General features: G+C 41.5%; 3 protein-coding genes across 12 annotated transcripts; 1 reads left to right on the top strand and 2 right to left on the bottom strand.

Moving 5' to 3' along the window:
* Positions 1 to 3,710: 3,710 nt before the first annotated feature.
* FGF16 (fibroblast growth factor 16) lies at positions 3,711 to 14,564 on the top strand. Of its 2 annotated transcripts, none has more exons than XM_057400488.1 (3): positions 3,711 to 4,169; positions 10,293 to 10,396; positions 13,537 to 14,564. In XM_057400488.1, exons 1-3 carry the CDS (start codon positions 3,893 to 3,895, stop codon positions 13,780 to 13,782), a joined length of 627 nt encoding a protein of 208 aa, XP_057256471.1. In that variant the 5' UTR covers positions 3,711 to 3,892; the 3' UTR covers positions 13,783 to 14,564. The 2 variants fall into 2 exon arrangements, with proteins under 2 accessions (XP_057256471.1, XP_057256475.1); XM_057400492.1 differs by lacking the exon at positions 3,711 to 4,169 and adding an exon at positions 4,324 to 4,375.
* A 4,700-nt stretch (positions 14,565 to 19,264) lies between these two features.
* Positions 19,265 to 99,929, bottom strand: ATRX (ATRX chromatin remodeler). 9 transcript variants are annotated; one of them, XM_057400424.1, is made up of 35 exons: positions 99,740 to 99,928; positions 89,705 to 89,817; positions 86,422 to 86,477; positions 84,661 to 84,713; positions 82,891 to 83,012; positions 81,517 to 81,636; positions 77,911 to 78,020; positions 75,725 to 75,792; positions 71,659 to 74,564; positions 69,604 to 69,682; positions 63,062 to 63,192; positions 62,375 to 62,557; positions 60,586 to 60,679; positions 59,958 to 60,066; positions 59,135 to 59,314; positions 58,696 to 58,837; positions 57,456 to 57,565; positions 52,753 to 52,899; positions 52,369 to 52,546; positions 48,410 to 48,547; positions 47,351 to 47,526; positions 45,505 to 45,622; positions 41,918 to 42,048; positions 41,535 to 41,623; positions 41,207 to 41,379; positions 38,786 to 38,939; positions 38,402 to 38,496; positions 36,262 to 36,370; positions 35,023 to 35,200; positions 33,741 to 33,935; positions 26,090 to 26,239; positions 25,151 to 25,276; positions 23,691 to 23,786; positions 23,013 to 23,141; positions 19,265 to 22,194 (listed from the first exon to the last, which is right to left on the bottom strand). In XM_057400424.1, the coding sequence occupies exons 1-35, from the start codon at positions 99,757 to 99,759 to the stop codon at positions 21,916 to 21,918; spliced, it is 7,257 nt and encodes a 2,418-aa protein (XP_057256407.1). In that variant the 5' UTR covers positions 99,760 to 99,928; the 3' UTR covers positions 19,265 to 21,915. The 9 variants fall into 9 exon arrangements, 8 of the variants coding, with proteins under 8 accessions (XP_057256407.1, XP_057256397.1, XP_057256424.1 ...); XM_057400414.1 differs by having other exon boundaries at positions 62,375 to 62,560; positions 99,740 to 99,927; XM_057400441.1 differs by lacking the exon at positions 81,517 to 81,636 and having other exon boundaries at positions 62,375 to 62,560.
* Positions 99,930 to 104,313: 4,384 nt separating this feature from the next.
* On the bottom strand, positions 104,314 to 115,998 carry MAGT1 (magnesium transporter 1). Its single transcript, XM_057400401.1, has 10 exons — positions 115,918 to 115,998; positions 114,399 to 114,568; positions 113,421 to 113,538; positions 112,425 to 112,565; positions 111,817 to 111,957; positions 111,149 to 111,238; positions 109,342 to 109,405; positions 107,293 to 107,367; positions 106,739 to 106,829; positions 104,314 to 105,820 (listed from the first exon to the last, which is right to left on the bottom strand). The coding sequence occupies exons 1-10, from the start codon at positions 115,996 to 115,998 to the stop codon at positions 105,805 to 105,807; spliced, it is 987 nt and encodes a 328-aa protein (XP_057256384.1). The 3' UTR covers positions 104,314 to 105,804.

Genomic DNA, 115,998 nt, shown 5'->3' with positions numbered 1-115,998 from the left:
CACATCTGATTTTTCATTCATGGCCATTGTTACTTCAAATATTTTTCAGCTGTCTTGATCTTTTCTTTACCAAATGGGATTGCCCCAGGCAGAGGACATGCAGTATTCAGATCTGCTCATTGCATTTATTTGTCTTGCTCTTTTCTAATTAATTTACTGCTTTGACCCCAGTCCTGCTCTCCCTTTGATTTTATAATCAGATATCAAATGTGGCTGCTCTCCATGAATAGCAATCCTTTTGCAAACAAATGCCATTAATATTTTTACTACTTTGTTACACACAGGTTTCTACAGTGTATGGGAAGGGGACTGCAAGGTCCATTTTAGCAAACTGGGTATTAGTATCGTTGCTAATTCTCCTGTGAATGGAAAGGCAGAGCAGTTTGGCAGTAACCATTTCAGTTCCCAAGGCAGACAATACAAGGTATAATCAAAGAATAAACCTGGCAGAACTGAATGAAACAAAGCAGAGTGCAAAATTAATTTGGCAACACATTATGTTATGTGACACAAACTATGTACAAGTTTCTGTCCTCTTTTAAGACGTCACCGAGTGCAGAACTATATTCTATGCAATACATGAAAAAAAAATCACTGAACATGATAGCCTTCAAGTATTTAACATACATGCCCTTTTTTTCTTCATACAACACAGGATACAAATCTCTGCTTTTTCCTCAGCTTAGTAAAAGCATAAATAAACCAGGAAATTAAAGACAAAAAAAGAGAGAGAGAAAGCTACCTTTTCCGCATCCCGTTGTGCCTAAATAGAACACGTTGTGCCAGCCTGGACAACTTCTCAATAAAACATACTGTGGACACTTCAAAAGCTGACCATAATCATGAGAGTTAAGTGTGGAATGTCAGCTTGGTTGGGGGATTGCGCTGCTGTTGTTACACATTACTTAAACATGCAGGTTTGTGGTTTTTACTTTATCTTGGATTTTGCTGTAATCTAATTGAACTCTGTTACCTCTTTCAGTATCCTAAGTGTCTGTCTAAGTGCTTGTAAGGATTTGGGCTTAAGGATATTGTAACGGATCCAGAGGCTATTGAAGTCAGTGCAGAAGCCTCTGTAGAGTTAGCCCTCTGATGAGGAAACCTTTTTATCCTCTCCCTTCTTAATACACCTGGGGTCAAGCTTCAGACATGTTCACAAATAAGATGGCCGTTATGAATTCAGAGGCAAAACCCACACTTACTTCAGCAAAACCAGGCTTTACAGAAGAGCATACCTGATTGCAGTGGGATCATTTACACTGTATGAATTACATGCGTTAAATTCACAGCATTTACAGGATTATGTCTTTAACAGTGATTCTGGGTTTGGGGTGCCCTGTCCCTGTGTCCATCCCCCCTATCTATTTGCACCTCCGACATTTCCACCGAGGCATGGTTTATTTCCCTCAGTTACCTCATCACACCCAAGTCTTCATATGGATACTACCGAAATCAAATCATACTCTCTGCAGTGGGATGCTTGAACTCCTCAGGCAATGGTATCTCCATGTAACCATACATGATAAACAAACAGTCAACAAATACACTTCTGTAGATTTTACTGCCTCTAGAGCAGACTGGATTTCTATAAAACCCATGGGTTTAGGCTTCATGTGTCAAGGTCTGCTTCAAATACACCCAGTTTACAGCCACCACTCTGACAGGAAAAAAACACCCTCACTCCCCCTTCAAAACCAGATCCCTCACCCACTGCAGGCACACGTGTGCTGTTCAACCGCCTAACATCACCATTTCCTTCGTACCTTCGCGACAGAGCGCTGCCCGGCCTGCGGGAAGGGAGCCTGCATGCCACGGCCCTTTGAACCTCCCTCTGGGGTGGATGTGGGGAGAAGCACCTTGCTGTGGGGTGAGACCTCCTGAGGGGAGGGAGACACACACTGTGGGGTAACCCCTGCGGGGAGAGATTCTGAGGGGAGAGACCTGCTGAGGGGAAACCCGCCATGGGGCTGAGTTGCTGAGGGGAGAGATCTGCTGAGGGGAGAGACCTGCTGAGGGGAAACCTGCCATGGGGTTGAGTTACTGACAGGAGAGATCTGCTGAGGGGAGAGATCTGCTGAGGGGAGAGATCTGCTGAGGGGAGAGACCTGCTGAGGGGAGAGACCTGCTGAGGGGAGAGATCTGCTGAGGGGAAACCTGCCATGGGGTTGAGTTACTGACAGGAGAGATCTGCTGAGGGGAGAGATCTGCTGAGGGGAGAGACCTGCTGAGGGGAGAGATCTGCTGAGGGGAAACCTGCCATGGGGTTGAGTTACTGAGAGGAGAGATCTGCTGAGGGGAGAGACCTGCTGAGGGGAGAGACCTGCCGAGGGGAGAGATCTGCCGAGGGGAGAGACCTGCTGAGGGGAAACCTGCCATGAGGTTGAGTTGCTGAGGGGAGACACACACTGAGGGCAGACCTGCTGAAAGAAAATACCTGCTGAGGGAACAGACCCACGGAAGAGGTACCTACCATGGGGAGACCTGCTGAGGGGAATCCTACTGAAGGAAGATACTTACTGAGGGGACAGACCCACTGAGGGAATACCCATCATGGTGGACCAACTGAGGGGAGAGATCCGCTGAGGGTCTGTCACTGGTGGAAGAGACCCACTATGGGGATACGCGGCTGGGAAGACCCTCTGAGGGCGGCACAACTGCCATCTCAGCTCCGGACGCTGATGCTCCCCGGAGGAGCTGCTCCTGCCCCAGGCGCCTCCAGCAGCAGAGCGGGCTGGTGGCCTGGGGGGTTTATCCGTGGTTCACTCTCGCCCATGGCGGGGCACCACGATCCTTTAGAGACATGAAATCCCAGCCCGACTCCGCAGCTTACCGGGGCCCCCGCAGCTCCCCGCCGGCGGCACGGAACGAACCCAGCGCCCCGGGCCGGAGCGGGGCCGTGCCGCGAGCAGCAGCGCCGCCTGGCGGGCAGGGCGGCCCCGGCGGGGCGCGGCGGGGCTGGTGGGGGGGTCCGGTCCCTCCGCTCCCGTCTGTGTTTGTGTGTCCCCCCCCGCCCGTCTCCCGGAGCCTGACTCCGTCTGTCTGCAGCGCGGCCGGCAGCTGCCGTTGCAGATACGGTGTCGGCGGGCCGGGAAGAGCGCGGAAACACCTGTTTCCAGCATGGGGAAGGTGGGGAGGGAGCCCGCGGGCCGCCCCGCCGCCTGTAAACCCGGCGCAGAGCCCGCGGGACCTCTTTCCAGACAGACCGCTTGCGGCTTTACACGTTCCTCTAAACACGCGTCCCGAGCCCGCTCCTCACGTGTTGGGTTTTCCACCGTGCCCGTCTGAGGTGGGGTACACACACACACACAGGGGCAGACCCGCCCCGCTCCGTGCCGGGGCTGCGGGGATCCGGGGGTCTCCCCCGCGGGGAGATGCGGGAGAGGCCCGGGGGGCTGCCGGCGGTGCGGGGCCGGGTGCGTGCGGGGGCTCCATGATTTCATCGGCGGCTTCGCGGGGAGCTGCCAAGAGCTGTTCTGCCTCACTGCGATGTGTAGCTTTTTCCTGCCATTTTTTTAATAATAAAAGAGGGAGTGAAGCCGGGTGGGATTTTTAATCTTTCCAAAAGAAAAAAAAAAAAAAAGGCAAAAAAAAAAAAAGGCAAATGGATCTGAGAAGAAGGAAGAAAAAAAAACCAACCAACCCAGCAACAGCCGAAGGGGATGCCAGTGAGGTGTGGCTTGCATTTAAATATCCAATATGTCAATGTAAGGGGAGTGTGTACGTATATAAAGTGCAGTTTGCATCCGCCGCGGGACACATCCAGCTATGGGAGGCGCGGGCAGCGCGGGGCCGGGCCGGGGCCGGCAGCGCGGGGCCGGGCGGCCGCAGCCCGCGCTCTGAGCGGCCTCTCCGCTCAGCCGCCCAGCTCCCCCCACCCCGCGCCCGCGGCCCCATGGCCGAGGTTGGCGGCTTCCTGGGCGCGCTGGACCCCGACCTGCACGGCTTCCCCCCCGCGCTGGGCGCCGCGCTGCCCCTCGCCGACTCCCCCGGCTTCCTCAACGAGCGCCTGGGGCAGATCGAGGGGCGGCTGCAGCGGGGCTCCCCCACCGACTTCGCTCACCTCAAGGGCATCCTGCGGCGGCGGCAGCTCTACTGCCGCACCGGCTTCCACCTGGAGATCTTCCCCAACGGCACGGTGCAGGGCACCCGGCAGGACCACAGCCGCTTCGGTAAGAGAGGGAAGGGAAGGGAACGGAGCGGGGGTGCCCGGCCGGGCCGGGAGCAGGTGCCCTACGAACACAGCTAATTACCCCGCTAATATAAATCATCCCGGGACAGATATAATTAGACTCCTAAACAAATGCGCTCACTCCCCGGCAATGCGGGAGTTTTTATTTCCAATTTCCTACTCTCCCGGCGCTCAGCCCTTCTGCAGGTGCACAAAAACGTGCCTTAGCAAGGGGAAACGGGAAAGAAAAGTTTGGGGGGGGGTGAAGATCAGCTCTAGCTGTGCCTCTGAAGTTAGTGGTGAGGGAGGCAAAGGAAAGGAGAAAGCACGCTGGAAAAGGAAATTCCTAGCTTTTTAAAATTATTATGATGGTTTTCCTCTTTTTTTTTTTTGGTCTCTGCAAATACTTGTGAGCTGATTTCTTCTACTTGCAATGAGTTTCATTAGAAGAGCGTCTCCCCAAAGTGGGCAGGGAGCAGTTGGCTGGATGGGTGTCAGAAGCTTGGTTCAGGGAGGTCGTTGGAAAGGGAATGGGGAAGCTGGAGGGGGAAAATCGCTCCGGGGACCCGTGAGAGAAAGGAGAAGATGGAACAATAGGCAGAGCGCCCTGGAATTACCTTGCTGCCTGGGGTACAGCTGGAAGACGGCAGCGCCTGTATCAGTGTCACACGAGAGCTGGGATCTCTAATGAGACTGTATGTAAGCTTCAAAAAATGCATCCCAAGCCGCAGGCGAAGGAGTACAGTGAGTTTGAGCACAGCTAAGAAAAATTCCCGCTACTTCAGCATCTAGTGCAGGTGTCTGTGTAAGCTATCAGCGAGTCCCATGCCAGTGACCTCAGCTCAGTTGTCAGCAGGTTGCAAGAAGTGCTCGCAAGAGTTTTTATGGCTTTCAGGTGATTTAACTGCTCGGTGGAAGGAATTCAGAGGGGGTTCTTTTTGCCTTTACTTGTTTGCAATCAGTCTTTTCCGATACTCCAGGAAGGGTGCTGCTGGTGGTGGTGGTGAAAGGCAGGGTTTGGAACAATTGGAGAAGCTTATCTCCGTAGGGCACTTTCCATAAACACCAGGTGTGTGCATGGCATGTCCCTGCCTAAATCAACAAGAAAGTCATAACCCACGGGTCGGAGGCAGGTACTCATAGGCTCGTGGGGCACACGTTCTGTAATTACCTCCCCAAAGACACACACATTTAACCTTTCATGCTACAATCCGTGATGAGTCTCCATGTTAAAAGAAACTGAAAGCGAACCCATTGCATCTGCTTGGGCTTAGTTCAATCTGCCACGTAGGATTTCTATCAGCTCTTTTTATGTATTACATTAAGTAAGCAGCCAGTTTCAAGTGGAAGCATTTATCTCAGTTCCATTTTTTTATAAAGATTGGGTGCAAGCAAACTTTGGGAAAACACACTGGACAGACTAAAACCTTTCATGAATTTTGCATGCTTTGGCTTAAGTCACACAGTGCATCCAATAAATCGAAGCATTGGCATTCCCTAAGTGCTTTAGCAGTCAGCATCCAGCTCCGTAAACTAGACCAGACTTCAGATACTATAGTTTTCTGCTTCAGGGTTTTCCCAGAGGCAGTGTAAAATAAATAGTTATTTGTTGTAATTGCAAGACAAAGCCCCAAGGGATTAGACTGGAATCCTCGTGTTCAGATCAAGTTGGACTGAACCTCGCTTCAGCAGAGACTCAAAGCAATAACATATTGGCACAGAGCATTCACCATCTGCATTCGGTAGCCATGAATATTTAAATTCCAATGTTACTGGTATGGTTCATATTAGGATGTCATGTATCGATGCATTCCTAAATTTTGCATGCAGCAATCAGAAAGCAGTAACTTATTACAGAAACAGGCAGCCTGAGTGATTCTAGGGAACTATACAACTGTGGTGAGGGATACAGAGCTAGACAAGGGCTTAAGGGCAGCAGTTTAAAGCGGCCTTAGATCTAGGAGCATCTGGGGAAATGCTTCAATCCAGTATGGTGGTGTGGTGGATCAAGAACCTGGGGCTGGAAGGTGCTCCCTGATACCATTAACGTGCTCCATGGATGGCTGTGACACTGCAGTGGAGGCACATATCCAGCTGTAGATGGGATGTAAGATAGAACTGGACTTTGCATCTCTGTGTCTTAATACTAGAAGTGTTTCAGGAAGAGAAGGACAGTATCTGCACCCTCCCATGCACAGCCAAAAGCTACCAAATGTACAAGACATCCATGTCTTCCAGAGAGGAAAACAAAGAGCTGAAGTCCTGGTGATGAAGAGCAGAGAACCGAGGTCCTAACAGCGAGGGTTAAAAGGAGGAGTTCTTCTGTACCACAGTATTCAGGGGATGTGACCACAGGACAAACACTGCCTGAGCCATCACTGTAACTATTCCCTCTCATCTGTCAAGGGCTGGAGCACTCCTAAATCACACCTGTCTTCTGGAACATGATATTTCATACTTGTAAAAACACAGCTTCATGCAAGAACAATGTGGCACAGCTTATTTTCACTAGAGGAGGCTTAACACAGACTTTGGTGAAGCCCTCCAGGACTATTGGAAGAAAGCTTCTTCTCACACTGAAGTGCCCAGATTCATGCTCGGAGCCACCAGCTCCACCTAAGTCATCCCAGACAGAATAAAGTGTTTTCAAGAATGTATCTGTGCCCCCTGCATCTGCTAAGACCCTTCCTGTACAAAGAAATAAAGGACAGTCAAAATCTGGAGGGGGTTTGGATTGACATTAGTGTCCCGTGAGACTCCTTCTTGGAATGAAACCAAGACAAATTCACCAGGAAAATGCACACCAGGAGGAATTGCTCCTTCTCTGCCTCATGCCTGTTTTACAGCAGTGTTAAACAAGTGACACCAGTGGCTCTTTGAGGGAGAAAAGGCCTTGACTTTGTACTGCAGACTAATAAAGGCAGCAAACGAAGCTGCTCTTGAGTACAAACCTGCTAATGGATCTGCAATGCCAGCTCCTAGGGAAGCCAATGAAACCTCCAGGGAGAGTTTTGCTGTCGATTTTGCCATTCAGACAATGGTGCACCTGTTGCTGAGCAGTTGTTCAGGTTTTTAGCCGAAGCTTTAGGTTTGCAGCCATTAATACAACATCTGATGTTTCTGTACCCGGCTCCTGAAGTCAGTCATGTAAGAAGAGACAGGTGCAAGGAGCTGAACTGTTCTTTGAGGGATGGTTTATAGTAAGGCGAGAGCGTGCAGGTCCCTGCAGAGCAAAGCTTGGGAGATTACTCCGTGCTTTTGGTGGTAAATGAATCCCATCGGAGTCTTAATCAAATCTCTCCCAATAATTCTCTAGAAAGGCTCAAGGAACAAACAGTGAATAATCAAAGCAAGGAGAAAAGAAAGAGAAAAGCCAAGTCCTGGGGGGCAGAAACAAGCCAAAAAGAGGCACATTCACCACAGACACACACCGCTACAACCGGGAAGAGAATTCTTGAGCCGGCCCCAGTGACCGCTCCCTGTGCTGCTGCAGATCAGATGTACGGAGCTGCAGCAGTTGGAGTGAGCTGAGGACAGGATGGACATCCACCCACTTTTTTCCAGCCTTCACTCTGTCTCCTCACTTTTGCGGGTTTAAGCTACGTTCTCAATGCTGTTTCGACAGAGCTGTCTTTCTTGCACGTCTCCAAGTGCCACCTGGAGATCAGGAAAGGGGAGTATTGCAAGGGATGTTGTCAGAGGAGATGGACATGGGCACACCTTGGAGAGGTTTCGTTTGCAAAACCAGCATGTATTTACCCAAACTGCACCAGATGAGGGGTGTCACCCACCCACCCAGGGAGGGGAGATGTTAATGCTGCTCCAGGTTGCTCCTTACCAGGCCTTTGGAGACCTGGACTCATGTGCCATGTACCGGGTGTGCTTGCGGGTATGCTCAAGCAAAGCTCTTCATTTCCCTGCCTTGGACATCCCTTGGTTTCTAATGAGACCAGCAGCATTTTCCTGCTTCCCAGGAGGAAAAATAAGACAAATAAGACACAAAAATGCTGGTGCTGACAACTGAGAACTGTACCTATAGGAAGGTCCATCTACTGCTCTCCAGTCACCAGATGTTTTTCACATGAACATCCATTTGTCTCCAGCCTGGGAAAGACTCCCCCGTTTCTGGGTATCCTGGTATTCCTTTACTCCCTGCACAACTTTTTACACTCTCTAGTTGTTGTCAGTCATCCTTCACTCCCTTTTCAAACAGTGGTTGTCATCATCTCTGTCCCGCAGATGGGAAAACGGAAACAGACAGCAGCTCAGTAACTCCCTCCATGTGTCAGAACTGGTGGGTAGCAGAGGCAGAAGAACATCCCTCATCCTGCACCTCTTCCCTCCCCATCTGTGGGCTTCTTCTCGGATAAGAAACCACAATAACTACCAGGGAGCAAGCAGAGCAGAGCCAGGGTCCTGGTCTGCCTGCTTGGCTTGAGAAGGCTGCTGTCCCTGCCTGCGCTGCCTGCTCCTGGTGTTTCTGAAGGCAATGTGTCTCCAGGCATGTTTCACCTGGGAAAATACCTGCAGTAGTCCATAATGCGTGTCTTCTGCTGTTTGCTTCCCTGTTTGCCTCATGGAATTGCTGCTCCCAAGTCTGTATTGCATCTCCCTTTGCCCCCATCACCCTGTGGCTGCAGTAGGGCTGGATTTGATGTGCAAGAACCAGAGTAGGCAGGGCAGAAGGAGGATAAAGAGCCTGATAACAGGGTAAGAAGACTAATTCTTGCAGCCAGCTTCTGACTGATGAGCATGCATTGAGCAAAGGGGGACAGAGGTGCCCATCACCATCTGGTCTGTCCTATATTTAGGTGGTGATGCAGTTACTGTCTGAGAGCTGTCGCACCCAGGCCTGGCCGAGCAGAAGACACATGCCTCAAGCCAAGGGGTGACTGGAGCCAGGCGGCTCAGGTGGCCGCTGTCACGCGGTGATTTTAGACTCAAGGCAGACTTTTAAAAGGAGGTAACCTGATCAGAGCAGCAATTGCTCAGGACCGGGCATTTTGGGAGCTATATTAAGAGGTCTGGAGCCATGCTAAAGGTTAGAGCAAGTCTGCCCTCCTGGCAATGGCAACGTCTCATCCAGCCATTAGATGGGATGTTGAAAACCTTCTTCCTTTCTCTGCTGCTACTTCCCAGCTAAAGACTGCCCGTGACCTGTAGAGAGGGAGAGTGTGATACCCAGAGTCAAACACGGTCCCACCAATGCCTTCAGGAGGTTTTCCTGCGGAGTCTGAAGGTCTCCACCACTTGTGATGTTGGCTTTGTTCAGAGCAGTTACCAGTTCAGACACACCTATTTAGGGGCTGTTTGGTTTTAAGTGCTTCACCAAGGGTTCTCCTGTTCCAAGTCTTCCCTCCATCACAACAACTGCTGACCCTGATGATGTCTTTGCCAGAGGAAATGAGGCTGCCCCTCATTGTTTGGAGCATCTGACACCATCCGTGTAGGCTGAAGCCCACGGAGCACAGATGCTGCTGGACCAGGCAGGGGCTGGCAGGAGGCTCAGGGTGACGGAGGAAGGACCGGCAGCTCCATGACACCACAGGCTGCAGAGGAAGATGTTTTTCTACCTATATGTATTTGAAGCTGGATTTTATCCCTGTGGCTTATATACACACCTGGGGGTGGCAAGTACCCCACTGGAGTGCCAGGATGAAGGTGGCCCTCACAGACATCTCTTCTAGGGCTTTTTACTTCTTTTTGTTGAACTCATCACTTTGAAACACATGGGACTATAACCTCAAAGCAGAAGCCCCTTGGTGACAAAAGTCACTCTCCTTTTAGTGAAGAGCAAAACCCAGCCTGGTAACTGCCTTCTGAAATGTCTAGTGAGTTAGAGACAAGTTTCTACATCTGTCTTCTTGGTGATAACTAGGGAAAACCAAGCCCCATGCCCCAAAACCAAGCCAACAAAACCCAGCAATCCTTTTCTTATTAGCAAAGGCAATTCCTCTTTGGTGGGGAGAAGCCTAGAGTCTGAAGATTACACACATATGGGCTATAGACTGTTGTTATAAATAAGGGAAACAGGGTCTGCAAGGGCTGGGAAAGGCTGGTTTGTCACGTGAGCCTGGTGGTGGGTTTATTCTCTGTATGATCTGGACTTCTTTTCCTGTTTCAGGGATTTTGGAGTTTATTAGCCTGGCAGTGGGGCTGGTGAGCATCCGTGGGGTGGACTCAGGACTCTACCTCGGCATGAATGAGAGAGGCGAGCTCTATGGGTCGGTAAGTGTACGGGGTTAAACAACATCCGCAGCAAGGGGGTTGTGGGCCCTCATCAGTGTCATGAGCTGTGTCTGCCACAGGCCTCCAAAGTTCTTGGGCTGCCGCATGCCTCCATCCTATCCTGATGCCACTGTTGTTGTAACATAAATGATATAAGTGCAATAGGGTTGTGGAGGCAGGATGCACTCGTGCCGGGAGAGCTGGCGTGCTTGTCAAGGTTTTGCCTTTCAGAAATGGTGTGAGAACAGTCAACTAAAGGCGGGGGGGGGGGGAATATAGCATAAATCCAGGGGCTGCTTTGGGGCTTTCACTGCCTAATACATCAGTGTTGCACTCTGCATGGTCACGGTCTGCACCCATCTGCAGGTGTTACATCCCTATTACAGCTCTTTAACTAATGGAAGCTGAGTTGAGGTCTTAACAGCTGGGCAGAGGTGCTTCCTACCAGCTAATTTAACTCAATTCCTAATTACTTAACTCAATGTAAACCAGTTATTTCTACTTAGCTGGAAGAATCACTTCTATTTTGAATTATTAACTGCATTCTAGGTAGCCAGGTTGAGGTTTCCTTTTCGGTAGCTGCTGTGCTTCATTGGTGCTTTTTCTTCAGATGCCCCATTGCCTTTAATTCAACCCATCACCCACGTGTGATCTTTTAAACGCCTCTTCCTAGATCTCAGCACTACCCTGTATATGATGAGGATATTGATTTTTAAACATGGATCACACTAAGTTTAAATAACAAAACAAACCAGTTTTAAACCAAAGTGGGAGGCATGTACTTCCTCTAACCAGATCAGCTCAACCTCATAGCACAGGGACTTAAACTTGGGTACTCTGCATATAGAGAAGCTTTCTGAAAACCTTTGCTTAGCAAACAGTAAACCATGAGTTTCCATCATCTTTTCTTCTCCCATTCCCATCTGAGACTGCTGCAGACCCTTCCACTATTTAAGATGCACTTACTGATGTCTATATGAGAGAATCTAACATGAATCAAAACCTTACTTTTCCACTTCATTTTTGTAATAACATCTACCCTACACTGAAGTTAAATGTGGAGGCAGTGGTTAAATTACAAATGTTCAAGACAGATAAAAAGCAAAACCACCAGGATTCCATAAAACATAAACGAACCTTAAAGCACAGTTCAGAACACAGGGCTGGAGCCTAGAGCAGCACCTCTCCTGTCAAACCCTGCTCAGCACCTCTTGGAGTTGCAGCTTTTACTGGTGGAAAGGAGGACACAGCCCTGCCTGTTCCCTTCCTGCTTCCAAACCCTGCAGCTCTGCTGATGAATCAGCAGTTTCATGATGGGTCAATTAAACTCTAGGGCCTGAGTACAGGTTACGACACAGAAACAGAAATACCACGATGGCTTTTCAGCATCAAAAGTCACTCCAGTATTCCTAAATAGAGGTCCATAAAACAGCACCTGACAGCAGCATTAGCATCACACTGGCATTTTAGGAGGTTACAGTACAGGTGTAATCAGCAGTTTGTCATTTCCCTCTGTGCCAGTTTTGATGTATGTTTTGATACAGCCAGAGCCAGCCATCCCCAGTGACATGGAATCCCCTTGGGACAGTGTCCCTGCCTGTCCCTGGCCACCTTGTGCCAAGGTTTCTGTTAAGCTTCCCCCTGATTTCAGAAGCACAACTAATAGAGCAGTGACAGTCACAGGCAGCACCCTGCACACTGCCCATACAGTGCCAGGCTCAGTGGGGACATCCCAGGGCTTGGAAAGAAATGAATCCCACATTGACTCACCCCAGGCTTTCCAAGCATCTGACACACACACACTGCACCTCTGGACAGCCCAGTGAAGAGCAGGTGAACTGGGGCAAAGCAGCAGCACGTGGGTTCAGCTGGTCAGCAGCTTCTGATGTGTTCTGAGCAGACATCCTAGGGGAAGAAAGAAAATAGTCTGTATTTATGGATAGGACTGGGAAGAGAAAGCCCCGGTACCTGGTTCTCAGGTGGCAAAGGTGTTTTGGAGGGCTCACAACTCACCTCAGGGTTTATTTAATTAACAGTAAAACAGTCAAAACAGGCTCTGAGTGCAGGGGAGCTTCTGGGTCTTATGACAAGAGATCTACTGCAGGCCGCAGCAGTTACTTAGCACTCTGTATGCTCTAGGTAAGATACATTCCCTCCCTGACTAGCTCACCGTGTAGGTGCAGTGTTTGTAATCCTATAGCATCCTACGTTTGCAGACAGCCTTTCATCTGCAGGACTCCCAGCTCCCCCACAGCAATCCCTTCATGGGATGGGCTGGGGGTCCCTCTGCGACACAAAGCCACGCATGTCCTCGTGGGGCAGAGGGACAGCCCCCTCCTCATGGTCTGGGCACATCCCTGTAGCACATGGAAAGCGCAATGAGCATGAACGGAAAATGCATCATCAAATGGCTGCTGTCAACAGCCCCTGGCTGGAAGGGTTGAGGGAAAGGCTGGTTGTGGCTGCAGTGACACTGGTGCCACCCATCCCAGCCATGGGTTGGCACACACATCCCATCACCCATCACTGCTGTACGTCTTCCCCGGGGTTAGACATCCCCATCCAGCCCTCTCCAGGACTTGTGGCCTCACATCACAGCTATCTGGCGCTTCAGAAGATGAAAGGCCCCAGGAATGCTTTCATTCCTGCTGCAGTGTGTACTGTTACGTGCCCTCAGCTTTCAAAGCAGAGCTGGCTCCTGTATAAACCCTCCTGAGGCACTGCCTGAGGTTGTCCCTCACCTAAGGGAGCAGTTCTGGTGTGTGTGGTACCTGTGGACGGGGCTGCTGAGCACAGAACTCGCACCCTGAAGCACAGAGACCTCGCTGTCAGGTTCAGACTTTGGCTACGGCCCTGGTTTGGGTTTTTGTTACTGGGCACCTTTGCCGAGTGCACGCCCACCTTCTCCTCCTCCTTTTACCTCCTTCCTCCTCCAGCTTCAGAGGTGTTGGGGTCCCGGTTTGTGCTCATTTCCAGCTCTCAGCCAGGGGAAACATCCCCAGCAGTGCAGTCCCTGTCCTCAGGGAGTCAGGGGAGGGCAGCTGGGAAAATGACAGGGAAAAAAGCGAAGGGAAGGAGGAAAAGAGCTGTTTTCACTGTAACTTTTGACACAAATGTCTTTTCTCCCCCCCACACCGCAGAAGAAGCTCACTCGGGAGTGCGTTTTCCGGGAGCAGTTTGAAGAGAACTGGTACAACACGTACGCCTCGACCCTCTACAAGCACCCCGACTCGGAGAGGCATTACTACGTGGCTCTGAACAAGGACGGCTCCCCCCGCGAGGGGTACAGGACTAAGAGACACCAGAAATTCACCCATTTTTTACCCAGGCCTGTGGACCCTGCCAAAATCCCTGCCATGTACAGAGACCTCTTCCACTACAGGTGATGTTTCCTGCCGCTGCCCCCGTCACTGTACATACTTGGGCTCCCAAGCTTTTTCCCAGAGCACTATATTAATAGTCATTCCATCATTCCTGTAAGCGTAGATGACGTAGGAAAGCACTTACATTGAATTCAGACACTGCTGTTCCTCCTTGTTTCAAGCCTATATAGAACCTGGGTTATTTATGGGGGAGGGGGTAGGGAAGGGAGGGAACCCTACGTGTAATCTTTCCTTTTCATTCACTTCCTTTACCTGGTCGTGACAAGAGAGGCCGAGTATTCAATGTTATGGTTGCTTCAAGGAACAAGCAGGTGAACAAACCTGATCCCCAGGGTGGGGAAAGAAACCAAAATCAGCTAAAAAGGAAGAGAAGGGAAGAAAACGACCACAGAACTGCTGCAGATGCTGCTGCTGAGCTGGGGATGGTGACCTGGAAGAAAACAGCCCTTTGAGTGGTGCCCTGCTTAAGCAGCCCAGGAGTTTGCTACAAGGATGATGCTACGTGGACTGGTCCTGACGCGTGGGGGTTTTTTCCTGCTGTTGGGGTGGGAATGGGGCAAGGAACATTATTCAGATGTAAGCATGGATACTGTGCATAGGGACAAAACTATTTATAAAATGTATATGATATTTATTTTATATATTTATTTATTTCAAAATAATTTTATTTTTAATGAGAGATGCTATGACCGGATTTTCATCAGGAAGAATAAGGTCCTACTGAAACAGGAAAAAAAAAATGAGTTTTAAGAGCTTATTGGCAATAAAATTGTCTTTATATTGTAGATTTTCTTGCTAGCCCTTTATTTTTTGGTGCTCTGGTACAATTAACCCAGTATTTCCCCATCTGTATTAAGACTATTAAGACCACCTCTAAAAAGGCTTTATGGGGTAAAGAGAAGTCACCTGAGCCCCAAACTCTTGTATGAGGATGCCATTATACCTGGAATGTATACACCTGGAACGTGACCCTACTGAAATGCCTGGCTGATGAACTGTCATTTCCAAGAACTGCAAATCCAGCCCTTTACTCTGATATGGGCAAAATAGGTCATGGGCCACGTCAAGCACCGGGCACGGCTCAGCTTTTGTGGCTTTGAATGGGACTGACCCAGAACACGAGTCACCGTTGCTATGAAGGGAGGAACCTTGGGCTGTCCCTCACCTCTGCGGCCCCACAAGCCTGGGAAGTGCCGGTGCAGCTCCTGGTGTGAGTCATGGAATGGTTTGTGTTGGAAGGGACCTTAAAGCTCATCCAGCTCCAACCCCCTGCCATGGGCAGGGACACCTTCCACTAGAGCAGCTTGCTCCAAGCCCCTGTGTCCAACCTGGCCTTGAACGCTGCCAGGGATGGGGCAGCCACAGCTTCTCTGGGCACCCTGTGCCAGCGCCTCCGCACCCCTTATAGGGAAGACATTTGTCTCGATGGCATCTGAGGAGCTTCAGCACGTGTTGAATTGCTGTGGATTAAATGTCCCATCAAAACTCAAGTGGAGAAACAGCTGGAGCATCCGCTGAGCATCTGGATGGACCCATCATTCCTGCAGTAAAACCACCACATCTCACCCAAGACTTACCTGAAGCATCCTGGACAATCAGTGGCGAAACTGTAGAAAACAACAAAAGCAATTCCCAAAACCCCTCGTTTTTAAGGAATTACCATGGATGAAGACCACCCCTGCAGGCAGCGCTTGGACTTGCACATATGCATGGCATTTTCCTCATCAGAAGCTGTCTGGTCCCACAATCCCATCACATTTCCTCTGTTCCAGGGCAGCTCCTGCCTTCCGTTGGGCTCCACCAAACCTGCCTCCAGTAGCCCCCAGCCAGCCCCACATTTGCACCCTCCTCTTGTTGGGCTGGCCTGGCTGGGGATGCTCATGGTGGAGTCTTTGCAGCTCACGCCATGGTGACACTCGTGCCACACATCTGCCCTCGCTGCCTACTTGAGATGCCAGAGGGCTGCCAGGGAGGCTTCAGGAATGATCCCAGTTTACTCTTCTGTCCCCTGTGACCAGCAGAGAGGGTTTGTAGCAGAGGTGGGAGCAGGAGTGTGTAGTTGCTAGAAGCACTCTGCAGCACAGAGGAGAGGTTGGCATGAAACGTGGCTCTCCAGAGCATGCAAAAATAGGTACAAACACAGCTGTAGTAGCCTTGAGTTGGGGTTTTCTTTACCACAACTGCACCTTTCACAGTGCTGTTCCTAACAAAGCAATCGAGGTGAAAGAATTCTTGGCTCCTTCAGCTTCAAGTCTATGAATTCCCAGGATGATTTCACTGATTTAGGGATCATCCACACCAGCTTCTTCCTGAGCTGTGCTGCTAACAGAGCAGCAGCCCAGGAGTCCAGCTCTGCTTCTGGCTGTTCACTGCCTTTTATGCCACCTCCTGCATCCCTGCCCTGTCCCTTCACTGTCCTAGCAGCTGGGTGCAGCCACCAGGCTGTGACTGCAACGAGGTGATCTCAGGAGCTTTACCTGGAATGATCCAGCCACAAAGGAATTTAATCCTGTGTTTGAAAGGAAACGTGCTTATTTACCTTCTTCCTCTGAGTCACTGCTGAAACATCTCCTCGTGAGCACGCCTGCTCCTAGAAAGTGTCCTGAGGAGTACCTCTGACCTTCCCCTGCGCAAAGGGAAATCCCTCAGACCTCGAGCTTTGCTCTGCCTCCCTGGGATGATCCTGCCTTTGCTTTCCATTGCGCCTGAAGATAAATCCAGTGGTTAAGATCCTGCTGCTCTTCTTCAAAACGAAGGACAAAACCTGATCTCAGCAATGCCACATTCTTCACCCATTGCAAAGGGAGCTGATTTGGTCCATGGGGACAATGTGGGGGACTTGTATGTTTGATACCCAGATCGACGAGCTGCCTCCTGCCATGAAAGGACACACAGGAGCAAGGGATGGCGTTAACACCTTTTCAGGACCTGGGTTCAGAAAAAAATGATCCTTGCAAACAATAAACCCCACAGAGATTTTGCTAGAAACGCCTTGGTAAAGGCTGGTGTCACCTCCCACGGGGGACATCGCGTAAAGGTGGAGCTCAGCACTGCAAAATCCCACCCAAAGGTTTGCTTTCAGCAGGTATTTACTGGGTTTGGTTCTGGTTCAACACAACACTGTAGGCAGGAGTAACCTGGCTGAGCTGGGAGCTGAGCAGCAGCAGAATTAACAAATGCAGACTCCGGCTGCGTTCCGAGCAGCACAGGGTGCAGTTGACAATGGGACCGCTTGCCTCTTGTCCTGTCCCTGCACAGAGCGGGCTGTCACCTTGTCCAGCCGTTCATTATCCCACCGGTGCCTGGAGATGCCGACTGCTCCTTTGGCTTGGAGGCTTCCACAGGGCTGGTGAATGGACCCTGCAGCCGGGCTGAGGTGGGTCTGCTCCAGCGACGGGCCCTGCTCCTGCTGGGAAAGTTTCAGAGGAAAACACGTTTGTGATGCTTCAACCCAAGAGACTTCCTCGTAAATTAGCAACAGGAAACGTTGATGTGTTTGGAATCTCAGCTCAGTTTCTACGTCTTTCAAAGTCACAACAGAGCTGAAAAACTCCTCCCAAAGGGAGGGCAAGGGTGGCTGGTGCAGGGGGTGGCCGTGGTCCCGCTGCCCCTTCACCCCCAGTGCTGTTTTACATCCACAAAGATGTGGGTCTGAAAACCACATAAATAGGACAAAAGGCTTTCAACCCTTCCCCTTCCACCCAGAGGGGTGGGCATGTTGGAATGGAAACCTAATACCGGGAACAGCTGTGCAAAGCAGGAGGGTGGATGTCAGCAGCAAAGAGACAGGCAGTGTCTTGAGTGTCTCTACAACGGGGTGCAGAAACAGAAGGGAACCCTCTGTGTGAGGCCAACATAGCACCAGGCACAGCACAGCCCCAGCAAAAGCATCCCTCTCCCCAGCTTTGCTGCGTGATCCAAGGTCTGGGAGGGGACTGAGGAGACAGACCTACAAGGGGCAATGCACATGTGGCCTCAGGGATGTCCCTACAGGGACACTGCAGAGAGCTATCCTGGGTGGGACATGTGGCTCAAGGCTCATTTCTCCATGGAGGGGGAAGGAACAGAGGCCCCAGGGACTTACCTCCTCTGGAGTATGTGATGGAGAGCCTGAACAGCAGAGAGAATCCATGAACTCAGTGCTGCCAGGCAGGGAAGGTGCCCCTCCAGGCGGGGGGTGCACCAGGCATCAACCATGTCACATTCAGCGTCCAGTGCTTTTCACATGCACCAACCCCTGAACACGAAGCCAAGGCAGCTGAGATCAGACCTTGAAAGCAGCTGAGCAGAGAGCCAAGGGGTTAGCACCTCCCCTGTGCTCACATTCCTGCCCTTCTCCAGGGCAGCATCACCCTCCTCTGGTCACCTCCAGGCCCTTGTCACCAGGCACAACAGGTACAGGAGCTGTGCCTGGATGAAAACCACCTTCCTGCACCTCAGGGCAGCACAGCTCTCCCAGAGACTCTCCTGGGTGGTGTCCTACTGCTGCTCTGTGCTGGGATGCATCTCCAGGGCGGACTCCCCAGTGCAGAGGGTGCATATGGGGCTATGTCCACACCTCAGCAGGAATGGGAAGTTCAAGACCCTGCACACTTCATGGCAACACTTACCCAAACGTCTCCAGCTGGGCGCATTTAGGACATTTGTCTTCCCATAAACGGTGACAGTTTATCAAACTCCAACCATCTTTTTGCTTGACCTGATGAATTTAACTTTTATTTACTCTGCTCAGGGTGGTTTTGCTTTTGAGGTAAAGACAAAAGACCCCACCAGGTAAGCTCAGTGCTGGAGCCCCTCGCAGCCCTGCTTTGTGTGAGTTTGTAACCAAATTAAAGCTACAGGGACATTTCAAACCACGTTGCCCACACTGCCCCTTACAGCACAACGTGAGTATTTTCATACCAGACATGACTGCCATGGCATCTGCCCTTTCTCAGCTCCCAGCACATCCAGCTGTACCTCCCCAGCAGATGCATCCGGGGCAGCAGTGGGGCTGCAGCCCTGGCCAGGAGCTACCAGAGAACTTCAGGTACCGGGAACAAGTATAGGGACATATTCAGAACACAACTCTCATGCTGGTTTTTGCATAGGGAAGGTTATTTTTTACCCAAGAGGTGGGATTTAATAACTAAGAAAGGGAGAAGTACAATTATAAGGATAAAATACGTAATTAGGTTCTTCTAATTGGACCAAGTAGAACATCACCTCACACATAATGCTGTATCATGGCTGGGTGATAACTGACTCTATGTTTAGCAGCCAGACTGGCTGCAGAGGCTGTTACTAATTAATGTAATTAGAAAACTCAGACCACAACCACTTCCCCTCAATGACATTAATGGCTACATCCAGTAACGGGTACCTCTCAGTGCAGCAAAACTCAGGGCTTCGACTCGCAGAGCGGTTCTCAGAGGCCACGTTCGCTCTCAGCCCGTTTCCCTGCGGCGTTAGTCCTGTATTGTGAATGTAGCACAAGGCACGTTGATGTATTTTGGTCACTTTATTAAATGAGATATTAAATAGTTTAAGTTTCAACTACTAAACAGCACTTTGAATGGTGAAAACACAGATAGTATATTGTCATACTTGAATGCTTCTTCTCTTTAAAAACACATTTCCAGTCCTTATATATATTACAAAACAGCCTTAGAGGAAGAGGGGACACCTTTTCTATAGTACTTGAGATATTTAATACAGAACTGAAAAGCCATCTAATAGAAACAAAGGCAAGTCTTCACAGCTGTATGATTTCAGCAGCCAAAGCTGGTTGATGGACTGAAACATTACTATACAACTGGGACAAAACATATACAATATCACAATACTAAGCAAAAACGCTTTACATCCAAAGGAATAAACAGGTTACAAAATGTGGAGAATTTAGCAGGCAAAACTGTATTACAAGCAACATTTTTATTCGTCATCTTAAGCCATTTCATCTAGTTAAAACATCAAAAACAAATACAAAAATGAGCCTTTTATTATCTTATTGATGTACGTTCTGTCTTTAAATATTTGTTAAAGCTTGATGTTATACTCAAAGCACATTGTTATGCAGCTAAAATGTCAAGTGAGAAACATGTATGCAAAGTGGTCCAAGGGTTATTTCAATGCTTATCTCTGATTCCTTCTTACGTGGTTAGTCTTCTGTTATCCATAGCTGTGTCCAGAATGAAAAAAAATGTGCCTTTAAATGTTGCCTAAAACTTCCACATTTAAGTCTTTGAGTTACTGTAAAACTCCACTGAACATTCCCAGGTTTGGTAGAAAGGATTTCTCTTACTCACGACACGTAGGAGTATCAGTGAGAGTTGCCCAGAGTACATTTGCCTTCAAATGTTTGTCTCAAAAGTCTCACGTCTTGTTTCTTCTCATGTGAACACGTCTTTCTTTTGCTACCCCCCCCCCCCAATAAAATGGAACTGCAGAACTGGCAAAGCACTCAAACATACTGAGGTTCTCTTGTGGTATCTTGTAATAAGAGTCCAAGACAGCAACTTGTTAGCTGGCTTTGCAACAGGTCAAACAAACTGTTCCGATCGCAAACCAAGTTTCAATTGCCAACTGAATCCTTGTGTAAGATCTGCATATTCAGATGCACAAACCCACTTGTCCATTCAGGGCAAGAACTCAAACTCCTGCAAGAAACTTCCCAGAAACCAAAACACTTTTCAGTTCACGTCAGCAAGTCAGAAGAGTCCAGCAATGGCTGGAGCAAACGCCTCCATCCACTCGCTCCTCCAGAGCTCTCTGTAGTCGATACACCATTGCCTCGATGTTCCTATCACTTACTTTTATCCCCAGATTTACAAACTCTTCTTTTTTGGGGGAGGCAAAGAATCAACCAAACTATATGCAAAGAAAAAGCCTATTTGTAGGTCTTCACAAGAACAGAAACGAGTGGGGAAAGGGAGTGCTAATGATATATAACAAACCAGAAATGTATCCATGGTCTACGCAAAAAGAACCAAAACAGAACAAAACCAAGCTCTTTGTGTATTAATCATGTTTTCACACAAAACGGAAGGGGATGGAGAGGAGTGCATAACCAAAACTCTTACCTAATAGAGGAAAAAGGTATTTTGCTGTTCTGGCAGCTCTGGAAGTTGCAATAGCACTTTTCTTTGCATCAATTTTGTATCAGCAATGGTTCTGCCATTTTAAAGTTGTTTTATGTAACAGGGTTTGACCCTGGCCACCATCCTTATTTTTAACCCCCAAAATACCAGGAATTCAATTGTCTTGGCCTGTCTCCCACTGCCGGCAATGGGAAAAGACAGTAGCACCAGCATTAAGGAGTTAACAGAAATGTGCTTTGTACTGGACTCCACGTAGAGTGAATTCGCATGTGAAGGAAAAACATTTCCAACTAAGATCATCGCTTGTTATTCCATCACATAGAACTGAAAACAAAAAATGGCAGAAGACTGGGGAAGAGCAATCGCTTTCCGCAAGTCACCAGAGTTAAGGCTGTGTACACAGTTTCCATATAACTGCACGACTCAAAAGTTTCAGAGTAGTAGTATTTAAGAATATTGCACTCAATTCTGTTCCAGAGTATTTTTAGTTGCTGTTTCATTCAGCACAGATGATAGAGTACGAGTCCAGACCTCAGTCAAAAGGGAACTAGACTATTTATCTTGTAATATTCCCATTAATATAAAGAAATGGGTAAGCAGAAAAGTATTCCATAATTTGAGGAATCAACTCTAATCAAGAACTCAGCTGTTTACAATTCACATATGGTATATACTGAAACATACAGACCTGCAGTCCTTCCTAAGCTTCTCAAATCTGATGACAGCTTCACAGCCACTAAAAGCAAGCATAGGAGTTTAGACAGGAAACCTGTGGAGATGCTACTGTTACGGGAGGACTTGTTTTCACTGAAAACAACTTGTTATCTCCTGTACTCAACATATGTAAGAAGATTCTAGGCAACATCACTGACAACAGGGAAAACATTATGTCCTAGTTAAACAAAGCTGAAACGCTAATATGGAACGTGGCATTAAAGGGGACCAACCAAACTATTTTTTACCTTTTTTACAGTTGAGTTCTGTTAAGCCATTGATTCCTAAAAAAATAAAAGTTCTTTCTCTGATTTTAACAATCCTTTAGGCTTTTAGTGCAAAATCACATTGATTTCCCTTGGGAAGGCCCTGGATTTTTGCCTCTCATTGGGGGTGGTGCTCGTTGTAATGGTGGTGGCTGCATACCACCAGACACTGACTGATACATTCCTCTCATATCTATCTGTTGGTAGTTGGAAGGATTCATGATTAAATTTGGAGGCTTTGGCATCATGAGGTGACTCATTGCTGCTTGCTGGTACGACATCTGCTGCTGCTGCTGCTGATTGTACTGCTGCTGTAGTCTTCTGTTCATAAGTATCCTCTGAACGCAACTGATCAACTGTGAAGGGAAAGTAGAGCTGTTGTAAGTGCCTGTCTCAGTGCTGCAAGTATCAAGTTCAGAGTTAAAATCAATTAGTTAGGGATAGGGTGGCTGAAGAAAAAAGCACCATTGTTATCACCATCACTAATGTGATGGTATTCACAAGTTGATGACTGTAGAAACCATTTAGTAACACCATTTAAGGCTAAGTTCTCTTAATGACTTGCCTATTGTATTGCTTGCAGCATTAGGTAAGTTGCTATGGCAACATGCACTATACTGTGAAATTATTCCCAGGTATAAGTTACAACATTATTTGTCAGACACCATTTATCTTCCGTTCCAAAGTGCTGCGTGCAGACTGTCACTAAATGTTTGCTTGCCTAAGGAAAAAGTCTTCCCATTGACATCATGTGAGCGTCTTTCAGATTCTGCAGAATAATTCTAAGATGAAAAGCCATTACCAATACTGTCTGAGATTTGTGTTTCATGAAGTTGGTTTCTGAGCTCTCTCTGGGAATCAGGTTTCTCTTTAAGCCTCGTGACCTTCAAGCAAACTACTCCAACAGAAAAATCTGGTGTTTCTTTTTAATGAACTTCTCATGGATTCTCCTTTGACCAGGCTGAGCAATGCAATCCAACACACTGCAGAAGCCACCATTTCCCCACTTCACAATGCCAGCAAATACCTGGCCCACTGAAACACATGTTCTGCGGGTACGTATTTATCTACCTAAACGCCTACTCCGGTTTTATGAACACACACATACACAGTCCACACTCAACATCCCGGGCCACACATGGACAGTTGGTCAAATAGGCAGGAGATACTTTACCATTTGTTGTTTAGTAAGGACGTCGTTATAGATGGCTTCTCGGCGCTTGACATCAAGCTCCTGGCTTGCCTGCCTGCTTAGTGCCAGGGCCTGTACTTGGCTCTCCGTGAGGGTTACGTTTTCTTTCCACTGAAAAGGAGAAAAAACAAACCTTATGGGCACTACTCATTTAACAGCAGCGTAATGGTCTTGCATTATGTTCAGAGTTCCATCAGGAGTTAAAACACATCCCAGTTTCTGATACATGCAAAGTTATACTTCACCAGAATCAGAACTATGAGTTACTAGTTCTTCTAACTGCTAAGTAAGGTAATACACCTCTTGACTATTAGAAGCAAGTGAGAAATACGGCAGACCTTGATAGATAAGAACAAGCTATAGAAAATACATCTTATTTATGCATAAGTATTATTCTCATTTGTAGAAAACCAGCATTTTCAGAGTGCGGCAAATAATTATGGATCTAAGCTGCCAGTCCTCTAAAGCTCTGTCATTTAGATACCATTGAGGGTTACTACAAGCTGCAGGGATAAAGGTCAATACAACCTGGAAATGATACTCATTAATAATGAAATTGATTAGCTGAATGACTATATACAATAGTCATTTCTTTCTCTGACACTATTGCACATTTTCCCCGTGTCCTGACCTAAACCAACAGTTATCCGTTTCACTCACTATGGCTGAAATGATGTCTTCAAGGGGCTGAATTCTTGCTGCAGTTACACTGTTGGTTGCTTCCACAACTTTCTCTCTTCCTTGATTAATAAGGTCCTGAGGAAACACCAGAAATTAATTATAAAGCACAGGTACAAAGAACACGTTCGTCATCCTTTTATAAGTTTTATTAATTTTTACATTTTGTACCTAGACTTCAATTACCTTTTCCTCTCCGTTTGCACAAGTCAGTGAGTCTAAGCGTCCACACAAGTGAATTTCAGCACAGAGTAACTGAATAGCATGAATAAATCTGCCACCTCATACAGCGGGAAGTATTGGTAAAAAGCCCTTCTTGTACCCAAAGGTTTCCAGATCATAAAAGGAGCATGCCATTTCTACCCAGGCAAATTTTCTGTGGTACTGGCTTTGATGCTGTTACACTTTCAACTCATTCTGTGTGCTCAAAACATTACCTATTATGTTAAATTATCTGTTTTAGCATAGTACTGGCATATATTGTGATTATTGCTCAGGTTTCCCTCATCTAGAAACTTTTTCAGAGGTTTTCAATTCTTTAGCACAGGCTCTCCCCAGGCTCTGGTAGGTATCCAAGACCTACTCTGATAAGAACTGTCAACGGTGCTTCACATTCTGCAGTTCATAGCATGGCATCTTATTAGGAAGAAACACCCTCAGCTACTTCAGCTAAGAAGGTAGACCAGGACCTGAGATGACTGAGGAACAGAGCATAGAATCATAGAATAGTTAGGGTTGGAAAGGACCTTAAGATCATCCACTTCCAACCCCCCTGCCATGGGCAGGAACACCTCACACTAAACCATGCCACCCCAAAAATACTGCTAAAATCTCTGTGTAAAACTTCCATTTTTATCCTGCATGTAAATGATGCATTACCTCAACTTGTAGCACATTCAGATCTTTTTAAGAAGTAAAAAATCCCAAGCCTTAAATTAATTAATTGCTATTTATGAGCAACCCAAGAGAAACAAGCATGCTCTCTATTCTCTGATGGGTTATGATGGCCCACTCAAAGCTGACTCAGGAACTAATGGAGTTGTTTCAAGAAACAAAATAGCAAAAGATTCACTCTTTGGCAGCTTTTAAACCACCTGTTCCACACTATTTTAATCACTTCCGCTCAGTACAGGGATTATGGGTTCTTTCCCATTCCTTCTTGGGCAGAAGGCAGATGGAGGCAGAAAGCTAGATGTGGTAATTAATGTCTGCAAAGAATGCAGTTAACCTTCCAGAATCCTGAGGTACTACTACACAGGTATATGTGCCTACAAATTAGACTTCACTATAGCCACACACAAAAAAAGCCCTTTTAAAAATAGGATACAATAATGTAAATATCAAGATGTTCAACAATGACATTATCCATTATGGGTGACAGAAAGAAAACATGTATGCTTGGAGCAACAGAAACATGTTACCCTACTTGGACTGGTACCTACCTCCAGCTGCTGATTACTCATGGCTGACAGAGCACCCAAATTGAAAGGAATATATGGAGTTTGAGAGTTGAAGTTTGTGGGAAGCATATTGGTCCCAGCTGGCATGTTGAAACGCATGGTCAAGCCCTTAAAGACACAAAATGCACTTACATTAGAATAACTCTGATAATTCATGGTCTTCTATAATGACCCATGAGATACCACCCACAGACAAACCAGACTGTGGGAAGACTACAGGCCCTGCACACTGCCCATGAAGGCCAACCTCAATATATTGAAGACCCTTTCCAAACCTCAACTCAGAAGGACGTTTTAATCAAAGAAGAACCAAAGTTCTAGACTTCACTAATACCAGAATTTAGCTCAATTATTTGGCACACTAAGAAAAGAAAATGACCAAGGCTGATCAGTATATCTTAAATTAAGGTTAATTTTTATACTGCAAACCCACTACTTTATGCTGAGTTTGACCTGACTCTAATCAAATTTTGATGAAGTGAAATGCATAATTTATAAATAAATTATAAATATAAAGCTCATCTCCCATATGGATTTCTCATAGGGCAATTTTAGTGCTTATGGTATTATGTATCTTCCTATTTCTTCTCCCTCACAAAACCTTTTTCCAATACTCCATTTCATTTGTCATTTGTTCACTCATGATGGTCACTGGCAATTTATACTCTGACTTTTTGTACTTTCAGATGACTGCTCAGATCTGAATACCAAACTTGGCCTTTCCAGGAATTTTCTATTAGACTCCAGTTACACCAAGTTATCATATTCCTTTTACAGTAAAAGATCCCAAACCTGTAGCCAATTTACCATTTTATTCATTCTGCCACCTGCTTAAATATCAAATAAACAAGACACAGGGAATAACAGGGACGACAAAAAAGCACAAGCTTTTTCTCATATTGTAAACCTGATCAGTTTTACCTTCTTTTCTGCTTCATATTCTGCCCATGCTGCCTTCCTTTCTTCTTCAGTGAGTTCCTCTTCCTCCTTATGGTCCAGGAGTGAATCATGTTCGTGATATCCAACTATATACTCTTTATGGATTTGAAGCAATTCGGCCAGAATTGTATCCTGTTCAAATGAAGAGACAACAAAATGAGAAGACACTCAAGAGCTCTACTCTGTTTATTCCTTGTGCATTCCCAACTTACTGCTCCGACCCCATTTCACAAAGAGCAGCTCAGACCACAGAGAAGCAGAATTTCAAAATCACTTCAAAGTACAGTTTTCCTCAGAGGGAGGGTAATGGATTAACAATCTGTTACAGAGATGACAGTCCAATCACTTAATGAACCACAGGAATGCACTTGGATTCCACAACAATAAATGTACTTTAAGAACCTAAAAAGAATGGAATGTGCTCAATGATTTTTCCTTTGCTTAGGCTGGATACCTGAGAGGACCTATCAATAATCTGCATTTACCATATGGAAAGAACACCTCTACTGCATTTAAAACGCTAAGTAGTACTTTGGTCAATCAACTGCTCATCAGCATTCAACAGAAGATACACGTCAAGATAAACCCATCTGGGCTAAGAAAGGTCAAATCACTGCTATAAACTGGGTTTGATCAGCAGGTTGCAATTTAGACCTCTATAATCCACAATACCCCTAACACTTTACTGCTTTTAAGGTTTACAAAGATATTTACTATGTCCTTTATAATGGCAAACTATTGTGAAAGTTTTGTCCACAAGCATAATATACATTTATATACATGCATCTGTATTTATGTATACACATGTATACACACACATGTATCTGTATTTATATCCAATATAGCTCAGCATTCAGTCTAAGATTCCTAATACAAAAAATGATACGTAAATCCTCTTAGTGTTTTTTGAATGCAGAGTTACCACCATGTTGAACAGTCCCTAAATGAAACAAAACCAAACTAGATGCTAAGCACAATATTAAGTTGCTACTGCCCTTGTTCCAGACTGCAGATGCCACATGACCATAGATCGTGGTCCCAATGAAAAACTGATATAAAAACAGACAGAGAAAATGAATGTGAAAAGCTGATGTTGCCAGGTAGGTAGTAATGGGTTTGCAGAACTCATTCTCCCTGAGTCAACATTTCAGTCTCTACAAAGTATTTTCAAAGATGACGCCTCACTGTGTTAAAACAAAGGTAATGCTGCGATGATGAAGGAACACACGCTCTACAAGACTGCTAAACCCCACTCATGCCGCACTGCAGGAAGCCCCTTTTGGAGACCATTATTGGACATGGTTTATTTTTAAATGCACTTGTACCACGGATGAGCTTGCAGAATTCAGAAAGCCCCAATACACCCCAGCACTCAGACAAAGGTTCATAATACAAAAACATTACCTCACTGAACTTTTGGGCCACCCCTGAAATGAATTACAGTGAATACACTGAATACACTTCTTGCAGTACACGAATACGTACTCCACATGGTGCCCTTACTCTGAAGGCATTTGTACAAACAGGAATAGGAACTGTCCTACCCTGATATTTTATGATCTAGACAGAACAATGATTGGAAAGAATGGCTTCTACCCACAAGCAAACAGATTTTTGCAACACTGGGAACTGCATGTGCTAGTCCTGACCAGTGGTTCTGTCACAACAGGTACAGAAGGTTGGTTGTTGCTTGCATGTGTTTAAAACTCCATTATGTTAACCCATTATGTCTTTGGTTCATCCTTCTATCTGGTCTCACTAAATCTGAATCAATGCTTTCATCACTAGCTCCTCAACACAACATTCAATGTAGTATCTGCAGGACTAATGGGCACAAGGACAAAATGGTGGTTTTGGGGTGGTGGGAGACAAGGCAGAGCAAGAAAAAGGATGCAGCAAGAGGATATGACTAAAACATCTAGAGGAAGTAGGTGAAGAAGTTAAGCAAGCTAACACAACTGAAGTGCTCTCAGCATACCATAGCTGTACATCAGCATGTGAGCGCTCCCGGACATGCATATGCATTAACTTCCATGGTAACACTACTATTGAAAACAATACTGATATATAATCCACACTCAGGCAGCCAGCACAGCCTTCAAAATGTGGTTTACATTACATCCAACTGTGTGTTTGCTTTTCTTTGTCTAAACTTTATTTTGCATTAACTTTAATGATGGAGCTTGAAAACTGGGATGTGGAAGGTGCTGCCATTGAGTTTGTTTAATTTTACAATGATAAAACCAACTACCTCACACACACACACAAAAAAATCATCAGAATAAGTATTCCCTTTCCTTTTCTTAGCCTGTTGGTAGAACAATGGTTATCAACTGGTTTATTCAGAGGGAATCCTGGTGAGGAATGAAAATATGAAGAGATACTGAAAAAAAAAGGCTCTGAATTTTAAAACAAGGTTTGCCTTTTTAAAATCCTGATGGAAGGGACATGCTATGGAGAGATAAATGTATCAAAAAGGAAATCTTCCATGAAGGACTATGAGCTCTGCTGTAATTCATAAACAAGTTTTTCCTCAACCAATTGAACATTTAATACCAGGGTTAAAAATAAAAATGAATTTAAATAAGCAGCAAATTATTCTGATTGAGATCAACAGCCTTCCAAATTCAAGACTTATCCCCCAGTACGGAACTACAGTAAAACACATGCCCTGGCTACGTCCTGAGGTAGTATAAAGTAATGATATCCTATATCCAACTGAATCCCAACTATTATTTTAATCTGCTTTTCCCATCTGCATTACATGACCTCAACCAAGCCAAGTTTTCATTCCACATAAAAACGTGACTGTGACTCCAATCCACTGAACACACTGATGTGGGGAAGAATGAATAAGCAAGGAACAGAGGATGCAAAGTACCAGCTCCGAGGGACAGGCAGTGCCCCATTTTGTCATTGCCCAGCTCCTACCTCACCCACACTGGTCTGAAACATGTAGTGCACTGGCCAAGGCAAGCCACAAGTATTGCACTGATCACTGAGTCCAGCTATCAGTGCTTGTGATGAAAACCCTTCTTCCTGTTAGCTGCCACCAGCCAAGGCTCCCCCAGCACACGATCATCTGGGAGCTTGAGTGTTAAGAGGCTGTGAGAGCCTAAGTTAAGAATTTAAACCAAACCAAACCAAACCAACAAAGCAATAGCCCAGTCATAAATCAGATTGATTAAAAAAAGGCACCAGATCCACTGTTAAATTCAGAGCAAAGTAAAATGTAGCACCCAAAATACAATCATAATAAACACAATTTCTCACTTTACACCATCTTTTCCTTTTGAATTGCTACTCTACAGAAATTATAACAAAAACTGCTTATACCTGTGGTCCGTGTTAGATACTGAGTCACTACAGCCGCATAAAGCTCATGGCCCATATACACTAATTATTTCTAGACTTAAATACAGCAAATTTGACTGATTATTCAGATTCAAGACACCCGTTCACCTTTTTTGGACTGAATTTCTAAAGCAGTGCTTTTCAACTCTGCAAGGATTGCAGATGAATGAAATCAAGCAGTGGAAGTTAAGACCAACTTAGTAATTCATGTGAGCAACATTCGTAATACAAATACTTTGTTAAAACCAAATATTCACATTATTTAAGGGTGTTTCAGAGGGTAAGGGCACTATGAAGTTATGTGCACTCACTGGCAACCTGAAGGTTTTGTTCGGACCACAAAGGGCAGAAAACTGCTGCTGAAATTAAAACTGGACATGAAAATTTGATAAGCTTCCAGGAACACTGCACACTGCACATCCGCCATTGACTTCTACGTGAAACATTCAACATCTTTCCTCTTCCTTCTCTACATATACGATTCCTGGCTGCAGACCTAAAGAACCTTCCTGTTGTGGGGTGTCACTGTAGTCAAGATGTTCTAGACATCCAGCAGAAAACCTATTCTCCCTCCAAGTTTTCCCACATTTGTGCTTACATGGCTGGAGAAAAGATGGAACACATTTCACCTCCTTTCTATTCAGAATTCCCATGCTTTGAAGGGGGCAATTCTAAAATGCTATTTTCAAGCGGCTTTGCACCCATGTTCCAAGGGTTAACGTGCATTCAAAACGTTTGAAAGAACAGATATTTGAGAATACCTGTTCAGAGCCTAGCTCTATCTCCACCATTAGCGCACATCTACGCTTTAAGTATATTTATGTCTTTTTACTGTGCATTTCAGACCAATGCTAAGGATTACAAAGGTAATCCCTTACTTTACTGTCTGCACAACAGTAAAATTACACCATGATAACACTGTTCAACAGACTATGCTTTGAAGATGTAAAAAGAAGCCTGAAGACAAAGAGAGACAATTACACACAAAACCTGTAAAAGGCAGAACTAAAGCCTTCTTTTAGCCTAAATGCCTATTCTGCTTTGCTGGTAATTATATAGGAAGAGATCAGTCTTTGTAAGCAAGGGATAGACAGCTCAGTGATGGAAGAGTAATACAGGTAAAGCTGCAGTGGCCTTTGTTTCCAGCCTAGAGCTGCAGAGATCAGGTTGGGTGTGCTGAACTTACCCTGAACAAAGCATCAGAACATCATGCACCATCATGAAAAGAAAACTTTAATCCCCAAATGCTGTAAAATTAATCTATGTTACAATAAAATGTTTTCATAAGCGTATCAACAGTCTTTTTAATACACTCTTTGCTATGAGTGTGTTAAATTCATTTAATTGTTAAAAAGTTTTATAAAGGTAAATCATGCATCTCTGCTAAAATTACACTGAAATAAGGATTAGTCAACTTTTTGGATCAATAACCTTAAGAATAACATCCACTGCACTATTTCCTACAGCTGATACTTGCTTTTGATTATTTATGTAGGATTTTAGGGAGTTGAATAGCTCAGAAAAAGACAGAATAGGAAATAGAACTTAAATATTATAAATAAGGTATGAGCCAGAATTCAATTAAACAGATGACAGGAATCCAAGAAGGAGTCACTGCAACTACTGGGCTAGCTCAGGTTTTGTGTGCAGAGCAAGAATCTAACTGTGGATAACATGAAAGTAAATTATCCCACTCAGCTGAACTGCACAGGGAAGACAAACACAGCCAAAAATAATAACAATAAAAGCAGGATCATCAAAATAGTAAACATAAGCACCAAATGAAATGGAGTTCTCTGACATAAAGTCCTTTGTGACCATGTATTACCTTGGCACTAAGCACTGTCCATCCAGGCAAAGCAGGTCAATGCCCAACCAGCAGAGAAGTCACCTTGAATGTAATTATTCACTTGGCATCCCCCCTGGGCTGAACTACCCATTATTCATCCATGGTAACTCGCCACTCGTGTGTATTTGATGGCCTTACAGGACACACTCCGCTCCTGCCTCAGACTCCCTGCCCAAAGCCCATATCGCAATCAATACCTGACATGGTGACACCTGATTTTTATTAACACTCCTAGAAACACTTCCCCCCCCCCAGCATTTTAAAGAGGTTTTCACCACAACCACACCAATGACGCATGAAACCATCAGCTACATTGCATGCCACAGCCTACTCTGCCAACCCATGCTGGGCGCTAGGTACATCCTCCACCACTTCACACCTCCAGCTCTCAACTCCAGCATCATTCTACACTACCAGGACTAATTCAGAGGGACAAAGAAAAGGAAAGAGTATTTGGGGGTTAATGGCTGGCTTCCCATATTCCATGAGGCTATTAGGAATGTAAAGCCCTGCTCTCAACAAATAAATACAGAAACTGCTAAAACAAGATTAATCTACAAGATGATTTGTAGGGATTCTAATCTAGGGATTAGAAATTTGTACACAGTGTGTACAAAGACACACATCTTTCAATGGACAAAATTCCAGCCGATACTATTTGCTAAAGCCATGTAAAAAACAAAGAGAATTCCAGTACAGAGATTTGATCTATTTACAGCCAGGGACTTGGCTTAAAAGCTTGCATTGATCTTAACTTACATAAACCTTACACTGATGGTTGGAAGGGAACTAATATAGAACCTAATATTTCAAACAATGATAATATGAGCTTGGAGTTTATAATCTTTCTCTTTTACATTATAGTTCAATCATTAATTGATTTATTATTGTAAAAGAAAACAAGTAACTCTCAAAACAGAATTACTGCATTGGGCTGATCACTGCTTTGAGTGAACATGCTCAGCTGCTTCACAGCTTTTCAATCTGGTTTCAGTTTCTTAAAAATAAGCAGCAGTAACAGCAAAGGGCGATGCGTTACCTAGGAGTCTGTGGATCACAGATGTACATGGCATACAGGAACTAAGACCATAAAAAAGATCAAATAAATACTATTAATTACAACCTAAAGGAAGATGTTTTAGGAGGGAATTTTTGCCTAAATTTGCCCAAATAAAAATGAACAGCATAGTAAAAAAAGGTAGAATCAATTTTTCTGTTATCTACAGTTTCCTGCTTACAGTGAGAAACACTGCAATAAAAAGAGGCTTAGGTGTAGTCATTAAAGTTTGTTTTCAAGGCTTTAAAATGCATGTGCAACAGCTACTAACACTTAGAGAACTAACACTTCCTAAATCCCCCCGGCAGCTGCACCGACGCTGTAGGTGGTCCAAGAGACTGTTTCAGAGAGTGGCTTAACTATTAAGAACGCCAGTGTGATGCCTGACCACGATCTATTACATGGTATCACAGTCGTCTACAGACAGTCTAGAATGGAAAACATAACATTTTTCCTTGGAAATGAACAGATTTACAAACTGGAATCCGTTCCTCCCAACATACACTGTATAACAACCTAAACACAGTAGTAACTTAGAAATTTAACCATTTAACTATGGGCCACACATTTACGTGTTACTGTTTACTAGTTATTCACCCAGTAAAAGAAGCAAAGACAGCTGCCCAACAGCTTAATGATGAATTAGTCTTTAGCAGACCACATCCACAAGAATATATAAACTAGACAAAGTACAAAAGCATAGCCTCATCTTAAATAAAACTGACTTGGAAAAGAATAATGAAGTTCCTGGATCAGTTATTATTTTCCCTGAAGTTTACTCCTGCCTGCCTGTAAAATGTACAGGTTTTAGTTTTAAATTCAGTTAAGAAATTTTTCAGTTCCTGAAGAATCACAAAGGCTAACGAACCACTACGCTTCTGCACGGTGGTTCATTATCCAGAGCAGTGACAATGAACCACTGCTACACATGCCACATCCATTACAAATAGAGTTAGGCAGGCCTCACTGAAAACAAACCACTATGAACTTCAAAGTTCATTTAGCACCAACTCACTTAGATGTTAATTGAATCTTGGTTTCCACAGCTTCCTGCAGTAAAACTTCTATTCACTCAAACTGTGTGAAATAGTATTTTTGTTTGTTCCGATTTAAAACTGTCTTTTAACTGAGGATCCTTTTCTCACACAGGTAATTGCACTGAAGGGAAACTCATTACCCAGCTCGTTATACCATCCGTTGTATTTATTACATATTTTACTGTGTTTCCTGCTATTCAGCTCCATTCAAAGTGAAGAACGCTGCTCTGAGGTGAAAACACAGCACTCTTCTTCGAAGATCAAATACCCCATGTCCTTAAACAGATGCAAGTTATTTTTGCAGCATGGAATTCCTAGTGATATGCATCAACTTACTTTTGGCAGCATTGGTGTAACTCTCTTCTTTTTCTTTTCTGAATTAGGATCATCTAGCAAATCTGGCTCGAAGGTGTACAGCTCTGTAAGCTCATTCATAGTAAAATGACGTTCCACTTGCTGCTGGTCGACAACCCGGAAAGACAACGACTGCTTTGTTACCTGACGATCATAGATCTTGTCTTCCATTGTTCCCTGAAAACCCAAAGACATATGTCATCTGACTGAGAAACGTATTTTTTCATTAGTGTTTTGAACAGATCTGGTTTTGCTTCAATTCCCCAAAGTAGGATTATGCCAAAAAAAATGGCAATTTCCTCAACATGTACCCTATTTTGCTGCTTTGAGCAGCCTGCATAAAGGAAAACAGATACCATACCACTGGGGTGGAGAGGAGAAGGAAGAGAAGCAGTCAAGTCTAATTCATCACAGCTGTGTATGAGAAAATTAGATCCTTGATGAAAAAAGGAAAATTACTTTCTCTTTTTTTTCCTAAAAAGATGATGACTGTGAGAAGTATGAGAACAGCACAGCCTGTTCTGAACACGGTAATTTAAAAAAGATCTCGGTGGTTCAGAAGTGCACAAGTACAAAAATAGACTGAAGCCTGAAGGAAAAACCCATGTCTGACAGTAGTGTGTCACAAAAAGTAATCCATTTAAATTGGCAAGTAAATAGTGACATGATCAAGAGTTAAGTACTGTTACTGGGAAAAGGTCTGCAGTTGATTCTGTAATAGCTGAAGAAACAGAGGATGACACAAGGTACCTCCTAACAGAAATAATGGCATTATACTTTAAAAAAATCAGAATCATTACACATCTTCAATTGGTGATGAGAGTGGGTGAAAACAGGTTTTCAAATCATGGCTGGATGCCTCTTTATAACAAATCCTTTAGCTGCCTGTGTTTTCATTCCAGTTGGACTGTCAGGGGCTCACATCCTCTACAGTGTCTTTGATTTAGGCTTTTTAGCGGTGTGCAAATGACAAGAGCTGAGAAGACTCTTCTGAGTCTGGATGTGTGAATTACTGCTAAAATTCCAGAATCTGGGTTACACAAAAAGCCAATGTGGGCTTAACAGGAAATAATTTCAGTTGTTATTTATTTTGCCCATCTTCCAAGAGCTTTCTTCAGTGGCCATATACTGCTGTCAGCTTAAGGCTGGAAGATGACTGTTTCAGTGTGGACTGCTGCAGGCTTCAACCCAGGTCCAAGCAGTTACAGTTCACAAATCTGACTGCAGGACCAGAGGATCACAAAAATAGCAGTCAGAAACCTACCTGAGCCAAAAACCTGTACACAAACACAGGTTTGTTCTGCCCAAAGCGGTAAACCCTGAAAATACTCTGGATGTCATAGGATGGGTTCCAAGACGCATCAAAGATGATTACTCTGTTAGCAGCAACGAGATTAATTCCGAGGGAACCTGCTTTGGTGGATATGATAAACAAGCGGCCTCTGGAACAGAGAAAAGTTGCAAAATGTCAGTATTTTGGAAACCAGTTATTGCTCCCACGTTGCTGTGTTACTGTGCAGTTGTTCACACACTGGAATAACTCAAAGACTTCGTTAAAACACTGCATTAAGCATAAAACAGATGCAGATTTACAAGGACAACACTTTGAGCAAAATGTACACTCCCAGAGATGCAGATCAGGGCCCTTTTGCAAACCAGCTCTTACTGGTGGGGAAGAAAAAATTGTTGGGTTTGCATTTTCAAACTCTAATAAAATTAGTTATATCAAATTAAAGCATAATTTTAAACAGGCATATCCCATGCTATTGAAGCTTTTTCCTGGCTAGCAAACTTTCAGGATAACTCTGGAATGACACCGTCTCTTTGATGTATCTGCTTTTTTTTGCATACTATCTCAGTTGAGTTTAACTTAAAATGAGTTCGACATGCACCTGACAGAACAAACTATTTAACATTATAAATGACTGCCAGATAACTACGTATTTTAATTTTTAAATATATCTAGGAAGGTGAAACTCCTTAACTTCATTAAACTTACACAAATTTGTATCTATTTACCTATCCAAATCAGACTTGAAAGTCCCATTTTGTATGAGCAATGGACGGCTGGGAGACAATTCTGGAGACAGCTAAGAGAGTTATATGCTTCTGACTGTCCAAGTGACTGCTGTCTCCTGGCCAGACTCCACAGGGCTCTGACCTTCTTTGCTCCTTGTATCCTTTTAGGTAATTGTAATTAAAAAGATTCTCTCTGACCCCAAGTGTTTAAAAGCTAAGTAAGAATGAAAACAGCACGGAAATACTGAACAAGTATTGATCAGCAGAAATGGAAATAATCTCAGGAAATCAGAAACCTATTGTTGTTTATACAAGTTCTGCACTGGACAACACTGCGACATTCAGTCTCTAGCCTTAAGAGGTTATTACACTAATACAAATAGCAAAGAACTACAGAACAAAAGAGAGAAGTGGGAAAATTAAGCATATATATATACGCTTATATATATACACACACACATATATATCTCAGAAGAGATCTCACCTCACATTAGTTTCATCATTAAATTCCTCAGCCCATTTCTTTCTTGACTGAGCTGTAGTTGAACCATCTAAGCGATAGTAATCAATGTTTCTGAACCATTTGCCTTCACCTACAGATTTAACAGTCAAACAATTAAAATGCTGATTGCATAAATAACCAGACTGATAATACTGGATATACACAACTCCAAATAGTAAAAGAACAAATATGGAACATAAAATGCACTTCTCTCTGGCATTTTAAAACAATGAAAGAAGACTCTAGGTTATTCAAGATAGAGAACATTTCTGGAGGATACAGGTGCTTGCCACAGGCATGCCTTGAAAATGATGCGATACAGCCTGCATAGCTGTATATAAATATATGTAAGGTGACATATATATAAATATAAAACATGTAACGTGACAGAAAATAATAGCAACAACATTTGTGACGACGATGATCATCCACAAGCCCTCAATAGCTTCTACAAACCCTAAACCAATATTGTCTAAAATGATCCAAAAAAAGACTAAGATAGATGTTGTCAATATTATTTCAGGTTGCAAAAAGTACCCAGCATTTATCCCTATTTGTTTCTTCTGATATTACTTCTTACAAAAAGATCAACTGATATGAAATAAAACTCCTCAAAGCAGTTTTAGACAGATTGGAATTTAAATATACCCAATTATGATCAAATTAATTTCCAAGATTAATTTTAAATTGAAGTATTTGAAAAGGCCTGAGCTTATGTGGGGTAGTTCCTCTTATTTTTCACTATTTCTAGTTGTAGAGGCACATTTGCAAAGATACACCTTAACTTGAGCCAAAGTTCATTTCAAAATGTAACTACATGTACTCTTTAGGCATTACAGTACTAACTGTGCTTTTAAAACTGATTGGTGTAGTCTGATGTTACATGATTAGTCTAAGTAAGCCTCTCCCATACAAACAGTATTCGGAAGTAAATGCTGCAAAGGGCATTTCAAAAGGCAATGTCTGATCATTTGGGAACTGAAACTCAGAAAAATCTCTTTATTACCCTGTAAGTTATGGATACTTCTTACCAGATGGGGAAAACATAATTACAGCTGACAGAGGATTTTATCCCTTCCCCACTTCACACGTAACCTCTCATCTTCATCAGCCATCGAGGTACAGAAACACAAACCCCACCATGCCATCAATGATAACAAAACAGCATTTTTTAGGAGACAGCACTGCTCAGTGTAATTACATTATGACAAAGAGATTGTTGAGTTGTATCAGGAAGGCCTCTATGTGGTGAATCTTGCTACGATACACAGTCTAAGTCCTTAACAAAAGAACAACCACAAATAAAAAACCCTACCCCTTAAAACATTGTACCACACTAAAGGCACAAACTCCATAGAATACAGACAGCTGATAACATCTGAAGATGACAAATGTTCAGAAGCTAAGGAAGCAACAGATCTGTGACGGACAGTTGAGACCTTCACCAAATGAGTGTCGGTATCACCAAGCCACGCTGCTCTTACACAACTGTTCAACATGTTTACACTTAGATATTTGAAAGGAATTCAGATTCAAAGGAATTTTTCATTCCAGATGTACTGGGAACTGAAACTTTACATAAGGATGAACTGCAACATCAGGAGCTCTGGAAGGATCTGAGAGTGAAAAGAAAAAACATCCTATGCAAGAGGACATGGCTCCCTAGTGAGAAATTCCTTGCCATTTGAGCATCGCTAGGATAACAATTAATACAGTACTTTGCTTCCTTTTGAAATACATAAAATAATCTACCGAAGAACACTTGAAGCCTAAATTCACATTTTGCATGTTCTACACCCTGTTTTAAAGCAGTCTGACTTCCTTTCATTAGCTCACTCCCAGTAGGAAGGATCAGAATTTGCCATGCATCGGCATGTAACATCACAAAATGCCTTCTCTCCTTTCAAATGATGAACATTTAATCTGTTTAGGCCATATTAGGCATGGATGATAACAGAATGAAATCAAAAGTGAATCCATAATGGGACAGCAGAGACCACCTGCAGAGGAGACCGATAATCCTGCCAACTTCAGGAATAGTACAGAGCATACAGTACTTCTGATGAAAACAATTATTTCAGATCTGTTCCCTCTGGACTGAAGAAAGACTTGTGACACCCACCTTTATAAATGGGCTTCTCAGTTTTCTCCCTGTTGGCCAGCTCCAGAAAATCTTCTATCAAATCCAGAGATATTAGGGACTGGCTAAACACTAGGCTGAAAACAAACAGGGAAACACAAAATTGACCTCTGAGGTTATCTGAATTATTGCATTGCTTTATTTTTATTCCCTCCTCACTCTGAGACTACCTTCGAAACAGACAGCCTTTCCAGACACAGAGGAAGAGTTTTGTGGACTACACATGCATTGTATGGGAAAACTCACTGATAAAAATGAATGTAGCATGCACGTTTGCTTCAGAAAACTGAGCTTCAGCATTATGAAAACTGAGTGAAGACCACTGTCAGAGTAACACATTTATAAGGTCATTAAAAACTGCCTTACACTTTGTCTCCAAGCTCCTCTGCCATTCGAAGAATTTCAAAGAGAAGCACCATCTTCCCAGAATGTTCCAACACTTCAGCATCCGCATCAGTGACAAAATCTTTGTACCAATCTGGCGCTGGGCTGCCAGGGTTGGAAGAGGATGTAGCTTTGCCTATACAGAACAACATAAAAGTAATTTCAAAAGATAAAGGCATGGTCTCCATTTAAATGCTATGGATGTCTGAACTACATAGTCGTTTCCTCATTAATGGGTATGAAAAGAGTTAGGCAAAGAAAAAACAGCATTTACACTATTAGCAACTACCAAATTAGCAGCTACCAACAGCACAAGTCATCAGTAAGAGTCACAAATCCCCTTTTTGTGTTGCAGGATATTAGGACAAATAGTTCTACCATGTCCATCTTTTCCCCAAGAGGACTTATCAACAGCTTTGTTTCCAACAAGCATGCATCTTTGAAAACACAACCTTAAATGTTGCAATCAGTGAAAAGCAGCTTAATTTTTTTAGGTGCAGATTTTGGATCTTTTTTTTCCTAAACTAATTTGAAAGACAAAACATTAGCATATAGGAAAAAAAAACCACCCTTAACCCTAAGATAAAACAACTCCTCCCTGCCTTTTATGCTAACTCACAACAGAGGAAAAAACCCAAATAAATTGCACCATCATACTCTGCCTTCCATGCAAAGCTCTGCCTGGTTGGATGAAACTTGAAACAACCTGCTCTAGTGGAAGGTGTCCCTGCCCGTGGCAGGGGGCTGGGACTGGATGAGTTTTAAGGCCCCTTCCAACCCAAACCATTCCATGATTCTACGATTCTTTGAGGAAGTTTCTTGTCTGCTCATCTGCTAGCACACTAATAAACCCTCTTAAAACACATACCTGTGAACAATCTCATTTTTAACGTGTTACTGTAAGTTTATTTTGTTGACTTAACTTTGCACCAAGCAAAACAATTCTTCTGGAGTCTGGATCACCTCTCAACAGTGTCTGATGCAGACTATGGCAATCTTTAATGATAATCCCATTACATTCCTTCTGAATTCAGCCAGGAGAAAGCATGCATTCAGCATTATAACCAGAAAGGCAGATGAGAAGCATGTTTTCTTGATTTAAGTTGCTTTATGGTATTTCTGTGATCTTCAATTTAACCTTCTTTCCATTAGAGTGATAAAAATTGACTGATTAGATTCATAACACTAACTTTTTTCACACAGAAACTTGGATCTGCTACTTACACAGTAGAAGTGTTCTATCTCATGAACAATTCAAATCATTTACATTTTCACACTATGCACTGCAAAGCAATCATGACACAACAGTAAAGTTCATGGTCAAGATAGAACCGATGCTGACAGATCTCACATTTGAGCTTCCCTTCATACAAGCTTTTACAGAACATATTCTTCAGTAATAGAATGAAAAAAGAACAAACTGAGTAAGAGACCTAGATATGCTGTAGGAAAATCCTATACACACCACCTATCTATTTCTGTCTTCACCCCAAAACTTTGCAGAAGGGCCTCCAAGAGCTGTAGTGAGATAGAAAGTCTGCCCACAAACCTCAGCTGGTGCAGCACTAAATGTATGCTTAGAAACTCTGTACCTACATTAAACTGAACAAGGCTGCATGAGAGAGGTGAACCACAGACAAAGTCACCCTGCCTATAATGCAAGTCTTTGCTTTAACACATTTAACCTGTATGGGTACGTATTTTACTATACACACCATGTGTGTGTACTGAATCCAGGACACACACACTCTCACAGTCTTCCTCTTACACATTTACAGTATGTTTGTCATTTGGATGGGGACCAAAATAAAAACACTTCTCACCTTTAACTGTCCCTCCAAAATTATTTATTTAGGGAAAGTGAACAGACACACAAGAAATGATACAATCAGAAAACCTGCTCTATGATACTAGAGACAAACCCTGGATAATTAAAGGAAAATCCAAAACTGAAATGTACGGATGTAAGTAGTTTAAATTCTTAAAAAGGTCTCATATTCCTGTTGCATTGTATCTGCTTGCTCAACATCCACTTCAAACTCCAGGTGCAACAACGAATGACATGCACATTTCTTAATCTTTCCATTAATCTTTCACCAATATATTAAAAAGAGATGAAAAGCAGCACAGTTTCTCTGTTCACTTTGTATCATTTAGTACTTACAAATTAAAAGAAATTACCTATGCAGCTTCCCTGACCCAAGACCCCTGAGATTTAAACTGATGCCCCTTGTTACTCCAGGATAAGTATTTAGCAGTAGTGGGAGCTGTACGGAGAGAAGCAGTTCGTGGAATTAAGGAATTTGCCATTTTGCAGTGAAGCAGAATTCCAGAGAGCCCTCTCAAATCGCCTTTGCGAAATGAGGCTGCCTTGTGTTTGATTCAATTTTACGTTATACTCACCTTCCTCTGATTTTATAACAGATGCAGGGTTGTTTCCAAGTTCTTCTGCATTTCCTTCTCCACCTCCACGAGATCTGGAATTCCAGACTTTAATGACTTCAACATCATTATCGCTGCCGCTTCCGCTTGAGCTAGACTCTTTCTTCGGCTTTTTCCCCTTGGATTTTTTTTTCCTAGAAAGGTACCATGGTGCACCATTAGTGTGCCCAAACTCTACTGCTGGAGAACATATTCTAACAGACAGATAAAATTAAACGTTTCTAGAAATCACCGAAGTTCTATTAGGGAAACAAATCCAACAAACAACAACGAATAAAAACTCAATTACTTGGCATAATCATCAGAACTTAAGCTCATTGAAGTTTCATCGGAATCTGAAGCGATGAAGTCATCCATACTGTCTTCATCAAAGTAGCCCTCAAAAGAGAAAAAAACAGAAATTTTACTAAGTCTGCTTGCCCAGAAGCTTTTCTTAAACCTTTAGCCATCTGCTCATTCTTCATTTAAACAATGGTAACTTCTACAAAGAGTTGGCCTTGCAAAATGTTTCAAGAATGACAACATCCCAGGAACAAAAATATGACAAAACCAGCAGCAAAATTACCCCACAGCAACAAAGATTTCCATTAATTTGATGAAACTTTACCTAGCAGTTGGCAAAGCTTATTTGGAAAGTTCTCAATAGAGTGTATTTTGATATATCTAATTTACCTTATTTTCTTTGCTAATATAGTCCAGCTGCAAACACCACGGGTGAGTCCAGATTCTGCTCAACATCTGGAAATCCTGGAATAGTTTAGCTCCAGCTTTGCCTCTTCCACCTTCATTGCCACCACCTACACCTGACAATAAAGTTCAGGTTTTAGAATGAAACCTCGAAGCCAGTTTGCCACATACTATTCCCCCTTTGAACAACCCGTTAGCTCGGTACTGCGTGTTCTTTCCAGATGCTCATCATATTGTAACGTCTCTTGTAAAAGAGGTCAAATTACTGAGTCACAGGCATTTTTTTCCTAGTTAAAGTTGTCAAAATTAGATTTTCCCCTTTTTCTTGATAATGAGAAACATGATTACATTTTTACATAAAAGCACATTTCTCCCCAGCACAGGAATGAATCCAAATCCTCTTAAAATGACAGTCATGTCTATTTAGGTTTTACAAAAGCAGCCCAAGGTAGAAAACACAAAATACAATTTGCATTTAGGTTTCAATGAACTTGGCTTACTGTTCTGAGCTACCTTTATTTTATGGCTGTAATGCTGCAGCATTCTGTTGCAATAAAGAATCTAAAAAAAGCCCAGCCTATTTTTCCACTGTCTAGGCACATATTAGTGCAAAGTAGTGCAATGTTCAGACAGTTACAATTCTGTTTTGTAGTCTCTATTTCTCATTAAGCAGCATATTAACCTTAGGTTCTTGGAACAGACTTGTTTTCAAATTTATTCTATGACTTTAAGGCATGTATGGCTGCAAGAGAATAGTATCTATTGCATCATAATCATCAAATGTCCACAGCAAAACAGGCACGAAGCTTACTCTGTGCATCCAGTAAATATCTATAAGTATTTTAACAAGGCAAGTTCTTGCTATGCTTTAATCATACAGCAGCTTCAACTATCTTCCTGCTTGTGCTCTCCTAGGACTTGAGGAAATGGAATTGTAAGGGCAACAGAAACTGTTAGACTGAACTTCCCTAAACCTGAGCTAACATCACAGAGACACCTGCTGCCAACACATTTCGACTTCACAAGTCCTACAGACTTTTTAATTTTCTATATTACAGACATGCAAGAAAACATGCATCACGTCAATTCAAGGAAGGAAAAACTTGGGAAACTTTCATTTAAAAATGTGAATTTTAGTTTGTGTCTGTTACGCTGCGCAGAAAAAAAAACAGTAGTTTTAAACATTTGCCCACAAGAAACAGCAAATCCCCTTCTGCATCTTCAGCAGTGAGACTCCCTTTCTTACTTAATGGAAATCTTTTGAAGACTTATACAAAGAATTAATGTGGACACCAGCAACTAACAGAGATTTGCTCTGAAGACTTGAGCCATGGGGAGGGAGCTTAGACGCTTTTTCCCCTCTAAAGAAGCCGTTTGTCTTTCCTTTCTCTTGTTTCCCCTCTTCTTTCTCATATTGTTTCTGGCACTGAGCTGACCAAACTGGCAGGACACTAACCCAAGATGAAGACAGAGAAAGCAGGTAACGCTTTCTCCTCCTTTAGGGAGTAGAAGAAGCCCACAAAGGGCTGGTAAGTCCTGAAACAGTACACTGCCTTCTGACAAATGCAAACTTAGTTAAACCTGAATTTGAGCCCTGAATCTAGGTAGATTAATTAAACAACCTGCTAGGCAGTGCATTTTCTTAACAGTTACTTACACACAACGGTTAATAAATTAATGGCTCTGACATAGCAAATTTGAAGCTCACTGCAACAGGCTTTTCGCCAAAGCAAACCCTGCCTGTAACTTTAACAGACACTGAACTAAGGGCTCCTACTTCTTACCTGCTGCCTGCTTTATTAAGAAAGGAAGTGCTGAAAGCCACTGTATGTAAAGACTTCTGTAAAACCAGTTGTAAACACACAGCACAAGCTCTTACAATGATCAATGATCTGTAAAAGGTTTATATGGCCATCTGAAGGCACAGCACATCAACAAAATCCATGCTGGGGCAGCCTGAGACTACAAAACCAGCCCTGCTCTGTACTGGAGATAGGCCAAAGACAACCTACTGAACTACTGTACTGGTGTGATGAAAAAGTTCCTATAAAGAGCTACAAAGATTTAACCTAAATCATTTAAGATAATAAGCAAATAGCCAATGCTTATCATTTTTAAGATACTAGATTGTTTGGTTATTCTGTATTTGCTTCAGTAAAACACAAAGTTTTTCCTCCTTTAGAGTACAAGGACAAAGGGGGCAGTTGGCTTTTAGGCATCCAATTATTACTGGCGTTCTTCCCTGGTCCCAAAACTCTTTACTTCTATAACTTAACCCAAGAGATGCTACTGGCAACAGAAGTGTGGAAATGAAGTCTAGCTGGCAGTTTATGTAGGAGATCACAAACCGCACTGTCCAGAAACTGAAGTCATTAAGAGAACATAGTGAATTTCATACTGCTATAAATCATAGCTTAATTTGAAATACAATTAATCTTTCTTGTAATTAAACTTGGAAGAGTAACCAGAACAGGTTGAACCCTCAAATCCTTCATCAATCCTTCAGCACTAGACAGGCATTTTCAGACAGGTGATTCAGCAGTGCAAGAAAAATACAGTAAACTGGCACAACAGACTACATAGTAAATCACTGCAAAAAGTGAATACATGCTTCAAGCTTTAGACAAAATCCTACCAGCAGTGCCTTAAATATTCTTGACTATGGAATTCAACCCCACATCATTAAGTCCATTATTATAAATGGTATTTAAAGCAATCTGAATTGCGCCAGAGCCCAAAAACTGCTGCTGAGGAAACTGGCTGTATGTAGCACAGTGGTACAGAAAACCTTGAGATTTCTGTTCTAATAGTCTATGTGGTACATACACGTGTATCACTTAGAAGTGCTGATATTCTGATACTTTGACATACTAAAGTTATGAGCTGCAGTGGCTTATCAATAATAGAGGTGAGCAGCACACCAGCCCACAGTAACATGTTTTGGGGTTATGGGTTTTCTCCTTACACACCTTTTCAATTAAACAAATTTACAATGTATTGGGAAGATGCAAATCCCCCAGGACAAACCAGTCAAGACACCGCCGAGAGCTGATGAAAAGCATGGACATTGTGAAAACCAGACTTGTGGGGCTTGAGAACAAACGAAGAGAGAGTTCCACAAAAGAGCCAGTATTTAACAAATCACAGCTTCAGCTAGCATGATGACTAAAGTAAACTGCAAGGCCTGGCAGTGGCTTACACCAGTGCATCTCAATCCTGCATTCTCTCCTTCCAGTCTTACAGTCAACATCTTGTTTCTTGGAAGAGTGAGACATAAAATCAAATACATTTTTTGTTTTAAAAAGGAAGACAAGAGATGAACCAAATCGTGGAGGTGGGCTACTCTTCAGAGATGCAAATATTATTATTCCTTAAAAATATTTTTTCATCTGCAAACAAAGGTTTTGCCACAACACAAGTCTCAGAGCGAAGGTGAATCTTACAGGAAGCAGAAAAATACATCTGTAGAGCAAATAATAGATACAAAAACCCCTCAACCTACCAACAATGGCAAAAAGCCCCTTACTAAATGGCCATCGATCTCGTTACCCGAGGGAATTGTAGGCACATACCTGTCAAATGATCCAAATAGTATTGGTAGAGTTTGCACTGAATAGGCGTCATGCGAACTTCTAGAACATACTCATATTTTGGTGGGAGGAACTTTGTTAATGCTGTGTAATCTTTCCTCTGTAATTTTACAAACAGTACCTTAGTCACATAAACATGAAAACATCGAAGGAGAGCTTAAGAACTCTTTAAACAACAAAGCACCATGCATAAGTTACAATGATTCAGATGCTTTCCAACCACAAAGGGAAATAAATAGCCCACTAAATACAGTTCAATTCCAGGCACTGTCTGCAGAAGCCCATCTTACCTAGTAAATGCAGTTGTCTGGTTAAAAGTAAATGACCTGATAACCCATGTCCCAGTTCCAAGTCCTTGCAGAGTTGACTGCAACTTCAGTAGCTGCTCTGGTAACTACTTTTGTGGGGTTTTTAAAGTACTAAAACCTTTGTTTGTGAAAGCGTGGGTAAGTCAAGCAGCGAATATCAATGTCTATCACAGATGAACTCACACTCATGTTAACCATTTTCTGGTTTAGCATACAGAGTTTCTTCTGAATACTTGCTTGGGGCAATGGACAATTTACTTTTAGTCTCAGTTTTTGGAGTCTTATGGCGGTCTACTTCACCCACCCCTTCATCCAAACAGTGAGCAGTGTATTACTGATCCTGACTGAGACACCATTGGCGTTTCTGACTTAAGTGACCTTCATCAGAGCTAACCTGCCTGTGCTGTCCTGCACAGCTCCCTGGCTGCCTGCAGAATAACCTCAGCCAGCACACTGCAACACAGGAGCCTGCAGGCACTCCCACTTAGGACCAGTGATTATGCCACCTGCATGGCCTTGCTGTTATCTACAAGTGCAGCAAGAAGCATTCAAGAGAGCATCCTTTGGGAACACAGTTGTTTTCTTCTAAGGAAAAAATGATACAGTATCTCAAATGACCAAAAGGGAGGGCTGCTCTCTAGGGACAGGATCTGCTCTGTTCAGCTCAATGTGAGAAAATCTCTCTGGGCCCCTTCCAATGCTGCACAAACATGGGAGCCCAGCACCTGAAGGCATTTAAGAGTTACTTGCTATTTACATTTCTCTTCTTGTTCTTTCAGTTTGTGTTCCTGTACTGCTGTATAGATGTGTAAAATTGTGCACACTATCCTCTCACTACTATTCATATCTCCTCAGAATTTTACGATAGGAGGTTCTCTACCAGCCTTACACATCGCTCTCTTGGAGCATTTCATCAACTACCAACAACTGCACAGGCAGAAGAGGCACTTACTGCCTAGAGTGTCACATCTTCAACCAGGCTTCTGGTGACTGGATTTATAAAGCAGATGAGCAGTAACTTCATGCTGTCAACACAGAAGGTGCAGCACCATAGGAGGTTAACTGAAGAGCCCTCATTCTGAAATTCTAAGCAGTTTTGGATTTCTTCATCTAAGGTCTTTAAGGGTTCTTCACCCTTTTGGACCTCATCCATCTTCCTTCTCTCCTCTTCCCCATTGTTCTGATTCTCACAGATCAGAACAAGGAGCTCAGAACCAAGTGACAAACTGTGGATCACAAACTTTCTGTGCAGTTCTTAAGGCAGTTGAATTGTATTCTTCAAATGTATGCAATTAAAACAGAACATTTCAAAGTAACTGACGTCCCACTCTACCACGTAATTTTCTACTCTCTTAGCAGCTGTATTCTCTAATGTACATGCATGTCCTGCTTAGGAAACACTGACATTTGGATAAAAGCTATGACATTTTTCTAAGTGCTTTTATCAGAACAAGATTAAATAATCCCTCCCCCTCCCTGCAGCTAATTCAAGTAATTAGTTATAGTAGAACTGTTCTTACCTGAACACATCCAGCTAACATCTCATAGAGAATATGTGCACGCTTCTTCATTACTCTGACATCTACCAGAGTAGAATCTGCACACTGACCATTCTGGATTGGGTTTATAAATCGATTTCGGAATTCCTTAATTGAACCAAGCAAATTCTCCTTAATAAAGTTCACCATACAGTGATCTAGGACAGAAAGGTCAGAATTGAGGTGTTCAAAACAGAAAGTACAGCACTGGGATTAACTCTACCAGGAAATAAATGTGTTGCATCTACAACTACGGACTTTCTATTGAGAATAAACCCTAACAACCCCAGTATTTTCAGAAAGGACATCTTGAACTGACACGCTCTCTAGGCACCGTGTTTGTTACACACAGTTGGAAAGCTGCTGTGCACCAAAGCAATCATCTAAGAAAACTATATTTGCAAAGATTTTTAAGTAGATTTAACAGCATAGTAATGAATAGGAAAAAACACTCCAGCATACTAGCAAATGGGAGCAAATGTTACAGGCTAGTTTAGAATGAAACTCCCAAAACAGTAACATAAATCACTGTTCTCTAAGTTCACTAAAAATACTGCTCTACAATGGGTTAAAACAACTTAAATTGATGCTGTTGCAAGACCAGGTCCACCCATTTTCCCTCTGAACATTCTCACTTCCCCTTCTGACATGCTGAGACTCATCTGATCCTTTGGTTCACCAGATCAAAAAACCAAACTGCCAGAAAGCTGTTCACTTCTGAGTTGTGAATTTTCTGATACTCCTCATACAGGCTCCCTGTGGAATCAATGCACGTAAGGCCATGCCAAGGGAAAGGATGAAGGAAAGGCCAGATTCCCAAAAGCTTCATTTTCCTTTGGCTTAAACCATGACGGAGCCACATCTTGACACAACGATTTAAAATGCAAAACCAGACCGTTAGGCTTTTTTGTTTCAGACACAGAAGCCTAGCAAACAGCTTTACTGTATCAAATTATTTACTTCTCATCAAACTGAATGTATCTAGATGTTGCTGAAAGGCAAAAGTACATCCAAGGAAATAAACACCAGACAGCTACTCACATTCTATAAGATTATTTTGCAGTGGTGTTCCTGTGAGAATTATTCTTCTCCTGGATCGAATAGAATTCATTGCCTTGGAAACAGCAGACGCTTCGTTTTTTAGTATGTGCCCTTCATCACAAACAACGAAGTCGGGGCCTAGAAAGAAATAAGATTGTATCTCTCCAATCTTCTATAACCACAGAGAAAGTGGCAGCCTAAAGAATGCAACATTTGTTCTACCGATGTTATTGTTCATTTTTAACTTTGTGTGTGTTTTGTGGTGGGTTCTCACTCAGCCTTTGCACAGGCATTCAGAGCAGCCATACTGGTGAACTCCAGGGTGTTCCTCGTACACTCTTCATGGGAAGGATTAAATACAGCTTTGCAATATATTCCTGTAAAAATTTCCTATCGTGCAGCGAGCACATGCATGGCTCCATCCCCATTCACCCTGTCAAATCGCCATGAAACTCTTCCTTAACTCCACCTTAGGCTGCCATCTACTGGTACTTGGTCAAGTCTGAAGTAAACCAAGAACTGGGTAACCACTAACTTTTTCATTAAGGTGAGCATCAACAGTGGTAACCAGTGCAATCAACAGCCTTGTCTAAGGTAAGACACAACCAAATCCGATTTTAACTAAAGACAAGAGAATTGCCACCTTGGAGCTGAAAGTCACCACAGAAATGTCCTCAGCTTTCTTCCAGAAGACCAACCCAAGGATTCTAGACCGCTTCTTTAGGTGAGCTGCACAAGGAATGTCAAAGCCACACCACAAGACATTTCCACCAGTATGCAAAGCAACGCTAACAGAATTATTAACTGTTACAACTGAGGTTTAAGACAAATAATGCTAAACTTGGCAGCACAGACTTACACACACTAATGGTTTTCAGACTTGGGGCCATTTCTGGAAGCTCTTTCCTTGAAAGGAGAAGTAAAATATGTTCTAGGATCCAACTAGTAACTTAGAAAGAATGTTTTACCAGCTCTAAACCTGACCTCAATTCCAGTACTATCAACCACAAAGTCACGTTTATGCACCTTTGAAACATGTGAGACAAAGCCATGAGCTGGGTTTATCTATTCAGCTCTAAACAGGTTGATAATTGAGATGGCAAAGGAATATTTACCAGCATGGACAAGCTCACCTTTTGTAACCTAAGAACAGTTTTTCTAGGGCAGTGATCAACAACCGAGAAGCAATCAGAGCTTTGACCACAGGCCGGATTTAATGCCAGGGCCATTGTAAGTGTCAAGAAGTGATTAGAATCTCAAATGCTAACAGAAAAGGCATCAAGAAGATAACCTTTTCCAAGCAGAAAAATCATGTCTTTTTAACCAAGTCTAGAAGACAACTACGGAAATTCACACATTAACTCCAAACACAGTTAGACTTGTCCAAGCCTACTTATTTCTGGATTTTCACATCTGCTACAGAAACATTTCCCCATGTGAGTCCACAATTTCTGTATCTTCCCCAGTTTTGACTTCATGCAAAACAGAGTGGCTCCACACAAAGCCTTCCTTTAATTTCCAACAAACACCTCTTCATAGTGACAGATCCTTCCTCTAGTCCTCAGCCTAGTACTTCCTGAAAAGAAAGGACCCTGCAGTGAAGCTGTCCATGCAGTGTGCAGTACTACTGAGATGGTTTGGAGCCAGCTTCTAGAACGAAAGCATTTGCAAGGATTTGCAGTATCTCCCCACCAGATGTGACAGCCTGCACATGAATGTACCATTCTCAGAAACTGACTTGGTCTAGTACATTATGTTTGCAATCAGAATCACAGAGAACAAGCGTAATGACGTCTAAATGGGAGATAGCAATCAGAATTGTGCAAATCCCCCAGAAACCAGTTTCAGTCAAGACTGTGATTCACTAACATGAAAAAAAAAGAAAACCAAAGACCAAAACAAGAAACAAAAAACCCACCTCAAAATCTTCTGTTTAGAGTATGTGAATGAGAGTAAAAATATGAAAACACTACCTTAGGACCATTATTTGTGGTTTGTTTGGCAGGCATGGAGCACTGGTATCTTCAACTAACATCTTGGCTATAATTCAATGGCAGGGATTTTCATGAATTTGTGGGGTTTTGCCTTGTTCTTAGAAAACATGAATGCAATTCATTATGGACAGAACATTTCTCCAAGTATCACAGAGGAATGTAAAACTTAAAGGGCCCTCAAGGCACCACTTAGTCCATTTTCTTCATCTGAGATAAGAGTTACGACAAAGGGACATGTCCTCCCTGACAGACGTATGAAACTCCATGACCTGTCTTTATCTAAAACACTGATCCAATACCTAATATAATGCACATCAGAATAAATTCTGACCTTTCCTTTCCCCAGCTAATGTAAAAAAACAACTGATAACAGTCCTTTCTGAAACCATCTCTTCCATGGTGGAAACTCTGTTAGCTGAGTCGCCTCTTTCTAGGCTAAAATGCCTTACTCCCTCAATCTTTCCTCAAAGATGACAGTCTTCGTCTGCTTATCCTTCTTGCTGTACTTGCACATGTTAATACATTTATGTACATAAAATGTACTCAGTGATATATAGATATACACAGTTCCTCTCCTCTGAGCTCCACAAGAACTTACATCTGCTTTATACAACTGCCAATTAAAGAGCAGCTTCCAAGTTAAACAGTGATGGAATTTTTATTAGTGGCAACAAGTAAGAAAATACAAAGTTATTGAAATGCTGCAAGCAAAGCACAACAGCTATCAATAAACCAAACAGCATTTCAGCAGTGGCACAGAGCATTATGGGAAACCATTTGTTGCTCTGTATGCATATATAATCCTGCTATTATTTCACATAGCAGAGCTAGTTAATTAATGAAATCAGTTCTCCACCCATAAACTTTGGCTAAACCTTCCCTCTCTGGTCCCCTCTTCAATACATGCTTCTACTACAGAATATGCCTACCTTAGCAGTACTCATTTTCAACAGACACGTATCATTAAATTATCGCTCAAGTACCAAATTTGCAGCTTTTTAAATTAAAAATGCTCCCAGAGGCAAAGGTTTTCCTATTTACAGTCACAGCAGTAAGCCAGCACATAACCTTCATAACTCTTTTCCTGGCAGCCTGCTTGTTATATAGCCAGTGCTGATTGCTGAAGATAGCAAGAAACAAGTAACAGACATTGCAAGATACTTCTCAGTTTAGCCAATCTGAATGTCTCCAAAAACTAATGGATAGCAACAGAAGAACACCTCTGACTTTTTGTAATTAGTTAAAACAGGGAAAGATTTGAAGTATGAAAATAATTATGGAGTTATTTGGAGGTTAGTTTTCCTAAAGGTCCAATTCCATCCTACCAACCAACTAGTCCATGAGGAGAATGACAGGTTTTCCACATTCATACGAAATTACTCAAAACCTACAAGGCTCCCTGTGCTGCACCTTCTGAGCTTGATTAAATCTTAAAAGCCTGGAAAAATCAATTAAGTGCTTTATCTGCAGTCAGTTCATTAGCACTTCAGTAACACCCATTTGTTCACCCTTCCAAGGTACACCCTCAGCTATCTTTCACCTGTAGTTGCTCCCTTAACAGCAGATTCCTACCAAGGATGAAGCAACTTGTGGTTGTAACTAACGAGGTTAAAATAACCTTAGTTTCCCAACAGAGTCACTTCAAATTAGCATGCAAAGAAAGCAATGCCAGCAAAAGGGACCCCTATTAGGAAAAGTTTCAAGTACATATTCCTGCGGTCATTTCTACATTTGATTTGGTAGAAAAGACTGTTACAGAAGTCTGTTTACAAAAGCAGATGGGGTAGCTTCTGAAAAACCATTTCTGTAACTCAGCAGAAAAACAACAAAGAAAGTCTGATGAATCTTAACATTATTGTTCAAAGTGATTTGCCCACAAGATTTCTATTTGCAAGATTACAGCTCATGTATATAAACCAGGAAGCACACTATATGTAATGCATACTTTTATTTGTTTTCACTTACCTGGATCAACTAAAGCTTTATTAAATATTTCTTTAAGTTTCCTACTCTTCACATTTCTGCCTTGTGCAAGGTTCCGATACATCTCATAGCCTATTATCATCACACCTCCGTCATCCTGCCAACGCTGGAGCATGTAGCTTCTCTCTTGAGGGCGTTTCACAGTTGCCAGTTCACAGACCTTTCAAAGGGGGGAAAACACGCTTGAATTTCTCTTAAAATGCCAAAGTACTGGTGGAACTTTCAAATACCTGAGGCTTTTTAATGCAAGTAGATTTTTCACATACTTTAAGTGCATTCCTTAGCCTGTATTTTGAGTGGTGGAGTTCCCGATTATGTAAACCATTCACTGATTTCATTTCTAAGAAGTCTTTTCAAGCCTCATACCTCTAGTTTTTCATCATCTTCTAAATCTTCTTGCCATTTTTCAAACTCATTCAACCAGTTCAAGGCAGTGTTCAGTGGACACACTACAAGAGCTGTCCGAAAATCCAGCTTGTCACACAGCAAGACTGTGTGAAGAAAACTCACTACCTGCAAGAGGAACAAACAGACAAAATGTCCATTAAAACACAGAGTGCTAAACTAGAAAAGAAACCTGCAAGTATATATTCACATCTAGAACTTACCAACAACCCTCTTGTTGAAACATTCCTTTCTGTTTGTTGAACAACTCCCTGCTTAAAATTTCATACATGAGTATTTTGAAGTCGTACATTTATTACCCGGTGTTACATGGCTGCATATGTGCTTCACACCCCAAGATATGCAGAGTCTGGAATTGCATCAGATAGCTGAATGATTTCAGAAATAAGGAATGCTCCTTCTACATTTCACCAATCATTTTCATAAACTCAGTTTTTGTATGAGGTAATTTTGAAGCTTTCCCCCAGTACTCGCCCCAACCACGAAGTAAGTTCACCTCTTTGGACTTCGTATCAAGTTTCCTGAAAGTGAACTTCACTCTTAAATCAGTGTTTTCCAAATGTTTCCAGCTTATTGGCAAATTCTCTCAGAAGAGCTCTGCAGCAGGTTACTGAAATGCTTTCCAAGTATTCACACTGTAGCCAGACTGGCTGTATGCTGCAGATGGTGACACCTCCTTGAGGGCTGGGAAAGAAAGCCTTAAATCTTTGGATGTCACTCAGCGATTCTGCTGGGCTGCCTGGTTTTGAGCAGCAGCACATAAAGACAGGACTAGAGGTGACCTCTAAAATCCCAGGAGCAGAAGAATCAGTGACCCAGATCCCATGGCAGCTCTAGCTCTCACACCAGCCTTTCAGTGGTGAAGACTGCACTCTACTTCATGGGACTATACAACACCCAGGAAGTTCTTTCTGGTTCAGATCTTGGTATTTGGAAACTCTGATTTAATATGCTGTTCAAAGTAATTTCAAACTGCACGACTGCTTGGAACAGTGGGAAACCAACTGCTTTTAGATGCTGCAATACAAAAGGAATTCCTAGTGGGTTTGCAATCAATCTTTGTGTTCAGATGCAAAAACTACCCATGAACACTAATCACAGAAGTCCTATGTCCTGGAAAGCCAGGAGGACCCTAATCACTCTATTTCCCTGATCCTTTACTGAAATTCTTCTCTGCAGTGTACAGTCTGCTAACACTTGTTACTGATTTAATACAAGCTAGACAACAAATAGCATTGCAGAGTACGTTAGAAGGACTAGGAAATGACCACATAAAGAAAGAAACAACTACCTAAACTACAAACACTGGCCATAAAAATATGCACATTTTTAGTAGTATTATGCATACAATATACATATTTGTAACTGTGGGTGTCTTCAGTTACCAGGAAGTTACAGCCAAAACAAATGTCACTCACGCATCCAGATGACACACAAAAATACCTTCTGCTGTGAAATACTTCAGCAAACTAATATATATTGTATAAAGTGTAAGTGTGTACAAAGTCATCTCGACTGCACTGCTGCATTAAAGCAAAACACTGCACTCCAGCAAAAGGTGTAAATAACACCTGAAGAACTGTAACAGCTGAGCTAGAATTTAAGCATGTAAAAACTCACTCTTCAATGGTGATTCTCAATGTATAAAACTCCTCTTCTACAGGATTGTAGATTGTCAAAATACCGTGTCTGTCACCCCACCTTCCATGAACAATGCAAAGCCACACATACTCAGCTGGAGCTCTTAAAATCATACTGTGCACATGCTATGCATCACCACCAACCAAGAATACAGCTGGTTTTACCTACACAGTATATAGAGTGAGTGACCACAGTCCCTCTAACCATCCACAGCTCTTTGCTACTCAAAAAACCCTGCAACCCACAAAAATCCCCAAACTCAGAAAGCCACAAGACCCAAAACCACAAACCCCAAGCTTCTCTTGATCCCTTGAGCTCATCTTTGCAGAGGAATCTGAGGATCTAAAGAATCTGAAGACATTATGCCAGCCTAACTGCTCCGTGACTATACCCTGTAATTCACGGGTCAAGAAAAAGACTCAGGATTAGACAGTCCTAAATGAAATCGGTCTCAATTAGATTTGAGAAGAGCAGAATTAGGCAACAACTTCACTTTTTGAAGAACCCAGGCAGCAATAGTTTAGAGGGAAGACACAAGAAAGTAAGAAAGCCACCTGACCCAGTAAGGCATAGCTAACACTAGCAAAGCGTAAAAGATACCTCCTGCTAGATTCCCTCTGAAGATTTTCTCTTGAAGCACATTTCAAGTCTCTAATAATGACAGATTTCAAGTCAAGCATGCTATCTAGCAGCATCCAGATGTGCTGATGGCACCAAACACCAGCTAGGAAGGCAGATGTGAGCAATACCAGAGAACAAAAACTACTGAGATGCCTCATTCCAAATACAGAGGTGTCAATGACTGACTGCCTGGCAACAGCATCTTACAGCATTTTGTTTGCCAAGTGGTTAACAAGGGTACGAAGTTGGCTGTTGTCACTTGCAGACTACGAAACTAGCTATGGTACCAAAGTGTTGAGGCATCTTTCATACAGCTTGGAATTCCAGTACGTTGATATACTGACCTCTCTATGAATGAACAGCTCCTGGGCCTTCACATCAGGTGATAGGGCTTCCCAAACCAATGGGGAAGCTTCTACCACAACTGACCAAGATGGAAGAGGATGGTGAAATGGCATTTCCTCACAGACGCTTTGAGGATCCCATCCTCACTGTAGGAAGAAAATAACCTCTTTGAGAACCATCATTACCACGCTGAAGAGACTGAACTCCAGGGAATGAGTAAAGTGCAGCCATATCTGGAGCATGTGAAGGAAGAATTTACAATGAAGTGTTGTGCAAGTGCTGGCTGCTAATGCGATCTAGACTTTGCCAGTCACAAACTCACCAGAGCACTAGACGGATCTCCTGTCAAGTGACCTCACAGCTAAGACCTTTCCCTGGAACAGGAAGGTCCTGACTGATCCCTAGTTGAAACTAGTCCTAATCAATTCCAGTGTCTGCAGAAGCTGCAGGTTAAATTTCTAATGATTCAGCTCAAGCCAGAGATCAGAAGGGTTCCCAGTAATTAATTTCACTAGCTACTTGTCCTGATAAAGATACAAGAGTATCTCCCTCCTTCAGAAACAAGGAAACAGCATCAATGAAGGCCAACAACAGGGAAAATGAAAGCAGCCCTGCTTTTCTGAGGGCCTTTGCAAGCACAGATAAGGCTGTTACCTCCCTCCTTTCCTCTTCAGAGTTCTCAAAAATTTCCCTTTCTCCTTCCCAGAATCAGGGAAAGGTTCTTCTGCCAAATGACTTCTGCTAAAGAATTCTTGGGAACAGACCAGAAGCAGAGCAGCAAGATGCTGGGCAACTCACCCCAGTTCTTTGCTCACAGTATTCATGGGGAAGCTACAACTGGCTAAATGCAAAACCAAAATTTATGAAGACAGACAGATACTTGGGAGCAAGCAACAAGAGGAATTCAACACTCCTGACTACGCTGAGAAGGCAGCAGCATGCATACCGAGATGAAGGGAACTGAAGAGAACTGGTACTGATCTTTAATCAGTTTTGAAGGTGAAGGGTATAACTTGTCCTGAGGCCTGCAATGATTAGAAGAGGCCAAACAAAAGAGCCATGAGTTTTACAGCAACTGCTTGGGGGATCAGTTTCAGAAGAAACATTTTAAGACGGGGATGAGCTTCAGACTTTAAAGACTGATAGAAAAGGTAAGTTGGGAGAAGAGCCACTTGTATCAGACCACAAAGTATACACATCTACTTCTATAGCAAATACTATAGCAAATCTATGCTACAATATTCTGCTTTAAAGATTTTTACAAAGCAGTCTTCAGCAGTGTAAAGGAGAAGGAACATGCGCTGAAGTGACAATGGAGGCTTGAACCTTCTCGGGAAGGGAAGAGTTGTAAAGCCAAAGAAGTGAAAAGGGATTGAAAGTAATGAGAGCTTCTGGTCTCAACTGTTAGTGATGCACAATAACCCAAAAATATCAACGTACATGTGGACTATTACTGAAATAGAAAACAAATGCCCCCTAAAAAGCCCAAACTGTACAAACACGTTTATATTAAAACATAAAGCACCCGACTTTAGACACCGAAAGTCTGGCATGAAGAACCCAAACAAAACAAGCAACCCTGATAAACCTCTGTTGTATCAATGTAACAAATTAACTGAAAGGCCACTGTGGATAATAATCAGTTTAAGGAACAACCTGCTTAAGATAATGAAACTGTCTTAGAAACAGAGGCTCCCAAAGCCTGCCTCCTGTTAGCTTTATTTTCTTGTTCTGAGTTGCAAGGGAGCTACACACCACTTACAATTAAATATGACCTTTTCACATAAATTTCATGATTAGCTAATTCAGGTTTTGATATTTGAAAAGTGGAGAGGGCACAAGTGTGTATCAGAACTCTCACAGGTGTGTGCTACAAAACACAACTTCTTCCTCAAGGCCTCTTTACAAAGTGTTTTCCCCCAGCAACCCTCCTCATCGAGTCACTGCCTAGGAAGCAGTCAGGTTTACTATGTTCAGAAAGTCATTAAAATTGGCTTTTCCTGGACCAGCTTTTGAGAGCAAGCTATAGACCAGAAAACAAGACTTCTGTTTCTTACCTGTAACGTCTTCCCCAGACCCATACAGTGAGCAAGAATGCAGCCAGAACCAGGAGATGTCTTGGTTTTTTTCACAGATTCACAACAGCAATCCCACATGAACTGAACACCTGAAGAAAATGACGGAAAATTTTCTCATGAAATACTCCATTTATTAAAATTCACCTGGTAAAAGACAGATGTGAGCACTGTAACATCATGGCAGCTCTTAGAAAAGCAGTGCTCAGGATTAATTATTGATTAATTTCTGTCCAATGATCTGTATGCATGGGGATCTTTGTCTTGAACTTCAGTATAGTCACAAAACTGTATAATCAGTTTTCACTGAAGATGTGGCAACTGGGTGAGAAGCTATTACAGTGCAGACTGCATATGACTGATTTTGGGGAGAGGGAGAAAAGAGGAAGACAGACTGAAAAGTGGAATGGACTTAATGAAAAAACTAAAATGACCGTGGTATAATAGCAAAATTATCTGAAACGAACTGGAAGAACTTCTGCTCAGATACATCAGATGTGAAGTTCTATGCTTAAAGAGGAAAAAAAGATCAAGTAAGAACTGTGACAGCTGAAAAAAAAGGAACGCAAATATATGCTACATAACAAAATGCATTAACATGAGGGTCTGCTGGGTGATTCTTCTGTTCTTTGCAATAGATTTACTGGGAATTGTATTCTATTATGCTATACTTGGCAAAGATAAGGCTTCAACTTATCCTCTTGTATCTGGTTCAAGGCACATCCCTTTCTTACTAAAATGGAAAGGTTACAAACTTTGAGGAAAATGTAAAACAACAGAATAAGCTGTAAAGAAAATTCTGATTGCCTCTTCTCCTTTTCCCTTGCACTAGAAACCAAGTATGGAAAGAAGTCATGTTGACTTGCAGCCATGGCAGGTACCAGGAAAACACTGTGAGACTTTGAAATCTTCACTGAAAACTATAAAAAGTGAATATACTAATTCCTCACTAGAATGGGTAAACATGTATTTGATTCTGCCTCAGCATTGAGAACTAGATGATTCTAAGGACCCTTTCAGCTTTATATTTCTAAGGTTCTCTGCTTGTAAAACAGAACTGTGTATTGCTGGCCTCATATACTTTGTTCAGATGTTCAAAAAAGAAAGCATTAAATGTGACATTTGCCTGCCAAGGAGTTTTTCTCATGATTCTAATTCAGGCTATGTATTGTGTACCAGTGGAGGGGGAAAACAAATACATTTAGAACTCTTATTTTCTTACCATCTACTTGATGTGGTTTCAGTCTGGTAACTATACTCCTGTGAACCTGCACTAATGGTTCTTTGGTTTCTTCATCTTCATCTAAAACCAGCTTAGTTGTAATGGGACATTTCAGAGGCGAAGCATCCTCAATCTCTATCACCTAAAAGCAGAAACAGGTCATCACAGGAATACTTCACATATGAATAATACCCAGCATTTGGAAGAGTGCTTTTCCCCACAGAAAGGAAAGCAGTAAGGCAATTGAAACAACTTTCTAAAGACATCAGTAATCTTCAAACTTAGCAATATTAACCTGCACTAAACTACAAATAAAACTTGTGGTTTACAAGGCTACATGTAAGTACTTCTAAAATTACTTATTAAATTGAGGTAGACGTATCATCTTAAACATCAACAATTCAACTTCCAAGCATTCTGCAAAGAAAACAGAAAATACCTCTCTCAGTTTCTCTCTCTCCCGTTCTCTTTCTGCTATACGTTTTCTTCTTTCTTCTTCTTCTTTAAGTGCATTTTGAGTCTCTGTTCTAAGCTTATCATCTTTAATAATTTTCCTTATTTTCTTCCTGCCTTTTCCAGGAGATTTGGAATCATCATTTTCCTCATTCTCAGAATTACTCTATTACAAATTAAACAAAGTAAGTATTAGCAAGAAAATTACGGCACAGACCATCAAATCTTTCAGTTTTAGGCAAGCTCCCAAAAACTTCTAAGCGCACAGGTGGACTTCAGCTCATAAGAAAAAAGATAACTCTTCTCTTTAAAAAGCAGGTTAGCCAGCATGACAGAAGTGCCACCTCAGCTATAATATATTCTGAGATATGGAAGATAAGCCCAGCTGAGTACTGAAGGCACTGTTATAATTTGATAGTAACTAATGATGAATAAAGAACTAGTTTTCTGTTCTACTGGTGCTAGATGGGATCAGCCATCACCTACTCCACACATAGGAAAAGAGACCCTAATACTAGGAAAACCTTAATCTACTATCTGTGTCACCTTCTAAGCTTAGTTTAAAAATACCATTTATTTAAAAGATAGCATGCATTTTTACCAAGAACTAGACAGGAAATGGCTTCAGGTAAATGCAATGTTTTTTCTCCATAATGGAGCCATTTTACAAATTCTAGCACAGAACTGACTTCGAGAAAAGTATTTTTTTACTGTACTTTCTACAGAGCTGTTGGAGCTACCCAAGTCCCTAAGCCAGAAGAGACAAGAACTCCTTTTCCCATCTATCAATTCAAAACACAATAAAGTACCTTATTGTTGTTTTCACTTGAAGAATCCTCTTGAACCTTGATACGCCTTCGTTTCTTTTTCTGTTTGTAACTGCGCTGGTTTTCTTCTGCCTCAGCTTTCTTGGCAGATCTATAAAAAGAAGGAAAAAAGCACTATTAGTAATAACAACTCACTGCCTCACTGAAAAACAATGATAAAAAGGACATGAATTCTATTGCTAAATAATAGAATATATACTCCTTTTATGGCATCAGGTGTTTACTTTCAAATTCCCTCCTCCCCCTCAACTCACTGGACACACATAGGAACAGCCTATTCCAGACAACCCTGATGAATCTCAGAATTGTTTCTACTGCTACCCACCATTCCTCAACTGGTACTGACACATTTGGCATAAAGATGCTCATTTTTTATTAATCTTTTGTGTGTTCTGGCTCCCTGAATCGCTGCGTACCACAAAGTCTGGTATGAATTCAAAATACATTTGCTGCAAAGTTAATCAGCAGATACCAGATTACAGACAAATATCATCAAAGGTTTTAAGGACTGATGCAAAGTCTTTACCTTTTTCTATCTCACTGCCTAAATGGCACTATCAAAACCCAAAACTCAAACAGCAGGATAAGCACAGCTATCTTTTATTTATACCTTGTTCTTGGACGTTGGTCATCTTCAGACTCACTGACCTCTTCACTAACTGCAGACTCATGAAACTCAGAGTCATTTGAATCATCGCTGCTCACTTTAAAAATAAAGGGTGATTTCATGTTGAATGTTACTGCAAAGTTAGCAACATGATGTATCTTCTGATTACACAACAAACTGTTTACAATCAACAAGCACTGTAAAAGTTCATTTCAAACAGCACAGGACCCAGTAAACATACTAATAAGCAACAGGAATATAAGGGGTAGAGTAGAAAAGTTTCACGTGGAAGCACTACCTGAGCCCTGACAGACAGCATATTATGCCAACATAAAGACTTGAGGTCTTTATGTGTCTATGTATAGTTTACAAGCAAATGACAGAAAGCATTACATTAGAAAGTAACACATTTCAAAGACAGTGGGTGAGGAGGAGAGAACCCAATGGGAAACAGTACTGAATTTCAGGTAACAGAATATGATTTTTAGTTACGTGGAAGCTGTTGGTTTGAACGTTTTAGATACAATTTTATAATCACACTTTACAATTGACGCAACAACCCTTACTTACTAACAACATCTGCAATTATATCACCGTATTTATGGCTTGAAGTTTCTTCAGGTAACACAAATTTAAATTGGACTCGAGACAATTAAAAATACATCTAAACTAGCAGCATTAGGTAATACTTCCATAACTACTTTTAGGAGTTATCACTGGCATTTATAAGTAATTAAGACCAGTATGCCACTTAGCAACTTTATAGTTTCTCTTTGACCTTGAAGGCAGCGGAAAGTTTAACTGTTTTATGAATAACAAGGCTTAACCCAACCATTGTTTTATATACATGGGGAAAAGTAATATTAATAACACAGGGATAAAAACCATCTAGCTGAAATAAGTATATTGTTCTACTTGAGACTAGTGAACTTAAGAGACTTACACTAAAGAATCCTGAGAATTAATCTGGCTGCATCTTACTTGCCGCTCTAACTTACAATTGGTATTCATGGAAGAAATGTTGTTGGTAGAGTTATAATGCCATAAGGAAGGAAAGCACGAATATACATTCAGATAAAAATGAGAATTTTGATGAAGGAAAATGGCAAACAAATCACACTGCATCTTTTAGTCTATGGAACACCACAAAAGATGGCTGGCAGTAGGGCAACACCAAGAACAGGGAAGTACCATGTACCCTTACTTCCACTTGCCATGAAACACCATCAACATCGACCACACTGACCACTGATAAAAAGCATTTATCTTTACTATCACTCCCCTCCCCTGCTCAAAAGGGTTAAACGCAAGGGGCTGACACGTTCATTGTTCCTGCATGCAAGGATGGAAATCTCCAAGCCAAACACCATTTCACAGTGCCATCTGGTGTTCAACTACAGCTTGTGACATTTGAATTCCAGGCTCGAGAAGTTCCTGAAGCACAAAAGGCCTACTGACAGTCCACGTTAAAGGGAGAAATTACACAAAGGACAAGACTGACTTTCACAAAGTGGACATACTGGGCTGGCCTCTGTTGTTTAAGATTCATATTCTAAGACTCAACAAGGTTAATCCAATTCAGAGGATATAATAAGTGGAGACAGCTGCATTTGTATTCAACATCTTAAATAAAGCTATTAAACCCAGGTAAGAGAATTCTAGGATTTAACACATAGGAAGCTCATGCACAGATTGTGGAATTACAGAATTCCAGATCTCCATTCAGACACGCTTTGGACTTATTTTATAGAAGCAAGTACTTGTTGTGACAAAGCACATTTAGGTTACGTACCTTTCCTTCTGTTTCTGCGCTTCCCTTCTTTCTTCTCTTTTGGTTTTGCCTTTTTTTCTTCACCAGATTCTCCGTCACTCATTGTCAGCTTGTGCCTCAGCAGTCTGTGTCTGTATCTAGGCTTCTTTGATTCTTCTTCTTCTTCCTCTGAATCTGATTCAGAATTATCTTCCTTTTCATTCTCTTCTGTCAGAGATAAGAGTCAGTAACACATGCACACCGGTCATTTTTTTCTTACAGAAATGTGGCAAGAATTAAAAGCTGAATTAATTGAGGCTCAATTCTGTGCTTTTCCAGGAAACCACAAGCAAAAACATATTGTTGTTTCCTCAAATTTTAAGTATTTTACACTGGGAATGTCTGCTCCAGTAACTGCTTATGTAAGTCAAATCTCTCCTGTGTGTTTGCACACCTTAGTGTATAGATTGCGCCGCACAAATCCCTAGGACTTCTCAATTAGTGACAAAAATCAGATTATTAACAAAAAAAAGACACCTGCAGGAGAGTAAAAGAGATGATAATCTTCATGGCATCTACACTGGCCTCTATCTGGCAACCACCGATTAATACCAATGACATCCTTTTGGTGAAAACGAAACCTTAGAAATTACAGTTTTCCCAAGTAAGCTTTGAAATGACAACAGGCAACACAGCACCACTTTTTCCCAGATGCTTTTTGGTGCTCACCATCATCTCCTGTGTTTTCAATTTGCTTTCCAGTTTTCTTTTTTCCTTTATCCGAGTCATCATCTGAAGATGCATCCTCATCAGAGGAAAGATTGGCTTTGATTTCTTCTAAAAGCATTTTCTTGGCAATTCTTTGAAGTAAAACAGAAAAAACTATTTATTCCATTGTTCAAGGCAATCTATGAACGACAAGTGTAATCCCATACCATTCTGAACGTCAAAAAAAAAGGGGCTGAAGGCTGAACAAAAGAGACACACATGATGAAGAGTCATTGTGGTTAGGTCAGTATATCAGCAGAATCCCAAAGTGTAATGTGTTAACTTGATTTTAGAAAGCAACATGTGTAAATGCGTCTTAAAAAGAAAAACGTTTTGGGCTGTACAGCAAGACTGGAGACAACTATAAAATGTACAGGGCTAAACATTTCATTTTATTCATGGCCTATCTGAATGGACTCTTGTCAGTTTGGGACAGGCACCTATATGAATTCTAACTGTTCATGAACATGACAGTGAAGCAGACCAAACCCTAACACTCAAAGCATTCCCCCCTCCACCAACGATGACTCTGCTTACTTGATTTAAATCAATAAGACTCATTTCCTGAGGCACAGAATCTGACTGGTGTACACATAAACAGTAATAGTTTTTAGATCAGTGCATCACTGAACGTGTGTTTTCAACAAGGAGAAAAAGATTACTGCAGTAAACATTAACTCACAGGTTTAAAAAACCAAACAAAAATGAGTATATTGCCCTATCTCTACATATCTCACTTTCAACTGTGTCACTGTTCTAGTTGCCTGGGCCCACCCTACTGGTATTAAATGCCTCAGGGGAAACAAACCCACACTGAACGCCTCAGGTAACTACCAGCACTTGCCTAAGAGCAACTATAGCGTAATATATGCGTGTATAATCAGACACACAAAAGCATTTTATGGAACATTACAGGACCTGAACTTCAAAGAAAAATTACAATCTTATTTCCTGCTCCACAAAGCGTTCTCTCAGCTTCTTGCAGTTTCATTTCAGCACAAGAGCGTTTTCAGCCAACGTACAAGTAGTTACTATGGGAAAATGATTGATTTTCATGCTCTTGCAACATAAAAATAATCTTACATCAATCTAGCCAAGGCAAGATATAAAATATGTCAAATGCCCAGGAAAACAGTGGACTTCTGAGAACCTGTACTTCCAGGGGGAAAAAGCCCTGAAAGAATGAAACAAGGCCTTCTTCATCGAAACATCAGAGATATTACAGTTTTCATCCCATGGTCATCATTTTAAATGATCAAGTCTGATCAAGTTTTGCCTTTCAGGAGAACTGGAAGGATTTTATACCAGCCAAACCCCATGAAACTGAACCACAACCTAGGCTTCACTTGGAAACACCAAAGGAACAGTGATCTCTAAGTACAGCTTCTTACACAGTTGAAAATTAAACTGTTACTTTTATGTAGCGCATGTAAAATAGGTTTTAAGAAATCCAAATTCATTTTTCAGGATGCAACGTGTCCTTACAACACAGGAACTTTTCAGTGCCATTTTATTTCCTACTTTTTCGAGCAGTAGTATAAACACACAAAATATTCTAAAACTACTGTATATTCAGTTATTATTAAAAGATGGAAGTAAAACGGTTTCATAAAGATTAAGGATTGCTCAGTGAGTCACAGACTGCGTCCATCAGCACTGGAACACCCCCCCTCTTTTGAGCAGTGCCTTGTGAAGAAACAGCTGATTAAAACTGTAAGATGCGGTACTCATTATAAGCTTTGATTTCATGTACATCAACAGATCACAGTGTGAACTCAATGAAAACTTAAAGTCCATAGATAACTAACTTCCTCTTCCAAATGCTTTTCTGCATTAGGTCCTTCCAGAGGATTTGGAAAAGGGACTTGGTTATTTTTGTTGCCTGTTTGTTTGGTTTGTTTGCCCTTTTTTAAACCCACCACATTGTGTATAATAGCAACAAGAATAAATAGCTCCTTAGATAAGAAACTGAGACTCCTTCCATCTCTTAATGGTCACAACTTCTTCTTCAAACTGAAACTGTTTGGGATGTCACAAGTTGGCTTCTCTTTAAGAGCTTTCAATGTGAATTAGTAACCTTGAATCCTACTGTAGGAAATGCAGATGGCAGCAATTCAGCTACTTCGCTTGTTTAAAAAAATAACAATATTCCCACCAAAGTTTGCTTTGGAAGAGTTAAAAAAAAAACAAACCCCAGAAAAAGGAGAAACGCTAAAAAGAACTGCAAGATTTCAGCATTCAATCCAAAAGCACTGCCTAGAAACACGGCCCCTGACTTACTTTGGGTTGCCCTCAAATGCATTCGTAAAGTTAACACAACTTGTATATGTGCAACCATACTTACCTCTCATACAAGTCACCTTTAAAAATTTGGTTAACTATTTTTAGACAAAGGTTGACTTTGGTTCTTAAAAGAAGACACACATTTTCCTTTGTTCTTTTATAAAGATTGTTTTCAAGGGGGGAAAAGGAAAGCAAATGCATCATGCACATAAAAATACCATGCACAGAATGCGCTACCCATAACCAGAAGATGCTGTTATTTTCCTACTAATCACCACCATAACCCCAAGCAGACTGGGTAAACTTACTAGTTTCTAATTGTTTATAACAACATTAAGAAGTTATTGCTTTTATACCCTGCAACAGAAAATCAAGAAGTATTTTTTTAGCTAGGATAAGGATTCAACCACTTTGAACCAAACTGAGATGGAACTGTCTGTTCAATGAAAGAAGCCACAATGCACTCCAAGAAGCACTTCAATGCACTCCACTGGTACAGTGTTAGGCTAAAAATGTAAGACATTGTTGAGACATTCAGAATTTAAAAGATTCGTATTTTGAATGTAACTGCACATCTGACAGGAATTTCAAGTGTAAGCAATATTAGCAGCAAACAGATTAAGCCTTGTTAATGCATCTGACAAATGACTGATAGAACAAATGGTTTATATGAATTAGAATAAATTAAGTACTGGACTCCTGAAACTGGTTTTAAACTAAATCCTATGTGGCTCAGGAGGATGTATCCCCTGTTTTAAGATACAAACCCATTTAAAGTGACCACGCTTCTAAGCTAAGAAACTTCATATGGCAGGTTTAATATTTTAGTATTTGCATTAAGATCAGCTGCAAGTACTAAGAAAAACAAGCTATGACAATGTGAAAACTCCCTCGCTCATATTCTTCCAGAGAAACCCATGACAGTCAAAAGATACCGTACTATTTACTCAAGTCAAGGACATAAAAGGTATTCTTGGCCAACCAGATGTAACAGTTGAACACTATAAACAAATTTAATTAAGAAGCACAGAGAGCTGCATGACCTCCAGCACAGGGCTTCAGGTAGTGAAACAAACAGACACCCCCCTGCATTTCACTCACTTCTGCCACTGATCTGCTGTGACCTTGAGCATGTCATGTTGCCCTGCTCCATCTTATCTAAACATATGGTGTTGCTTACGAGGGCATTTTCCCAACACGTATTTATACAGCGCCTTGCAGACTGGGACTGTAATCTCAACCAGGACATGATAAAAAAACAAGTCTAGAATAAAATAACAGCATGTAATTTTCTGTCAATTGGGATTTAAATATAGTTCACCTTTGTAAGAATGACACTAACAATATACATTTATAAATAATGAATTGGTCACTACATATTTTTCAACTTACACTCAAAGGAAACACTTTTAAACAGAGATAAGCAAACTGGAAGTTGCTTAGTTCCAGTACAGGACTATTTTCAATTATCCTTCAGACACTGCAGCAAAAACGGAATAGCAGGTGCAGCCTCTCATGACGGGGAGTTAAATTCACACCATAATCTGCACCATTCTTGTTCAGGAATTTGAGAGTGCCGATATGATGGACTCAGTAACACACTGTCAAAAATCTTGGGTGAGACAATGCTACGACTGTAAAAGTAATTCTCCTCAGAGTCATAATTTTGTATGTTAGTAAGTGATCATGATGCACTATTACCAATTGCATTATGTCAACTCACACGTAGTGTTCATAAATACCTACTAATTACCTGTAGCAATAAGGTTGCCCGAAACAAGCCTTTGGACTGGGGAGGACATTTTTATGTGGCTAATAAAAGCCACTATTCTTTTAGCCACAGCACTACCAAACTAAATGGGCCTTTGGTATGTTACTAAAAAATTTAGAACCATTTAGAATATACTTTCAGAGACGAATATTTGGATGAAATGATATTAATAAAATAAAACAACCAAAAGAAAAACGGTGAAAACTGCCAAACACCTTCTTCTAAATACTGTGCTGTCTTTGTTGGAACAGTCCGATTTTCAAGCTGTCAGAGTTGTATTAAATTAAATGCTGGGACAAGAAAAACGTTTTACAAAAATTTATTGCAACCATCAAATATTTAAAGGCATTCTGCATTTAATACACTATTGACTTCTTAATAAACAAAACTACTGCAAACATATTAAACAGTACCATTTAAAAGATCAGAAGGACCAGTAATAGATAATTACACAACATAAGATGAAAGCATACAGCACTGTATGTCATATTATGACCCACTTGGATATTGCATTTTGGCAAAGATGATTTCAAGACTATTAATATTCATGTCATGCACATCCAAAGGTATTCAAATAACAGAACATCTAAACTAGAGACTTGCAAATATGAGAGTTCCCACACTACAAACACCCAGTAGGTACTAGGTACCCTCTTTGGCCTGGAAGAAAATAGGCAACTTATCTGAATAGCAGGTAAACTATTTAAACACTTTGTGTTGAGTAAACAGAAGAACAAGCTTTTAACTTCTTGAAATTTGTGCCATCTTTTTACAGTTTATGTATCTGATTTGGTGCCAAGTACAACGCATTGATGAATTGAGAATCAGACTGCAGTTACCAGTTAACATGTCTGAAGGTTGACAAAACTGTTTATTGACAAAACAGCTCCCCATCTCATAGAGTCAAAATATTCCCTAAATAAAAACTTCAACAGAGATTCATCTTAAAAACAAAGTACAGAAACTGGTTTTTAATCCCCAAATTCATATTAATGATTTGATCGTTATCAATTGGGTTAATTCATTTCCCAATATAGTTCTTAAATTAATACTTAAGATCTGCCAGTGACATTTGTAAAGTTAACACTGCTTTGACAAGTGTATTTGCTTAGTTATCAACCAAGAAACACTTAAAAAACAAACAAAAAGGGAAAAAGAAGGAAAAAACTCAAAACAGGACTGAAATTAAAGAACCAGGATCTTCTACGACCAACGTTTACATGTTCTGCTTATGACCCTGTGCTGTCAAGTCCCTCAAGAGCATCCTTCTTTAAAATCTGAATTACTGGATTAAATCTGATGACTGAAACCAAGCTAGAACTACATCAGCAGCAATGTTTTGATGCTAAACTGAGGTCCGTGGAGGATATAAAACAGCGTTTTGAAAATTTACTTCAGCCACAGATCAAAACATACAACTCTGTGAAACAAAGATTCCCTCTTCTAAACTAGTAAGGCTCAGAAGCAGAAAAAGACTCCAGCAGCAACTGTGCAAAGCTATGAAGCTGGTCCCACACATGCAATATGGCCAAGAAAAATCAATCAGTTTCTGAAATACTGCATAAAAAGTTGCTGAACAACTCTTCAGCTAACTACAATAGCTTCTAAACAGAGAAACTGTGGCTCAGAATTGAGCGATACTTCATGTTGTGCATTCACGCACGAGGCAACAAAGCTTCTACGTTTTCTAACCAGGCTAATTTTGATGGCTACAACGGCACTTCATTTTTATTGAGCTTGAAACTGAAGCACGCATAAGCCACAATTCTGAAAATGCCTATGCAAAGACTTAAAATGTGTGTATGTATCATTAGTCTCTGATACCAGTTAAGCCTATGCACAGTGCTTGTAGAATCAGGGCCTTAACTCTCACATTAGTCACTTCAGGTGTTCTCTAGTGGATTAAAACTCAGATTAATGAACAACTGAAAATATCTAATCCTGTTTTCCCCTATATTTGTGTTTTCTCTTTATTGAGAAAGGGTGTTTCTATTTAAAAAGCAAATTAGATAACAGTGATAAAACGAAGTTCAGTCAGAAAAATCTTTAGCACTGCATATTGCACAGATGCAAGTATTTACCTTCTATAAGGTACTTTTACCACGTAACTAGCTGAAATTCACATTTATCAGAAGTAGATTTTTACCTGCCTGAGTGAAATCCTTGCCACCTTTAATGGGAACATAAACCGGACAGTGCTGCAGTGCATTTATAACACACCCTATGCAAGGTGTGTTAGCTAACATGTCTAAATACTTTCTTTGCATTTCTGGATTTTGGCCTCTGTTTTCTGGCCCCTTGTTCAAACTTGCGGGAGGCCCGTGAGCGAGTCTTTACAAGGCAGGCAGCCGTGGTTTTTACAACCTGCTTGCTCTTCCGTTGTGCCGGTTTGCGCCCACGCCTAGGGTGTGTTATAATCTTTTTTAAGTCCTTACGGATGGTATCATACCTATTCTCAGGATCGTCATCATCATCATCTTCCTCCTCCTCCATTGGAACAGCCCTTGATTTAGTCTCTCCCTCATCTCCTGGAGGAGGAAGGGGAAACAAAGAAACAGAAGACATGAACACTTAATACATGTAAACCAGCAATAAACAACACAGCACATGAATGACTGTCTCCATCAAGAATTCCCATATAAAACCAGCTTGGTAATACCACCACTTTTCTACTAGCCAAGAACCCAGTTATCCTGAATTATAAACCCATATTTTAGAGATACATTTTTATTAAAATAATATTGTAGCATTAAAAGTCTGTAGCTTTTCAAGCAGCACTTGCTTGGATACTACACAAAACTTGCACTTCTTTCCCTATTACATACTATGAGATTGGGTTGTTTGGTTTGTTTTTTTTTTACACCAAAACATAGGGAGACTGAATACTCCACCTATGAGTCAGAAATTAAGTTTCCTACGAAATTCCTGCTCCATGTCAAAAGCTCCACTACTGACATCCTGTAAACTGAAAAGGCCCATTACAGAATCACTCGCCAAACTTACAAGCTACCGTGTTGCTAATTAAGAAGTACTCAAGAACAGTCTAATTCTTGACCATTTTTTCTTCCTGGGTATCAAATACGATGCATGTACCTTTGTTGTGCCTGTGTAAAGACTTATGGTTTGGAAACTACACGTGCTATCCTTACTGCCAGTATCAAAACACAGATGCACAATGTGCATATTGTCCTGATGGAAACCTCATCAAAACCAACAGCAAGGGAAACGTCTCAGAGCAAACAGCAGAGTACAATACCTGCCTTTAAGCTCCTCTGCGCTCCCCTGGCTGAACTGAGAGGAACTCAGGTTATTTCTAGCACACTCCCCCCTTTCTTTTCTCTCATGATTCTAACTCACGTTGTCAGTCAATCAAATCTGCTCATTAGCAAAATTAATCTTAATGACCTGAGACCACCTCATTCTTAACCTCTATTGATTATCTTCTACCTGTAGGGAGAGGACTAAAATGAGGCTGCGACAGGCTTGTTCCAACTTGTTTTAACATATGCTTTTCCTGGAATTACCAAGCCAGATGACTGACAGGACTGTGGTAAAGGGTGATCACAGGAAGCCCCTCACTCCTAAGCCTGGATAAAGAGTAATATCCTGTTGGTTGAACCAGATTCGAAGTCTTATTCAACAATCAACCTGCATAGCTTGTTCAGACACAGGAAAGACCTCTTTATTTATTCACCTATTAAGCCAAAAGCAAACTGAAGAGAAAGGGCAAGTTTGCCTCCTTTTGAGATAATGTGACAAAGGCAGGTTCTCACAGAATCATACAATAATTAAGCTTGGAAGAGACCTCTGGACACAGAGGTCACAGTATTACACACACACAGACACAATTAAACTTGGGACTTTAGAAAACAAACATTACAAGGCTGTGTATTATGCAGAGTATGAAACTTACATCCCAACTGCTACTCTACAAGGATGGAACATGTGAGGAAAGTTCAATGAAACACCCTTAGAAGCAAACAAATAGTAAATAATTTACCTGTCCTGGTAATTAAAACAGAAAATAGATTTCATTTTTTTTCTAGTTTAAAATTCATCTGCTGAAGATGTGCACTGTCCATGCAATGTGGAAAATAACCTTCCTTTTTCAAGTCCTTTTAAACCAGGTGTTCAAACTCAGCAGTTCTGAATTTCTTTCTAACTTCCTAAAGATACAACACACCGATGAAGGGGTTCTACCTTGGCAAGAATTACTACTACTAAATTTACAAGCTGACCAATTGGAGCTCGCTAGATACCTACTGCTTAAAACCATCTTCTGCTCAATAGTATCTGGGCAACCAAACAAAGGAACAGGCTGTTGAAAGCTGTGCTGCAAGGCAATACCTGCTGGCATTACAGGCTACAGCTTCTCAAGCCTCGCCATTTACACTGACATCCTCTTTCATATGAGCGACAAGCTGTATACATTGAAATGGGTGCTTCCAAATCAGTACCAGAAAACCTATCTATTAGCACATGTAAACGAACATCTCTTGCACACCTGATGACTGACAAAATCCTGCACCAGCAGACAGCATTAAGTTTTCAGTCACTGGCATAATCTTCTGCTCATCGCTGCTTCCATCACCTGTCGAATTCTGTTCATCATTTTCTTCCTTATCAGACGAGGAAGTGACAACCACCTTTTTTGACACTTTCTTTTTTAAGTCACCCTTTTTACTTTGTTTCATTGACCCTCTTTTCATCTTTTTCTTACTATCTTCACAAGACTCCTCGTCAGAAGAGGACGAGTCATTCTGCTCCTTCTTGGAAATTTTCTTTTTGTGACTGATTTTCTTCTTTTCTTTAGTTTCAGCGTGGGTTTTCCTCTTCACAACATCTTCAGAAGAACTCTCCTCTTTTAGGGGAGATTTCTCAGCATCAGATGACAAATCAAGCTGCACTCTCTTAGATACTCTCTCTCTTAAATTCCTCCTTTTCTTATCTTTCACCACTGGCTTCTTCTTCGTTTTGTCACTCTCAGAAGAATTGCAGCTTCCTTTCTCTGGAGACGACTTCTCAACATCAGAAGAGGAATCATCTTGTTCTTTCTTGTAACTTTTTGTTTTCAGCTTTTCAGATTTCTTCACCTTGCTTTCAGATTCCTTTTTATTCTTCAACCTGTCTTTCGAAGAATCAGAATCGTGCTCTTTCTTCACAGATTTCTCCGTGCTCTCTGAAGATGAATCTTCTTGTGCCTTTTTCAAATCCTTGCCCTTCTTCACTTCAGTTAGCCTCACACCTTTAGAACTCTCCTCTTTCTCCAGTGAAGACTTCTCAACATCAGAAGACTCATCATGCTTTCCCTCTGCAGCGTCTTCTTTTAAGTCTCTGTTCGTCCTTTCCTTAGCAGCTGATCGCTTGCCAAGTTTTTCATCTTTAGAAGAATGATTTGTCTCCTCTGGGGAAGACTTTTCGGCATCATCATCTTCAGAAGATTTAGCTCTCTGTTTCTTCAGATTTAACTTTCTCTTACTATTTACCTTTTTCCTCTGTTCTTCCTCAGACGAATCATAACTATCATCTTTTCGTGAGCATTTTTTCTTAGCTTTTTTTGCAGACTCAATTTTACTCAAAATCTTTATTTCTTTTTCTAACTCAGAATCATAGTTTGAAGAATCCGAATAGTTCTGACGTTTCTTTTTAGCAGCAGCAGAATTTTTTGCTGATTTGCCTCTTTTAGCATCCAAATCTGAACCAGAGCTGGAGCTTTTTCTTTTTCGCTTGCCGTTTTCATCCTTCACTGGCTGATTCTTTAGAAATTTTGAAGTCTTCTGATCGTTTGTTGGGGTTTCACTATTGCTATCGATGTCTGAAGAGCTGCGACTCATCATAGCTACTTCTTTAAGAACAGCTGGCACCTCATCAGAGTCTGAGCTGTGATCTGATACATATGGCTTTTTGGACTTAGATAGTTTATTAGGCCTGGGGCCATCAGCAGTACTGTCAGAGGAGTTTCTTTTGTCATTTTTCCTCCTTGGTTGCTTTGATGATTTTCTCTTGCGTTTTTCATTACACGTGTCGTTGCTGTCTTCTTCCGAGTTTGAGGTTAAAGGACTGAGGTCCGTTTGGCGCCTTAGCGGTGTGGTCTTCACCCGTGGCGATCTCCTGAGATCAGATTCCTCTACAGGCGAGACAGTTTCATTCTCTGTGGAAGGCTCACTGCCGGCGTTATGATTTTGTTTTCCAGAATCACAGTTCTCTGCTTTAGGTGCTACATCCACATCCTTACTTCCCTTTTCTAGACTGCTGTCCTGATCTTCAGCTTTAACTGTAGACTCTGAAATGGAAACAGGAGTCAATTTTACGATCAATTCTTTCGTTCCTTTAGCCGATGACTTTAACTTGGTACCACCTTTGGTATCTTTCACAGGAGTGTTCAGTTTTGTATTTGCATTTAAAGTCTCGTGATCAGCTCCTGTATTTCCATTGTCTTGTTCATCTGATGCAGTCTGGATCTCCATAGCAGATTCCAGATTCTCAAAAATATCTTCAGGAACAGATGAGGGAATGGACACTATATCCATGTCTAAAGCCTCTGTACTATTAGGTTCATACTGAGGTTCTTCATTTCTGCCAGACTTTTTCTCTTCACCAGAAGTATGCTTGTCACCCGTTTGTTCCACTGTTGGAACACTTTGATCCATGGGCTCACTGTCAGGCTCTTCTGAAACAACTTTCTTCTGTGTCTTTACCATGTCATCCTCTTTTAATGGCACATGTTCCTTTCCTTCATCTTTTTTCACCTCGTTTTTTTCTGATCTAACATCAGATTTTTTCTCTTTGGTATTTTTATCTTTGAGTTTAACATTCAAAGCTTGAATCTCCAGGTTCAGACCTTCTTTTAGTGCTAGATGAGCTTTTTTCATGTCATTCAGCACAGACTTAAAAGCTTTCAGCTGACAAAGTTGCATAGTTGGGCTTCTTTCTACATTTTCTGCAGCGTTTTTCAAAAAGTTTACAAAGCTGGAATTGAGATTTGCTGTCGTTTCAACCAGCTTTTTTGTTTTCTTAAGCAAGTCTTTTGGCACCATAAGTGCTTTAAAAGAATACGTTAGGGAACCCGAATAGGAATCTTCGAGTTTTTTTTCTTCTCCGTTACAACTGGAATTGTTTCTTTTTGGAGAGAACTTGACTGTGTGATCATAGATTTTACTTTTGTCACTTTCAACTCGGATCTTTTTTTTGTTTTGTTGCAGTAACTGTTCTAGATTTTCAAAGACACTGTCACATGCAGTGACCAAGTCCAACAAAGGCTCTGGATGGCAAATGTAACAGTGCCACTGGTTATTCTCATCCAGTATAGTCGATAGCTCCTTTCGACCCAGGTTGCGCAAAATGCACTTTTTACAGAAGGCGTTATGGCAAAAGTCACAGCAAATCAGATTTCCACCTTCAGCACACCACCTGCAACGAGACAGAAAAGACGTAAGAGTCTTACCTCTGGACTAACAAAGTGACAAATCAGTTTACCTGTTTCTCACTACTTGATAAAGGACTTGCACTTTAAAAATTCAAGTGATAAGCAGATATTCATCAATGGAAAGCACAGACTCATAGAATAGTTAGGGTTGGAAAGGACCTTCAGATCATCCAGTTCCAACCCCCCTGCCATGGGCAGGGACACCTCACACTAGACCATGTCGCCCAAGGCTCCATCCAACCTGGCCTTGAACACTGCCAGGGATGGTGCATTTACCACTTCTTCAGGCAGCCTGCTCCAGTGCCTCACCACCCTCACAGTGAAGAACTTCTTCCTTATATCCAACCTGAACTTCCCCTGTTTAAGCTTAAACCCATTCCCCCTTGTCCTATCACTACACTACTAAAAGCATGACTGGAAAGCACTCAATTGAGAACTTGGAAGTCAGGAAATGTCCGAGACTAGCAGTGCACAAAGTGGTCAGTAATACCCAAATGCAACTTCAGCAGTGATTTTAGAATCAGAGAAAAATACAGTAAGATTTTATTTTCAGTGTTTCTCCTGAGAACTGGCGGAGGTTGAGGGGATGGAGGAGTGATATATTTCACAGCAAAATGAATTAGCTTAAGTCTTTCTAGCCTTAACTGGTGTATCACTACTGCAGACACAGGAAAAAATAAATGGTTTCGGATCTGTGTCTAGCTTGCATACTCTTTGATGAAGACCTGAGATGTGTCTCACAAGCTCACTCACAGGCATCACAGCCTGCTCAATTCTGACTGGATTACGTATTTAGATACTGGACATAAGAGCAGAGAAGTACTTCAGTAATTCAAAAGTGGAGATCTTGGAAAATTAAGTTTCTGTGGCTCACAAGATTTAGAATGTCATACCCACCCTGGAAGCATTTGTAAGGCGGCAACGCCATTTAATCAGAAATGTGATGTCTTACAAGCATATGCTATTGGGTTTCTTTATAAAATGCTTTGCACTTAATTACCAGAACAGCAATAAAATATTGACAAAACCCCTGCGGTTGGTTAAGCATTTCTTGAAGAGAAACAATTGTTGATTAAACTCTTAGGTACTGGTCTACATCTGTAAATAGTTTCTTGAGAAGAGCCATGGGGTTTTGCGCACTCACCTACACTGCTCATCCATTCCATCAGAGTCACGGCTAATGTCATCGCTCATGTAATATTTGTAGCAAGTCTGTAAAGAAAAGAGGTATGTCAAGGAACCTTTTTAGTACATTTCAGTAATGCATGGTTTCTGCGTGTCTTAGAAGCAAGTCTTAGAAGCAGCAGCTGCAAGGTGTTCAGCATTCTAACCCTTCTACATTCATGCTAATCTAACAAACACCTTCCACAGACACAAGCGATCCTAAACTGTGGCTTTTTATTTAGATGCCTCAAGGTATTTAAAAATCATGTAGGTTTTTGTTTGATGGCTGCACATTTGCATGCTTTAGAATATCGACTGAATGTTTGTCTTCAAATCTTTTGCCATCTATTTCCCAGGTAAATCAACATCACACCTTCTCTGACACAACTAATCCCACATAAATTACGGTTTTCAGCTGTGTGCCCCTTATGTTAGCAACTGATCGCCTAAGTCTTTAAATAAAAAGGTCTTCAGGATTTATTCTGATGTTAACATCCAAGGCTTCAATTACCAGGTACAAATTAAGCATTTTCACTGACAAAGTGGTAATAGTAAGAAAAATACACACAACTTGGCTATCACAGCAGTGGCTTCAGTTGCTAAATTCTTTAAACCAAATTTAAGGTTTGGGTTTTTTTTCTTCCAGCTACCAGTAAAGCAGGTTCTCCCAGACTTGAAGCTCTACTTGAACAGGGATTAACCCAAGCTACTAGCTAAATTCTGTCCTTTTCCCCAGTGAATTCAGTATCCAGAAGAGGCTTCAGCACCTGAGTTTAAAATTATGATGCCTCTTCATCCTGAGCAGAGTTATACAACTGTCCAAATAAACTAAGCAAACAAGTAAGAGCAAACAAAAAAAAGGCCAGTAAAAATAGACATTTGGACACTTGACACAGCATTTACAGTTAAAGGAAAACAGCTTCTCAAGTCTGGACCTGTTTACCTGAGCAGGAGAAAAATAAGGGAAGAACTAGGCACAGAGAGCAATGGACGTCATGGAGTACGCAGATCAGGGATCTCCACTGCTCTCTCTCACATTAACATAAGGCCATATTCAATTAAGATACAGAAAATTTATGGGACACAACACATGATGTATTTCTCTAGCAAAGCACACAGTTGAGAGCTGCTACTGAATTCAACACCCTAAATAGGTTTCCCAAATGAACCAGGTAACTTGCATGTAATGCAAGAACACGTGCAGCTACATGTTAAGGATTCCCAAGTCCAGGAAAAAGAGCTGGGACTCCACTGAAGACTGAAAACAGTCATCTTGTGAGCTGATTATTCTGAAGTGTATTTTATAAAAGAAATAAGCCAGAATGAACAGAAGAAATGAGCCAGAACATCAGACTAAATGGATAGGTCTAAGACAGTATATCAGCTGAATATGAAACATCAATTGGGAATTGGGGAGAAGCAGGAAGAGAAGGGGAATGCTAAATGTGCACTGTAATGCAGATTTGGATCTACCTTTCGAGGTATCCTTAGAAATACAGGATCTTTACAACTATAGAAATAAGCAAGAGAGAGATCTCTCTACATCTCTTTGAACACTGAGAGGTACCCATAACAGGAGATAGGGATGTCACTTCCCCTCCTGTTCCCCACCTCTTCCCATTGCAACTTAGGGTGAACTGAAGCCACCATGAAACCATATAGCTGAAGACCTAGATGCTGGTTTGGGATTAAGTACTAGATCATTGTTACACAGGCAGCTGGGAATCAAAAAAGTCCAGGAGCTGTACTGATGAAGCTTGGAAGCTACTTTCCCACTTCTTTATTCCAACGTCGTTTTACATTAAATGCTTTACTCTGAGATCCAGAACTGAATCTGCTCTTACAATACATTATGAGTAGGCAGAAATTTCAGATAGCTCATTTAACACTAAAAAATACACTAAAATGAGACTTAAAACCATAAAAATAAATCACAAAGAAACCACAATCAGTTTATCTGGGGTATACGAAAACAGGAACATCAATTTGCAAGCTGCATTTGCCTTTCTGGTTTCTGCTTTTAGTTTCCTCAATTGTAACTGTTAACAACTAAAAAGCTTTTTGGCTAATAAACAACAACTACTCCCACAGAGATCCCACCCAAGCTAATATGACATTTCAGACACAAACAAACAGGAATAAACTGTAGAACTGTTTACCACATACCTTACAAATAAGAACTTTCAGTGTAGGATGTCTATAGATTGAATCCTTTTGAAAATGGTTCACCTGTTGGCCACAAGCTGTACAGCTTACAATCCCATGTAGTCCTTCCTCTATAGAGAGGATTATAAACCACACATTAATTGCTTTGGTTTTTAATTCTCTTAAAGAAATCGCTATATAACCATTTCATTTTCTTACAGTGTTTTGGCCTGTCAGGCTTTTCATATGCCTTTTCTTTACCACCCAGCATTACCAAAATCTCTCTGTAACCACTTACCGATTACAGACTGAAAGAATTTTCCTCTCATTTCTACACTCCACTTGGGGCCAAGATACAACTTCTTTCCTTTGAGAGATTTAATTTGGATTAACCGGTCACCTCATGAGAACACACCTAAAGAAGTCATCACTAAAACTCTTTCAAAGCAGCCCTGATATTTTGTACAACCTTCCTCATTTAACCTTTACTCATAAAACACCACTGTAATTCATGTTTGTATTAATGGTATTTCTTTCACATCCAGTTTTAGTTTCTCAAAGAAAAACATGAGAAATCATTACAGAAAATGCATTAAATTCTTCTAGTAGTGCCTGGAAAAAAAAAATCTTTTTCCCGTTTTCGTTTCCTTCTTGATGGTGGGTTGTTTCTGTTTGCTTGGGGTTGTTTCTGTTTGTTTGGGGTTGTCTGAAACTACAGTTCTGCCATCTTCCTGATTACTCCCACACTTTGTGTACTGCTGTGCTCCTCTATCCACATTTGGTCAGAAAAGCTTCCCTTTAATGACAATCCCCCAGTTTGCTTTGAAAGGTGGTGAACTTGATGTTGGGAGGCTCGCTACATGCCAACTCATTAACACTATGAGACCATTTTGTTTTCTGTAGTAGTGATGCTTTCAAGAAGAGGAAGATCATGCGTGAAAGCTCATACACTCAGCTCATACACTTGCGCAAGCTTAATTTGGAATCAAGCAGATAAAGGTTCAATTTGGGATCACTTAACTGTGACTTGTCCTTTGACAAGGATGTTGTGAATGCTCCCATCCTTGCCAGTGTTCAAGGCCAGGCTGGACAGTCTTGGGTGACATGCTTTAGTGCATGATGTCCCTGCCCATGGCAGGGGGGTTGGATCTGGATGATCTTAAGGTCCTTTCCAACCCTAACTATTCTATGATTCCATGAACATGAGCTACTAGCAATTTCCTATTGAAGCACCATCTCAAACAGGTTACAGAGCAGTAAGAATAACTAATACACCCTTACAATTCCGTGGAAATAGCAGTCTGAAATTTGGAATACAAGATTTGTTGTTTCCAACTTCAATGCATGCATGAGTGCATGCACTGCAGAGCTTGAGGACTTGCAAAGCACCTCTCATGACCTCAAAACCAGCTCAAATGCCTGTTTCAAATGCTGCTGTCAAACCTCAAATAAACACATCCATCCTATCATACTACTTGGAAAAGAACATCACATTCTAGTACACTAAGTAGCTAAGAAACCTACCCAGGCTCTGTCAAACATCACAGTCCTTAAATGGGTGTAAGGATCAGAGGGTAACAGCCAACCGAAGGAGAACAAGCTGTTCACTGCCAAGTCCAAGTCACATTCCCTTCTCTACAACTTTAAGGGGAAGCACTACTGCCGGCTTCCTAAAATCTGCAAATTGGCACCAGGAAAAAAAATGACAGGAAAATAAGGACTGACACAATGCCTCTTACAGTCATGGATAAGAGCATCTGGATGCTAGAAAGGTGAGAGTTCTTACTATTATCTCCGATATAGACAGGACACATAACTCCTAGTAAAAATGTGGAGATGCACTCCACAAAGAACAAGACAGGCTGGCATTTTTTATTCTATTATTTATCTACTTGCACTGTGCCTAGGATTCAGGATGTCATGTAGCTAGGACTACACGCTTACCTGCTGAAAGCAGCAGCACTTAGCCCTGTGCACAGGCTTGCCACCTCGATCTAACAGCAAGAGAAAGGTTAAGTGCCATTTCATGCAACCAGACTTGCTGCACACAAGTGTAAAGGAATCTGCATTACTTCTGCTGTGCATGCTGCCAAGTAAAGGTGGTCTGACACATTCCTAATCCAGCTGCTTTTGAGGTAGTCGGAGTCCCTTGCCTGGCTACCCCTTCTGGTCTGGAAATAGGCACAACACAGGAGGAGACTGTACCTATCCCACTTCCCTGAACGTTGACAGGAGCTTAACACATGGACTTGAACAGCTTTAAAAATCAAGCCAAAGATTATCTGCAGTGACACAGATACAACTGAGCTTACCCTGGATAAAGGTATGGCTTAAACAAACTCTTGATGTCGCTTTCAAAACTAATACCTTGCATCAGGCACCAGTATGTGAGTAACCAGTCCAGGTACACAGAGGAAAGCCTGATAATTCTCTAGGGATGGAGGAAAAAAAGCTGGAAGGGCAGGTCATATGAAGTGCCCTGGGGATGCAGACACAGGCCACAAAGCCCAGGCAGGTCCTATCTTTTTAACACTACACCCCTGAAGATCTTTGTTGGCCCTCTTTAAAATTACTATAAATTCAAATGGAAACAGCACTTCTATATGCTGCATAGGATGTCTTGCATGAACAGAACAGATCTGACTTTAAAGATTAGTAACTGACAGAAAACATCAGTGCTCAAAATGTGATTAAAATCATGCACAAGCCCGTATGTATGCAAAAGCACATTTCCACACAGTCACATTTTACTCCTGTTCAATCACAAATGGAGAAATAGCACTTACTAAATTATAGTAAGACTTTAAAAGAGAGCAAGTACCTCAAATGATACAATGGGGAGAATGCGTAGCATGTACCAGAGCTGTTTGAATATCCTGGGTAACACTGTAGATGTGTAAACTCAGATATTAGTAGTATTAAAGGAAGTATCTGCCTTCTTATAGGCTACTTTATAGATAATCCTCCCTCTCCTTTACATTTTGCAAAATAAATGAGCTATTAATTTGTGTTGTCACTATAATTTCCCTAACTTCTCCTCGGTTTTAGCAGCAGCTATGGTAAAACCAGCTGGCACAGCAGCTTCTCAGAGTTAATCCTTAGAAAGGCCACACGATTTCCCACAATATAAAAACAAGAAGAAAAAAGTATCTGAATTGTTAAGAGGTGTGGGGTTTCTTGTTAGCTCACTGACTGATAACATGCCTATACCCTGCTCAAATATGGTTGCTTTCTTGGTGAGTTAGTAAATGTTCCTGAATGCATTAATAGAGTTCTGACATAATCCTGAAAAAAAATAAAGGAATACCTGTAACACCTGATGGCAACCAAGCAGTTGCTCTGAATACAAAGCAAGAAGGGGCCATATGGAGCACCTAATGATGCATCCTATAGCTACTGAAAAGATGAAGTTTAACGAGAACTAATCTTAGCTTCCACTGCTGCATTGCAGGGGCAGCAATGGAGGCTAACTGCAGTCAGCTAGAATCCTTACTGAACAAAAAGCCAGAAGAGTGGAGGTATTTTTAGGATAATTGATCAGAAATAGGAATGATTTTTAGATGTACCAAATGTGGTCATAAGCAACAACTGAAACGCGTTTAAATAAATGCTTTAAGTTGTATTTACCTCCACGCTTTTTGGGAGCTTCAGGTTTCATTTTAACGGTATTTCTGCTTCTAAATTCAGGCCCTTTAAAATCATCTTTGTCTTCATTCAGCACTGGCTCAGGCTGTACAACCACTGTACCTAGAATGATTTTATTTAGAAATTGGAAACCATTACACATCCAAATGAAGTGCAAAAGTCCTGTTTAAATAAAGACCAACATAGTACTTTAAAAAAATGTGCAATCTGTTAACTAAAACTCAGTTTGAATGCACAGATGTTCACAGCAAAAAGAAATTCAAAATAAATCAATAAACCAAAACCAAACCACCACACACTTCAATCTACATCTGTTTTGCAGTCACAGGACAGAAGCCAAAGACTGAACGGGCTGTGAGGAGCAAATCCTGCTCTCTCTGCCCTGATGTGGTTGTGCAGAACAAGACTGTCATACTGCTGGTATGTGTAGTACAGGAATTTGCAGTGCAGTGCTACAAATAAAGGACTTTGGTTAGGTCACATCCATCAAAAGCCTTAGAGTAACTACTGTTCTCTCTCTCTTTTCCCTTTCTATCCAGTTTCCCTCATCTTAATTTATTTTCACATGAAATCAAGGAAAAAGCAATAGAATCAGACCTGTTTTGTCTTTAATCCAGAAATCGCCTTTTGTTTTTAAACAGAGACAAATACTACTCAAACTGAACAAAAAACCATCTTTCCTACTTAAGAGCTCAGATTTACCACTTCTGTTGTGAGGACACTGGAAATAATCTAACATTCTGAAAAGATAATTTTAAAGTGAGTGCTTTAAATACCACTACTCATGCAGTACACAGTGGTATTCATAAAAACTATGAAGTTTTCCTGTAATATTCATAGGTAAGAAATGGAAGAGATTAATCAAACTCACACTGTAGTTAAGAAGAGTGGGATGTAGGCTTATAGCATTAACTGTTTTAATAGGGTGTTTAAAAATAGATCAAATAATGACATTTCTCTCCTGATTTAGTTTTGCTTTTGTTGATCTAATTACAGTAAAATAAGATTTGTGAGTGACAGAGTTTGAGACTCGTACAAAAGAACTGAAATAAATTACTTCCCCTGTTTCATGTTGGTTTTATTCAGATGTCAGCAGGCATCTGAAATAAAGCCACCAGCACATCCTGGTGTACCCACAGCCTGAAGCATGCTGGGCTCAAAACTAAAGGGGCCCGATTTCCTCTTGCACATGCACATGCACAGGGGATGTGTGTGTGCACTAGCATCTGTTTCTATATAAAAGATACAGAACCCAAGATAGGTATTTTACTAATCCATGTACATTCTAGTCAATTATGCTGCATCATCATCTTGGCTAATTTGCTGAATTCAGAGACAAAGACAGACATGAACTACCTTTAGGCAAGCTTTGCATATCAACATCGTTTTCCGAGTTCTCATTTGAAACATCTTCATTTGCAGTTTCATCTAAGATTTCATCATCTGATCCAACATATTTTGTTACAACAGTAGGTTTCCTGCATAGACAGAAAAAAAGCCCCACACCATGACAAATACGACATATTGCAATGCAGATAAGCCTGGAGCTTTGCAAGCAAAGCACCGTTCTAACTGGGGAAACCTATGTTCATTTTAAGTTCATTTAAGACATTATGAGGTGGGATGCTCTGAATTACTGTAATCAGTTGTAGGCTAATTTTCTTGTTAGGAACAGGAACTCAACTCTCCTATGTGAAATAAAATGATACACTAACAAAGTACTTTTGTTTCACATGCTTGCTGTATTATATTGCTGGGAAAATCAAGGTCTGCTGTGTTTTTAAGAAGCAATGCAGGAAAACCACACCTCTAGGGAAAAAGCTGAAATGAAACACAAGTGAAATGTCCGCTCAGAAACATCATTTCAAGTTTAACAGCAGTGCAAACAGAACACACAGGTATTAGCAAATGACAGTAAGCAGCCTGGCAGAAAAGATGCAAGGAAATGAACGAAATGCACAAAGAAATGACTGTTGAATAAAAGGACCAGTTGCCAGAATTTCACACAAACATAACAGAAAGAATCCATTAAAATGGATGAATTTACAATGTCAGGGCAGGGAGGGAAGGAAAAAAGAAGAAAGAAAAAACTATGTTGAGCATAACTTTCAGTGGTCCGAAGGTAATACATCAACTACTGCGGGATACTGCTTTTGTCAGTCTCAGGCACAGTACGGTAAGTGTATGAGTGGGGAATACCTTTACTGATAGAGAGGAAGCAGAAAAAAAAAACCAAACGAGACCGCAAAAACGATAAAGAATCATGTAGGTGAAAAAGGGTTCAGCAGGACACTGGGTTCTGAAGATGAGGTGGAAATTGAAGGCATACATAGAACCACGGGTGCAAATATGGAATCAACACAAACAAAAAAGGGAGAAAGAATATTATTCAATTCCAGTATACATAAAATAATAAACTAGGATAAAAAGGAGTGTGAAGAGAGATACACTCTTGTAAAGAGCAGTAATATGGCAGCTGTTGAAATCATGCACTAGAAGAGCTCACCTATCTATACAGGAGACTAGGATTAAAAAAATCATGAAGGACATAACATGAATGAGCATCATCCGAGAGCAAAAGAAGAGAAGGAGTTCTACTACAATGAGTCTGCTATTACTTAGATCACACACACAGTTTGCCTCCTGTAGGTTCAAACTGGTTGGTAAGCAGTGAACTCCATACTTCGGTAAAATCAAAGAGCCAAAAGGGATTAAGCAGAGAGACAACAAGCGGCAGTTTCTGCACAGGACAACTTCATAGCACACTCTTATTCTACAGTCTCCCAACAGTGAGGTACAGAAAAAGCCTCTTTTCCCTATGACCCAATTTAAATTTTTGGAAGAATCCTGCATAGAAATAGCAGGAGTGAAGGAACAATTGTACAAACATCTTTGTCCTGAAGATACAGAATAATCCTGCTGGCTTTGTTAGTAAAACTCAAGCTTTGTGATCCTGACCCTGAAAGATGATTTGCATTTTAAGTGCACTATGAGGCATTTGTTTTGCCAACACTCTGCTAACTTAACGGATTTATACTGGTCTATATTAAAAGTCACTGCCACAACACACAGACTTTTCTACAGTTGCACATGCCTAAGAGTAGTAGCTTTATTTTCCAAACCAACCTTTTTGAACGTGATGACCCCAAGGATTTGGTTCTTTCTGAAGAACTACTGCCCTAAAAACAAGAAAAAAATGCCAAAGTCAACACATTTGTGACCAAGTGACCTGTCAACAAAACCCAGTTTCTGACATAACTAGAACACATCTCAGAAGCCACCATCACTTTTACAACAATAACAAAGGCAGAAAAAGCATTAGCAAATGTGAAACACAATTTCAACAGTCATGCCAGCTCAGTTCAACTAAATCTATGGAGTTTAAAAAACAGGTGTAACTAAACACTAAGTCACTAATGCTCACTAACCCCCCCTATGTACGTATCTTAAACTCAGAGGGCACTGTCATAAGCTGAGATGTTCAGAGAGAAACACTGCATGTATCTCAAGCGCTGAGTCTTCATGAAATTGAGGAACTTCTTGCAATCCTCAACGTTCCCTACCTGCTGAAAGTTCCCTTAGTGTCCTGGAGAAGGAACTGAGAACAGCTCATGATCACTGCCTGGTCCTAAGCCTGAACAGTCTTGGGACCTCCTGTTCTCTGCACCTTTGCTGCGATGTTAACTTCATGATTAGCACATGGAAGAACAGCCTTACTCACATCTGCCTCCATGCTGCTTTTTGACTTCTACACAATTCACCAGGATTCCTCACAGCACTTAGTGCTGCAGAAGCTTATGCAGGTCTAAGACTGGTTTTCACGCTATGTGAAGAAACCATCATCTTTTCTGACATGCAGATACAAAAGGCTCCTGAAGGAAGCTATCACTACTATGGCCCCAAGAACTGCCAGCCAAATGCAGACACTTGTGACCTGGTTCATATGCCAGAAGGGGCTGCTGTCTTGACACGAAAACTGATTTTTCAAAGGTCTGTGCAAATATATAACGAGGTTTGAGCAGTACCAAATAAATACCTGAATTTACTGCAATAAAAACAAAGTAAGGCAGGACACCGGTATTTGTGCTTTCTCTATATGTTAACATACTATCACCCAGAACGTTTCCAACAAGACAGTAGTATTAGTAAGACATACCACAAAATATGCCTTTAATGTACGTAACACCATACAGAAGAAATCTGCTCATGTTTAATAAAAATCCTGCATCTCCATCTTTTTGTCTTTTTTAAAAAAGAAGCATATTTGCCTAAAAGGACACCTAATACCCCTTGTTATCCAAGTAACAGGGTGCAAGTGTAAATAAGAGGTAGAGACCAGTTCTTTTAAACCAAAAATAGAGCCCGTTTATACATAAACCAAAGAACAGAATAAAAGAGTAATAAACCAAACCTCTTTAAAAAAGAAAAACTCACTTTGCAATATTTGTGATCTGAATCAATTATAACACTTGGCATTTCTTAACCAAAGAGCAACTGCACCCCTCAGGTGAGCAAAACTCAACTCTCTGAATTGTGATACAGACATTATTCCCTGGAATTATTGCGCATCAGAAAGTAAATGAAGTTGCCTAACTAAATCCATGTATTCCAATAAGTTAGAAATGAAGGGGGGAGAGAACAGGCTTGCCTGCATATGCTTGAATCAAAGTGAGAATAATTCAAACTTTAAAACTGAATTTTGGATTTCTTTTGCAACATTTCACAGCTAAAGTTTCCAGTCAGCAGAGAGGATGACATCTACTGCATGGTTCTGACAATACTCTTTAGGTATTTATTGAACAAGCAACAAAAATCAACTCAGCGTTTCCTATGCCAGCCATTCTCATTAGTCATGCAACTAAAATTCAAAAGCATTTTTATTCCTACCTCTTCTCTGTTGTTCTCCATTGATGCTGGACTACTGTTAGGTTCTCTACTTTTACCTATGGAGAGAAATTAAAGGAATCCACTGAAATGCAAGAAATGCTACAAGTTCATCACACTGTACATCACAGCATTGCTTACATTTCACCAGCAGGAATAAAGACAAACTGTTGTACAACAAAACACAGTCTTAATTTTCAGTTAAGTTGCTAATATGCTCCAAGAAACTTTGTCACTGCTTAAGAAATACTGAAGAAATGAAAGTGCAACTGTATACGCAGAAATAACAGAGTTGGTGCATTTCTTTTCATCTTTAAGAAGTAGCTTTAAGTATTCTCTCTTACACATCTTGACATTAAAGCCACATATTAAATCTGGGATCATGGAACCACAGACAGAAATCCCATCTGATGCAGGGTATGACACAGAACTCCCATTTCTCCATCTTCGGAACTGTGGAATATAAAACCTAAAGACATGTAACCTAAAACTGATCCATCTGCAGTCCAGGTGATGGAAGATTTTAAGTTCAGTGATTCAGTGATACTTGCACAAAGTTCCTCAAAAGGCTTATTAATAGCAGTATTTTAATGGATGCACTACTGAGAAACATGCAAGTAAAGTGGTAGTATAATCACAGGATATGTATCTTTAACATAAGCACTGCAATTTACTGGATGATTCTTAAACTTCAGTTCTGGGAAAATCAAATCATTCTCTTTTACACTTAAAAAGAAAAATAAACCACTTTTATTTGAAAATCTGATGCTGGGTATTGACCTGGGCTGAACTGTTCAGGTGAATTTCAGCCAAAATGATCCAGCCACTTAAGCATGTGAAGCCTGGGGGGGGGGCCGGTAGGGGGAATAGAAAATGGAAACAGACAAAAATTTGGGGCCTTTTAAGTACCTTCAATTTCTCCTCTGGAATAGGTATTCCCCTGTTCTGATTAACGTGTAAGAAGGGTGACACTGCTTCTGGAGATTAGATGCTGCCCACCTTCTACTCTTAACCAATTTGTCCAAGTGACAAATCCATGGAAAATGCCAATCTGTACATGCTTGGCAGAGATATCTCTGACACTGGCAGCTCCAATCTCTGTTGACTCTGCATTCAACCTCCTAACCAGACTTCATGTGCACTGCCTCCAAAAGCAACTGAACATGCTCCAGTTTCTACGTGTGAGCAGGCTGTGGATGCTCCATCCTTCCAGAAGGGCTGAGGATGCCACATCCCCTTCCAGCTCCTAGTGCTGACCCAGCTCACATGCTCCTTCCATTTCAGAGCTTTAGAGCACAGGAGCTCCCCTGTCACTGCTGCTCTAGGGCAGGGGCTGGTCACTTGACACAGAGCATAGGAGAGACTGACTTCCTGCTCCCCAGTGATTCTCCTGCTGGCATGCATGCAATGTAGAGGAGGGAAACACCCAATCTGAAAGCAGAAGCATAGAATAACACAACGGTTTGGGTTGGAAGGTACCTTAAACATCACGTAGCTCCAACCCCCCTACCGCACATAGCGACACCTTCCACTACACCAGGTTGCTCAGAAAAGGTGAGGAAACATTAGTAAAGCTGTAAAATCAAGTACTCAAGAATTAAGAAAAGCCAGAATGAAAGTTTCTGGTGCAATTTCACTTTACTTATTCCTTGCACACAGCATTATGGTACAAATCAGCACCACAGCAGTGCACAAGATGGAAGTAACTCAGCAAGCAACTGCTTCATATTTTAATTGACCTGTGTCTGTGGCAGGGCCATGTCCCAGCTCTCCTGAGCCACAGTTAAACATCTTCATCATCATCTCCCTCCTCACAACACTATCCAGTAGCTCACATAACCTCCAAATGCTAGAACAAAATGAGATCCATTACTATATAAACCTGATTTGGCCCCAATCATGTCTATCACTTTTACACTCAATGAACATCATGTGGATTAAAAAAAAACATAGGACAGTTGCTAAAGGCACTTTCATTATGCACAGGAAATTGGGAGGGGAAGTAGATTTGCAGGGTTAATTCTGGCATTTCCTAATACTGAAGTGTTTAATTCTTGACTTTTTAACACATTCCTTTTTAAGAAATAAAATCTGAGGTCTCAAAACCAACACTGAAACATGCCTGCTACTGATTACTGAGTGTACTCCTGTTTCAAAGTAAATCTGGTTTTTAAGCGAAGGAGCCAAACTGCTTAACAACTACACAGGATAAAGGGAAAAGATTCCTTTTTCCCAGCATGTTCCTCACCAAATTCCACTCTGAGGTGCACCTACATCACAGTTTAGATTATTGTGCTGCTGAAGTACCACATGAATTAATTTCTTTTTCCTACGCTAACGGTTCAGTTTGATGCTGACACGAGGAGGTTGGCACCACATGGCAGCAGACTCTCTCTCAAGACAAAACACTAAAGATAACAACTGCACCCCAGAAAACCCGTGTAAATTTATCACTTAGGATAACAAGAGTTCCAAAATTCACTCAGGAATTCACTGAGTAATTCATTCAAAATTCACTCACACAACCAAAGCATTCTCCTTCTCCTGTACTCTAGCAATTCAGCATAACTTTTAGCTCATTAGACAGTAGACTGCAAGGCTTTGAACCTGCATCCAGTCCCAATTTAACTAGGAAACAGATTTAACCTAATTAAATTTGGAAACAGATTTTATTCGGTGCTGTTACAAAATAATTTCACTTTTTATGACTGTAATCAAAACGACCCGTTTTAAATTTCTAACTTCCAAGTAAAGATTTCTAACACCAAATCTGACCTTGCAATAGGACTCGAGCTTTTATAGTAGTATTGTTCTGGTTCCAAATGTTTCCAGATGACACACAGAAACCTTTTTCAAATAATTATGAAAACATCATCTCCATAACTTCTTCCACAACTACAAGGACTTCTGCAGATTATTCAGTCCTACAAAGACTGCAGAAGTCCTTGTAAGTTTCTGCAGCAGAAGAAACAAGATACGGCACTTACACATCAAGGAAAACTCAACCAGGAACCCCTAGTGCAGCAAATACATGCATGTTTGCCATCTCATGCTCCACTGAAAGTGAATTACCATAAAGATTAGCTTCTTTTAATGTTTAGAAAAAGATTCAGATCTTTTGTATCAAAGGCCTATTGTATATTTGTTAAGATACCACCACTTAAATTACATTAAGCCTTTGCGTAATTGCTTCAGTGCAGTGCGATCTAGTGAAATAACATCACAAAGTTATTTGACTTTAGGATCATATCTACATTGAAAAGAAAACCATAAAATGTCTTTTTACCTGTGGTTTTGGTTTTAGATAATGCTGGAGGAGAGTTTGTGTCCTCAGATTCTTCTGATGAGTGAGCCAAGAAGTCATGAAGTTTCTGCACTAACGTATTCAACTTGCTTTCACTGCAAAAACACAAGTAAACCTTGAAGTTACCTATATATCTCGGGCTAATTTAGCACAGTTGAAAGAAACTGTATTTAATTAATACACACCTACAAAAGAAACTCACTTATTCCTTATATATTTATTTCTGCAAGAGAATAGCTAGAAGTAACAACCACAGAAACAAACAGGTCCATTGAGTACAACAGATCTACATGCTTATGCAAAGCTTCTATTATATCAGCCACGTACATACACACTGCATATCCTGCATAATCTTGTCAAAAACCCAACCATGTAGGATCAGATCCTTTCTTGATCCATTTGTATGGGCATTCAGAATTAAGTTATAACAAACATTATCCTGGGAATTTTCAATAGGTAGTTTTAGATACCAGGGGCTGTTAGTCTTTATATATAGTCATTACAGTAAAAAGGCAACACCTTTATCCTACACTTTTGTTAAAGAGCTGCATCACTCCGTAACCTACATCTTATGCCCTCTCATTTCACATTGTTCATTTCAGATTTTCTTCTCTCAAAGCTTCCACAATTCCTAAGTGCCTTTTCCTAGCTGCAAGCACCCTGACTGAGCCAAAGGCAGTCACCCTGTTGGATCCCCTGTACCCAGTTAACCCTCTCAGCTGTTTGTCACCACTTCTGTCCTGGACACCATCCAGCCTCTCAAATCCGCCAGCCAATACATCTGAGTCACCCTACCTCTTCTGCTGGGAGACATGGGTTTCCAAACTGCTCAGCTACACCACCTCCTCCATAAGCTAACTCAGCTAAAGGATATAGCCTCCCATCCTTTTCCCTTCAGATCTCCCCATTACTTTCAAAGTAAGTTTCTGACAGCAAGAAGGAGTAAGATTTTCCGTCCCTGTTTTATGGGTTGTAGGAACTTTTCAGTATTTATCAGCTCAATCCACTCACCTTTACCATCTCTTCTACTACTCTGAACACATCAATTTATTAAGACTTTTTACTTAGCTGTTATTGCTGAAAAAAATCCCCACTTGTATTATCAGAAGGACATGGAGGTGAGCACTCTCTTAAAGGCACCATCACATTAATGCAAATGTGATTCAAACCACTGAAAATAACCACATATAAAGCAGCATAAAACATCCATTAAAAACAGAATCTGTAATTTCTTTGAATCTCTTTAAGTACACCAAATAAAACAAAACAACACTTTGTAATGGGAAGATTTTTCTGCATGAGTAAAGGACTCTTTCCTTTTGAGACCACGTACGTACCATCAATCACCTGAGCTACTTGGAAGGAGAGTGTAACAAAACCTGCTTGACTCTCAAGTGTATCTTAAAATTCTTCTCTCAATCTGTCTGAAAGTCCTTCCCTCTAATTGCTGGACTCATGCTGCTACACAACTCCCAGCATATGAACCTGGGCTTCCTTATTGTCACGGATGCAGGGCATACTTGGAAACCATTACAGAAGATGGTAATGGCATACTTGAGTTTTAACAGATTGTGTGCTCTCCTTTAGGAGATTTTAATGACCATTTATTCACATTAAGTTAAAAAAAATATTAAAGAACTGTTCAGAATTATCTGTTGGTAAAAGTACATAAAGAGATTTTATATTCATTCCAGATGGTCGGAAGAATTAAGGCGCACTAAGAAAGACCACAAGAAAGTTCAGTTTTGGTAGTAAAAACAAAACAAAAACACCCTTCATATGGAATTCTGCTTAGTTTATAAATAACTCGGTTTGGTAATAGCAAGTTAGAAAAATGGGAACTACAGATGAGTTATAGTATTATTGTCCTCAATACAAACCAAATCCACAATAGTATGCATGTCTTTGTGACTAACACTTGCAACATTATTACCATTTATTAACTCTTAACCTAAGGAGCCTAAAATTATCGTTTTCAGAGCAAAGTGTCTGTGCTGACAAACAACAGCCAAAAAAATAATACACAAACTAATGGCAAAAAGTCTTCTCAACTTGCTTTTCCTCTCCATTACTCAGCATTTTGTACCCTCAAGCCTGCATTAAGGAATATCAGGTCAAATGTAAGTAAAGGTATTACTATACTTCACCACAAAGAAATTTTAATTTAGGGCAAAGCTTTACCTGCTTTTGTACAAAAGCAATTTCATGTCATGCATTTACAGTTAAGAATATATTCTCAATCATCTTGTTTAAAGCTTCTACTGTAAAATCCTTATTCTTTGCAGTAAACGAACAGACCCATCCACTATTAAAGTGATAAGAACATACAAAATGTGTATTTTCTTTTAAAGCACAGGAGCCTAAAAACGTAGCCCCATCTTGGAAGCAGTTAAGTGAAGGAAACAGCCTCCCTCTACCACACAGCAACACCCCTACGCTATTTATTAGTGGTTTGGGGCTTGCATGCTCTGAGCAAATGACTTCACCCTCAGTCTAGAGCTATTTCAACACTGTTCAGCCTAATTAAAACAGGAATGAAAGGAAAGGTGGCCTACTATTATTGGTTTGGCCATGAACCTGATTTGTGACCTTGGGAAACTATCTCGTAAGAACACCCTTTCTTACTTAAATTCAGAGCAAGAGCTATAATCTTAAACGGTAAATGCCTGGCCCTTACTAGGATAAAAATCTACATACACATGAGGCAAACCTCCTGTTAGGCCAAATGATTTTACAAATCAATAGAATACAGTAAGAGGGAAATGAAGGAACATGTGGTGTCCTAATCTAGACACAACACACTTAATTCCCTCTGGCTGTTGACTGCTGTCCCATTGTATATGCTTACCTGTACTGGGCTTGTGAGGGGAAGTTTTGATAATGGAGAGGCTACAGGGGTGGCTTCTATAAGAAGCTGTCAGAAGCTCATGAGGGGGGTGATAAAGAGTGGCTGGATGGGCACCTGGCATCCAGGCAGGTCAACCCACCACCTTAGTTCATCACTTGTGTTTGCAGAAGCATGGTACGAGCCACGTGAGTCAAACCACAGACAAATAAAATCTTAAGAAACAGTTTTCATTTGGCTTCCAATTTGCCACACATTTACATGACCACTGTCCCTGACGGCAGGTGAGGGGAGGGGAAAAAGGTAGGGGAAAAATCAGGACCACTCATTTCAGTGGCAAATCCAGGTCATGCTGTGGGTTATACTGTGAAACTGCACCGGATAAAACCTTGTTATCATGCTCAGTTTTTATATACTTTCTTCAGACACTTCAAAAATGTAGGTGGGAATGTCCCAGTTACTTTCAAGTCTGTTTTCTTTAAACAAATGAAGTTCTCATTCTTCAAGAGGCTCCTACCAACTTTTAGTCTAAATAAGCGCCCCTCACCTGAATTTCAAGTGGCTCCTGAAAGTCAGTGGAACAGGAGCTTTCCAGCTTTTCATCCACCTCAATGTTAACAAAGACACCTCTGCAAAATTCTTCCTAAGAATTCACCTGAAGTTCTATAACAGTCTGAATTTTGTCTATGTTTGAACTTACAACAGTTCAAGAGCACAAGGTTTTTAAATTCATCTTTACAGTTGCTTCAAGTCCCAGTCACCTTTCTCTTCTGAGGCTGAAATGAAATACTGCAGAACAACAAGTATTGAGCAGACAAAATTAAACAGCCCTTTGGAAAAAAAAATAAAGAAAAACAAAACTGAATGTGCTTTCAAGTAACTGCCAGCCTGCAGCCACCATCCTCTGCTTCAGGCTGTATCCCACTGTAAAGGACAGAAATCCAACAACCCACAGCAAAAGCTGGACTATTTTAATTATGACAGTGGGAAGATGCACTACGCAAACCTTGCTATAACCAGGCCAGAATTCTGCCATCTGCAAATCTTCATCCCAGTTCTCCCTGATGAGAAGGAAAAGTGTTGGACTTAACCCTATTCAAAGATGTCAGTTACAAGGGCAGAACTTAGTCATTTCATGCAAATTTCATGTCAATTTTGTGGCTGAACACCTATGAATGAAATAGCTTAAGACTGCTGGAAAGAGTGAAAAATGATAAAACCTACAGTGGAAGTTGTTCATTTTCTTATCCATAATCAAAAAAAAAAGGTATGAACATACCTGGAATATCCTAAAAACCTTACTTCTCTCATTAAAAATATATAACCAGAAAATCAAATCACTAAGATTTTATCAGTTGAACAAGAATATGGCTTTATAAAGGTGGGGAAACACACTTCTACCTTAGCTTGGATTTTAACAAAACAACTATTTTCCAAGAGCAAAACACAGTGACACTGTATAGTCTAAACCAGATCAGTATCTTGTAACTTACTTACACTGATATACCAATTACTCCAAAAGAAGGGAGGCTTTACCATGAGGATTCACACAGCCTGTTCAAGTTGGCATTAACCAGCTCTACTGTCCAAGGATGCAAAACCCCCTTTGTCAACATACACACACACCCCTGATGCCAGTTCTCCCCTTTGTCTACGTCAGGACAAGGATTTGTCTAACCTATGAACAGAAGCTGATCCACATTAGAAGCAGCCATTTACTGAATCCAGGTGATTTCCCTATCTCAGCTCACTACTCACTGGCATGAATGTTTCTGCAAGCAGAGGTGATGACACTGATCTGGGGGTGAAGAGACCATAACTTCAGCAACAGCAATATGCCATGTGTGCTTGAACTGTCAGCAGAATTAAGAGGTACTCGGGCAAATGACACCAAGAACCACAGAATCATTCAGGTTGGAAGGAACCTTACTCCAACCCCCAGCACAAGCAGCAATAGCTACAGGCAGGCACCCAGAAGTATGTTCAGTCACTCTCCTAGTTCCTCCACAACCTCTATGGGTGACCTGTTCCAGGGTCTGACCATGCTCAGAGTAAGAAAGCTCTGAAAAATCTGATACAGCCACAAAATACCTGAACACCAAAGCTCTGACTGAAAAGGAATGCTGGCATCTAGCACTTCATCAAACTCAAGAGATTCTACACTTAAGACTTCGTTAACACAGATTCACTCTTTTACTTTGTTTAGAACAGACCTGAAATCCCAGGGGCTTAATCAAGTGGTACCTTGTACAGTTGAAGACACTCGATGATAAGGATGAAGTAACTTTGGAGCTTAAGTGCAGTGTAACAGGTTCAGACAAGTAAACAGAATTATTTTCCTCCAGACACACATGGGAAATGAGAAAGCAATGGTTCAAAGTCACTGAGAGACCCTTTATTCTGTTCAAGGAAGATTACACAGTTTCTTTTTGTTGAGAGGGTATCCAAACAACCATAGCAGGCTCTAGCTGATAGTTATCATGCTTCAATAAAAACTGGTAAATTTTTTGGCTTTTTAACCTGTTTCTTTAATGGAAGCCTAAAAAACCAAAAAACAATCTCACTGTTAGGCTGCCTTCAATGTACACAGAAGTCTTCTAACTTCAATGGCAAAATAATCTGCAAGCTGAAAAAGACTGAAGTCAACCGTTTGAAAAACTATATATAGTATATTCACCTTTATGAGCCAAAACCCATGGCAAACTGAATACCTTATCATGCTAATTCAGGAAAGAAAGCTCAAACTAGCATACATAAAACAGAAAACAAAATTGTATCCACATCCAACAGCATCATGCCCCTCCAACTCTAAACCTGCCCTGTTACTTCCTTTGCCTTTTGCTTCCTGGAGTTTTTCACAGATTTTCAATGAGACATCACTCATTACAAACCCTGCCTAAGAATTAAAGTGTGTTCCTTCAAGTCTCCCACATATTCCCAATCAGGTTTGCTACAGGTTTGAAGAGCTGTGGTGCACCTGAAGTATAAACATTTCACATATATATATAGATAGATAGATAGACAGATAGATAGATATATCCCGTTTTGCCCCACTGTCAGTCCTGAATCTTCTGCCTGTTTTTTTGATTCTGTTTTACATGATGGATGTATTTGTCCAACATGGTTCCTACAGCTGAACCTATTAAGACTTACACTTGGACCTACTAGGATAGAAATTTCTGTAACTGTGCAGCTTTCAGACCTGTAACTGCACTGCCTAAATAGCACTGAAGTAATCACACCCATGTAATCAAATTCTTGATTCTTTGAAGATTTTACTCCTTTTCTAAAGAAAAAAAGAAAACAAAGAAAAAAAATCAACATCAATCCGTCATCCATCCTGAAATGACAACTGCCTGGTGGCTACATGTGATAACAAAACATGAAAGCTTTATCTTCCTTTAGCAAATCAGGACACTTTACATAGCATCTTCTAAAGCCAAAGTAAAACTTTCCACTGTACTTGCCACTGAATTTCTACAATTTCTTCTTCCTCCTCCTAAGTGGAACAACTTGCCGCTGACCTATCCGTGAACTGATCCATGTTTCCAGATCACCTGCAGGCACAGGCTGAGCTCCAGTGAGACGAAATGGGATTTCATGAGGTTCAGCAGTTTCTGAGGCTTCCCCGTTTATAGAAGGCACATCTAGTGATCCAGTCTAAAAACGTGCCTGTCACAGGCTGCAGGTATTTGTTTTTAAGGTGAACACAGCACATTGTAGTATCATTTCTGGTATTTGCTTTTGGTGAGGTATATCCATGCAAAAAGCACTAACTTTTCCTCCCTTCAAGCAGGTGCTCATGTATAACAGCACCAGAAATTTCACATTTCCACGAGGTTCAGGCCATCCTACTGCAGAAGTTTCATTATACACTCTGTGTCACAGCAAATTACTTCATAGGCAACGAAGATACCATCAGTTAAGCCCTACACAGACCCTGACACAAAGTTTAGAAAAAGCTTAACAGAGCCAGGACTGTACTAAAACAGAAATACTGAAGTCACTGCTGCAAGTTTCTCTCTCAGAACTTCATTTAAGCAGTGTAAACACATTGGCTCTGGGGCACATCCTGACAGCCTGAAGTTTTGCTTTTCCTAGGGGATGAGTCAAAAAATCTGCTTGTGCCCATTCCACATGACTGTGTGAAAGACAACAAACTTCCACATTCTCTGAAGCTCTGGTTTAAGACTGCTATTAACTTACTTCCAAGTTGACTATTGTGGCATCGGATAACATGCCTCAAACAACTCTATACAATCACTCAGAACAAATTTAAGTGATGATAAAATGCAGAAAATTTAAGCAAAATGTTAAGAGCAAGGTTTCAAACTATCATACTGAAAGGTGAAAAGTCTGAATCATAAAAAAAAAGAAGTTTATTTTGCCAAGTTAAATGTACTCTCACTACACTAACTACAGGATCAGGTGAGTAACATCCAAACTGTTCTTTCTATCATTGTGCTGATTTTTACACTGTATGGACTGAGTGGCAGGACGAGGTCAGGGCACCATGGCAAAGATTCCTTCACTTTAATTAAAAAAAAAATAATAATCAAGTTCTTGGGGCAAAAGTAGCAGCGAAATCTTTATGAACATTTACAGAGGCCACATTTCATTTTGAAGTTTCACAGTTATTCCAGTTTTCATTGTGTTTTTCACCATTCCAAACTTCTCATCCTAAGCTTTTAATGTTAAACAAAAGAACTCCTTATAGCAAAAGCTTAAAACTTCATAGCCAGCAGACTAGTATTGATTATTTTCCTTTTAAACACTGTAAGTTTATCCTTCCAGAAGTGCTGGGAAAAGATTTTTCCATCAGAATTCTATTGTTTGTCTGTCTTCCAAAGAATTCTAACAACAACAACCTCCCAAGTTTATTTCTGTACAAGTCTTACAGCAGCAAAACTGCAGATAGCAGCAGACGAAATGAACATGGAGGGCAACTGTGCAGGGCGACAGCAACACAGGCAGCTGACAGGCCAACAGGACTTGTGGGGAATGGGAACAAAAGAGAGAGGGAGAGGATGCGTGTGGTTTTCTTCTCCTTCCCATTCTCTCCTATTCTTAATTTAAGTAGAAATGAAATTAACACAGAATATAAGGAAAAGCCCATGCAATGAGTTCATCAGCTTCTAACCCTGAAGCTGTGGTACCCTACAATGTCATGCCTAGTTCCTGGGATGGAACTGTTCCTGTGAAATAAAAACAGACTGCTCAAGATGAACTCTAATATGATGAGAATGATAAAAACCACTCTGAATGAGAACTGAGTTCATGAACAAAAGTCTGGAGCACCAAAAAAAGAAGTATTATGTCCATCTACTTAGCAGTAGTTTGCCACAGGGCCTGCTATTAGGTGGGACAGACTACACACAATCTCAGACGGATTTTGTACATACTTTTTCATGTTCACAACTACAAATCAACTGAAATAATCCAATTTACCTTTCTGTCTGCAGGCAAGCTGAAAAACTGCATGGAAATTGTATGAGCTTCTGTATCCTCTTCCACTGAGGCACCAACTAAAGCAGCCCCTTAGTAGGATCACTAATTGTTGCACTAATGACAACATAAGAATAGTGAAAGAGTTAAGTACCAAACCTTCATCATGCAGCCCAGGAACAAGTGGCTCAAAAAGAGACAAAGCAGAAAAACAGGGAACAAAATACAACCGTCACTGTAAAATAAACCACAGAGTGGTCCAAATGGAAGAGCATTATTCAGACTATGCAATACTAATTATGACCATAAAACAGTCAATAAGTAGTAGTAAGCCAGATGTGTTTGCTGTACAAAACTCAAACTGTATTCTTGCCGTTCCGAGACTGGGGAAGAAGGAGGAGAAAGCCCCTTCATTAGTATTTCAGTCTACACACAAAATAATCGATCCAACACAAAAGTGGTTCAGGCTGTCAAAGTACTTTAAGAACCCAGAGAGGAGAAAGTGGGAGTGAGAAAGGGGAGAGGTGCAATCCCTGTTTTACAAAATAAGGAAAACAAAACACATGCAGAAGAAAGTGCAAACTTGGAAAGTCACACAGCAGATAACGTGTATTTGCAATACCCATGGCTTACACACAGCATGTGATCAACATCAATAATGATGATAATCTTTTGTAAAATCGTTTTGTTAGATTACACATGCATTACTTCCTGAGAAACATTAAGGCTTTAAAATCAAGCAATACCCAAGAGGAGGAAAAACTAACCCCCCCCCCCCGCTTTAGCTGAAACTAAATAGTAGCTACCAACGACACAAAAATCAATCTAAAACTGGGTGGTGAAGATACACAAACATGACCACCGGAAAAACTTCATCTTAGGCCCAGTACCTAAGCCAGCGTGACGCTACCCTTTCTTAATACTGTTTGTTGTTGAAGATACATGAGACATTCGCGAGGGTCAAGTGACAATGCTTTATTGTTTATACAGCGCCTTAGGCATCAGGAATATTTGTCGGTGACGGACTGTGTTGATTAGACCCCTTAAAACATGGATAAAGCGAAAGCATACAAAGTCAACTATTGATAAATAGTTTAATATGGCGTCTTCCTTAACGCCGACTTTATTTGGGGTTTTTGTCAGCTTACTCACTTTACGCAGCAGAACAGGAGCCGTTCCTAATAACCACGGCGGCAGGAGCCAGCGCTCCGAGGGGAGAGGGAGGTGTTTGTAAACCAGCGTGAGAACACATCCCTCGCAGGGGGCTCAGCGGGACGCAAAGGACTTTACTACAGCACAGACACGTGTGGCCGCGGCGGGCAGCCGGAGGACACCGACCGCGGCGGGGCTCAGCGGCCGATGGCGGGGGGCGATAGCGGCCCCGCCCCTCCAGGCCTTCCCTTCGCTTTCCACCGGGACGGGACGGCGCGGCCCAGCCCCACCCGTCCCCCAGGCGCGGGCCCGACCCCGCAGTGCCCGGGAAGAGGCGAACGCTTGCAGCTGCCGCTCGGGCCGCGGCCACACAAGCGGAGCGGAGCCCCCCGCCGTGCCCTCCCCCTGCAGCGCTGCCCACCCGGGCTCCCGCCGGCAGCGCCCGCCACCACCCGGGCCCGTCCCCGCCCCACCCCCGCCGCGGGCCGGGCCGTGCGGTGCAGCAGCGGAGGCCGCCCGCCAGCAACGGTGGCCGCTGCCCCCGCCGGCCGGCAGAGGCGGGCCTCGGGCCGTACCTCACGGGCTCTGCAGTCATGTCTCCGCTGCCGCTGCTCGGTGCGGCCGGGCCGGGACCGGGCTCAGGCGCTGGGAGCAGACAAAGCCGCTGTTTCCACCATCGCCAACCCCGCCGCCATCTTATCGGCGGGAGGCTGAGGGAGGCCTGCCTCCCGCCGCCTTCCTCCTTCGCCGGCTCCCATTGGCTCCTTGCCGCCCCCAGCTATTTTCTGATTGGGAAGCTCCGACGGAGCCTGTTGCTAGGGGCGTTTACGTCATCGCCCCAACCTTCCCCGCTCTGATTGGTTGGAGTGCGGCTGACATCACCAGCAGGGGCCTGGCGTCACGCGGCGAGGCCCGTGACATCATTTCAAAACAAAGTGCAACGACGCGCGTGCCCTGCAGGGGGCGCCAGCCCACGAGTGACGCCACGGCCATGGCGGGGGGGGGGGGGGGGGGGGGGGGGGGCAGTGAGGACGGGTCTGAGCCCATCGCCAGGCACCATCACCTCTGGGCTGCCGCTTCGGGCAGCTCCGCCGCCTGCCTTAACCCCACCGGGGGCGTCATGGCACCGCAGCACAGCCACGGCACAGACAGCAACCCCCTGCTGCCAACCCAACTGCAACAGCAGCACCCCAGTGACCCTGCTCCTCGCTGGGAGCAGCCACCGGACTCAAAGCAGAGCAGAGCAAGCTTTGGAGGGGATGGTTTCCCAAGTACCGAATAAAAGGAGAGCAAGGTATGAATAACGTAAGCTGTATGAAGACTAACGAGGTTGAACGTGTCGCTCAACACCCTGGTTACGCTGCCAGCTAGAGCTTCACTCAGCCCAGAGAACACTCTACGTAAGGAAACACACCGCTGGCAGCTTCACGTAAGTGTGCTGAGATAGTTTTCCCTGCTGGTACCGGCAGCTTCTACATTCCAGTCAGATACTAACATCTGCAGGAAGAGGGCTGGAATACGTCCCTGTTTGGAAGGAAAGGAGGTACGTGCTTCTGTGAGAAGGCTGCAGAGCTCCGCTGCCTGGGGTCTTGGTGTGTAAACTTCCAGCTCCCCACATGACCAAACCAGAGTGGACCACCAAAACCAAGTCCAGTCCCACACAGACACTGAAACGGGTGACGCCTGTTGTTCACTTGTTATAAAGATACAAAGATTCACTCATATAAGCTTTGAAAATCTCTTTTTCTGCAGAAACCAACCAACCAAACCCAAACCCAACTCAGCTGGTTTCATAAAGCAGTATGTGAAATACAAGAAGAAATACCACAACAGCCTTGTCACCCTTAGTATCTATTTCATTCCAGAAAGCAGTGATAATAGAGTAAATGGCACTTTCACACTTGAGCACGCATAAGCTTATACATCCAGGGACATTCTACCAACTGGTCGAAGACAATTTGGTTTAGAATTCAACATTCTACCCCAAAACCTGCATCCTGTGTTTGCTGAAGTTTAGCAATACCCAACAGCGGATTTACTAACAGCTTTGTTAACAAAGGCTCTCACCCAGTCTGTGCTACAGTTTAAGGGATGTAGTCTGCTTATGGACCAATATCCTACTGATTCAGAATAACTACATATATGCATTTATTACTCTATGGTATTTTTTCTTTTACTATTTCCTGGAGAGATGGAAGAAAGTATTTGGAAGCGATTTAACAAACCAGATTTAACTGCCTCCAATTCAAAACTTGTATCTAAAGTTCCACATGAAAACCAAATCCCACTGGGAGAAAAGGTCAAGATGAAGCAAGACTGAAAGTGCTTCCATTTCCCAACAGTTACTCCAGAAGACAAAACTTGACACTATCGTGAGGTGATCAAAAACCAGATTGTAGCAGCACACCAAAATCTGCATGTACACCTGGAAGAACGAGGATTCAGGGCTTCGTTTGCAGGACAAACCAAGGGCCACTGTAGAGTCCCATCACACTGATTATTTTTTCTCCCCATAATGACAGTAATTAGTTCTCTTAAGTAGATATTAGCCTACTTTTAAGAATAATGGCTGAAAGACACGCACAGTTATCAACTGACAAGAGAATATTTTAATAACTGTACGTGCTCCTGACCTAGAAATACAAACTACATATACATCTTTTTCACGTTATTATCTGTGATAAAAGTGGCACCATTAATCCAGAACAATAAACCACTGTGCTTAAATTCATTTTATGGGCATGGTCAAGATCCAAGCTTTGAAATGGAATAGATTATGTGCAGTGAAAGTCATTCTCTATTCGTCAGAGAAAAAGCAATATAGAAAATGAAAATACGTAACTGCTTACTCAAGAGCCCGGGCTTGTTCTTTGTTCTGCTGTTAACTCTAGTCCCCTTGATGAAGTTCAAAGTGCTGGTGTGGAATGAGTTGAGCAGCGGTCTGAATCTGATAATTAAACCTTTTCAGCATGAGAAAGCAGTAAACATCAAGGTCCAATACAGAAACAAAGCACCAGCACTTTTCTATCTCCTTTGTGAGTATTAATTTCTCAAAGCAGACGAAAGCACGTCAAATTTTACCTTCTTGTAAGAACCTGTTTTCAGCATAAGTGATTTTCTGTTATAGACTGAATAGCTTCTCAAACAGACTATCAGAAACCATTGCAATTAACCATAAAGGAATGCTACAGACTGTTTGTTTCTCCTGACGAGGTTTGGCTAGAAGATGCCAGGATCTGGCATAATCTGATGCCACGAGCAGCATATCCAAACAATCATCAGCAAAGCAAGCACCTGATTTTCTTTGGATGTTCTCAATGTTTAGAAGTTGAGCAATTGACTTGTTTCAATACTTCTAAAACTTCTGCTTTGGTTTGTCAGGAATACAGGCTAAGAACAATCACTGTTACACTTGCTTTTACACATTTTTAACAGGGCTCAGAATACGCCTTGCTGGACATTTAGTGAGATATCCAATAGCTGTGACCATAAAAGCACCTACATTTTTTTCCTAAAGCCACTATCTCATCTTATTTGCCAGACACTGTTGGTTTTAACTTGTTCTTACCCTCCTATCTGAATGCATATGTTAATCACATAGTTGCACATGTACACTCAACCACACAGACGTCACCAGCCATGGAATTAATGAAGGTTACTTGCACAAGCACCAATCCAGGACTCAGCAGTTCTGCCCCTGAGGAGCACGTGCTTACAAAGCATCTCTGTTAAAAGCTTAAGGGCAGGAATGACTATGAAGCACCACTGTCAAGCAGCACGCTCCGTGCTGAACACTAGAACGGTTTGAAGACAGGAGCTTCCAGTGAATTGCAGATAACACAAACCATTACCTCGATCAATCCAATTAGATTTACTATCTTGCCCCGTGCTTAGCTCATCAGAAAACTCCCTCAATTATTTCTAGCTATTCCAAAGTAGTTTTTAAATACACCACAGCCCCTTCTCAAAGGCAGAAAAAGCAGCAATCTTTGAGATCAGCCACATTAACAAAACCACACAGTCCGTTTCCAGCTACAGAACGCCCATTTCCTCTCATGATTATAAAAAGTGGTCTCTAAAGGTAAGCTTTTATGGTACTTCTGAGCTGTTTAATGACTCACTTTCTAAAGAAGATGGCCTCATCAAACTCCTGGGGTTTTTTTAGCATCCCAGTTCTCAAATGCATTGCCTCTTCCACCTTTGTTCTACTGGCCCAGAACTGTATTACACTAACTAGTTAGCGAGATGCACATGTCAATGGTCCCAAAGCATCACTTTGGGCACTGATTATAGCTGGCCATTACCTCTCAACTGCAGCACAAGTCAAACCTCTCTAGAACTGCATCATTTCTAAATCTGCTACAGGTCCTTGACAGCACTCAATCTTCTTTTGCTCCACTACCACTTGTTCCCCTCGCCATGCACTGCAGTTTCAGCCTAGAGAGCAGAAAAAACTGTTGGAAAAAGCAAGCATTATTGTCATTTCATGTATCAGTGTGGAAGAAGGAGGAAAAGTCAGAACTCTCAACATCCCTACCCCCTTCAGTGGAAGGCCAATATGTTTCCACCATCCACCAGTGTGATGTTTAGAGTCCATAGGTGATCAGATGCTTTTTAGGATAGAAAAAAAAATATGCACCATCTCAGAAAAATCAGAAGCAACTCTGAAAGTTTAAATAAAACCCATTATTTTAGAATGAGATTGTAAAGCCACCTTCACCTGCACTGCTAATGACTGAAGTACAACCAAGTTAAAAGTTTATCGGAAGCATTGTACCATTAGGGCAGGAAAATAAGCAGGAGATGCAGCAACACAGAGTTATTCTGGTCAAATCTGTGGTGCTACCTAGATTCCACCTGCAGACACACTATTAGTTGACATGTCTAGGACTCCGGGAAGCCAAGATTTTCACCTCAGGGCAGCTGTCAAAGCAAGTAAAAACCATGCAATTTTTATGCTGCAAGTTGTCAATACTAGAGATCTTCTCACGTAGCCATTTCCTGAATAAACATACATATATGCTAACAATCCAGTCCACTTCAGATTATTTACTATATACAGACAGTCTTAACAACACATTGAAGCAATAATGGAATAAAATAAGTTGATTTGGTTCATGTTGAAGTTCAAAAGACACAGGAGCATGGATTAGACTAAAAAATTTTATTGAAACTTATCCAAAATGCAGCCAGGCACACAATTTCTCCACCCCACTAAGGCCTGCCATTCTGTATGGCACAGAAAAATGCATCTCAACAAGTTGAAACATCACACAACTACATTAGTGAAGTTAAGGCACTTGAGATGTGTGTTAATTCAGCAAAACTGCGTAAGAATAACATTCTACTTTGAATGATCTAGTCCTTCCCCAGATCCAATCTAGAGCACCCAAATTCTGTAACCCCTTCAGAGAGGGGAGAGGCAGAAGCAGGAGATAAAGGTCTCATCATATTTTCCTCTGACTAGTGAACTCCAAGGCCACCACAGCCTGCGGAAGGAAGTATTACTGATCAGGTTGTAAGATTTCCTGTAGTACAAGTGCTGAACTGCACAACAGTCTGGGCTGAGGCACTATGTCTTCCACTCAAGACTCCTTAAGGCAAAGTACTTTTGTGAGATGAGAGAACAAAAGGAGAGAGCAAAAAGCACATACAATTGACTGTAAGGCAAACAAATCTGTCTGGGAGTAACAGTATTTACCGTGGGATTAGATATCTCTGCCCACTCCCACATCCTCTCCAAGGATAAAATCTCAGAGGAGATAAATGGAGGATGCAAGAACTTAGACGGTGACCAAAAATCTGATACCTCCTGGCTTGCCAGGGCTCTGAGCAGGAACTTGAGAGACAGTTGGCAACTTTTAACTCAGGCTACAGAGTTAGCTGCCTTTGGAGGTCTGGGTTGTATTTTTAAGTGTGAATGTTGCCCAGTATATTTTCTCTTGGCTCAGAGCCAATGTTTGCAACCAAAATGTTGCAGTTTCAGCATCTGGCAAAGAAAGTTTCTAATGAATAATTGCATTAACTCAGTTCTGGCTGCTGAAAATTCTCTCCGCGAATCAGAATCTGTGAAACAACCTCTTGCCTCATACAGCAGATAAGTACTCTTCTCAAAAATGAGATACAGCTCTAGGATATGCACATTCCACATGGGAATCTGGAGTATGCACCAAGGGTTGCACACAGACCAAAGGAAAAGACTTCCAGGTACATGAAGATGTTTTCTCAGCCATGAAAAAGCGTAACAGAGACACTATGTCACCTGCTATGCACTAACAGGAAATGAAGTCATAAGGGAAAAAGAAACATATGGAGATCAAGTCACCCAATAGAATTTAAAGTACTGTTTCTAGTTAGTCTATGAAAATGTAGTTCTAAGCATTAAGTTCTGAATTTCACTAGAAGCAGAGTTGTTTAAGAAGATGTAAAGCTTATGAAAAGAGATTGCATCTTAACACTCTGTGTCCTTCAGAGCAAATTGCTTGTTACATGTAAGGCACTGCATGTCTTTGGTTCAGTGTTGAACTATCTCATTCAGTATAAAGAGAGGTAGCACGAACCATACGTATTTAGCTCTTCCATTCCATTACATGACGTTTCAGAGTTGCCACCTTTCTGATGTTACAGCTTCTGGAATCCTTTAACTCATTAGGAAACTGCAGGAACAAAGTAACAAACATTCTCATGAATAAGAAATTAGTAAGACACACAAGATGTGCAACATTCCACTTAGCTTTCATATATACCAAGAAAACCAGAATGAGAAACTGGGCCTGATGCCACTATGAGATAAGCAGCTGTGGAGAAGTTGTTTAAAAGCATCTTCTAGTAACTCAAAAGCAAAGACAACTAAATCTTATCAACAACAAAGTTAGCAGAAGTACGTAAGACCATTGAACAGACCAGAATAAAAGCTGACCAGTTATTAAACAGGGAATAAGTTCAGCTCTCTCCTGGTCTTGAGAAAAGTCTTTATGAAATAACAAGTTTTATTATTTAGATATTTGTAAATAAGAACTGACTTCTCATAGAAAGGGGATAAAGTTGCCATTGGGATTAGCCTTCCAGACAAAGCAAACTCTGCAGAAGCCGAGATGTGACATGGTTTAGTGGTAGCCTTGACAGTCCTAGGGTAACAGTTGGACTAGATATTAAAGGTCTTTTCCAACCTAGCTGATTCTCTGATTCTATGGTTAGGAGCTGATCCCTCAACGTGTATTTATTTCTTCAAAATGCATAAAACCTAATAAAACCACAGAAGATATCTGTACCATTCATATATATATATTAAACAGTCAATTAATAGTGTTAGACTCCTTACAGACAAAATCCCAAAATGGATGCAGTTTTAAAGCATCAGCCATCCTCCTCGTTCTTACAAATAAGGATTAATAATCAAAAGTATAAACATGGAGGAAAAGTAGAGTGGGGGAGATACTTTTTTTCAGTATAAATTGGCTCAGATGTCACTATGAAAATAGAAATATTTCATAGTATGTAATGGCATGAAAAGGAAACTCCCGTGATCTTTAATGCACAGGAGAACAATGACTGAAGCAGCAGAAGAGACGTACCTGTATGGGTAGCCATGGTACTTAGATCTGAAGACAGAGAGCAACCAGCTGAAGAACACCACCACCAAGCCAATACCAGCAATACACATAACTGCAAAAGATGCAGAACAGGATTCATTTATTGTGTCAGCTGTCCTGAAAACACCACAGCAACTGGGGTTTTCAAAAGCATTCTGTAATAGTTACAGGTTTGGCCAGACGAGACCTCCATTAAAGTCACTGAGAACAAGTAAATGAATACTCATTTTCTTTCAAATTCCTATTGTAAATCAATTTTATACTATTGCTGTAAGAGAAAGTAAGACCCTTCTCTTCCTCACTAGAAAAATGCTGCAAAGCATCTTTATACCTCCCCATCTCCCAGAAAGGCTTTGAGTTTATCCCGCAGTGTGCTAAGCAACTCCAAATGCCGCTGAAGAGCAAAGCGATTCACCTCTGCTTAGAGCTGGGAAATGTACAAAAACCCACAATGCAAAAGCATTATTATTAAACAGTGTATCAAAAATCTTCACTGAATATGCCTCCTCTTTGAGAGAAAAGTGTCCATAACTTACTTTTTCTTTTCCCCACATCCATGTCAGAAGTAGCCGCTTCATGAAGGAAGACCATTCCTAGGGTAACACCACCATCTATGAACGCTGTTTAAGGCTAAATCATCAAAATAAATAGACTCAACATAATACACTCATTCCAAATCTCATAAATTCAGCTCCCACATCATACTAAGAGATTAAAACTCACTGGAAAAATTAAAGACTTCCCCCAGAGCAGCAACTGAGAGGGGAAGCAACTGAAAAGCATTCATCAGGACAACTTTTAAGGGAAAATATACACAAAGACTAAAATATAAACTGGAAGGTGTAGCAGACCTTGACACAAAATTAAAACCACACATGCGTTATCTCAGCTTGTAATGAAACAGAATTCCTTCCCAGAGAGCTCAGTCTACTCATACTGCTGTTCTGCTTCACTGGAAATTCCCCAAAATTCAACTTCTGCATTTTGCTCAGCTAACAGAATGAATAAATGCATGCAGTATTTAAGCTTCATATATTTCAAGCAGCAATATTTCAGTCTTAGAACTGAACAATTAAAACAAAAATAAAGCTTGTACAGTTAAGGAAGCACAATTGGCAGACATTGTCTGACAGGTATTTGCAGAGAAGGAATCCCAGAAAAGCAGTGGATCCAGTGGAACAAAAGACATAACTTGTAAAGATTTCATTCCATTTCCATACAGATGCTCAGGATTGATTCTCCTTCTGAAAGGAGAACCATTTATATTTGACTGCAGTGGGACCATTAAGAAACCTTTCCACTTCAGATGTAGTCTGCCTTCAGCACAAGAGAAAAGTGACTGCAACTTCCAGGAACCTGGCCAACCTCTACCATTTTAAATGCCTTCAGCGATGGGTAATTGGCTCCATTATGTGATGGATTGCAATCACACAAATTAACAGCAAGTTTCTAGGCTGAATTTGACTGAGTGCATCAGAATTAGAAAAAGATCAGAAGTTCCCCTCAAAATGGATGTTTTAAGTTAAAAAAAAAAATTGATAATGAAGATACAGCAAGAGAGTAAAGTTCTTTTATCACCAGCATATTTAAACATCAATTGCTTACTTTATATTACAGAAATCCTAAGCATCACTTGCTGAAATTGGGATTTTCCATAGATAAAACAAGAGAACAAGATAAAACAAGAGTCACTCTGTTAAAGAGCACTTGTTGCAACCAAAGGGACTTGTTAATTATTGTCAAGCAGTGAAGAGGCCTGGTAGTTTGGGTGAAGTTTTGAAATGATGTGCCAGCAGTAAGTCTGCTGCTCTGTGTGCCTGTGTACTGCAAAATGTGACCACTTGGGACTGTGCAGCTGCAAGAAAAAAACATTAAATAACATTTAAAAATCCTGAATATAAGATAGAAGAATGCACACAGGCTGACACAGGTGATGGGACAAGAAAAGCCTGAGTCAGAGATGAGTCAACTTACAGGTGATGGATCAAAAACACACATGTGGGAACAGAAGAAAAGAACACTGAATTTTAGAGTGTTCTTATGACTCCAAGGAAACATTTTTATACAAAGGAGAAAGGCAAAAGCTCTCAACCTGCAATTTTCCACTTGCTTTTCTTGATGGCATAACACTGGCATGGAAAAAACCCTGAACTGTTAGCATCAATGAGTGGTAAGATTAAAGAAAAGAAAGTAAGCAAAGAAATAAAAGAAGAAAGATCAGTAACAGAGGAAGGAATTCAACACCAAAGCAAGAACTAAGTAAGTGAGATTGGAAAGGTAAGAGACATGCACAGAGAACTGGGGCTATCCTGAAGAATCTTATGATTCCAGAGATCCACATCCTTAACCCTGTATTCAGTACAGTCATTAAGCACAGAACAAAGTGATGAGAAAGCAGGAAACACTTTTCTATTCAACTTAAAGATCACTGGCATAGAAAAAGCATAGCTGTCAACTCAGCAAGCTTCTGCATCAGTATCAGGTGACAGCTTCAAGCTTTGACAAAGCACACTCATAGAGAAGGCAGCAGCATAAGCTAACAGAAAACTCATCACCAACCACGTGCTTCTCAGCAGGAAGGATACTAAACAGAAGAACAATGTGTGTTTCTGCCACAAATTGGGCTTGGCTGCTTCCATGGATATAGCTCTGTAAGAGACAAAGAGTAACTGAATTTAGAAAAGACTGGAGTCGACTCTGACATGATTAACAACAGCTACAGAGCTTGGAACTGGGTGCTGCACTGTCTCTGGAGATGAACAGAAGTTGGAACATGAACAATTTTATCTGTTGACCATTGATTTGGGGGCATGTGTCAGCATCAAAAAACCTTCTGCTATTAACAGGCACAATCAGCCCAAAGTACCATTCAGATTGTAAGGGCAAGTGTAACTACAATTCACATGGCCCAGATCCCCTGTTCAGCAGAGCAAAATGCCATAATCACACCCTCCTGCACCCACTATGATCCAAGTCTGATCCATTCCCTGACTTGGATTCTTAGGTTACATATGTTGCTCCTCAGCTTAGGGTCATTCTATTCAATCTGTATGCAAACCCTACTTACTTGGCTCCAAGTATTTGAAACCTTTTTCATGGCATACCATGAAAAGAACATCACTAGCAATAGCATTCCTCAGTCTCAGAAAGGCTTAGGAATTACGTAAACAGAAGAAATAAAAGGAAACATTTGAAGAAAACATTTAAAACAGAGACCTAGCACTCAGTAAGCAGGTTTGGTTTCATTCACATTAACAGCTCACTAACCAGCTGGGTTAACAGAAAATTTGCAATTTGTGGAAGAATACCATTTTTGAATCCCTGAGAAGCAGATCCACGTTTTATGGAATACAGAGGTCCTGACCCACCTAATTGGGCACGAAAGGACATTTCACCAAATTAATTCCCTTCTGAGTGAAATCCATGAGAAAAGCCAGGATGTGATGTGTAAGCACCTTGACAGATGCAATGCTCTCGATACATTCTGACTGGTTTTACAGTGTTTCACATTCTTCATTATGTACAGATCAGTATATTCCAAGTGATGTTAAAATTATTTCTCCCAAGAATGAGATTTCATAAGACTAAGGTCACTAGACATTCATTTACCTCAAGACTCTCAAAGAAAGATGTTTTATATGGATGTCATTAGATGGGGTATGGGCTAAAGAGGCCAGATTAAACATGAAATTGCCTCAGCAGTAGGGCAGTTTAGCATACAAGACTCAAACAACTTTATTTTGCTGTCAGCAATTTAGAACTATCATGTCTCTTCATCGCTAGAGATCAATATATGGACAAGACAGAGGAAGGCAGATGTCTCAGGTAAATAAATGGTGAAAAGAAAACATGGGAACAAATAGGAATGGTTAAAAGATACATAGGAGGTCAGAGAAATGGAAGAGATCAGGTAATTTAAAAATGACCTACCCTCAGAACCTAAGCCAAAAAAGCACTGTCATTATGCTTCCTCCAAAACATATCTTTGCCTTTGGAGAGACAGAGAACAACAGGAAATGCTTACCTTAGGTTGTAAAGCAAGGGGGGAAACTCCTGCATCCAAACAACTTGTTAGTAAATACTATTGGTTACTCTGTATTCTGTCCTCTTTACTCTACAGCATTACTTTAGTACCTTCTTAGCTTTCTGTGATTACTGGAATAATCAAAGTTTCCACACACCTCTCTTTTACAGGTATACAGGAGGAGAAGAGAGATCCTCTCTGAACTAATCAGCACATCTCTGCTTTGCCCTGCTCACTGCAGCAGAGGTTAACCTCATTGACTTAGAGACAAACGCAGCCAAGAACAGGATTTGCACTCTGACTTCCCTGTTTTTAGCCTCATCCTGTAGAAATACAACAGAAATGTGGAAAAGGAAATGAAGACTCACCATTTGCCCTGTATGAGGATTCTTATGAGCATAGGGTGGGCCTCTGATGTGGTTCCACATCTGACCTGATGTCATGGCTAACACAAAGCACTGAAAAGGAAAGAAGAAATACTCAGAAATAGTCAGAGTTGGAAAGGACCTTCAGATCATCCAGTTCCAACCCCCCTGCCATGGGCAGGGACACCTCACACTAAACCAGGTCACCCAAGGCTCTGTCCAACCTGGCCTTGAACACTGCCAGGGAAGGAGCATTCACAACCTCCCTGGGCAACCCATTCCAGTGCCTCATCACCCTCACAGTAAAGAACTTCTTCCTTATATCCAATCTAAACTTCCCCTGTTTAAGTTTTAACCCATTACCCCCGGATTTATTATAATGATTATTTGGTGTCTTTACCCCATCTCTTTTCATTTCATACCAAAACACACTGGAATACAATCTTAGGCTAAGCATTGTCCTGCCTTTTATTTGTGTAAAATGCATCCAATCAAGTATTAACTGGGCTGGAAAGATCGAGATCAAATAATATTAAACTACCAAAAAGTAAAACAAAACACACCTCATTTTTCTCTACCAAGTTTAGGCATCTTTAAATACAAAAGCTTTTTAAGACCTGAATTGCTACAAAACTAATGCCAACAGGCAGCCAGGGGTTACAATTACTCACCAAAGCAACAAATGCCCAGCCAGTTTTGTTGTACAGAAAATCCAGGTTGCTTCCACGCAAATACACAAGACCACTGATGACAGCTAGCAGCAGTCCTAACATCAGCGGCCCGGCATAGTTTGGTGGCCTTATCACACGAATCTGAAGTGAAAATAAGGTAAATTATGTTCCCTTATTGAGATTATACATTATATCCACACTTCTGCTAACAAAATATCTCCATACCAACACACACATAATAGCAATAGATAATGTCTGAATTGGGAAGTAAGTAATGTTTCCTCCCCTGTCACTGTAACTTCAGTTTCATACACCTTTACCTATTTAATAATTTAAAGACAGTTTTGGTAACAGAAGAACAGAAAAGGGAGAAGGAAGATGAGTTTTACCATCATATCTAATAAAGAATTATACAAATATTAGAATGCAGAATGTAAGGAAACTTAAAGATGCAGTCATGTGCCCAAAACTAGATTTTGTAGACAAGAACTTTTTAGAGTACCCAAGAGTAAATTGTTAGCCACAGTCATGGACATATTTCATAGCTGGAATTGCATAGCAAAGGAGTGCTGCAGAGGTGGTGATGGTGAAAGGCTGTACATACTTACATTGACATCAGTTCTGTCAGCCACCCAGCGAGCGAGCTGCTCAGCTGCAAAGCCCCGCACCTGAAGTTCATACGTGTCACCCCGTTTCGGCTTCCCTTTAGCAGGGAAGTTAATGAAGGTTGGAGCAGAGTTCATGTTTAGCTGTAGTTAGAAAATTCACAGAAGCTGCAGCACCACGAAAGGTCTCTTTAGTAACACAATTCTATCCCATTTATATCCTGCAACATCGTCACTAAATCAACCTGCAAAAGTAACTATTCAATAAACAGATTTCACTGACAATGACTTAAAAAAAGAATAAGGGCAGCACACACTAGCATTCCTGTATTGCTTGACAGTAATCAATACATTCCTGCTGTTTCCCTTTCGTGATCCATGCTGCCTTCTTTTAGCTCAGTCACTAGCTGTTCTAGATGTCTTAGAAATAAATTGTTGCTTCTGAATAGGCGATTTTGTATTTTAAAACACAATTGAGTGTACTTTCTAAAAGCGATTGACATTTCCTTGGTAGTACTTGGATCTATAGCTACTGATCAAAAGATTCAGACCAGTTAAGAGGAGATTATAACAGGTAAAAGCAGTTGCTTACAAAATACAGGTCTGAGTTTTCCCAACACTGCTTTTCCCATAGCATTTCAGGTTTTTTAACCTGTTTCTTCTCTAAACGCTACTTGTGGGAAAGAAATCTGCACAATAGGAATATGCACAATAATCTATAAAGGCCATAGCTCGATGAATGAATTTTTGATATAACACTTTGAGAAAATTGAACAAGAAGAAGAAGACATCCCTCTCCACTTCTCCAGTCCCAAAGCTTCCATTTAATAAAGTATCATTCCCTAAATTGTGTAGGTTTTAAATAGGATTAATAATCCCTTAAAAACAAGAGTTAAGGTTTGCAAAACTATAAGGAACTTTAATGAATTAATGTGATCTACGACTACAATTTAATAACTCTGGTTACATAGTGTCAATAGAAGAGCAAGATGACATTACCATCTGAAACACATCTGAGCCTTCATCAAAATCTACCATGGCAAAGAAAATCTTATTGGTAAATGCACTGGAATATCGCCAGGAGTTTGCCAGAATCTGGTATTCCTCATCAGCTTGCCTGTAAAACACACCAAGTGAGAGGCTGCGTCATATGTTTGTTCACAGCACAAGTTGTAAAGCAGCTGAGGGAGCTGTAGCCACCCACCCCATTCCCGGGTGCATCACACAGGCCCTTAGATTCCCTTTCTAGTGGTAAAGAAAAGGTTTAAGGCCAGAGACTCGTCTAACAATAAAGTGAAGCATTTGCCACCACTGATTTTTTAAATGCAAGAGCAAGTTTCTGTTGAGACCACGAACACAAGCAGCGGTAATTTCTAACTGAAATGGAACCCAGCAGCTCATCATTTGCTAGTCCACAGAACACCGAAATGAGCAGAGATGTGCCCTCTTCTCCAGCTCAGAGGATGGGAAACCAACTAATATCAACTGACTAGGTAAAAAAGTAATCTTTTACAGACCTCTGCCACCTCCAGATTAACACATGAAAGCCATAATAGGGTTATTTACAATTTTACTATGCTGGATCCTTAAATAAGTGCAAATCAACATCTTCATTAAGAGCAACTTTCAGGCTGCGTGGCCAGCAGTAATCCTACAAGCATTTCTCCAGCAGCTCATATCAGAGAAGTTGTTTTCACCCTCCCTTTCCTCCTCCAGAAGCCTATCAGTGTGAATATTGTTTCTGCAAAGCAACAATTATTTTAGGAAGGAGATAACTAATTCACAACTATGTTGCTTTCTCACATACACATTACTCATATATTCCCACACACTGGATTGCAAAGATAGCCCTACCATAAATATCTAGTGTAGTATATTCCTCCCATGTACATGAAAGTTTTATCCTACACTTCAATTGATTCTGCCAAAGCATAAGATGATTTCAAGCTCTAACGTAGGACTAAATGGAGCCCATACTTGCACACAACACACTGTCTGTGAGGCTGGAGAGCAGTGAACATCACAATCACCGAGTAATTTCTGGGTGGTGCCTTCACAAAGCGTCGAAATTTGTCTCCATTCATGCGGATAACGGATCTTTTACTGGCCCATTCCATCAGCTGGTTCACTTTTTCTGATAACACCATCTGAAAGCAAAGGCAGAGAAACACTGCTGGGTTCTGTTGGGCTGGGGGGGGGAGGGGGGGGTATAGTCTCATAGTACAACTTGAAGGTTTTTAGATCGACATAACAAACATCTGCATTGGATTTCATAAGAGCACCAACCCCAGGATGTGATGCTTCATTCATTCCTGAAGGCATTTATAGATCTTTGTGGCAGTCACGTTAATATAGAATCATAGAACAGTTAGGGTTGGAAAGGACCTTAAGATCATCCAGTTCCAATCCCCCTGCTGTGGGCAGGGACACCTTACGCTAAATCATAACACCCAAGGCTCTGTCCAACCCGGCCTTGAACACTGCCAGGGATGGAGCATTCACAACTTCCCTTGGCAACCCATTCCAGTGCCTCACCACCCTCGCAGTAAAGAACTTCTTCCTTATATCCAATCTAAACTTCCCCTGTTTCAGTTTTAACTTACTCTAACCACTTGCTAACACATGCAGGTCCAGCTCTTTGCCTTTAAGCACTCAGTATCACACATAAGGACTGTCAGCTCACTAGTACTTGCTCATGTTGTTCTTTCAGAGGTACAAACTGCCCAGATCACTCCACAGTATTGATTTGGTACTGAGCATCACGCTCTGATTCAGCTTTCAAAAGCTGGTGGCAACGGGATCACTGTTATCATATAACAAACATATGCACCGGAGATGGAAGCACTCTGGGAGCAAGCTCAGCATTTAATTTCCAGCACTGCTGGAAAAACTGGCTTCAGTACACATTTGAACTCAGCAGTGCTTAACACTAAGCTCGTCTTTAACAATGAGCCAACACTGTACAAACAAGTATTAGGTAAGTGAGAATCCTCTAAATGTTATACTCACAAACTACTTCCCTAGCTCTTAATAACACCCTTCTTCAGGTAAATACTTCAGGGTAAATACTAAACTACTCGTCTTTCCCTGACAACCGACACAAGTATATATATGGGGCCCTTTTCCAACCCTTGGAGTCAGGTGCGTGGCAATAAGGGGCACCTTTGCGATCACAATCACGGACCGCCGCTACCACCGCGGGTGTCAGTCCCCCGGCGCCCTCCACGCGGCGGGAAGGAGACGCTCCTCCAGTGCCTCTTACAAGGCCAGGTCTGCAGCTAACGGCACTCGACAACCAACAGCGCCTTAGAACCGCACGGGTCCAAGAGCCACCGGCTCCGCACGGCCTCCACCCGCGAGCTCCCCTCAGCGTCTGCTCGGAGCCGCCGCGCCCCAGGCCGGACTCAGGGCCTGCCCCAGACCGCCCCAGGCCGGAGCCCGCCGCAGACCGGCCCGCCCCGGTGCGAGCAGCGCCCGCTGCCCGGCGGTACCTCACCTCCTTCCGCTTCTGCCCGGCGGCTTGCGGCCCGCCCCAGCACAGCAGCAGCGCCAGCGCCAACACCGGCAGCGCCGCCAT

This window comes from Pezoporus wallicus, unplaced genomic scaffold (genome assembly GCF_028554395.1).
Source record: "Pezoporus wallicus isolate ANWC-B61680 ecotype Strahan unplaced genomic scaffold, APGP_CSIRO_Pwel_v1 contig_8803, whole genome shotgun sequence".
Lineage (NCBI taxonomy): Eukaryota > Metazoa > Chordata > Aves > Psittaciformes > Psittacidae > Pezoporus > Pezoporus wallicus.
Note: the sequence above shows the minus strand (reverse complement) of the source record. Positions and strands in the feature narration are given on the sequence as shown.

What these genes read in the sequence shown, in the direction of transcription:
- FGF16 (XM_057400488.1), top strand. Translation starts at nt 3,893, where the DNA reads ATGGCCGAGGTTGGCGGCTTCCTGGGCGCGCTGGACCCCGACCTGCAC. An exon ending in GCAGGACCACAGCCGCTTCG is followed by an intron (nt 4,170 to 10,292) that starts GTAAGAGAGGGA and finishes TTCCTGTTTCAG; the next exon opens with GGATTTTGGAGTTTATTAGC. An exon ending in GAGGCGAGCTCTATGGGTCG is followed by an intron (nt 10,397 to 13,536) that starts GTAAGTGTACGG and finishes CCCACACCGCAG; the next exon opens with AAGAAGCTCACTCGGGAGTG.
- ATRX (XM_057400414.1), bottom strand. Translation starts at nt 99,759, where the DNA reads ATGACTGCAGAGCCCGTGAG. An exon ending in TATGCAAAGCTTGCCTAAAG is followed by an intron (nt 81,637 to 82,890) that starts GTAGTTCATGTC and finishes AAATCATTCTAG; the next exon opens with GTACAGTGGTTGTACAGCCT. An exon ending in GATGACGATCCTGAGAATAG is followed by an intron (nt 63,193 to 69,603) that starts GTATGATACCAT and finishes TTTACTTCAAAG; the next exon opens with AATTGCCAAGAAAATGCTTT.
- MAGT1 (XM_057400401.1), bottom strand. Translation starts at nt 115,998, where the DNA reads ATGGCGGCGCTGCCGGTGTTGGCGCTGGCGCTGCTGCTGTGCTGGGGC. An exon ending in AGACAGTGTGTTGTGTGCAA is followed by an intron (nt 113,539 to 114,398) that starts GTATGGGCTCCA and finishes TGTGTTTTACAG; the next exon opens with GCAAGCTGATGAGGAATACC. An exon ending in GGATGTGGGGAAAAGAAAAA is followed by an intron (nt 106,830 to 107,292) that starts GTAAGTTATGGA and finishes CATCTTTTGCAG; the next exon opens with TTATGTGTATTGCTGGTATT.